Source organism: Lontra canadensis, unplaced genomic scaffold, assembly GCF_010015895.1.
Source record: "Lontra canadensis isolate GAN:19392208 unplaced genomic scaffold, GSC_riverotter_1.0 scaffold38, whole genome shotgun sequence".
Classification (NCBI taxonomy): Eukaryota; Metazoa; Chordata; class Mammalia; order Carnivora; family Mustelidae; genus Lontra; species Lontra canadensis.
This window is the reverse complement of record NW_022631032.1, coordinates 2,418,858-2,523,027: the sequence shown is the minus strand read 5'-3', so window position 1 is coordinate 2,523,027 and position 104,170 is coordinate 2,418,858. Positions and strand designations below refer to the sequence as shown.

Here is a 104,170-nt window from a genome sequence, read left to right as displayed (position 1 = left end):
TCCTCCCTCTCTCTCTGCCTGCTTTTCTGCCTACTTGTGATCTCTGTCTGTCAAAAAAATAAATAAAATCTTTAAAAAAAAAAAGTCATGATGCTTAAGAAACCATACCCCATTAGAGGGACATGGTCTCCTCAGTCACATGTTAAATCTCTCCCTTAAGACATTTCTCATCTTTCTAAAAATTTTTATTTATTTTTTCAGAGAGAATGCATGCATGCACGAACAGGGTGTTGGGGGGTGGTTTAGGGCAGAGAGAGAGAGAGAATTTTTTTTTTTTAAGATTTTATTTATTTGACAAAGAGAGAGCACATGAGTAGGCAGAGCAATGGGCAGAGGGAGAGGGAGAAGCAGGCTCCCCGATGAGCAGAGAGCTCCATGTGGGCTCAATCTCAGGACCCTGAGATCATGACCTGAGACAAAATCAGGAGTCAGGCACTTGACCCACTGAGCCACCCAGGTGCCCTGACATTTCTCCTATTTTGAAGCAGAGTTGGTTGGAGGCTGAAGAGCTAAGCTTAAAGCCCTAGAGGAATGAACTGGAAACACTGTAGTCTTTCAGGGCTGAGATTGTCTATCAAAAGCTTGGTCTGCCCCTGAGGGAAGAACTAGAGGTAGGATAAATCTAAGAGGGCAACCTTGCCAAGACTCATCTCAATCCCTGACTGGATTGTGATGACCAGCCCTTCAGCCAACCTAATGGAGGGAAGGGGGAATCCTCACTGGTAGATGATAATGTGGTGGCTCTATATTTCTTTTATACACACTGTCTGACACATAAGAAAACATTACCAAACACGTGAAGTGGCAGGAAAATGTGACAGATAATCATGCGGGAATTATGAACCACTGAACCAGATCAACAAAATATTAAAGTAGCAAATAAGGACTGAGGGGGGAAAAAAATCCCACAAAACTAAAAGATAAAGAAAACAGAAGAAACGATTAACAACATGAACAAATGGAGACTTTCAACAGGTGACTGGAATCTAAAATTTATTAAAATAAAAACACTAAAAATACAGTATTAAAAATTAAGAACTCAATGTAGAGATTTGACAGATGATTGAAGATCACAAAAGAGAGAATTAGGAAACTCAGACAGGACAATAGAAAACACTCAAACTGAAGCCTCAAGTGAAAAAAAAAAAAAGTACAAAGTGTTAAAACACACGGTGAGGGGTTGCCTGGGTGGCTCAGTCCGTTGGGCGTTTGCCTTCCGCTTAGGTCATGGTCCCCGGGTCCTGGGACGGACCCCGATAAAGTTGTGCTCCCTGCTCCCTCTCCCACTCCCCCTACTTGTGCTCTGTCAAGTGAATAAATAAAAGCTTTTAAAAAACCAAAACAAAACACATGGTGAATAAGGTCAAAGAATCTTACGTAATGTAGTTGGAATCCCAGCGGGAAGGAGACAGAATGAAGCAAAAACTGTAGTTGAAGAGACAAAGGCTGAGGATTTCCCTCCTGGGGTGCAAGGCTCTGAAGCAACCTACCCTTGATATTCAATTATACTCGTCTCCCTTCTATTCCAAATCAAATGCCCCAAATTTAATTCATCATCCACTACAAACCTATTGTTTTATGTCAAGACAGTGGATTATAACTATCCATTTATGACTCCCACAATTAGACTGAGGGCTTGCAAGAGAATGAATACTTCCTATTTACGCTCAAGAAACGTGCGTTGAGTGAATAGTGCTTGAACATTTATCAGGCTGAAGCCACTTTCCTCTCTCATGAGGAAAAAAAAAAAATTATAGCTCTATTGCACAGACCTACGTAAACACCTGTAGGCAGTCACTGTTTGGTGCTGGGACTACAACGCTGAGTAAGACCCGGCTCTGCTCTGCAGGGTAAGTGCTCTCAGTTGAGAGGCGAAGCACAGATAAAGAAGCAATTACTATACCAAGGGGTAAGATCACGGGAAAACCCCCCAAGAAAAGCCCCGGCCAGGCCTCAAAGCTCATCCAGTGCAGAAAGGTGCCCCTTCGCTTTTGGCAAAAGGGAAAGGGATTAGCGGTGGTCGGCCTTAGCACTTTTGGGGTTAAAAAGTTGAAAGGGGACTGAAGAGAGGTCTCAAACCCGCCCTGTCGAGCCTCTGCAATTTCTGGATCTCCGTTCCCACCAATCTCACGCGCAGGGAGGAAGACGCCAGTAAGAGACGGTGCGAACCAGCGGGAAACATCTGGCCTAAAACCCGGGAGGCCGCGAAGCGCGCCACCGGAAGCGGAGGGACGGCGGAGCCACGCCCTAGAGCCGGGCCGCAGCTCTGTCTTCCGGGGCCCCCACCACGGACGGGCGGGGCTAAGGCGGAAGGGCACGGAAGGAGGTGACGCTGTAAGTGAGCGCCGGCGTCGCGGCGGCGGCTGTGAAGGAAGCTCGGTGGCTGTGGCCGCTGCGAGCAGGCCGGGCACCTCCTCACTGACCAGGTTCCATAGACCTGGCGAAGGCGGGGCCGCAGGCTGAGCTGCCGCAGTATCTCGACCCCCGGTGCGGTAGGTGCCGGCAGCGAGGGACGTAGGTAAGCAGGAGCCCGGGTGTCAAATCGGAATGACTTACGGACCGGGCTGGCTGGCCATTCCCGCGCCAGTGCGCGCCAGCTCAGCACCCCGGCCTGGAGGCCTCAGGCGCTGCCCTCCCCCCACACCCGAACCGGAGGCAGCAAATTTCTCCCTGGGCGCTGCTGTTCTTTTCTGGGGGCAGGCAGGGAGCTCGTTCCGAGGCACCGTTGTCCTCCCCTTTTCTTCCCCAGTCTATACGACGCAGAAGCAAAGAAAGCTAGCGCCCCCGGCCGCTCCTCCTGAGGCCAGGGAAAGGTTTGAAAGGAAGAGCTGCTGTTAGAGGTCCTCCCGGACTGCGGTTTGGGAATCCAAAGGTTTATGTTTGTTCGGACCGTTCTGCTTCCTTCCTGCCCTTAGTTCCTTCAGCCCGCACTCCTGGGACCTTGTTGTAGTGAATGCTTATGGCACAGTTAAACGCTAGGGTGGTGGGAAGCTTGTTTTCTATAAAGCTTTCTATTTTTCTTTCTATCCTAGTTAGTATCAACCCCCGTTGCACTGGGCTCCTGTGCTGGGGGAAGAGGGACGCGGAGAGGATGTGGGAAATGAGGGTTTTGTATGTAAGAGTCGGAACAGCTGAGTTAAAATCTTAGCCTGCCATTTGGTGGTGGTTTTAATCTTGTGCTAGGTACTTCGACATTTTTAACCACACGTAAAGGGGCGCTTTTTTATGCCTATATTAATAGGGAGAATGAAACGGAGTGAAAAAAGCAGAACATCAGTCATTAAATGTTTTGGATTTAAGAATATCCTGGACACTTAATGGTAGGTTCCTAATTATGTCTTTTACGCAGAATAACTAAGTTTGGTATGAAGGAGGGTGTGTGGTCAGAACCTAACTGCAGGCTCTGCTTGGGGTTGTGCAGCATTAGGAAGAGGTCAGACTCTCCTAGCTACCCAGGTATCTTATGTTTATTGATAAAACATTGCTGGTTTATGAGGAATAACCTAAATCAGTTCTGCTTCTTTCTCCAGATAGTTGTGCTCAGTGGGCCCTTTCTAGGAAGAAAAGCTGGAGGGGATTCATTTACACTTTGGCCTGCTTTAGAAGGAATAATTCACACATATTTCTGAAGATCCCTGCACTATGCTTCTAACAGAGTTGAAAATGTGCAGGGAATTGCAGAGAAATGACCCTTTGAGTGGCTGGATATTACAGTCATGAGTTAATCTGAGGAGCTGCCTTTCTCTGTATCGGAGAGTAAGACATATCCCACTCTGAAGTATAATAGACCTTAAGTCAGAGGAGTGTTCAGGGAAGAGGGTGTGGCACTGCAGTTAAGTGATCTGAGTAAAGAGCGCCTGTTCTTACAGTTACTTGGTCAGACAAATTAAGGATGCTTTCCTTTCCTCTTCAGTGGAACATGATGCTGATGGCTGCCATGCATTACGTAGCCAAGTGCAATCTCCAGTTCCTTTAGTACAGAATTGCACATGGACACAGAAGGGATCTTGAGGGTCATCTAATCCAGTGGTTCCAAAACCTGGCTGGGCATTGGAATCATTTGGGGAATTAATACAAAAGTCTAGGTGCCTGGGTGCTATCTCAGTAGATCGGAAGTGTGATCTCTGTATTTGTGGTTTTTAAATAGCTTCTCAGGTGATACTCATGTTTTGAAAACCCAGATGTAGAGCAGGTTTCACATATTAGTTTATGGACAGGCTCCCAGACAAAGTGTGATGCCCTTAACAAATAACTTTACTTAAGTAAAGAGTAGTACTCTTTCAGGTTTTTTACCACTTTGAGCCCAGAAGATAGGTCCTGTAAGTCAGTAGCTCAGTATAATTCTTTTTGTATTTTCCTGTGCATTAAAACTTCTTAAAGCCCTCTGATGAAAGTATTAGATTTTACAGTAAAATATCTTACTAAATGTTGCTTAGGTTGTTTTTTGGCATAAGTATATAAAGGTTATATCACTTTGTACATCAGTTTTTTAGTAGGCTTTTATGCCAAGCTTTTATAAACCATGGAAAAATTTCAATTTAAGAAAATTTTCCTTTTGCTTTGGCTTATAAACCCAGTGCACTATACACAGGTTGCCTTTTTTTTTTTTTTCTTTCTTTCTTTAAACCCCTTCCTCCATCCTAGTGTGCATGGCCACTTTGTAACACTAATCAGCTTCTAATGGAGTGCACTTTGAGAACTTCACTCTGAAGGTCTCTAATTGCCTATAAACACCTAATTTAATTAGAGGCTTTCAGTATTTAAGCTTGAATTTTTAGTCCTTTTTCTTTTCTTGGTTTAATTGTAATGTGCCACTGATTTAAAGCATTTGGTAGATGCCTGGAAAGGATCAACTGATTAGGTGATAACAGTGCTTCACATATACTTTTCTTAGAGTGGAAAAGCCTCATGATAGATAGGTAGATAGATAGATGTATTTTTTTTCCATCACATTCATATGAGAGATGTATATGTACTTCTTAGAGTGGAAAAGCTCTATATCTATCTCATGAGGCTTTTCCACTCTAAGAAAGGTACATATGAAGTACTGTTACCACCTCATCAGTTGAGATAGATATATATATATATATATCTTTAGTATTCCTATTCTGTGTTATTAGTAGAGATGGAAATGGACCCTACTTTACAAATCCTTCAGAGGTGGATGCTGAATTATTTTCTAAAAGTGATCTTGTTCATAATATGTTACCTTTCTACTACCAGATGACAAAGGGCGTTCTAAATTTGCTCATTAATAAAAACATGTTAACAGGGTGCCTTGCTGACTTAGTCCGTAGAGCATGTGATTCTTGATCTTGGGGTCATGAGTTTGAGCCCCACATTGGGTATAGAGATTACTTAAATAAATAAATAATTAAAATAAAAAAAAAACATGTTAACAAATGCATTGTACATGAATTTGAGTCTAGAGAAACCTATGATACATGTCTGGGATGAAAAGCCAAGTCATGGAGTCTCTAAATTTTTTATTTTGTGTCTGAAATACCCTAATTCTGAGGTTTTAAAAATTGCTGTTTCAGATTCTGACAGAGCAGACTTTTCAAGTAGAGGTGCTTAAAAAGGATAAATATGGACCCAGAGTCCCAATTTTAGTCTAAACTAATATTACAGATATAACATAGAAACAGAGGCAGGGTGAGGGTAGTAACATGAAGACCTAGTGAAAGTCATTTGCTGGTCCTTGAGGCAGTCTTCTATGTCTATGAGGACTTGAGACCAAAACTGGATACTTAATCTACTTTTTATACAGTGGCTGAATGTGATAAAAGTATTACCAGTAGGGACTATAAATGTGTAAGTCTCTGGTTCTCAATCTTGGTCTTTTTATGGTTCATTCATGTTCTCCGATGCCAGTGGGCATTATTTTTTTGTTTGTTTTTCAAAGACTTATCCATCTATTTGACAGACAGAAATCACAAGGAGGCAGAGAGGCAGGCAGAGAGAGAGGAGGAAGCAGGCTCCCTGCTGAGCAGAGAGCCCAGGACCCTGGGATCATGACCTGAGCCGAAGGCAGAGGCTTCAACCCACTGAGCCACCCAGGTGCCCCTGTTTTTGTTTTTAATCTTGTTTCCTGTAGCCCCAGCCCAAGGTGGCATTGGCCTCAAGTGACTGGCAGAAGGTACAGCCAGCCTTGGATGTGATTGGTAGGGAGTTATCCTGAGTTTATTTGTAAGAGGAGCAAAAATAAGAGCTTAGGCTAAACACACACATGAAAAGTGTTAAGATGCCCGCTGGGGGCCCGCTGAGCTGGTGGCTCAGTCAGTCAAGCGTGCCTGACTCTTGGTTTTGGCTTGGGTCCAGATCTCAGGGTCCTCTGATTGAGCCATACATCAGGCTCCATCCTCAGGTGGAGTGTGCTTGATGTTCTCTCTTGCTCTCCTCTTCTCTTCCTGCTTGTGCTGTTTCTCTAGAACAAATAAATCTTTAGTGGCAAAAAAAATCTTGTTTCCTACTACAAGCCATTCATTCTCTCATATTTCTGGGATGGGTAACCCCATCCCTATTTATTTGCTGTACAACAGCTATGACTGTCTTTTTACCTCTGCTAAAAAGAACTTTTTCATAACAGTGCTTGAGTTAACCTGTATGGTGGCTGCACTGCAAACATTTCCCCAAATATTGGATCCCTTAAGGATTGTTCAGACTTAGGGCTGTCTGGGAGTCAGTGAGTAAGTATCTCATAAAAGTTGAAAGCTCTTTTTTTTTTTTTTTTAAGATTTTATTTATTTGAGAGTGATAGAGAGTGAGCAAGAAAGAGAAAGCACAAGCCAGGGGGAGAAGCAGAAGGAGAAGTAGACTCCCTGCTGAGCCTGAAGCGGGGCTTGATCCCAGGACCCTGAGATCATGACCTGAACCGAAGGCAGATGCTTAACCGACTAAGCCACCAAGGCACCCTGAAAGCTCATTTTTGTTTTCATTGTGTGTGTGTTTTATGTCTGAACATATGTTGGTATTTGGTGAACATGAATACAATAGCAGTGTCAAGAATACTGGGGCAGAAATGTAGAGCAACCACCTGTGGAGGTTGCTTTTAATTTTAATTACATGTAGTTGGGAGTGCATGCTTGGGATTTGTGGATTTTAGGGTATACTGATGGATTCTTTTATTGGAGAACCTTCCATAGCAACATCTTTGGCTTTCCTCTTGAGTGAGTTAGATTCCTCAAAAAAGAATTTTCAGATCTTCTGCTTGGAGCTTGTAAGCTGGCATCCAGCAGTCTGGGTTAGAGGTCTTAGCCCTTAGTGTATAAACTCTGCTTATGTTCATTTAACTCAACTCTTTTCAGTATGATACCTTCATTCTTAGCTGGACCAGCTGTTTTCAGTCCAGGAATCCATTGTTTTACCCTCTAGAGCTTCAGTGTCCAATTTGGTAGCCAGTAGCCAAATGTAGCAACTTAAATTTAATAATTAAAATTAAAGAATAAGTTCCTCATTTGCATCATAGACCCATTTCAAGTGGTCAGTAACTGTATGTGCCCAGAGGCTACCATATAGGACAAGGTAGATATAAACTGTTTCTATTACTGTGGAAGTTTTATTGGATTACACTGTTTTAGTATAGAAGATAATGCTCCATGCTTCTGCAAGGGTGGGATAGGGGTAGTTGGCTGTATTTTGTGGAGAGTAGGAGGGTATCTAAGTGATTTGACCAATCTTGTTTTTAGCACCATGTTCATATCTCTTTTATAGAACCTGTTGCTGCCAATTTCTGACCTCTTTTGAGGCACTGTTGTATAAATTGGATTGCTTTTCTCATTACAAGCTTGAGATGAACTCTCTTCACTCTTTTTTTTTTTTAATTTTCTTCAGTCTTTACGTCAATCTGCATTTTAACCTCCAAAAGGGTTTGTTGTTGTTCTCTCTTCCATTTTGTGTATGTATGCTTAAAAAAAAAGCCCAAACTCTTTGACTTGTATATTTTATTGTAAATAAATTATATCTTAAAAAATGAAAAAAAAAAAAGCTTTATTTTCATCTTAATGGGACTTAGGAGGGAGTAAGAGTAAAATGTGTTCAATCTGCCATCTTTTCCCATAAGTAAAGTATGCTGTCAGCATTTAAATATGTACAACTGTCTCCATCAAAAAACCTCTGCTTGGTCTTTCTCTGATTTACTTGGGCTTCTTTTTTTTTTTTTTTTTTTAGATTTTTATTTATTTATTTGACAGACAGAGATCACAAGTAGCAGAGAGCCAGGCAGAGAGAGAGGGGGGAAGCAGGCTCCCGGCTGAGCAGAGAGCCCGATGTGGGGCTTGATCCCAGGACCCTGAGATCATGACCTGAGCCGAAGGCAGAGGCTTAACCCACTGAGCCACCCAGGCCCCCTTACTTGGGCTTCTTGAGCAGTTTTATATATGGTCGTCTTTACTCCATCTTGGTTTTGTCCTCTTCATTCTACTAAAATTTTTCTTACAAATGTCATGAGAATCAAATGAAGACTCTTTAACTTAATTTTACTTTTTTCATTTTCAGAAGTTTTTATTGGGATTGTAATGGCAGTATATTTGGGAGATTAATTTTTCTTTTTTTTAATTTGGTAAAAAATTAATTTTTAATAAGCCACTGTATAGTACATCATTTTTATATATATATTTATTTATATTAACATATAATGTATTATTTGTTTCAGGGGTACAGGTCTGGGATTAATCAGTCTTACACAATTCACAGCACTCACCGTAGCACATACCCTCCCCAATGTACATCTCCCAGCCACTCCATCCCTCCCCTTCCCCTCCCCTCTAGCAGCTGTCAGTTTGTTTCCTGAGATTAAGAGTCTCTTATGGTTTGTTGCCCTCTCTGGTTTCGTCTTGTTTCATTTTTTCCCCTCCCTTCCCCTATGATCCTCTGTCTTGTTTCTCATATTCCTCGTGAGATCATATGATAATTGTCTTTCTTTGATTGACTTATTTCGCTTAGCATAATAACCTCTGGTTCCATCCACGTCATTGCAGATGGCAAGATTTCGGGTTTTTTGAGGGCTGCGTAATATTCTGTTGTGTGTATGTATATTTACCACATCTTCTTTATCCATCCATCTGGTGATGGACATCTAGGCTCTTTCCATAGTTTGGCTATTGTGGACATTGCTGCTATAAACATTGGGGTGCATGTTCTCCTTTCCAATCACTACATTTGTATCTTTAGGGTAAATACTCAGTAGTGCGATTGCTCGGTTGTAGGGTAGCTCTATTTTCAACTTTTTGAGGAACCTCCATGTTGTTTTCCAGAGTAGTTGCACCAGCTTGCATTCCAACCAACAGTGTAGGAGGGTTCCCCTTTCTTGGTATCCTTGTCAACACCTGTCATTTCCTGACCTGTTAGTTTTAGCCATTCTGATTGGTGTGAGGTGGTATCTCACTGTTGTTTTGATTTGTATTTCCCTGACACCAAGTGACGTTGAATACTTTTTCATGTGTCTGTTGGCCATTCGGATGACTTCTTTGCAGAAACTTCTTCATGTCTTCCGCCTGTTTCTTGATTGGATTATTTATTCTGTGGGTGTTGGGTTTGATAAGTTCTTCATTTTGTATACTAGCCCTTTATATCATACGTCATTTGCAAATACCTTCTCCCATTCTGTCAGTTGTCTTTGGTTTTGTTGACTGTTTCCTTTGCTGTGCAAAAGCTTTTGATCTTGATGAAGTCCCAATAGCTCATTTTTGCCCTTGCTTCCCTTCCCTTTAGTGATGTTTTTAGGAAGAAGTTGCTGTGGCTGAGGTCGTAGAGGTTGCTTCCTGTGTTCTCCTCAGGTATTTGGATGGATTCCTGCCTAACATTGAGGTCTTTCACCCATTTTGAGTCTGTTTTTGTGTGTGGTGTAAGGAAATGGTCCAGTTTCATTCTTATGCATGTGGCTGTCCAATTTTCCCAACGCCATTTGTTGAAGAGACTGTTTTTTTTCCATTGGACATTCTTTCCTGTTTTGTTGAAGTTTAGTTGACCATAGAGTTGAGGGTCCATTTCTGGGCTGTCTCTTCTGTTCCATTGATCTGTGTGTGTGTTTTTGTGCCAGTACCATACTGTTTTATTACAGCTTTATAGTAGACCTTTAAGTCTGGAATTCCAGCTTTGGTTTTCTTTTTCAACACTCCTCTGGCTATTCGGGGTCTTCTCTGGTTCCATATAAATTTTAGGATTATTTGTTCCATTTCTTTGAAAAAAGTTGAGGCTATTTTGATAGGGATTATATTAAATGTGTAGATTGCTCTAGGTAGCATAGACATTTTCACAATATTTGTTCTTCCAGTCCATGAGCACGGAACATTTTTCCATTTCTTTGTGTCTTCCTCAGTTTCATTCATGAGTATTCTATAGTTCTCTGTGTACCGATTCTTTGCCTCTTTGGTTAGATTTATTCCTGTTATCTTATGGTTTGGGGTGCAGTTGTAAATGGGATCAATTCCTTAATTTCTTTCTTCTGTCTTGTTGTTGGTGTATAGAAATGCAGCTGATTTCTGTGCATTGATTTTATATCCTGACACTTTACTGAATTCCTGTATGAGTTCTAGCAGATTTGGAGTGGAGTCTTTTGGGTTTTCCACATAAAGTATCATATCATCTGCAAAGAGTGAGAGTTTGACTTCTTTGGCAATTCGGATGCCTTTTATTTCTTTTTGTTGTCTGATTGCTGAGGCTAGGACTTCTAGTATAGAATAGTAATGGTTCTAGTAGTAGTTCTAGAATAGTAGTGGTGATATTGGACATCCTTGCCGTGTTCCTGACCTTAGGGGAAAAGCCCTCAGTTTTTCCACTTTGAGAATGATACTTGCTGTGGGTTTTTCATAGATGTCTTTTATGATATTGAGGTATGTACCCTCTTATCCCTACACTATGAAGTGTTTTGATTGAGAAAGGATGCTGTGCTTTGTCAAATGCTTTTTCTACATCTATTGAGAGTCATATGGTTCTTGTTCTTTCTTTTATTAATGTATCGTATCACATTGATTTGCAGATGTTGCATCAGCCTTGCAGCCCAGGAATAAATCCCTCTTGGTCATGGTGAATAATCCTTTTAATGTACTGTTGAATCCTATTGGCTAAGTTTAGATTCTATTTATTAGATTAAGGTTTTATTTATTTATTTGAGAGAGAGCAAGCATGAGAGGGGGAGGGTCTGAGGGAGAAGGGGCTCCTTGCTGAGCAGGGAGCCCGATGTGGGACTCGATCCTGGGACTTAAGGATCATGACCTGAGCTGAAGGCGGTCACTTAACCACCTGAGCCACCGAGGCGTCCTTGGTGAAAATGTTTGCATCCATGTTCATCAGGGATATTGGTCTGTAGTTCTCCTTTTTGATGGGGTCTTTGTCTGGATTTGGGATCAAGGTAATGCTGGTCTTATAAAATGAGTTTGGAAGTTTTCCTTCCATTTTTATTTTTTGAAACAGTTTCAGGAGAATAGATATTAATTCTTCTTTAAATGTTTGGTAGAATTTTGGGAAGCCATCTGGCCCTAGGCTCTTGTTTGTTGGGAGATTTTTGATTACTCCTTCAATTTCCTTACTGGTAAGGGTCTGTTCAGGTTTTCTATTTCTTTGTAGTTCAGTTTTGGTAGTTTATACATCTTTAGGAATGCATCCATTTCTTCCAGATTGTCTAATTTGCTGTCGTGCAGTTGCTCATAATATGTTCTTATAATTGTTTGTATTTCTTTGGTGTTGCTTGTGATCTCTTCTTTTTCATTCTTTGGGTCCTTTCCCTTTTATTTTTGATAAGTCTGGCCAGGGGTTTATCAGTCTTATTAATTCTTTCAAAGAACCAGCTCCTAGTTTCATTGATCTGTTCTACTGTTCTTTTGGTTTCTATTTCATTGATTTCTGCTCTGATTTTTATTATTTCTCTTCTCCTGCTGGGTTTAGGCTTTCTTTGCTGTTCTTTCTGCAGCTCCTTTAGGTATAGTGTTAGGTTGTGTAGTTGAGACCTTTCTTGTTTCTTGAGAAAGGCTTGTCTTGCTATATACTTTCCTCTTAGGACCACCTTTGCTGCATCCCAAAGATTTTGACCAGTTGTGATTTCATTTTCATTTGTTTCCATGAATTTTTTAAAATTCTTCTTTGGTTTCCTGGTTGACTTCAGTCATTCTTTAGTAGGATGCTCTTTATCCTCCATGTATTTGAGTTCTTTCCAACTCTCCTCTTGTGGATGACTTCTTGTTTCAAAGCATTATGGTCTGAAAATATGCAGGGAATGATCCCTATCTTTTGGTATCTATTGAGACCTGATTTGTGACCCAGAATGTGATCTATTCTGGAGAATGTTCCATGTGCATTAGAGAAGAATGTGTATTCTGTTGCTTTGGGATGGAATATTCTGACTATATCTGTGATGTCCATCTAGTCCATTGTGTTATTTAAAGCCTTTATTTCCTTGTTGATCTTTTGCTTAGGTGATCTCTCCATTTCAGGGAGGGGGTGTTAAAGTCCCTTACTATTATTGTATTATTATCAGTTTTGTATTATTGTATTATTGTATTATTATCAGTGTTTCTTTGATTGTTAATAATTGGTTTAATAATTGGCTGCGCCCATGTTAGGGGCATAGATGTTTAAAATTGTTAGATCTTCTTTTTGGACAGACCCTTTAAGTATGATACAGTGTCCTTCCTCATCTCTTATTTTAATCTTTGGCTTAAAATCTAATTTGTCTGATATAAGGATTGCCACCCCAGCTTTCTTTTGATGTCCATTAACATGGGAAATGCTCACTTTAAATCTGAAGGTGTCTTTGGATCTAAAATGAGCTTCTTGCAGACAGCATATCAATGGGTCTTGTTTTTTTTATTTGTTTGTTTGTTTTGTTTTTACCCATTCTTATACTCTCTGTCTTTTAATTGGGGCATTTAGCCCATTTACATTCAGGGTAACTATTGAAAGATAAGAATTTAATGCCATTTTATTGCTTGTAATGTGACTGTTTCTGTATATTGTCTCTGTTCCTTTCTGGTCTTTGTTACTTTTAGACTCTCTTTGCTTGGAGAATCCCTTTCAGTATTTCCTGTAGGGCTGGTTTGATGTTTGCAAATTCTTTTAGTTTTTGTTTGTCCTGGAAGCTTTCTCTCTCTCCCTCTTATTTTCAGTGACAGCCTAGCTCAATATAATATTCTTGGCTGCATATTTTCTCATTTAGTGCTCTGAATATATCATGCCAGTCAGTCCTTTCTGGCCTGCCAGGTCTCTGTGGATAGGTCTACTGCCAGTCTAATATTTCTACCACTGTAGGTTACAGACCTCTTGTCTGGAGATGCTTTCAGGGTTTTCTCTTTGTCTTTGAGACTTGTAAGTTTTAATATTAGCTGTTGGGATGTTGACCTATTTTTATTGATTTTGAGGGGGTTCTCTGTGCCTCCTGGATTTTGATGCCTGTTTCCTTCTCCAAATTAAGGAAGTTCTCCACTGTAATTTGCTCCAATATACCTTCTGCCCCCTCTCTTTCTTCTTCTTCTGGGATCCCAATTCCAATATTGTTTCATCTTATGGTATCACTTATCTCTCAAATTCTCCCCTCATGATCCAATATTGTTTATCTCTTTTTCTCAGCTTCTTTATTCTCCATCATTTGGTCTTCTATATCACTAATTTTCTCTTCTGCCTCATTTATCCTACCAGTAAGAGCTTCCATTTTTTTTTATGATTATATTTATTTATTTGATAGAGAATACAAGCAGGAGAAGCAGCAGGGAGAAGGAGAAGCAGGTTCCCCACTGAGCAGGAAGCCTGATGAGGGGCTTGATCCCAGGACCCTAGGGTCATGACCTGAGTGAAGGCAGATGCTTAAGTCAGTGAGCCTCCCAGAAGCCCTGAGCCTTCATTTTTGATTGTACCTCATTAGTAGCTTTTTGATTTCAACTTGGTTGGACTTTAGTTCTTTTATTTCCCCAGAAAGGGATTCTCTGCTGTCTTCTGTGCTTTTTTTTTTAAGCTCAGCTAGTATCTTTATAATCATCATTCTGAACTCTAGTTCCAGCATCTCACTAATGTTTGTATTGATTAGGTCCCTAAGAGTCAGTACTGCCTCTTGTTCTTTTTTTTTTTTTTTTTTGAGGTGAGTTTTTCTGCCTTGTCATTTTGTCCAGAGAAGAAGAGATGAATGAGAGAACAAAATGCTAAAAGGGTAACAACGACCCCAGAAATATATACTCTAAACAAATCAGAGGCGACCCAAAGCTGGGGGGAAAAGAAAGGAAAAAAAAAATGATCAGGCTGGTGAATAGAACAGAGCCATACACTTGATTTGGGGTGTATTTTGGTCTGTTAGAAGAAACTTCCTCCCAAAATTTTAAAGAAAGAAAAAAAAAATATATATATATATATGTTAAATACAATGAAGTGATAGACTATGACTGAAAAATGAAAATGAAAAGATTTTTTAAAAAGTAGTGATAAGATGTTGGTTAAAATAGGAAAGAGGAAAAATTAAAATAGAAAGAAAAATAAAGAAAATTTTAAAAATTTAACTTTGAAAGACTGAAGAATCATGGAGAAAAAGCCATGAATTCTATGTGCTGTATTCCCCTAGCACTGGAGTTTTGCATTTCTCATTCATCCATATACTTGGTCTTGGCTGGATGTTCTTGCTGATCTTCTGGGGGAAGGGCATGTTGCAGTGATCCTCAGGTGTCTTTGCCCAAGGTGGAATTGCACTGCTCTTGCCAGGGGCCCGGCTACGTAATCTGCTTGGGTTTTCTCTCAGTAGCTTTTGTTCCCTGAAAGCTTTCTGTACAGCTTTGGAGAACGAGCATGCAAATGGCGGCCTCTCCACCTCCGGGCCTCAGAGGGCCTCCACCTTCAGTGAGCCCTCAGAGAAAAGAAGTCAGTCACTCCTGTTTCCCTGGTCTCCGGTCATTGTCTGTGCTCACCTGGCCTGTGACCAAGCATTTCTGTCTCTGGCACACTGCCCTGTTTGGAGTCTGCAAACCCAGAAGATTCCTGCAGCATGCTCCTGTGCTCCTTCTTCCAGTGAAGGAGGGGGGGGTGGTCTCCCCGAATCTGCTACTTGTGAAGTCCCTGCTAGTAGAGTAGTGGCCCGACTTTGCCTTGGATCATGGTTTATGGCAACTGCGAGCTGAGAGCCCATTCCTTGCCTCTGTCTTTGCAGCTGGCTTCCCTGCTCCGATACCTGGGAGCTCTGCCACACTCAGGCGCTCACGGTCTTTCTGTGATCCCGAGGCTTCTGAGACCACACTGTCCCAGGGAGGATTCCACCCCCCACCCCAGCTTAATCACTGGAGTGACGTCCCTCTGTGGAGCAGATTTCTAAAAGTTCTGATTTTGTGCTCTGCTGCTCCATTCCTTGCCTGTAGCCGGCAGATGGACCCCCCCCGCCCCGCCCAGCAGTCTATCTTCCTGTATATTGCTTCTGATTCACTTCTCCGCACGTCCTACCTTCCAGAAGGTAGTCACTTTTCTGTTCATGGAATTGCTATTATTCTTTTCTTTGATCTCCTGTTGAGTTAGTGTAGGTGTTCAGAATGGTTTGATAACTAGCTGAATTCCTGGGACCAGACGAAATTTAGGTCTCCTACTCCTCTGCCATCTTGCTCCTCCCATCATTAATTTTTGATGTAGTGTTCAGTGATTCTTCAATTGCATGTACACAACATGTGCCCTCCTTTAACCCATTACCCTGTTACCCCATCGCCCCACTCCCTCCACTCTGAAACCCTCAGTTTGTTTCCCAGGGTCCATAATCTCTCATGGTTCGTCTCCCTCTCTGATTTCTCCCCCTTCAGATTTCCCTCCCTTCCCCTATGATATCCTCCGTGCTATTACTTATGTTCTACATATGAGTGAAACCCTATGATAATTATCTTTCTTTGCTTGACTTATTTCACTTAGCATAATCCCTTCCAGTTCCACTCATGTTGATGCATCTTTTCTGATGGCCGAATGATATTCCATTGTATATATGTACCACATTTTCTTTATCCTTTCATCTGTTAAAGGGCATCTTGGCTCCTTCCACAGTTTGGCTATTGTGGACATTGCTGCTATGAATATTGGGATGCATGTGCCACTTCTTTTCATTACATGTTTCTTTGGGGTAAATACCTAGTAGTGCAGTTGGTGGGTCTTAGGGTAACTCTATTTTTAACATCTTGAGGAGTCTCCATGCTCTTTTCCAGAGCGGCTGTAACAGCTTGCTTTCCCACCAACACAAACGGAGACTTTTAAATCCTTCTCTTTTTTTTTTTTCCTTTCCTTTCCTTTCCTTCCTTCCTTCCTTTTTCTCTCCCTCTCTCTCTCTCTCTCTCTCTTTCTTTTTTTTTGTTGTGATCTTCCTGCCGATCATGGGGCTCAAACTCATGACCCTGAGATCAAGAGTCTCATGCTGTACTGAGTCAGCCAGGCAACCAGTCCTTGTCTTGATTGACTTTTCACTAGCCTTTGACCATTTCCCTCCTTCTAGAAACTTTAGTTATCTACCTCTTCCCCTGTTCATTTCTTCTCACTTCCCTTTGCTAAGTAGTCTTTTCTTTTACCTCACTAGTACATCCTAGAGCTCCTAGAAGATTGCCATAGGGTGCATCTGCTTCTACCTCTTACAGATTCTCCCTAGGTGAGCTTGTTAGTTTCCATAGCTTTAGTTACTATAAGCTGATGGCTTAAAGTGGAATTCCTGTGATATCTTCTTCTTAGACTTCCTGACCTGTATATCCAATAGTGTATGTCCATTTGGATTTCCTTAGGTCACCTCAGATCTAATATGTCTAAAACTAAAGGCATAGCCGGTATAATCTTCTTCTAATCTTTGTCCATTTGTTCCATATAAATTATGCAAATATACAATAAAATATACAAACCATTTATTTTATGGAGTAAACATCTTATTAATAGGATTTTTCAGTGATTATATTACTTTTAAGTATTGGGAAGAATAAATTCCAAATCTTTTATGTTGGTAGTACACAGTGAGAGTATATTTGAATTTCATAGTAAGAAGTGTATTTTAGGGATGCCTGAGGTGGCTCACTTGGTTAATGGTGTGCTTTTGGCTCAGGTCCTGGGGTTGAATTCCACATCAGGCTCCCTGCTTGGTGGGAGCCTGTTTCTCCCTCTCCTCCCTGCTCATGCTTGCTCTTGCTATCTCTGTCTCTCCTGTCAAATAAATAAATAAATAAATAAAGTCTTTTTAAAAAGTTTATTTTAAATGTCTTTTTCCATTGATAAAGAAGTAAAGTAAAATAAAATACCCTAAACCGGAAGTTGCCAACTTTCTCTGTTCACAGCCCCCTTCATGACTTTTTCATAGTGCCCTTAGGCCCAGTAGTTTATTAAGTAATTAGTAATGGCTTTAGGTAGTTAGATCTAAACAACTTAATAAGTATGCCCTAGTAACCTATTAGTTGTTAAAAAAAAATACACATAAATTGAAAGACAATATAGTTTTTTTATTTCATTCTTAATAAACCACAGTTACATAATGCACTTGTTGGGCACTACAGATCTTCTCAAACCTTGGAACCATTAGACACTGCCACCCACATTTCCTGTTCCAAATTGATTTTTGTGCAGTTTTTTTTTTTTTTATCATCACAGCAACCAACAAAAACCCAGGTTTGCAAAGATACGATGTCATCAAAAGGAATATACCAGGATATAATTTGAAATTGAATTATATTAAACTGGTAGTTTGTGGAGTGCTTGACAGGTGTGACAGATAAAGAATATCATTTTTTCTCCTCTGATTTCGAATACTTTATATCCCTGTGAAGTTACTGCAGAACCCCAGGGTACCTTGGCACATATTTTAGGAATTGTGGGCCTAAAGTGTTAATAGTTTGGTGTAAATTCCTTTTTTTTTTTTTTTTTTTTAAGATTTGTTCATTTGCTGGGGGTAGGGGCAAAGGAGAGAGAATCTCAACCAGACTCACAGGGCTCAAATCTCATGATCCTGAGATCATGACTTAAGCTGAAACCAAGAGTCAGATGCTTACCTGACTGAGCCACCCTGTGGCTGAGCCTGTTGTGTAAATTCTTTTAGACATTTTTCAACCTATAAACTCTTAAAATATACACACATTTTTTTTCTTTTTAACAAAAATGGGTTCATACGTATGTTCAGCAACTTTTTTTTTTTCATTCAATGGTGTATTATTATGGTAGAGAAATTGGGTTGAATGTACATGTTTAATTCCACACCGGCCTGAAAACTCCTTTAAAACTATAGAGAAGTGAGGGGTCCCTGGCTGGCTCAGTCAGTAGAACTCATGACTTGATCTTGGAGTGGTGATTTCAAGTGTCATGTTGGACATAGAACTTAACTTAAAAAACTGTAGAATTGTTGTTGTTAGGTTTGTTTTTGTTTTTTCTGCAAATGATAAAGAATGGGAGCAGTGAGAATAACAACATTCTGGAAGCTGGAAAGCAGAAAAGATTAGTGGTAACTGGTTAGCAGACTTGAGAAAGCTGAATCCTAAACCAACAAGTGGAGAGAGCCAACAAGTAATCATGTTTGTGTTTTAGAACCTTTTAAAAGTTTCAGAATTAGTGATGTCATGTACTGTGGAAGTGAAGGTGAAAGTGAGACCAAAAATATGTGATTGAAAGTTTTTTTTTAAAAATTTAATTGTTCATGGCGATTCACAGACCTGTACCCCTGGGGGAAAAAATATATGTTTATAAAAAATAAAATTAAAAAAAAAAAGTAATGAATAAAAATACATTTATAAGTTAAAAAAAAAATTTAATTGTTCAGGGGTGCCTGGGTGGCTCAGAGGGTTAAACCTCTGCCTTCAGCTCAGGTCATGATCTCGGGGTCTTGGGATCGAGCCCCACATCGGGCTCTCTGCTCAGCAGGGAGCCTGCTTCCTCCTCTCTCTCTGCCTGCCTCTCTGCCTACTTGTGATCTCTGTCTGTCAAATAAATAAAATCTTTTAAAAAAATTTAATTGTTCAAAAATTTCATTATTTCAGAGAGAGAGAGTGTGCACGAGCAGGAGGGGGAGAAGGAGACAGTCCAGCCGACTTCAAATTATATCCTGGTATATTCCTTTTGATGACATCATATCTTTGCAAACCTGGGTTTTTGTTGGTTGCTGTGATGATTAAAAAAAAAAAAATACTGGGGTGCCTGGGTGGCTCAGGGGGTTAAAGCCTCTGCCTTCGGCTCGGGTCATGATCCCAGGATCAAGGGGGATTGAGCCCCGAGTCGGGCTCTCTGCTCAGCAGGGAGCCTGCCTCCCTTTCTCTCTCTGCCTGCCTCTCTGCCTACGTGTAATCTCTGTCTGTCAAATAAATAAATAAAATCTTTAAAAAAAAATACTGCACATACACTATTGGATATACAGGTCAGGAAGTCTAAAAAGAAGATAGCACAGGAATTCTACTTTAAGCCCTCAGCTTATAGTAACTAAAGCCATTTTGTGCTGAGGTTCTGACCTGAGCCGAAACCAAGAGTCAGAAGCTTAACTGACTGCGCCACAAAGGCACCCCTGAAAGTCATCTTTTTTTTTTTAATTTTATTTATTTATTTGACAGAAAGAGGTCACAAGTAGGCAGAGAGGCCGGCAGAGAGAGAGAGGGGGAAGCAGTCTCCCTGCTGAGCAGAGAGCCCAATGCGGGGCTCGATCCCAGGACCCTGAGATCATGACCTGAGCTGAAGGCAGCGGCTTAATCCACTGAGCCACCCAGGCGCCCCCTGAAAGTCATCTTTAAGAAAAATACTTCCAGGGTGCCTGGGTGGCTCAGTTGTTTGAGCGACTGTCTTTGGCTGAGGTCATGATCCTGGAGTCCTGGGATCTAGTCCTACATTGGGCTCCCTGCTCAGTGAGGAGTTTGCTTCTCTCTCTGACCCAACCCCCTCTCATGCTTTTCTCTCTCTCTCACTCTCTCTCTCTCAAATAAATATATAAAATCTTTAAAGAGAAAAGGTATTTCCAGAAACAAAAAGAAAGAAAAATACTTCCAGAACTATCATTTTCTTCTCTCTATGCTTAAAAACAGGATAACGAAAGGTTTAGTTTGTGTTGTGGAGAGGGTAAAACAATCTCTGTACTGGAAGAACCATGCCTAGTTGAGGATGGGGTACACTGCTTTTATAAAAGGGCTGAGTAGAAAAATACATTCTTAAGGAGAACACTCTAGCCCTCTTTCTTTAGTTCCTAGAATCCTGCCCCTTCCACCATTTCCTATTCCCAGTGGCAGCCTCTTTCAAGTCTTTGATCTGTTCTTTTGGTATAAACAGCATGGCCCTAAATTATTATTATTATTATTTTTAAAGATTTTATTTATTTATTTGACAGACAGAGATCACAAGTAGGCAGAGAAGCAGGCAGAGAGAGGAGGAAACAGACTCTCTGCTGAGCAGAGAGCCTGATGCGGGGCTCGATCCCAGGACCTGGGATCATGACCTGAGCTGAAGGCAGAGGCTTTAACCCATTGAGCCACCCAGGCGCCCCTACCCCTAAATTATTTTTATTAAATTTATTAATTTATTAAATTTATTTATTAAATTTTATTAAAATAAAATTTATTTTATTTTTTAAAAGATTTGTTTTTATTTGTTTTATTTAAAGATTTATTCACTTTAGGGAGAGCACATGCAGGTGGGGAGGAGCAGAGGGAGAGGGAGAGAAACTCCAGCAGGCTCCTCACTGAGCTCAGAGCCAACATGGGCTCAACCCAGTGACCCTGAGGTCTCAACTTGAGCTGAAACCAAGAGTAAGACACTTAACTGACTGCACCACCCAGGGGCCCCTAAAGATTTTAAGTAATCTCTGCATCCAGCGTGGGGCTTGACCAGCCTGAGATTAAGAGTTATATGCTCATCCAGTTGAGCCAGGCAGGCACCTCTAAATTACCCCCTTTTTTTTTAAAAAAAAAAGATTTTTTTTATTTATTTGACAGACAGAGATCGCAAGTAGGCAGAGAGAGATAGGAGGAAACAGACTCTCTGCTGAGCAGAGAGCCTGATGCGGGGCTCGATCCCAGGACCTGGGATCATGACCTGAGCTGAAGGCAGAGGCTTTAACCCACTGAGCCACCCAGGCGCCCCTAAATTACCCCTTTTTTAATGTTACTTTTGATTTCCTAGTTTTAGTCTTTATTTACTATGGAAGATAAAGATTTAGCTCTCTTTCACATGTGCTCCTCACTTCTATATACACGTACACATGTTATCTGCCTTCCACCTATCTTCATTGTATAGTGATACTGTAATTTTGGCTAGAAGCAGTTTTTCTCAGTAGGGGCAGTATTGTCATTTTGGATGAGACCATTCTTCATTATCCTATTACATGATATTTAGCATTAGACCGTGCACTAAATATCAGTACCAACCTGAATTCATTTTAACAACCAAGAATTTCCCACATACTCCAAATGTTGGGATGAGGTATGATATGCTGTATCTTATTGAGGACCATTGGATTAGATCAGTGTTTACCTTTTTATGATTATGTAAATGGTAGTTACAGCTAAGCTGTGTATTACTCTATGATTTACAATGATTTTTTTCCTTTCTTTTTTTTCTTTTAAAGATTTTATTTATTTATTTGAGAGAGAGAGAATGAGCAGGGAGAGCAGCACAGGGGGAGAGAGAAGCAGACTCCCAGCTGAGCAGGGAGCCCCATGCAGGGCTTGATCCCAGAATGTTGGGTCTGTTTCTGCCTTTTGTTCGTTTGTTTTGCTTTATAGATTCTACATATAAATGAAATCATGTGGTATTTGTCTTTCTTTGTCTGACTTATTTCATGTGGCGTAATATGCCCTAGGTCCAACCACATCATCACAAATGGCAAAACTTCATTTTTTTATGACTGTCTTCTTGAGTGTATGTGTACACATATGTACAGACTGCTTCTTTGTCTGTCTACGAATGAGACAGTTGAGCTGCTTCATATCTTGGTTATTGTAAATAATGCTACAGTAAACATAGGGGTGCTTGTATCTTTCCAAATAGTGTTTGTATTGTCTTTGGGTAAATAGCCAGTAGTGGAATTACTGGATCATATGATAGTTCTATTTTTAATTTTGAGGGGAATTTTTTATACGTTTTCTATGTAGAAAAGTGTTGCTATGGCTAATGTCAAAGAAATTACTGCCTATGTTTTCTTCTAGTTTTACAGTTTCAGATCTCACGTTTAGGTCTTTCATCCATTTTGAGTTAATTTTTGTGTACGGTATAAGAAAATAGTCCAGTGTTATTCTTTTGCATGTGGCTTTCCAGGTTTCCCAGCACCATTTATTGAATAGACTTTTTTCTCCCCCCCATTGTATGTTCTCATTTCCTTTGTAATAGGTTAATTGGTCATGTAAGCATGGGTTTATTTCTTGGCTCTTGATTCTGTTCCATTGATCTGTTTTTGTGTTTGTGTCATACTATTTTAATCACTACAGGCTTTTAGTATATCTTGAAATCTGGGCTTGTGGTTCTTTGGTTCTTCTGCATCGGAATTACTCTATTTACGGTATTTTGTAGTTCCAGGCAAATTTTACTGTTATTTTTTAAAGTTCTCTGAAAAATGCTATTGGTATTTTAATAGGGATTGCATAGAATCTATAGATTGCTTTGGATAGTGTGGACATGTGATAATATGGATTCTTTCAATCCATGAGCATGGTCTGTCTTTCTGTTTGTGTCATCTTCAATTTCTTTCATCAGTGTTTTACAGTTTTCACAGTGAGGTCTTTCACCTCCTTGGTTAATAAGTTTGTTTCTAGGTGTTCTTTTTAATGCACTTGTAATCATTTTAATTTCTCTTTTTGATACTTTGTTATTGGTGAACAGAGATGCAGCTGATTTTTGTGTGTTAAATTTGTATCCTGCAAAGTTACTGAATTCATTTATTCTAAAAGCTTTTGGTGGAGTCTTAGATTTTTCTATGTATAGTATCATGTCATCCGCAAATAATGACAGTTAATTTCTTCCTTAAAAATATAGATGTCATTGGGGCGCCTGGGTGGCTCAGTTGGTTGAATGTTCAACTCTTGGTTTCAGCTCAAGTTGTGAACTTATGAGCCGTGACATCAAATCTTGAGTGGGCTCCACACTCAGTGGGGAGTCTGTTTGGAGTCTGTGACATCAAATCTTGAGTTGGGCTCCACACTCAGTGGGGAATCCCTCCCTCTGTCTCTCCCCCCATTCACATATGTGTCTGCACTCATGCCCACATGCTCTCTGTATTTCTCTAGTAAATAAATCTTTAAAAAAAAAAAAAAATGGTTGGTAGAATTCACCTGTGAATCCATCTGGTCCTGGACTTTTTGTTGTTAGTTTTTGATAACCAATTCAACTTTGTTACTAGTAATTGGTCTGTTCAGATTTTCTATTTCTTTCTGATTGAGGTGTCTGGCTAAAGGCTTATCAATTTTGTTTGTCTTTATAAAGAACCAACTCTTGGTTTCATTAATCTTTATTTTTTTTTTAAACTTTTCCCACTTTTTTTTTCCTTAAGATTTTTTTTAATGTAATCTCTTACCATGCCCCCCTCCCCATGGTGGGGCTCAAACTTACAATCCCCAGCTCGTAAGTCATATACTCTGCCAGCCAAGTCAGCCAGGCACCTTCATTGATCTTCTGTTTTGTTCTTGTCTCTATTTCATTTATTTCTCTTCTGTTCTTTATTATTTCCTTTCTTCTACTCATGTTGGGTTTTGTTCTTTTTCTAGTTCCTATAGGTATAAGGTTAGATTGTTTGAGATATTTTTTGTTTCTTGAGGTAGACCTGTATAACTATAAATTTCTCTTTTAGAACTCCTTTTGCTGTGTCCCAAAGATTTTTGTCATGTCCCAAGGATTTTGGACCAGTGTGTTTTTGTTTTCATTTGTTTCCAGGTATGTTTTGGTGTCTTCTTTGATTGATTGATTGATTGATTTTAATGATTTTTTAATAAAAGATTTTATTTATTTGATAGAGGGAGCGAGTGTGCACAAGCAGGGGGAGCTACAGAGGGAAAGGGAAGAACAGGCTCCGCACTGAGCAGGGAGCCTCATAGGCAGCTCAGTGCCAGGACCCTGGGATCATGACCTGAGCTGAAGGCAGACGCTTAACCAACTGAGCCACTCAGGTGCCCATCTTTGATTTCTTTGTTTGCCCATTGGGTATTAGTAGCACATTGTTTAACCTCCAGATGTTTGTGTTTTTACTTTTTTTTCCTTCTTTATAGTTATTTATTTTATTTTATATTCTATTTATTTATTTGACAGAGATTGAGACAGCAAGAGCAGGAATACAGGCAGGGGGAGTGGGAGAGGGAGAAGCAGGCTTCCCACAGAGCAAGGAGCTGGATGCAGGGCTTGATCCCAGTACCCTGGGACCATGACTTGAGCCAAAGGCAGACCCTCAATGACTGGGCCACTCAGGTGCCCCTGTAGTTATTTATTTTAAAAGTAACTTCTGGGGCGCCTGGGTGGCTCAGTGGGTTAAAGCCTCTGCTTTCAGCTCAGGTCATGATCTCAGGGTCCTGGGATCGAGCCCCGCATCAGGCTCTCTGCTCAGCAGGGAGCCTACTTTCTCCCCTCTCTCTCTGCCTGCCTCTCTGCCTGCTTGTGGTCTCTCTCTCAGTCAATTAAATAAATAAAATCTTAAAAAAAAAAAAAAAAAGTAACTTCTACACCCAGCATGGGGCTTGAACTCAACCCCAAGATCAAGAGCCACATTCTCTTCTGACTGAGCCAGCCACGTAGCCCTTTTCCTTTTGTGTGTGTGTGTGTGTGTGTGTGTGTGTATGTCTATGATTGATTTCTAGTTTTATCCTGTCTATTCTGATTAGAAAAGATGCATAGTAGGATTTCAGTCTAAAATTTATTGAGACTTGTTTTGTGGCTTGACATGTAATCTGTTTTAGGGAATGTTCCATGTGCACTTGAAAAAATGTGTATTCTATTGTTTTTTGGGTGAAATGTTCAGTGTATATCAGTTATGTCCATGTTGTTTAATGTTTCATTCAAAGATATTGTTTCCTTATTGTTTTTCTGCCTGGATGATCTACCCATTGTTAAAGTCTCCTATTGTTATTATATTATTATCTGTTTCTTCCTTTATGTCATATTTGCTTTATGTATTTAGGTGCTCCAGTATTGGATGCATAGGCATTTACAATTGTTATATCCTCTTCTTGGGATTGATACTTATCATTATGTAATGCCCTTTTTTGCCTCTTTTTTCCCCTTCTTTGTCTCTTGTTACGGTTTTTGTTTAATGTCTGTTTTGTCTGATAAAAGTGATGCTACTCTGGCTTTTTTTCCCCCTACTACTTCCATTTGCATTGAATATCTTTTTCCATCCCTTCACTTTCAGTTTGTGTATGTCTTTTTTTAATTTTTATTTTATCTTTTTTAAGATTTTTATTTGAGAGAGAGCATGAGCAAGGGTAGGGCAGAGGGAGAGGGGAGAGAGACTCTCAAGCAGATTGAGACTGAGCACAGAGCCCGGCAAGGTTCAGTCACACAACCCTGAAAGTATGACCTGAGCAGAAACCAAGAGTCATTCCCTAACCAACTGAGCCACCCAGGCACCCAACCCTGTATATGTCTTTTTTTTTTTTTTTTTTTTAAGATTTTATTTATTTGAGAGAGTGAGTGTGTGGAGGAGTGGATTGAGAGGAAGGAGGAAAGAATCTCAAGCAGATGCCTTGCTGAGCATGGAGTCCTACCTGGGGCTCGACCGCAAGATCATGACCTGAGCCGAAACCAAGAGTTAGATACCTAATCCACTGAGCCACCCAGGCACCCCTGTATATGTCTTTAGGTCTGAAGTGAGTCTCTTATAGGCAGCGTATGGATGGGTCTTGTTTTTTTGATTCTGCCATTTTGTGTTTGGAGCATTTAGACCATTTACATTTAAAATAATTATTGGTAAGTATGTATTTGTTGCCATTTTTAAAAATTTTTCTCTGATTATTTTTGTAGTTCTGTTTCTTTCTTTTCTTGTTCTCTTTGTGATTGGTGACTTTTGTAGTGTTCTGTTTGGCTTTCTTTCTCGTTATTTTTTTTTTTATCTGTTACAGATTTTTGGTATGTGATTACCATGGGATTCATATATAAGTATATCCTAAGTATATAGCAGTGAGCATATATTAAGTCGATTTTAAGTTCAGACACATTCTAAAAGAACTTGTTTTATTTCCCTTCCACATTTTATGTACATGTTTCTGTATTTTACATCTTTTAATTCATTATTGTCTTACATCTAATTATTGCCTTTTCTTTTCCACTTAAAGAAGTCTCTTTACCATTTCTTGTAAGGACAGTTTAAGTGGTGATGAACTCCTTTAACTTTTGTTTCAGAAACTTTCTCTCAATTCTGAATGATCATCTTGCCAGGTAGAGTATTCTTGAATATAGGTTTTTTCCCTTTCCACGCACTGGCCTGCAAAATTTCTTTTTCTCTCTCTCCTTTCTTTCTCTTTTTTTCTTTCATATCTTATTTATTTATTTGACACACAGAGAGAGCACAAGTAAGGTGAGCAGTGGGGAGAGGGAGATGGAGAAGCAGGTTCCCCGCTGAGCAGGAAGCCCACTGTGGAACTCGATCCCTGGACCCTGGGATCATGACCTCAGCTGAAGGCAGCTGCTTAACCAGCTGAGCCACCTAGGTGCCCCTAGCCTGCAAAGTTTCTGTTGAAAAATCAACCAATAACCTCATAGGGTTTCCTTTGTATGTAACTTTTTACTTTTCTCTTGCCTTTTTAAAAATTCTCTCTTTATCTTTAAACTTTGACATTTTGGTTATTATGTGTTACGGTGTTTACCTCTTTCAGTTCATCTTGTTTGGAACTCTGTCTTTCCTGAACCTGGATATCTGTCCTTCTTCCAGTTAGGAAAGTTTTAAGGTATTATTTCTTCAAATAACTTCTCTGCCTCCTTTTCTTTCTCTTCTCCTTCTGGGATCCCTTTAATATGAGTGTTTGTTCACTTGATATTGACCAAGAGATTGCTTAATGTACCTCATTAAATTTCTTTTTTTTTACTTTTCAGCTTGGGTGCTTTTTTTTCCTTCTTTTTTATCTTCAGCTTGAGTGCTTTCTATTGCCTTGTTTCCAGATTGCTGATGGTTTCTTCTCATCCACCGATTTACTGTTGATTCCCTCTAATCTATTTTCTATATCAGTTTTACTGTATTCTTAAACTTTGGTTCTTTTTTTATATTTTCTATATCCTTGTTGGAAGTTTTCACTGAGTTCTTTCACTCTTCTCTCCAGTCCATTGAGCATCTTTAATATAATTACTTTCAACCCTTTATCAGACATGACATATTGCTTATCTCTGTTTCATTTAGTTCTTTTTTTTGAGCTTTTGTCTTGTTCCTTCGCTTGGAGCATATTCTTCTGTCTCATTTTGCTTGACTTCCTGTGTTTGCTTCTATGAATTGGACAGAACAGCTACTCGTAAACTTGAAGGAATGGTCTTGAATATGGTGTTCCCTGTGTAGGCTGTGTGTACCTGGTGGCTTGCTGACTGCCTGGAGCTGTGGTTTGTGTGGGCTGGGGGTTGTGGTGCACTCTGCACTGGGGCTGCCCTGGTGGCATGACCAGAGCTGAAGTGGGCTTGGCCTGGGGTGGTCCTGAGGCTTTTTGCACAGAGGGGCCCCTGGCAGGATAGCTGAAGTCAACAGGGTGTAGGCCAGGGGATTCCTGGGGTTGTTTGTGCAGAGGGTACTCAGGCAGGGCAGCTAAAACTGAAGTGGGCATGGCTGGTGCAGTCCCTGTGCATTTCCACAGAGGGTGCTTTGGTAGAACAGCTGAAGCTGAAGTGGGAATAAGCTGGGGTTTTCTGGGACTGTCTGCACAGGGGGTACTCTGGTGGGGGCAGGTATAGACCAGGAGCCTGGGGCTCACTGAGGCAGTAAGGCAGAGCACCCAGACCCTGACCCCATCCATGCCATCAGGGTGGATAGGGGATTGTAAACTGGCACTTGCTAGTCCCTTCAACTCTGGGAGAGTCCCAGCAACTCTCCTATCTTTTAACAGTGTTGTAGGGGTAGTTCTCTTTGTATTCTAGTTACTCTTTTTTTATTTTTTAAAGGTTTTATATATTTGACAGAGCACAAGCAGAGGGAGTGGGAGAGGGAGAAGCAGGCTCCCGCTGAGCTGGGAACCCAGTGTGGGTCTAGATCCCAGGATCCTGGGATCATGACTCTCGCTGAAGGCAGATGCTTAACTGAGCCACCCAGGCACCCCTAAAGGACAGTATTTATATACAGTCCTTTGGAATCTAGTCCTATACAGTCAAAATATTTTCTAAAATGTGGGTAATTTTTCCTATGTCTGCTTTTTTCAATGCAGTTATCTGTCATACAGTTAGATTCATTTGTTATTTGTATTTCATTTTGGATTCCTTTTGCATTCTACTTGATCTTAATTTTATTTGTGTGTTTAAGTATACGAAGCATCAACATGGTTGTAAAAGTGAGAACTTTTCAAACAGGCATATTTAGAGAAGTGCCACTCCTTTCTCGTCCCTCTACCATTTTCCTGTTCATTTGGGAACATCTCAAGGGAGATATGAATCTCCCTTGCCCTATACGTTCTCATTACTTTCTGGTTTATTCTCCTCATGTTTGTATTTTTATTTTTTGTCTATTTTGGCGGAAGGTGGGGGTGGAGCACAAAAGGGCAGATACATGTTTATTCTCTTATTTTTTCTTTGATGAAAGGTGGCTGTTTGGTAAACAATTTAACCTTGCCTCAAAAGAAATCCTTTATCCTTCGCTTCTGGGAAATCATCTCGAAAGCTTTGGACTGTCATACCTGATTCGAATATCTGTATTTGCCTGGGGGCTTAGATACCAACAGTCTAACAGACAGCTTGATTTAGGATGGGGGTTGGCTATGACAGAAAGACCAGTGGAATGATTTAGAGTAATGACTTTGGCATCAGCGGATCTCCAGAGGGGCTGAAAAACTGAGATCCATCATGTGGGCAATCACTTCTGCTTAAAATCCCCGAATAAAAACTCTGGATATCAAGGCTCAGGTGAGCCTTCCTGGCTGGCAATATTGTCACACACTGATGTCAGGAGGTTAAAGCTGTTCTACTCCATGGTAAGAGGACAACTGGAAGCTCCACACTTGTTACTTCTCTTGACTCTGCCCTATGTGCTTCTCCACTTGGCCGATTTTAATCCATATTCTTCAGCTTTCATAAGCCATAACTATGAATGTAATAGTTTTCAGTGGGTTCTATGAGTCCTTCTGGCAAATTATCAGACCTGAGGGTGGTTTTGTGAACTCCCTGAGCTTGTAGTTGGTGTCTGTGTGCCACCATCTTGGTGACGCACTGTCAATACTGATTTGAACTTTACTTTTCTCACCTAACCTGGAAATCATTCCATATTAGTTCATAGAGTTCCTCTTTATTCTTTTCTTTTTTAATTTTTTAAAAGATTTTATTTATATTTAAGAGAGAGACATTGTGACAGAGATAGAGAGCACAAGCAGAGCGGAGAGGGAGAAGCAGGGGCTTGATCCCATGCAGGGCTCGAACCCTGGTTGATCATGACCCAACTGGAAGGCAGATATTTAACCACCTGAGCCACCCAGGTGCCCCTATTCTTTTCTAATATATTTTAAAGTAATCTTTACACCCAACATGAGGCTTGAACTCACAACCCCAAGATTAAGAGTTGCATGCTCTACCAACTGAGCTAGCCAGATGCCCCATCTCTATTCTTTCATAACTTACTCATGTAGAAGTATAACTTACTCAAGAAGAAGTAGTGTAGAAGAACCATACTTTATTCAAGTACTGTCCTTGTAGGTTTTCAGTATTTTGCAATTATAGTGTTGCAGTGAATAACCTTGTGTTATGTATTTTCATTAGTATTGGAGGTGTATCTTAAGGATAAATGACTAAAAATGGGGTTGTTGGATTAAAAGGTAAATACTTACCTTTTGTTAGATTACCAAATTCCCTTCCAAAAGGGTTTTATTAGTTTGTATTCCTACCAGCAAAATATGAAAGTTTCTTTTCTCCCACCAACAGAATGTGTTGTCATAATTTTTGCCAGTGTTTTTATTGAGGTATAGTTAACATCTAGCATTATATCCGTTTCAGTTGTAAAACAAGACTTGCTATTTGTATACATTGCAAAATGATCACCATAGTAAGTCTAGTAAGCTCTACCACCATATATGGTAATCAAGTTTTTTTTCTTGTGATGGGGATTTTTAAGATTTACTCTCTCAGCAACTTTCAAGTATACTGTACAGCATTATTAATTATAGTCACTCTGTTGTATATTACATCTCCATGACTGACTTACTTTATAACTGGAAGTTTGTACCTTTTTGACTGTCCCTCCACCCATTTTGGGCAACTCCCCAACCACCTCTTTGCCCATTTTTTTTTAGTGAAGTTGAACATCTTATGTCTAAGGGCTGTTTAAAAATCTTTATTTGTGAATTGTCTCCGTATGTCTTTTTCCCATTTTTCCATCAGGCTTTTTTGGTTATGTTTTCTTTTAAGATTTATTTATTTATTTATTTATTTGAGAATGAGCACGTGCAGGGGGATGGTCAGGGGCAGAGATTGCGGCGGGGGAAAGAACCTCAAGCAGACTCCCCACTGAGCACGGAGCCCTATGTGGGGCTCAGTCTCACCTCTCTGAGATCACGATCTGAACCGAAATCAAGTTGGTTGCCCGACTGGCAGTCCCCCCGGGCACCCTTCCCCACCTTAAAAAGAAATTTGTTTGAGAGAGAGAGAGAGAAAGAGAGCTGGGTGAGGAGCAGATGAAGAGGGACAAACCCTGACACAGGGCTTGATTCCATGATTCTGAGAGCATGACCTGAGCTGAAAAGGATGCTTAATCAACTGAGCCACCCAGGCGCCCCCGCCCTTTATTCTCTGTTGAGTTTTTCAATTCTGCTATTTTACATTTCCAAGGTCCCCTTATTGTTTGTGATTGTTTCTTAAAAAATATAATAACCTATTCTTTTCTTTCCCTTCACTGGATTTTTTTTTCTTTCTTTTTTTCTTTAAACATTTTTTTAATTTGCAATAAAGAGAGTGAGAGAGAGAAAGCACAGGTGGGGTGATTGGCAGAGGGAGAAGCAGACTACCCACTGAGCAGGGAGCCTGATTAGGGGCTTGATCCTAGGACTCTGGGATCATGAGCAGAGCTGAAGGCAGACGCCCAACTGACTAAGCCACCGAGGCACCCCTATTCTTTTTTTCTTTGTAGACAGTATTGGTTTTTTTCTTCCTTCTTGTTTTTTTAGTGTGATAAAATATAGGTAGCATAACATTTACCATTTTAATCACTTTTAGGTATAAAGTTCAGTTCAGTGGCATTAATACATTCACATTGTTGTGCAACCATGGCCACAGTCCATCTTCAGAACCTTTTTCATCTTCTTAAACTGAAACTCTGTACCCATTAAACAATAACTCACCTTCCCTCAGCTCAGTCAGTTAAGCATCTACCATCGGCTCAGGTTATGATCCCAGGGTCCTGAGATTGAGTGCCGCATCAGGCTCCTTGCTTGGCGGGAAGCCTGCTTTCCCCTCTGCCTGTTGCTCCTCCTGCTCATGTGCTTGCTGTCTTCCTCCCTCCCTCTCTCTGACAAATACATAAAATCTTTAAGTTATTAGCAAGCTGAAATTAGAGTACTTGTTTTTTTGATTCATAGTCTCGTATTGTTTCTGTCCCATCTTTAGCGGCTCTCACCTTTCCTTCTACGCTGAAGAGCCTTCATTAGTAGAGGATCTTATTAAATCTGAGGGGAAATCCTGTTTGGTTTTGACTATCATTTTTACCTACCGTTCCTAATAAATGTGTTACCAGAGCTTGTGCGTGCGTGCGTGTGTGTGTGTGCACGTATGCACATGTGCTTTTTACTTAAGAACCCAAACCCTAACTGTGTGAAAGCACCTGATAGACTTTTGTCCCTGCATGGTCACTCAAAGTTTCTGACTGACTGACGAAGAGGAGGCTGGTCTCCCTCTTAAAATACTGTTACTGCTTGCATTTATTTAATATATGCTTTTGCATGTCTATTTACAGCCCAAAGTACCTGCTCTTTCTAAAATGTGATATATGGAACAAAGTATTTCAATATGGAATCAGAGTTATTTATTTATTTATTTGACAGACAGAAGTCACAAGTAGGCAGAGAGGCAGGCAGAGAGAGGAGGAGGAAGCAGGGTCCCCGTGGAGCAGAGAGTCCGATGCAGGGCTCGATCCCAGGACCCTGGGATCATGACCTGAGCTGAAGACAGAGGCTTAACCCACTGAACCACCCAGGTGCCCCTGGAATCAGTCTTAAATGGTGTGTGTTCCCTCCTTCCTTCCCTATCCCTTAATTTACAAGTGAGAACACAGAATTTGAGTGACTTAACGTCACTTAGCTAATGAGAAGCAGTGCCAATGCTTAAGGATTCTCTTCTGCTTCCCTACCCTGTCCACTCCATCAAAAACTGATGGAAATGATTCTTGAAATTTACTTCTGTCAGAGGCAGCTATACTAAATGGGGTCATGTGAGAGTATTTATGTGTTCCAGCTTTCACTCTGGGGAAAACCTTGATCAGGTAACGATTTCATTGTGTCTGATAGTTTGTTATTTTTTATTTTATTTGAGAGAACGAGTGAGCAGGGGGGTGGGAGAAGCGGACTTTCCACTGAGCATGGAACCCAATGGGGGTTCGATCCCAGGGATCATAACCCCAGCTGAAGGTATGCCATCACTTAACCTGCTAAGCCACCCAGGTGCCCCTGGGTCTGATAGTCTAAATTGAATTTTATATGTTCTTCTTTTTCTTTGAATTTTGTAGCTTATATTGCTGTGATTATATCTTTATGACGTTATTTTTAGGGTAGAAGTCACTTTTCTTTCTCTTCTTTCTCTCAGCTTCATCAAGATCTCATTATGCATCAGAAAAATGAAAAAACAGAAGAAAATTCTATGGAGGAAAGGAATTCATTTAGCCTTTTCTGAGAGATGGAATACAGGGTTTGGAGGTTTTAAGAAGTTCTGCTTTCACCAACACTTATGCGTTCTGAAAGCCAAATTGGGAAGGCCAAGTACTTGGAGCAGGCAGTTGAGGCATTTCCATTGTAGAAAGAAGGCCCTTCAAATCCAGAAAACGTGGATCCAGGATGCACCTTTTTTTGCTAAGACAAAGTCCAGTGTGGCTGCTCAAAATGTTAGTACTTTGTCCTCTAGAGTGAAAAGAAAAGACTCTAAACACTTCATTTCCTCCTCAAGGACCCTTTTAAGACTCCAAGCAGAGAGGCTGCTGTCCTCAGCAAAGAACTCTGACCATGAATACTGTGGAGAGAAAAGTGTCTTGAAGGCAGTTGCTGACTTACCAGGAAATAATGTTTTAGGTCAGGCCAATGGTCACAGACCTAGGACGGAGCCACAAGCTTCTGACTTTCCTATGAAGTTCAATGGGGAGAGCCAAAGTCCAGGTGAGAGTGGCACAATTGTGGTCACCTTGAGCAACCATAAGAGAAAGCGCTTTTGTTATGGCTGCTGCCAAGGTTTGGAGCACCATAGGAATGGGGGACCCCTGATTCCAAAAAAGTTTCAACTTAACCAACATAGAAGAATAAAAGTATCTCCTTTTATGATGTATGAGAAATTATCCATGATTAGATTTCGGTACAGGATTCTCAGATCCCAGCACTTCAGAACAAAAAGCAAAGTTTGCAAACTAAAAAAAGCCCAGCGAAGCTGGGTGCAGGTCACTGGGGACCATCAAGAGACCCTTAGGGAGAACGGTGAGGGTGGCAGTTGCAGCCCATTCCCTTCCCCAGAACCTAAAGACCCTTCTTGTCGGCATCAGCCATACTTTCCAGATATGGACAGCAATGCTGCGGTGAAGGGAAAGAACTCTCATGTGCCTGATGGCCACACTAAAGGAAGCCCTTTCTTGGGCAAGGAGCTTAGTTTAGATGAAGCATTCCCTGACCAACAGAATGGCACTGCCACATATACCTGGGACCAGTCACCCTGTTCCTCTCCTAAGTGGGAGTGTACAGAGCTGATTCATGACCTTCCCTTACCAGAACATCAATCTAGTAACGTGTTGATCTCGGAAACCGAAAGAGAAGTCATGACTCTGGGTCAGGAAAATCGGACAAGTACTGTCAGTGATGACAGAGTAAAACTGTCAGTGTGTGGGGCAGATCAATCTGTGAGTAGTGTAGATGGGCCTGTGTCTGAAAAGCCTGTTCAGAATGAGAGCTCATGCCAAATGGATGAGGATGGATCTCTCAAGCAGAACATTCTTAGTTCTAAGTTGCTGGACCACCCTTACTGTAAAAGTCCACTGGAGGCTCCCCTGACATGCAGTGGACTCAAACTAGAAAATCAAGCAGGAAGTGGGAAGAACAGTCAGAAAGCCTCTCCAGTGGATGATGAGCAGCTGTCCAACTGCCTTTCTGGTATGCACTCTTCTTTATTCTCCCCCAACCTCCAGCCCACAATTACTGTCCATTATCTTTTCCAGGAGAGTCCTGTTTTTTCCTTCCACCCATAGATTCCCCTTAAAGCACTTAGACGGTTCTCTTTGAAGCCTTCTATATTGCTGTATGACCTAAATGTTCCCTAATTTAAGTCTTCGTTGATAGACGTTTGTGTTGCTTCCAGTTGTTTACTTCTATAAATGATGGTGCAATGAAATTTTATCTGTATATTTAAATAAGTTTTTCTGTAAGTTAAATCTGTAGTAGTGGAATTGATGGTAAAAGAACACACTTTTAAGAGAATTGTGAAATTACCCTCCAGAAAGTTGAATGAGTTTATTTACACTTATTAAACTTTACTAACCCTCTAGCTCATGAGAGTTTTGGGTTATTTTTAAGATTTTATTAATTTATTTGAGAGAGGCATGTGTGTGCATGCATGGTGGGAGTGGGGCTGAGGGAGAGCAAGCATGCCAAGCAGACTCCTCACTGAGTATGGAGCCTGATGTAGGCATCAGTCCCCCAACACTGAGATCATGACCCAAGCCAAAATGAAGTCAGATGCTTAACCAGCTAAGCCACCCAGGTGCCCCAGGAGTTGTTTTGATTTGTGTTTTGTTTGTGTTGTTTTTTGTTTTTGTTTTGATTTGCATTTTTAAGTTTGAAGTTTGAACATCTTTTTCTGTGTTACTTGGCCATTTTTTGTTTGTATATATTTTCCTTTGCCTATTTTTCTGTTGGATTGGGTTATTTCTATTTTATTTATTTTGGTATATGAGAATTTCCTATATGGCAGGCACTGTGTTAGTTCTAAGAATGTGGCAGGGAGCGGGAAACATTGGTTCCTACCTTCCTAGACCTTAGCATCATTCTAAAATGTTAAGTTTTAGCTATAAATGTCATAAGCGGGGCACCTGGGTGGCTCAGTTGGTTAGGCACCTGCTTTTGGCTCAGGTCATGGTTCCAGGGTCCTGGGATTGAGCCCTGCATCTGCCTGCCTCCTCAGCGGGGAGTCTGCTTCTCCCTCTGCCTGCCATTCACCCTGCTTGTGCTCTCTCTGTCAGATGAATAAATAAAATCTTATAAAATGAAATAAATGTGACAAGAGTTTACGTTTTTCCTTTCCAAAGGTAAAAGTACCCTGATCTAGTGTGTGGTAATTTTGCTTAAAGGAAATTATCAATTCTTCATTGTGAAACTTACCTGTCTTTATGGGTTCAAGTTTTTACATCGTACTTTAAGAAGTCTTCTTGTCAAAATCTACCCTGTGAGTAAGCTGATGTAAATATTTTTGGAAGATAGTGTGGCAGTATCACTCTTTGACCCATTCCCCTTCTTGGAATTTATCCAAGATATGAATATATTTGTACAGGGGTATTATAGTATTGTCCTGGTAGTAAAAAAACATAATAGTATACTATGAAGCTGTTAAGGAAAACATTCAATCTTTATTTTGAAACTGAAAGCTGTCTATATAAAGAGAAAAAAAGCAAGTTGCAAAACTGGATGATACCATTTTGTTAAGAGAGAGATGCATACATATAGGATAAATACATGTATATTTGTGCACGTGCATTTGTATAGGTTGTATCTGGAAAGATAGGTCATTGTTTTTTACTTTTAAAAGGACTTATTTATTTACTTTAGAGAGCACACATGCACACATGGGCAGAGAGGGAGAGGGGAACCAGACTCCCCACTGAATGTGGAGCCCATCGTGGGGCTTGATCCCATGACTCGAGCGAAACCAAGAGTCAGATGCCCAACCGAGCTACGCAGGCATCCCCCTCAAAGGCCTTTTTCGGGGGAGGTAGGAGCATTACTTGTTGGTAGTTTAAATAATTCTGAACACTTTGTTTTCCTAATCATTAAGTCTGTATAAAAAGTTTTACTCTACAAAAAGACACAAAGTACAGAGCCCTAGTACATCTTTAAAAAAAACAAAACTATTTCTGATGTTTATACTGTCCTAGAATAGGGAAAGACAAATTTCCCTACTGTAAAGTTAGCAGAACCATGATATATGTAAGCCTGAAAAAGTGAGCATTTACACAGATACCAGTTAACTTTTAGAGATACAGCACTTACAAAAGCAACTGATAAATTGACTATGGCACACAGTACAACTAGAACATGACATCAGGAAATAGGAATTTTTACAGAATGTATACTTAGTGATCTGTAAAGTAATTATCTTAATAGATTGAAGGAAAAAAGAACCTGAAGAACCATTTTAGGGGTTTGCTTAGTATTTTCATGCCCACTGGAAAGAGTTCAAGGCAGAGCAATAGCTACTGCCCATCACAGCCCTCCCCGCATCAGCAAATTACCCAAGTGCAGATAAGCCCACAGTTGATCACCAAACATCTGAGGAAAGCCAGCACAATGAAAAGGACAACTTCAACAAATAAAGGAGCCTCATTAATCAGGATTAATAAAGCAATTAGAATAAGAATCAGTGTGGGACAATCAGTACAGTAGATGCTCCTTTAACTGACTTGTATAGCATTAACTAATATTAAGTTCCACGGTATGGTGCATGCTGGCTCTCCTCCAGTGTAACTGCGCATTATGCTCACTGCAGTGGATTGCAGTGGATTTATCATGAGCCAGTTGTACTTACTACAATTTACTTACTTCATAATTGTATTAAATACTGCATAAAATTGGTTTCGGAAGGAAAAGAAATAGATTCTTATGTCAGTATATTCCAAATGGATTAAAAATGTAATTAGAAACAAATACAGACACACAAACTGTGTGTACACAAACTTGTACACAGTGTGGATGAACTTGCAAACATGCTAAGTGAAGAAAGCCGGGCACAAAAGGACATAGACTATATGATTCTATTGATTTGAAATGTCGGGGCACCTGGGTGGCTCAGTGGGTTAAAGCCTCTCTGCCTTTGGCTTGGGTCATGATCCCAGGGTCCTGGGATCGAGCCCCGAATCAGTCTCTCTGCTCAGCGGGGAGCCTGCTTCTTCCTCTCTCTCTGCCTTCCTCTCTGCTTACTTGTGATCTCTCTCTCTCTGTCAAATAAATAAATAAATAAATCTTAAAAAAAAAAAAAAAATGTCCAGAGTAGGCAAATACAGAGATAGAGAAAGAAGGTTAATAGTTGCCAGGGGCTGGAGAGAGGGAGCCGTGAGGAGGGCCTGGTAACAGGTTCACATTTTCTTAGTGGAGTAATGCACTTGTTCTTGAATTAGGTGGTAGTAATGGTTGCACAGCTCTGAATATACAAACAAAAAACTGTACACTTTAGGAGTGATTTGTGTGTGTGTGTGTGTGTGTGTGTGCGTGTGTGCGCGAATCACAACTCGGTAAAGCTGTTAAACAAGAGAGACCATTTTATAATCTCACATTGATAATACATGTTAAAGCATGATAGGAAACTCAAAAGCAGTAAACCAGTTTGACTCCACAAACATTAAAATCCTGCACATATATGTAATGAGTAATAAAATTTAAAAAGTTAAAAATTTAATTTTAGCGTTCCTGGATGGCTCAGTGGGTTAAAGCCTCTGCCTCCGGCTCTGGTCATGATCCCAGAGTCCTAGAATCAAGCCCCACATCCAGCTCTCTTGTCAGCGGGGAGCCTGCTTCCCTCCCTCTCTCTGCCTGCCTCTCTGCCTACTTGTGATCTCTGTCAAATAAATAAGTAAAATCTTCTTAAAAAATTAATTTTAAAATTAAAGCTTGTTGCCATTTCAAGGTTATAAAAATGTTGAACCCTGTTTTTTTCTAGACTATTAATGTGTTATTTTTACATTTTGCCATTTGGCAAAAAGTAAAGATGGATCCCTACTGCATTCTTCACATCAAAATGAATTCCAACTGTAAATAAAATATTTAGTTAATAGTTCTAATACTATTTATTGAGTAATTCATCTTTTCCTCGTGGTTATGAATTGCTCCCTGTTTTGGGATCTCTTTCTGGACTTGGTTTTTCTATTTCTATGCTAGCGCTAAGCTGCTTTCATTACACCAAGTTTGTTTTATAATTTGGTGGGACTGAGCCTTCCTTCTCCTCTCTTGCCCTCCTTTTTCACATCTCTTTAATTCTTTTCAAAAATTCCTAGGAATTTTGCACATTTTGGTCCCAAGATTTGTTTTTTTAAATTTATTTATTTGTCAGAGAGAGCGAGCACAAGCAGGAAGAGTGGCAGGCAGAGGCAGAGGGAGAAGCAGGCTCCCCGCTGGCAAGGAGCCCCATGCAGGACTCCGTCCCAGGAGCCTTGGATCATAACCCGAGCCACTTAAATGACTGAGCCACCCAGGCGTCCCTGTTTTTTTCAGTTTAATAAAAATAATGGCTTTTGATTGGTACTGCATTCACTTTCAGACTAATTTAGGGAAAATTGTGTTCATTACACTATTGAATTTTTCTGTCTAAAAATAAAGAATTACTCCATTTATTAACCTATATCCTTTACGATAATTTTGCGATTTCTACTTAGGTTTGCACATTCCTTAAGTTTAGTCTTAGATATTCCATGGCTTTCTTATTTTAAGATTTTGTTTTTAAGTAGTCTCTACACCCAGTGTGGGGCTCAAACCTACAACCCCAAGATCAAAAGTTACATGCTTTCCCAGCTGAGCCAGCCAGGTGTCCTATGCCTTCCATGTTTTTGATGGGATCTTTCTGACATGGGTATTGTATTTTGTTTGGAGAACCAAGTGGTTACATTTTTTGTAACCACTTGTTTGCCCAATGAACTCCATTCCATATTCATGGCTGGATGTGACCCGGCAGTTACCTCAGGAAAAAACTGTTCAACAGAGTTCGTTTAACATGAGCAATTTAGGGCTCAGTGGGTTAAAACCTCTGCCTTCCGCTCAGGTCATGATCTCAAGGATCTTGGGATAGAGCCCCACATCGGGCTCTCTGCTCAGCAGAGAGCCTGCTTCCCCCTCTCTCTCTGCCTGCCTCTCTGCCTACTTGTGATCTCTGTCAAATAAATAAATAAAATCTTTAAAAAAAATTGAGCAATTTAACTTCTGAAATAATACCTCAGGTTGTGTTTTTCATATTACTACCTTTTGTGGGGGCTTTTTGTTTTGTTTTTAAGTTCTTAGTTTATTAATCCTCTCATGAAAAATCTGTACAGTCTTCACAGATAAGTCACTGCAGAATCTACTCCTTTTTGCCAGCACCAACATTGGCTTTTGCTGTCCCCCTGACTTTCTTCATTCTGTTCTTGTGTTCCTTTTGCTGTTTTCTTGAGGTTTTTTTTCTTCTCATATACGCCATGTCTTGCAAGTCTGTTTGGGTTCATTTTTCTTTGCATAATCCAAGGAATCATAAATCATACCGAAGCCACTTGTCTTGCCACCACCAAGATGGGTTCTAAATTCAAATACAAAGATGACATCTGGTGTGGTCTTATACATTTTGGCTAGCTGTTTTGTGAATTTCTGTCTTAGCTACTGTTGCCTTTCTGGGGTGAAGAACATCAGTGACCATTTGTTTCTGCTGAAGTAGTAGGTTGGTCATGAACTTCGGGGTCCTGAAAGTTATTGTTTCCTTTTTGATGGTGGCCAAGCTTCAAGCAGCCAGTGAGGAAAAGAACCATATCGCTACCTTTTGTACATGTAAGATGGATTCTAATTTGAATTGTAGCTTTTGTTGTTTTGTTTTTTCCTAACATTTAATCCTTTGTTTCTTGGTCACATTGATATTTTAGCACTTTGGGAGTAAGAGAAATTGTGTATACCAGATGCATTTTTTCCTTTTTGGTTCATTAGTTTCATGAATGCAAGTGGGTAAAGAATAATGGATTTAATTCTCATTTTAAGAAGTTTTTTGGGTAATTCTTGGCCAATGGGTATTAAAAGGGAAAGATGAAGGGAAATGGCCAATGGGTATTAAAGGGAAAACAAGCTGCTTTTATAGAGAAAAGATAATAGGTATTCTGCTTTGGATGTAGTACAGCATAATAGTTAGTGGTTCACTTTCTGTGGTCCTATAACCATGATCACAATCAGAATCTTCACTTTGCCATATGCTAGTTAAGGGTACTTGGGAAAGTTCCTTAACCTCCCTAAGGTTCCTGTCTCCATTTGTAAAGAAGGGATGCTAACACAGGGTAGTTATAAGGATGAAATGAGATGTATTAGTGCTTGGTTTATGATAGTGCTCTTTGACTGCCATTTTACTTCTGGTCCCAGTGAGATGTGTTTATCTTCGTGAAGGGTTCTCCTTGAAGATGCAGGCAGGGCCTTTCTATTGCATTGGAAATCCTTGTTTATCATCTGAAAGTGAAAACAAAAATACAGTTAAGAGGAAAAAATATAATAACTTAAAATCCCAAAACACTACTATCCACAGATAATAAAATTGTTAGCAAGGACACCTCTTTCCTGTGATACTAGTTTGGAATTGGGGTCCATATCCCCTTGATAGAGGAAACTGCTCTCTTATTTGAGGACTCTCAATTAAGGATGCTGGGCCTAAAGTTTAATCTTTTGTTATCAGGGGCATTATTCTGTATAAAATTTGTTCCTCAAATGCAGTATCTCAAATGTTGGGATTCCTTATCTTCTGTTTGGGTTCATTCTCCCCAGTAGACACAAGGCTGTTCTTAGGTAACTATAGGATCTTGTAAACACAGGCAACTGCATGCTCTATTTCTAGTTTAGAGGCCCTAAATCCTTACTTCCTACTCTTATCAAGCTGCAACAAGGGATTCCCTTTCTGTCTCTGTATGCTTAAATCCCAGACCAGAACCAGGCAAACAAGCACTCTTCCCTGTTTACTATATCCTGATCTTTGCTCTTAAGTGTTTCAAATTGGGGGCCTTCTGGTGGGAGACTAACAGAAGGAAGATAGGTTTTTCGTACCCTTGTCTGCCCATCCTCAGAAAGACCCACAAAATACACCATTCCACTCCTGGGACAGTCACTTCGTTGTGCTCTTTTTTGTCCTTTTGTATCAGTGTGTACCAGGGGCCATTCTCCGAAGTTAGAAAGGGAGAAAAAGGAGCTGGGTAAAATAAGTGGCTAACAGTATCTTTTCTTCCCATTTTAACTCAGTAGACTTGTCAGACTGAGGGTTAACTAGGTTGTTGCTCTGCCCATTCAGCATCAATGAATAAATACCGTAAGTCAGCACTTCTGTGAGCCTCTCAGCCTTCCCTCAGCTTCTTTCTATTTCCTTAGAAATAATGTTCTGGTTCTACTTTCCTAGGACTTTTTCAGGTATGTTTCTTCAGTGGATCCTCTGGGAAGCCACCTGAAGACTATCCTGTATTCTGGCCAAGGTCACCCTTGTTTCTCCTCTTAAAATGTGCCTCCCCGGTTGTTACCCAGTTCACCTTACAGGGTTATTTGGTATCAGAAGTATAACAACACTGCCCAATTGTATGATATTAAAAATGCCTTAGAATTTGTCCCTTGCTATGAGATGTGAAATTTACACACATTTACCAAAGAACACAGTAACAGTGATCTCAACAATTAAATTGTAATTGTGATTTTTAAAAAGATAATGCCTTCAGTCACCAAATGTAATAGACATTTAACCAGGTGATTAAACCCTTTAGGTATCACTCCTCAGGAGATAGGATTCATCTTTAAGGTTAAGCTATTGAAGGATGTCAGTCTTTATTTCAGCTAGCGATTCCCTCTCTAATAGTGCATCAGTAGCTTAAAAAGCCAATGCGAAATACTACCTTCGGGCATTTCTCTCTTTTTTTTTTTTTTTTTTTTTTAAGATTTTATTTATTTGACAGAGAAAGCACAAGCAGGCAGAGTGGCAGGCAGAAGCAGGCTTCTCGCTGAGCAGCAAGCCCAGTGAGGGGCTCCCAGGACCCTGGGATCATGATCCGAGCTGAAGGCAGATGCTTAACCAGTGGAGCCACCCAGGCATCCCTAGATAGGATCAGACTTGAGTTGAATTTTCGGACTGCCTGCTGGTATCCAAGAATTGCTTCATCTTATGGGTGGGAGGAACATACCCCCATGCTGGAACTGGGTCCAGAATCTCATTTCTATTTGTTGGTGGAGTGCTGTTGTACATATTAACTTTATAGCTTGATGGGTCATTTAACATCCAGTTCATGAGGGGTATCTTCTGCTGGTTCCTATTATGTTCCACCAGTGTCAAACTGATACATTCTTTTATTTCTTGAAAGTCATCTGGATTGGCCACGTTTAAAAAAAAAAAAATTCAATGGAGTAAATTTAAAGATCTAATTGACTTTATTAATTGATTCATGTATCAGGAGGCATTCCATGTAGTAAGTAGAGGAGTTCTCTGGGCATTTCTCTTTAGATTGGAATGGTGAAGGCCTGATCTATTTTATGTTATCCTTTACAAAACGTAACTTTTAAAAGATTTCTTTGTACCATATATGGTATTATAGGTTAAATGTGTGGTAAGTGTCATGTATAGGTTAAGTAATGGGAGAATGACTTTTTCTGGAAATGTTTTTTCCACTGTAATTTTTCTTCCTTTATTTAAGGATTCCTAGATGAGGTTATGAAGAAGTATGGCAGTTTGGTCCCACTCAGTGAAAAAGATGTCCTTGGAAGACTAAAAGACGTCTTTAATGAAGACTTTTCTAATAGGTTTGTCAATGATGCTTAAGTTAAGCCCTTGAAAATAAAATTGTTGGTATATATGACTTTTCTCTTAATTAAAAAAAGAAGACTTAGCAATAAATTGAGTAGAACTCATGTCTCTTTTCTTTCAAAATCTTTCTTTTTCAGAAAACCATTTATCAATAGAGAAATAACAAACTATCGGGCCAGACATCAAAAATGCAACTTCCGCATCTTCTATAATAAGCACATGTTGGATATGGATGATCTGGCAACTCTGGATGGTCAGAATTGGTTGAATGACCAGGTTAGTATATTGTGGGTTCTTGGTGTGGAAAAGTTGCAGAGGATGTTGGACGATAAAATATAATTAATCTTTGGGTTGGCCTCGCAGTTATCTTTTAGAATCAAAGATTCTTTACCCTTACTGAAGTGATTCATTCACTAACCCCAGTATCCAAATGGTAAACTGTCAGTGTTACTCATTCTGTGTGGAATGTTATATATTGTATAGGGTTAGTAAGCTGGTTTTATGTTGACTTTTTATAGGTCATTAATATGTATGGTGAGCTGATAATGGATGCAGTCCCAGACAAAGTAAGTGCAAAGTTATTCTTCTTCAGGAGAGAGAATCCTTATGTATTAAAATGAGATTTTTTAACTTTATGTATTTATTTGATATTCCTTAGGTTTTTTTTTTAAGATGTTTTTATTTATTTACTTGTCAGCGAGTGAGCACAAGCAGGGGGAGTGGCAGGCAGAGAGAGAAGCAGGCTCACTGAGCAAAGAGCCCAGTGGGGGATTGGTCCTGGGATCATGACCTGAGCTGAAGGCAGATGCTTAACTGACTGAGCCACCCAGGCATCCCTGACATTCCTTAAAAAAAAATTATTTTTTAAGGTTTTATTTATTTATTTGACAGAGAGAGAGATCAAAAGTAGGCAGAGAGGCAGGCGGAGAGAAAAGGGGAAGCAGGCTCCCTGCTGAGCAGAGAGCCAGACATTGGGCTCGATCCCAGAACCCTGAGATCATGACCTGAATTGAAGGTAGAGGCTTAACCCACTGAGCCACCCAGGCACCCCGACATTCCTTAGATTTTTAAAAGTGTTCGATTTTGCCTTGTTCAGGTACTAGAGTTCGGCAGAAGTTCTCTACAATATTTTAGTATAAAAAAGTCCGATGCCATCATTTTCTTCATATTTGTTTCAAAGTGGGTATGCTGATTCTTCAGGAGACCTTTTTTTTTTTTTTTTAAAGATTTTCTTTTTAAGTAATCTCTATACCCAACATGGGGCTTGAACTCACAACCCTGAGATCAAGAATCACATGCTCCACTGACTGAGCCAGCCAGACACCCCAAGGAGGCTTTTTAAAAAATGGTGTTAAGAGGGTGCCTGGGTGGCTTAATTATTAAGCATCTGCCTTCGGCTCAGGTTGTGATCCCAGGGTCCTGGGATTGAGGCTCACATCAGGCTCCTTGCTTGGTGGGAGGCCTGCTTCTCCCTCTCCCACTCCCCCGGCTTTTGTTTCCTCTCTCTCTCTCTCTCTCTCTCTGTCAAATAAATAAATAAGTAATCTTTTAAAAATAAAAAAAATTAAAAAGGTATTAAGAAATAAATGTTAACTGAGTACATTTAAGAATCTTACTGGCTTTATTCAAATGATTCATGAACTGGGCAGCATCTTACTAACAGGTAAAATGGAGCTTTGAAGAGCCGTACAGAATACAAGACTTACAAGGCAGAAGGGGCAGGACAATGAAGTTACTAGCAAAGAGCAGATTGGTTGCAGTGAAGTCACCTTCCTCTAGGGGAAGACAGGGTCTAACAAGCAGATTACCTCAGTAGTGCTGACCAGGTAATTCTATTAAGACTCTGCAGTCCTAAGAGAGAGTGAAGTTGCAGTTAGGTTAGGTATTTTGGGTTTGATGACATGGGCTAAGCATAAGTCAACACTAAGTTAGATTCCATTTTGGGCTTGCTGTCTCTTTTTTAACAGTGGAGAGATACACAAAAGGGATATATATATATTTTTTTTAAGATTTTACTTATTTATTTGACAGAGATCACAAGTAGGCAGAGAGGCAGGCAGAGAGAGAAGGGGAAGCAGGCTCCCCGCTGAGCAGAGAGCCCAACGCGGGGCTCTATTCCAGGACCCTGGGATCATGATCTGAGCCTAACGCAGAGGCTTTAACCCAGTGAGCCACCCAGGCGCCCCAGCTTTAAGCTTTTAATTTAAAGTTTCGTTCTCTTTAAAGATCTAATATAGTAGTATTCATTACCACTTTTTTTGTAGATTAATCTTTGATACTGTGTTTAAATACAGACAAACCTGGGGCACTTGGGTGGTTCAGTCAGTTAAGTGGCTGCCTTCGGCTCAGGTCATGATCTCAGGGTCCTGGGATTGAGCCCCACATCAGGCTTCTTGCTCAGTGGGGAGCCTGCTTCTCCCTCTGCCTGCTGCTCCCCCTGTTTGTGTTTGTTCTCCCCCCCCAGCCTCTGTGTCAAATAATGAATGAATGAGAGAAATTGTAAACAAAAAAAGAAAAAAAATTAAAATAACCCCCCCCCCAAAAAAAAACCCTCCTTGAACTCTAAAATTCCCATAAGAACTTACATACTATTGGGGCACCTGGGTGGCTCAGAGGGTTGAAGCCTCTGCCTTCGGCTCAGGTCATGATCCCAGAGTCCTGGGATCGAGCCCCGCATCGGGCTCTCTCCTTGGTGGGGAGCCTGCTTCCTCCTCTCTCTCTCTGCCTACTTGTGATCTCTCTCTGTCGAATAAATAAATAAAAGCTTTTTAAAAAAAAAAAACTTAGATATTATTAAAATTATTTTTTTAATTTAATTTTTCTGAATATGCAGATTGTCTGATGGGCAGCCTTTGAGTTCAACATACAAAACCTTTCCAAGTACTTTATAAACTTTTATAAATCTAATAATTTAAACAGATATAATGCATCTGAGATTCCAACACTATGAATACAGACAAAATGTCATATAACTTCCCATTAAAACCACAAATCTGTTTTCCATTTTAAACTGGAATCATGAGGGGTGCCTGGGTGGCTCAGTCGTTAAGCGTCTGCCTTGGGTTCAGGACATGATCCTAGGGTCTGGGGATTGGGCCCCAGGTTGGGCTCCCTGCTCAATAGAAAGCCTGCTTCTCCCTCTCCTCTCCACCTGCTTGTATTCCCTCTCTTCCTGTCTCTCTCTCTCTCTGTCAAATAAATAAATAAATAGATAAATATGAATTTAAAAATAAATATAAATAAAAAATAAATTGGAATCATGAGGCTAGTCTGTTGGATTCTCTTTTATGTAAAATTCTCATCATCACCAGAAGGTTTAAACCTAAACACATATAGATGATTTTTAACATAAAAGTATTAGTTTCAAGGATATAATTTACCTTCATTACTTTTACATTTAATTCTGAACCTTCGTTGGATTAAAAGGATGGATACTTAAGGCAGTCGTTCTCAAAGTGTAGTCCCCAGACCAGCAGCATCAGCATTACCTAGGAATTTACTAGAGATACAAAATTCTGAACTCTAACCCACCCCTACGAAATCAGAAACTGGAGGTGAGGCCCAGCAATCTGTGTTTTAATAAGCCCTCTGGATTCTGATACACATGAAGTTTGAGAATCACTGTTCTGGAAATAGCTGCGACAAGCTCTTTTTATTGACATCTTAAGCTGCAGAGTTCTAAAAACAAAAGTGCATTAGGATCTTCTGGATTGCTGAGCTCTACCCTCAGTTTCTTCATTAGGAGGTATGGGGTGGAGCCTGAAAATTTGCATTTTAGCAAGTTCCCAGGTGATACTGATACTGCTGATCTGGTGATCACAACCTGAGAACCTCAAATAGGGCAAGTATTTTCATCTCAAGTGAGTCAGAGTTACTGAGTGAACAGTTTAAGACCACAAGATGCTTACTCTCTCAGTTGAGCTGATCCTAATTTATAAGTCAGAAATTTCAGTGCTAGAAATATTCATTTTAAAGCCTTTTAGTAGTTGTTATGACAGCAGGAGTCTGCAAATCCACGTCCTTAGAGGGCGTTAATTTTGTAAGCCATATCCCTTGAGTACAAGGTAATGTTACCTCATTCTTTCTTAGCCTCTTTCAGTTTTATCACAAGATTTGGAGAGATTTGTCAGGTTGCTTTTCCACTTGCTTAGATTTAGGTGATCTATTTATTTACTGTCCCAGTTCTGACTATAGAACACCGTTGTTCTAAGAAAATCTGGAACAGAATCTTCTGTGAATCATGTAATGTGTTTTCTATAGAAGAAACTTTCCCTCACTGTTTGGTCTATCTTACATACAAGGGTTTTTTTAATTTCCATTTTCTTTTGAAGTTAAATCTGTGCACAGCTTAATATAATCTGGGTGCTTGTATTTGATGTCTCTTCTAGGTTCACTTCTTCAACAGCTTTTTTCATAGACAGCTGGTAACCAAAGGATATAATGGAGTAAAAAGATGGACTAAAAAGGTATTCCCTTTATTTCTTTTTGATTCTAAATTTGAAATGCAGAGAAGCCATTTTGAGTAGAAGGGTAACAACTTTAATGTCAATATGATATTAATTAGAAAGACTCTTAAAATAAAAACTCTTTAGGGGCACCTGGGTGGCTCAGTGGGTTAAAGCCTCTGCTTTTGGCTCAGGTCATGATCCCAGGGTCCTGGGATCGAGCCCCGCATCAGGCTCTCCGCTCAGCAGGGAGCCTGCTTCCTCCTCCCTCTCTCTCTGCCTACCTCTCTGCCTGTCAAATAAATAAATTAAAAATATATTTAAAAAAAAAAACACTTTAATATGATAGTTGTTTTTAATATGATAGTTCGGGGTTTTTTAACATCTTACTGTTTGAAGCACAAGATACTAGTAAAATTCTGAATCTATCCAGTTGATTGGAATATTCTCTAAAAAGCACAGGGCTGGAAGTTCATGGTTCCAGCATTGCTATTAGCTTGCTGTGCAGGTTGGACAAGACACTTTTTCTGGGCTTTAGAATGCTGTTTATAAAACAAAATGATAAATCAGAGTAATCCCTAAGGCTCCTTGCAACCTTAATTTCTCTCTGTAGCCATTGACTAATGCCAGAAACATTACTTTAAAAGCCTATTTATATTCTATTTTTGACATTTTGACAAAATTACCAGTGAGTTCAAATTCCAGCCATAGGTCTAGAGATACTGTAGCATTTCACTTTTTTATACTGGATTGGTTATAGAAATTAGGAGTAAGTCTTGTCGTGAGTAGCTGTGGATGGAAATAATTTTTTGCTAAGTACAAACACCTGAATGAATATTGCTATTTAGGTAATATGTGCAAAGCATCATTAGTAATGCCAAGATAAATGAGACATGGTTGAAGAGTACAAATCTGGAATAAGACAGAATGAAGTTAGGACTCAGAGCTGGGTTCAAATTCTAGTCCATACTTCACTTAAGCTGTAAGACCTTAGGCAGATTGCTGAATTCCTCTAAGCTTCAGTTTCCTCATTTGTCAAGTGGTAGTATCATGACTGTTTACCTTGTTGAGAGGATTAAATGAAATAATTTGTGTAAACCATTAAGTGCATGGTAAACACACAGTGATAATCATTATTTTATGGTGGAAGAAGCATGTGAGGCGGCTTGTGTAGCTGGAATGCAGACAGCAAAGAAGAGAGTGGCGTGAAGTAGAGCTGATCAGAGATGTTGGACCTTAAGGTCTAGATTTTGAATTTTATCCTAAATGTACAGGAATCTACTGAAGGGTTTTAGGTGACATCATCCAGTTTGCAGCAGCACTGAAGAAGATGGGTGTGGGAGCAAAGCCGCTGTGGGTAGAACAGAAGGCTATTGTGAAGTACTGTTGATGGTACTCTGGATTAGAACGGTAGGACAGATGGGATATGTACATAAATGAGAATAATCTGGGAAGTAAAATCTGTCACTTGGGTGATAGATTGGTTATGGGGATGAAGGAGAAGGAAATGTGAAAAATGACTTCTAAGTACAGTATATGATCATCTTTCCTAATCTACTTCACTCTTCTTGGTTAAGTAGCATCCCACTATATGGGTATATATTTTTAATTTGAACAGTCCCCTAATAGTGATCCTTAATTTTTCTTGTATAAACACCACTGCAGCCCATCCAGTGGTACAAGCCACATACGGGCATACCTTCTTTTACTGCAGTTCACTTTACTGTGCTTTGTAGATACTGCATTTTTTACAAATTGGCTTGTGACAACCCTGTATCAAGTAAGTCTGTTGGCTCTGTGTTTCCAATAGCATTTGCTCACATTGTTTTATGTCACACTTTTGTAATTCTTGCAGTATTTCAAACTTTTTAATTATTATATTTCTTATAGTGATCTGTGATCTTTGTTCCTGTTACAATTGTCTTGGAGTGCCATGAACTGTACCCATATAAGATGGCAAACTTTATAAATGCTAGGTGTGTTCTGTCCTACCCACTGGGTGTTCCCCATCTCTCTCTCTCCTTGGGCCTCCCTATTCCTAGACACAGGAATATTGAAATTAGGCCAGTAACACCACAGTGTGTTCAAGTTAAATTAACCTTCTATTCAAGTGAAAGGAATAATCACATGTCTCTCACTTTAAATCAGAATCTATAAATGATTAAGCTTAGTGAGGAAGGGATGTCAAAAGCTAAGATAGGCTAAAAACCAGGCGTCTTGTGCTAAACAACCAAGTTGTGAACACAGAAGAAAAGTTCTTGAAGGAAAAGTACTACTTCAGTGAACACATGAATGACAAAAAAGTGAAAATAGCATTATCGCTAAGAACAACAAAAGTTTTGATTGTCTGGATAGAGGATCAAACCAGATAAAACACTCCTTTAAGCCAAAGCCTAATCTAGTGCAAGGCTCTAACTCTCTTCAAGAATTTTATGAACGCTGAGAGAGGTGAGGGGAAGCTGCAGAAGAAAAGTTGGAAGCCTGCAGAGGTGAGTTCATGAGGGTTAAGGAAAGAAGCCGTCTCTGAACATGAAAGTGTAGGGGGAGGCAGCAGGTGCTGATATAGAAGCTGCAGCAAGTTCTCCAGAAGAGCTAGCTCAGATACTCCTGAAGGTGTCTACACTAAGCAGCAGATTTTCAGATTTTCAGCAGCAGATGAAACAGCCTTCTATTGGCAAAAGATACCATCTAGGACCTTCATAGTAAAGAAGAGAAGTCAGGATACTTGGCTCAAAGGACAGGCTGGCTCTCTTGTTAAGGAGGGGCTAATGCAGCTGTTGACTTGAAGTTGAAGCCAGTGCTCATTGACCATTCTGAAAATCCCAGGGCCTTTAAGAATTATGCTGAATCTACTCTCTCTCTCTGTTCTATAAATGGAAAAACAAATCCTTGCTGACAGCACATCCATTTACAACATGGTTTACTGAATATTTTAAGCCCACTGTTGAGAACTATTGCTCAGAAAGATGTCTTTCAAAATAAGACTGCTCATTGACAACACATCTGATTACCTTAGAGTTCTGATGGAGGTGTCTAACAAGGTTAATGTTGTATTCATGCCTGCATAAACCCCGTTCTGCAGCCCATGGATTGAGGAGTAATTTCAACTTTCAAGTCGTATTATTTAAGAAATACATTTCATAAGACTATACCTGCCGTAGATTCCTTGGTTGGATCTGGTCATAGTTAACTGAAAATCTTCTGGAAAGGATTCATCATTCTAGATGCCATTAAGAACATGTGTGATTCATGGGAATAGGTCAAAATAGAAACATAAACAGGAGTTTGGAGCATGTTTATTCCAACTCTCTTGGACTACTTTGAGGGGTTCAAGATATTAGTGGAAGAACTGACCACAGATGTGTGGGAAATAGTAAGGGAACTAGAATTAGAAGTGGAGCCTGATTGGGGCACTGGGTGCTGCAGTCTACCAAATCTTCCTTTCGTCCAACTCTTGAAGCGTCCAACTCCTGATTTCGGCCCAGGTCGTGGTCTCAGGGTCATGCGATTGAGCCCCGCATCTGCCTCTGTGCTCAGCGCAGAGTCTGTTTTGAGACTCTCTGCCTCTGCCCCTTCCTCCACTTGCACTCTCTCTCTCTCTCAAATGCTTAAAAAAAAAAAAAAAAAAAAGGAACCCGAAGACGTGACTTAATTGCTGGAATCTCATGACAAAACTTGAACAGTTGAGGAGTTGTTTTTTTTTTTGTTTTTGTTTTTTTTTAATTTTAATTTTTTAAAAGATTTTATTTGAAAGAGAGTGAACATAAGCGGGGCGGGGGGGCAGACACCCCACTGAGCAGGAAGCCCAATGTGTGGCTTGATCGTATACGACCTGAGCCGAAGGCAGACACTTAATCAACTGAGCCACAGGCGCCCTGAGGAATTGCTGCTTATAGATGAGCAAAGAAAATGGTTTCTTGAGATGAAATCTACTTTTGGTGAAGATGCTGTGACAACTGCTGAAATGACAACAAAGAATTTACAGTATTATGTAAACCTGGTTGATAAAGAAGTTCTGTGGGTAAATGCTGTCAAGTAGTGTTATATGCTACAGAGGAATTGTTTGTGAAAGGAAGATTCTATCGATGTTGTAAACTTCATTGTTATCCGATTTTAAGAAATTGCCACAGCCACCCAGTCTTCAGTATACTACCTTTTTGATCAGTCAGGAGCCATCAACATTGAGGCAAGACCCTCCCCAGCAAAAAGATTACGGCTCACTGAGAGTGAGTTAGCACTGATGATGGTTGGCATTTTTAGCAGTATTTTTAAATTAAGGTATGTTTGTTTAATTAAGGTATGTTTATTGTTTTTTAATTAAGGTATGTTTATTTTATGCTGTATACTTAATTGACTACAGTTTGTGTAAATAAGTTTTATGTGTACTGGGAAACCGAAATCATTTGACTCACTTAATTTCAGTGGTCTGGAACTGAACCCAAATATTTCTGAGGTATATCTGTATATGCTGTATATGACAAATAAACGTAAAATGAACAAGAAAGGTTGAAAACAAAGTGACAGTTAAAGAGGTACTAGACAAATGTAAACCGAGAGAAAGTGGTAGCCAAAAAGGAGGAATGGCAGTATTAGGAACAGATGAGGTAGATGTTAAGGTAAAAAGTAAATTAGGTGATAAGATTTCAATATATAGAAATCTAACAAAATTATAGAAGGAGACCTTGATAAAATAGTGATAGCAGGAGACTTCTCGTAGTTGGATAGAGCAGGCTGACATAAAACAAAATCATAAAATAATAATACAACCAGTACTAAATTTAGTTTAATAGCTCTATACTAGATTTTGTAAAAACTGATCATGCATTTATTTGGCCACATAGAAAATTATTACCTATGTTATTCTTTGATCACAGTTCAGTAAAAAATAAAGGTGGCCAAAAAAATCTAACAGTCTGAAAATTTTACAGATATGCATATAATTGCATATGAAACACTTGGATCTAAACATTTTAAAAAGAAATTATATACCAATTGTCTAAAAAGGGATGGAAAGGGGGGAACACATCTTACCAAGCACTGTGGAACATAATGAAGGCTGGTTTGAGAAGAAAGTTAATGGCCATAAATGCCTTTATCACTAAAGAAAAAATGAAAAATAGAAGAATTAAGTACTCATTAAATTAGATTATATGAAGATAAATTACAGAATGACCAAGGATTTGAATGCAACAAAAATAAATAAAACCATGAAAGTACTAAGAAAAGTACTAAGAAAGTCCTTACAAGAACTTGCTAAAAATAATCTCAGGGTAGCTAAGTCTGTTCTCTGTACAACTTAAAAGTTTACAAAAGAAAAATGAATTAATTCAGTTACATAACAAGAAAAAATAACTATTTAAAACAGGAGCAGTGTAGGGGACACCTTGGTGGCTCAGTTGATTAAGCATCCCACTCTTGATTTCAGCTCAGGTCATGATCTCAGCATTGTGAGATCAAGTCCTGTGGTCAGGCTCTGTGCTGGGAGTGGAGCTTGCTTAAGGTTTTCTCCCTCTGTCATTTCCTGCACCCCCCGCCCAGCCCTTCCCAGCATGAGACCGCTCTAGCTCGCTCTCTCAAAAAAAAAAAAAAAAAAAGCAATTGTAAAAAGACAAACTGGGAGGGGTACCTGGGTGGCTCGGTTCTTAAGCGACTGCCTTCGGCTCCGGTTATGATCCCAGTGTCCTGGGATCCAGCCTCACATTGAGCTCCCTGCTCAGCAGGAAGCCTGCTTGTGTTCCTCTCTCACTGTCTCTCTCTGGCAAATAAATAAATAAAATCTTAAAAAAAAAAAAAGATGACAAACTGGGGAAAAAATTGCCATTAATGTCAGAACTAATTTTCTTAATGCATAAAGGGTTTATATAAATGGATAAGACAAAGACTTCACCAACTAAATAGAAAAATGGGTGGGTGATACAAATGAAAAGATTTGTGGTAAAGGGTTATTATTGTTGTGGATATAAATCCTTTGTCAGGTATAGGTTTTGTGATTTCAGTCTGTGGCTTTTCTACTTATTTTAACCGTGTGTTTTGGTAAAGATCTTTAATTTTTAGGATTTCTCCATATGGATATCTAGTTGTTCCAATGTCATTTGCATTGAAAAGACTTCTCTTTCCTAGTTTAATTGCTTTGGCACCACTGTAGAAAGTGAACGGCCACATATGTCCGGGTCTGTTTTTGCACTTTATGCTCATTTCCATTGACCTTTGTTCTTAATGTTAATAATACCACAGTTTTGATTACTGTATCTTTATAGTACATCTTGAAATCAGTGTAAGATGGCTAGATTTATCCTTTTTCCAGACTGTTTCGGGAATTCTAGGTCTTTTGCATTTTCATATAAATTTTAGAATTAGCTTGTCAGTCTGTTTTTTAAAGAAAATCTGCTGGATTTTGATTAGGATTGTGTTTATATGTTCGTTTGGGGAGAATAGACATTTTAGCAATATTAAGTCTTCCAGTCCATGTATGTGGTATATGTTCCCTTCATTTTGGCTCTGCATTTTTCTCAGCAGTATTTTGTAATTCTTAGTATGCAGGTCTTGCACATATTTTTTAAAAACATAACATAACCCTGATGTTGAGTTTTATCAGATGCTTTCCCTGGTGTGCCTGGGTGGCTCAGTTGGTTAGGCAACTGCATTTGGCTTGGGTCATGATCCTGGAATCCCAGGATCAAGTTCCACATCAGGCTTCCTCCTTGGTGAGGAGTCTGCTTCTCCCTCTGATCTCTCCCCTCTCGTGTTGTCTCTCTCTCTCTCTCTCTCTCTCATTCTCTGGTGGCTGTCAGTTGAGCCTCTGCCTTCGGCTCAGGTCATGATCTCAAGGTTCCGGGGTCAAGCCCCACGTTGGGCTCTCTGCTCAGCAGGGAGCCTGCTTCCCCCTCTCTCTTCTGCCTCTCTACTTATGATCTCTGTTAAATAAATAAATAAAATCTTTAAAAAACCCTAAGGATTTCATATTTCTGAAACTTCTATAAATAGAATTTTTAAAACGTTACCTTCCAGTTGTTTGGTGTGAATTGACCTCATAGCCATTGACCTTACTGGAGTCACTGGTTCTAGGAGCTTTTTTGCTTTTTTAAATATTTATATATTTTGGAGAGAGTGAGTGAGAGAGAGCGCATGTGTACATGTTGGGGGAGAGGCAGACAGAGAAGGAGAAAGAGCAATTCTCAAGCCGGACTCTGCTGAGGACAGAGCCCAATGCAGGGCTTAGTCCCACAACCACAGGATCATGACCTGAGCTGAAATCAGCCAGTTAGCCATCTGAGCCACCCAGGCACTCCTCCTCTAGGAGCTTTTTTGTCGATTGTCAGATTTTCATAATCATGTCTGTAAGTAGTGTTTTATTTCTTCCATTCTAAACTGTATGCCATTTTTTCTTGCCTCATTGCACTGGCAGGGACTTCTGATAGAATGTCTTTGACTTGTTCTCAATCTTAGGAGAAAAGCATTCAGTCTTTCCCTACTATTTATGATGTCAATCAGAGGGTTGCTGCTTCTGTTGTTTTTAAGATTCATTTATTTATTTTAGAGAGCACACATAAGTGGAAGAAGGGGCAGAGGGCGAGAATCCCCACTGACTGCAGAGCCCAGAGCAGGGCTCAGTCCCATGACCCATGAGATAATGACGTGAGCGGAAACCAAGAGTCAAAGACTCAACTGACTGAGCCACCTGGGCACCCATGTGGGATTTTTTGTAGATATTCTTTATCAGGTTAAGTAAGTTTTGCTCCTATTCCTAGTTTGCTGAGAGTTTTTAATCCTAAATGGATATTGAGTTTTATCAAATGCTTTCCCTGCATCTGAGGAGAGGTTCCTATGCTTTTTCATTTTTACTCCTTAAATGGAACCCAGAGTGATGGAACAGCACCAATCTTGAAACATTAACAGTCTCAGGGCCACATGATGGCTCTGGAAGTTTCAGCTTGATCATGACGTAAGTTTGCTTCTGTTTACAAGAGCATGGGTTAAAGCAGATCACATGATAGGACTATATTCTTCACCTGGGAGCAACAGTGAAGCTTCTGTGTACTCCTTTTATGGGGAGGACAACAAATTGGGATCAATAGTATAATCTTCCACACGTATCATTCTTAATTGTATGTATAAAGTGTGTGTTGGGGGCAAGTACCTGGGTGGTTTAGTCATTTAAGTATACAACTCTTGGTTTTGGCTCAGGTCATGATCTCTGGGTCGTGAGATCGAACCCTGCACTGGGCTCTGCGCTTGGCACAGAGTTTCCTTGAGATTCTCCCCCTCTCTCTGCCTCTCACCGCATTCATGTTCTTGAGTATGCTCTCTCTCAGAATCTCTGAGAGGAAAAAAAAAAAGTGTGACAAAACGTATTAAAAAGAAAAATAATCTGGAAAGATACACACTGAAGTGTATTTTTTTCTGTATTTATTTCAAAAATTTTTAAATTAAAAAGTTTCTTTTTGAGAAGAATATAAAATTTGGTCTCATTTAATATTGTATTTTAGATGTGAGTCCTTGTTTTAGATACTCACAATTTATGCATTGGGAAGGACCAGCTGTCCTCATATTTCCTTCTGTCCACCTCACTTCTCAGGTTAATGGATGCAAAAATTGGAAAAGTAGAACTGCTAAAGTGCTTTGCTCCAAGATCATGTTGACTAGTAGAAGATTCATCTAGAGCAGGACATTACCTGAATATCAGAAAGCAAGGAAGGCTTGAGAAATACCTTGTAAGAATCTGATGTAGTTGAAAATAGCTTTGTGATTGTTTTAAACCATGGAATTAACAACAACAACAAAAAACCCCGCCTCTCAAAAAATATCTGAAAAAAGAAACTCATTCACTTTTTTACAGGTGTTTATTGAGCACCTACTACTTTATCAACCAATCCACAACTGAGGTTTTGAATGGAAGAGTAAATATTTCTAGATTGTAAAGGATGTGTAAATAATTATTAAGGCTATTTTTCTCAATTTTGATATCTGGGAGACCTGAGGGTAGTGATAATGGTGATAGTTAAGATTTACTGGCTACATGTAATGTGTGAAAGCAGTTTTACACATCTTACATGTATTATCACTCTCAACAGCTTCATAAGGCAGATATTGTTATCTGTAATTTATAGTTGAAGAAATCAGGGAACAAAGAAGCTACAAAAATTGCCAAAGTCATCTTGCCAGTAGGTGGAGGAGGTGTAATTAACCAGACTTAACTTCCAAGCCCATGATCATAACTATGATATGGAGTCTGTAAATAAAGAAGACTTACAGTCTGCTGTTTTCTAATACATGATTCCTTTCTAAGTAAGAATTGAGTCAAAGTCAAATGTGTACACAAGAAAATTAAGCATAAAAGTAAGAGGCTAAGCAATGTTAACGACTTGAAAAGGTGTATGCACAGGTGTGTCAGGTTAAATGTGAAGTGGTGCTTTCTAGATCTTCAGTTTTCTTATTGTCTATTATGGCTTAGTAGTTACAAGCATGGGCCTTTAGATTCCAACCTGGGTTCAAATTTTGGCTTCACCACTTTCTGCTTTTATGGCCGTGGGCGGGTCAAAAGTCAGTAAATGGAAGCTGCTGCCATTGTTCTTTTGGATAGTCTGTGGTGATGGCTGCATTTCTTTTTCTTCCTTTTTTCTTTTTAATCAGGTGGATTTGTTTAAAAAGAGTCTTCTGTTGATTCCTATTCACCTGGAAGTCCACTGGTCTCTCATTACCGTGACACTCTCTAATCGAATTATTTCATTTTATGATTCCCAAGGCATTCATTTTAAGTTTTGTGTAGAGGTAAGTTAATATACTGCTTGTATTTTCTTATTCATCTTGTGATCAAACAGTATCTTAGCACAGCAGAAGTCAGTCTGATAGAGCATCAGTTTCTGTCATACAGACTTTCCGAAATGTTGGGAGAGAAAAGGACTACTGCAAGAGGAATCCCCAGGTTGGGGGGAAGGTAGCTATCTGTGATCTGGATCCCCCCTCTGAGATACATGCCCTATTTAGATTTTGTCAGATATTTTCCTGCCTTCCCATAAAGCTACATTTTGTATGTGGAAAGAAATCATTTTCTTTCTTTCTCTTAGAGCTGTAATGGGCATGTAGCTTCAAAATAACTCATGCAGAATGAGTTATAATCAAGAGAATCAGCTGGCAAAATATGAGAGCTCAACTAACAGGAGTTCAACAGGATGATAGGAGGCAAAGCAAGAAAAAATCAATAGGTTCCCTGATTTTCTCTCACTAAGAAGGATGAGTTAGGAAATTCAACTAAAAACAAGATTCCATTTTCAAAAGCAACAAAGATGTAAATTGCCCAGAAGTATACCCTAGCAAAAATTATGGAAGTTGTTTAAGATGAAAACTCTATATTTAAAGGAACTCTGGGCAGATGGAAAGACAGGAAGACTCAGTTTGAGAAACAGATCAATTATCCTCAAATTAATATATACCCATTTGTCATAATCAGTTTCCCAAGAGGATTTTGAATGAAACCTGATAAGCTTATCCTAAAACCCATATTGCAGAATTCATAGTATGACAATGGGGAAGGAATCCTTGGTCTACTACATATCAAACCATAACACCCAGTTTTAATAAATAAAACAGTATTTATATTGGTGGAACAGCACAGAGAATCCAGAAATTTCTCATGTGTATGAAGAACCTGGTATATGATAAAATTGGGAAAAGACAGGCTATTCAGTATATGCTGTTGTGAAAAGCAGTTGTCTATTTGGAAAAGTAAAATACAGCTCCTTCACGCTGTTTGTATAAACAAATTCCACATAAAATAATGACCTAAATATAAAACACAAAACTGTAAAAGAATAAAATACAGTAAATATAAGTTCTTGGATTAGGGAAGGATTTCTTACATAGAACCATAAAAGCAAAAAAAGACATAAAAGAACAGACTGATAAACTGGACCATAATTTAAAACTTCTGTATGCTGGGGCGCCTGGGTGGCTCAGTGGTTAAAGCCTCTGCCTTCGGCTCAGGTCATGATCCCAGGGTCCTGGGATGGAGCCTCACATCGGGCTCTCTGCTCAGCAGGGAGCCTGCCTCCTCCTCCTCTCTCTCTCTCTGCCTGCCTCTCTGCCTACTTGTGATCTGTCAAATAAATAAAAATCTTTAAAAAAAAAAAAGAAAAACTTCTGTATGCCATAAAATTCACAGATAAGGGTAGACGTGGGGAAAATGTTTGTGACATAATAATCACTACCCAGAATATATAAAGAACTCCTACAAATGAATAAAAAGACTTAATAGAAATGGACAAAGGTTAAATTAAGTAATTTTTAGGAAGAATGCAAATAGCCTATCAACACATGGAGAGATGATCCGTCTTACCAGAAGTACAGGAAATGCAAATTAAAACTATATCAGGGCTCCATGTTTTGCCTATTAGGCATTGATGGTATTCAGGTGTTTATGTGGATGTAAGGAAATCAGCTTTCCTATTTTCTGATGGAGTGTATTAATTGATATAGCAAGCCCCTTGGGAGAATTAAAATTCTGATCAGTTCTAAGTGTTTTGTAAATTTATAAAGGTTTATGTCCTAGAGGCGCCTGGCTACCTCAAGTCAGTGGAGTATGCACTCATTTCAGGGTCATGAGTTCAAGCCCATGTTGGGCATGCAGCCTATTTAAAAAAAAAAGTATATCCTATTGCACACCAGTTCTGTTTCTTGGTATCTGCTCTAAAACATGCTTGTGTATGTACGTGCACAGTGATAGGGCAAGTACCAGGATGTTCACTGCAGCATTACTGATAGTAAAAAAAATCAAAACCATCTAAATTTAGCTCTACCAACAGAATAGCTGAATACACTATAGTATATTCATACTGTTAAACTGACCATAGCAGTTAAAAAAAAAAAATACAGATTTCCATGTCCTAACACGGAAAGATCTCCAAGATGTACTGGGTTTTAAAAGGCAAGTTGCAGAATGATGCGGTAGAATGTGTATGCATGTGTGTACATGCATGTGTGCATAAACACACAGTTGTATGTATAAACATATTTCATCTTCAGAGGGGTTAGTTTAAGTCCTGTAACGTCTGACTTCACCTTAGATGCAGAGAGAGCTATGGATGTAGAAGGCACAAGGAAAGTTTGAAACTCTGATAGGCTTCATCCTGGTAGAGATTTCCACAGTGGACTTGACTGTATTTAGTATCCAGAATGGGTTTCAGTATAACTTTCTAGAAACTGCATTATACCTTTACCTACAGCCCTCAAAATACAGATTATCTAAGGCGGGGAATGTTTTTCATTTAGTTCCAGTTACTGATTTCTGCCATGGTTCCTTCTTTGTATTGAGCATTGGCAGTAATCAAGACTTTCTTTTTGTCCTGCCAGTACTTATTTAAATTTCTCATTCAGCAAGTTGGCTTACTACTGGAAGAGGCTGACCATCTTATAAAAAGTTCCAATTAAAACATATACGGGTGTCCAGAGCCTAAATGCATACCTGAGCATAGAAGGTCTGAGTCACTGTGAAGTGAAAGGTCAGAAATAAGGTTCAGCTTATTTAAACCTTAAACTCTAATTCAGACTTTGCCCAGTGGTGGGGCCACAGCTTTCTCCTTTGCTTCTATCTGCTGTGGGCAGGTTCCATTTTTCACCAACTGATGGAACACAGCATCTGTGTTGTGGTTTCTTTTTAACCAGAATATAAGAAAGTATTTGCTGACTGAAGCCAGAGAAAAAAATAGACCTGAATTTCTTCAGGGTTGGCAGACTGCTGTTACAAAGGTAAGTATGTGACAAAAATGAAAACTCAGGCATGTCAGGGGGATGGAATCATCTTAGGGGTGGGTGTCTTTAAGAAGCATTTTAAGATTGATGATGGAGATAACCAGTGAGAGTCTGGAGGCTGCAGAGAGGCAGCTTAGAGTAAACCTCTATTTAGTATTGATCATCTAGGGCTTCGTTTCCCAGTGCTTGTGGGGAACAAATTTACTCATTTCATCCTTGGGGCAGCTGCTAATGATATGATTGCTGTATTGGGGGGATAAAAGAAAAAAATAGATATGTAACTTTTTTCTTTTGGTGGCGCCTGCCTCTTGCCTCTTATTTCCAGATGACCCACATAGACCCAGAGAAATGCTGAAATGACCATTTGGATCCACTAAGGGAGGAAGTGCACTGGGCTTCTTACCAGGCATTTGGGGAAGACAGTGTCTTGAGTGTTTCAGTCTGAAAGCAGCACTACGTTTGCCCTATAGATACTCAGGCTATATGTGGGGCAGAGTGCCCAGGCATGTCTTCTCATTGCTGTCACAGATACCAGTATCTTAACATTTTATGGTCACTGCTTTATTGTTTCCAAAGTGTTTTTGCCTGTGTGATCTCATCTGATCCTTACAACCTGTGAGGTAGGCAGATTGGTCATTTAAGGATGAGCATCATCTTTATTCTATAGGTGAGAAAACTGAAGCATAGGTGTGACCTTCCCCAAAGGCCATCAGAACTATTCAGTCAGGCCCTTGACCTCAGGTCTGTCTGGATCACTGAACACAATCTTAAAAGAGGTAGAGTCTTGAAACAAACTTTAAGCCAAACCCAAAAGGACCAGATTTGTTCATCCTTGAACTGTACTGAAAGCTAAGTACTTTCATCTATGTATTAAAAACATATTAAACATACTAAAAACTATGCATTAAAAGCATAAATTTTCTCTTAATAACCTAGTCTTTTAGTTTAAACCAGAATTGAACTTGTAAATTTTCTAAATTTACCCAACTAGAATATCCAGGTACTCTAAATTTAGTCAGGATCTTTCATACTCCCATTTTAGGCAGAATACATAACCAGTTCTTTTGGAAACCTGCTTATCTTTATGATTTCTTTGAAAGAGTAAAGATTTGTGTAGTAGGAGATCAAAAGTGGAGATTGCTAAGCAGGATCGTTAGGAAGTATTCCGAGTCCAGGCATACACTTTTTGATCCACAATCCTATTTTGGTCAGTAATCGGACAGCAGAACTAGTAATCCAAATGGAAGTTTTAAAGTGGGATATTTCTCCCATTTAGGCAAAATGTTCTGTAAATTACAGATGGTTGCTTGCTCTTTTGATATGGCTAGATATTTCCATAAAATCCCATACTTTAAATACCAAAGGTATATACCAGTACACCAGTTGTCTTGGACAGAGATGGATTTTTGTCTTTTGCTCATCTTTCCATAAAAACAAATTATCTGATGACAAGTACTTGGGTTTTATTTTAATGATCATTTTGTTTTTCTCTTTAGTGTATTCCACAACAGAAAAATGACAGTGACTGTGGAGTCTTTGTGCTCCAGGTAAAGATATCTCTTTTTCCAGAATTTAGGATGTGTGAATTAAAATTGTTGGGCTTAGACAGATGGGAGCCCCTGTGGTATGCACCTGGCACTAGGAACAGGTAACAGTATTTCCTCCTTCCCTTCCTTTGTTGATGGGGAGCTGTAGATTCTGTACTTTCAGATGCGTTCTCTTTAGAAGCACCACCTTCTAAAGCCAAGAATGAACAACAGGTTATTAGTAAGGCACACTGGAGACTGATCTCAATCTGTATTGTAGATCCTTGGCATTTGCAGAATTAACTATATATTTTTTTAGCCATTGGCAAGTGGTCTTTAACCAGAGTAAAAACTACATTTTAAATAAGGGCCACATTCAAAAACTGCTTTCTCCTGCTGTGAGTTCCTTAGTGATCTTTAAGGGCTACTGAAAATTTTGTTAAACATTATATTTACAAAGGAAATTGTATATAATTCATGAGCTTAGAGATCTGCAAAGATCATGAAAGATGGGCTCATTCCTCTGACTCATGAATGTCTTGGGTTTGAAAACAAACTGAGGTTCTCACTTAAAGACTATGTTAGGTCTAGCTGCCATCTCTGCACATTACACCTTTAGAAGAATTGGAGCCTCTTTTATCAGTTTCTGCTTCTTACAGTATTGTGTGGCCAAAGTGAGATACTTACCAGGGAAGGTGACTCTAATTTGGAGGTAAATGTTTTAAAAGCAATGTGTTTTACATCCAAACTTTAAAATGCTGCCTTAGACCTTATTCTATTAGGTCTGCATCTGGGAAAATACACTGGGCTGCTTCCTAGCTCCACATGCCACTTAAGTGTTTCTGCGACCTTTGCAGTACTGCAAGTGCCTCGCCTTAGAGCAGCCTTTCCAGTTTTCCCAAGAGGACATGCCCCGAGTGCGGAAGAGGATTTACAAGGAGCTGTGTGAGTGCCGGCTCATGGACTGAAACTCAGCAGGGACTCTGGGAGGTCTGACCAAGTTGAAGCAGATGGTTTGTTACTTGAATCTCCAAACACTTATTTGAATTTTTACAGATATTTCAGATCAGTGGTGTTGGGCCACTATTGTTACCTCAAATTTGTTTTTTTGCCCTATTCATTTCTCTAGCTACCGTGTACTATTTTTTAATGTTCAGTTTGGTTTCATTTTTAATTTTATGGGTTCCGTGTGTTTCCCCCCATATTTAATATTTATTATCCAAACGCATGCATATAGACAGAGCATGCAGTGCAGAGTATTAAAAAAAAAAAGAAAAAAAAAAAGCCTAGTAGATTTGGTGCGGCTTTTGAAACTTAGTTAGACGTGAACTGAATACAGGTTTAAAATTTTTAATCCCAGAACCTAAAAGTGCAGGATGTTTTTAATTCAACGTAACTCTGAGAATGATTTGTTCCCTGGGGCGTAAAGGGTAGCTAGGAGTGGTGGTTTTGACAAAGCCAGTCCTTTTACCTGCTGCACCTTTCATTGACTTCCCTCTCCCAAGTGAGTCTTGCCGAGTGAGTTGCATTCCTTTTGAAGGGTGAGAAGTGGCCAAAACCTGACTGGTGTGTTCTGTTTAGAGAGGCACATATAAAGCACAGTGCCTACTATGGGAGGAGTTAATTGAGGTGGGAGAAAAAGACAACTTTGGATGTCCAGTTAAGACATGAGAAATTTCAATCTTGGCTTTAAGAATTGTAACAAAAAGGCCTAAGTCTTATGAAGGCTTTGGCTGGAACACTGAATTCTCTGGATTTTTGGTTTTGGCCCATTAAAAATGTTAATATCCATTAAACTAGTGGTCAAACACATGAGAATTCAGCCTTTCTGAGTACAAGCTGTTATCCTTGTGTTGTCTCCCATATGGAAGAAATTAAGATTTGCCAAACACCTTTTATTCTTCAAAGGTGTTTAAAATATAAATCTTCAAAACTAAAGACTGACCAGGTCTTTTGCAGATGGGTAGGGAGGAGAGAAGAGGAAGGGTAAGAAGACTGGACTGCAGAGGAGCACAGCAGATAATGTATTTGCTCTTCCCTCTGGTCATCTCAGCAGCATGCAGGGCTCCTCATCTGGCCTCTCCTGACCACCCTGAGACTCCAGCGCAGGGGTCTTTTTTTCACTTCTATCAGCCTCGCCTACTGGGGGAAAGCAGAAGTGACCCTGTCCTTATGCTTAGCTGTAGTAGGATTAAAGTAATGGATCTTGCATCTTTATTCTAGCCTTTTGTGATACTTGAAAGGAAAGGGAATCTGGAAGGATGCATGTTAAATTACCCAATTATCTTTTCTGAAGTGGGGCAGAAAAAAACACAAAGGTGTATGTAAGAGTCTCAGAAGTTTACCAGAATACCAAGTAAATGACAGAAGATACTTGGCATTATGCCTGTTTAGGTGTGACTATTGAAAATAAGCAGCTGAAACATGCAGTTTAAACTTGGCCAGAAGGTGAGGTTGCCAGCAGTCGAGGGTACGAACATGTTTATACGCAGGGTTCCCACTCCCAGACATTCCAAGCACCAACACCAATGTTTACATTGTAAAGAGCCCCAGTACTCTCCAGAGCCCTCTGGACTTACTGTAAAACCAACTCAGTATTTCTTACTGCGATCAGAGGCACTTTATGCTGCTACAGTTAGGGTTATGTCATCATTAACAAAGAGGACAGTTTAAGCAGGGAGGATATCATCTTGAGGTTTTCCAACATAATTATGCAAACGTGAATTTTTTTCAGATCTGCATGTAAGACATTTGCCTAACTTTTGGGGGGCAGGGAAGTAGTTATACAAAGTAGCCAGTATAACTAGGCTGTGGACTCCCACTATCTTAAACTTCAGAGCTCCAGCTCACCTCCTCACTGACAGAACCAGGTATGTAGAAGAGACACCAAAACTGTGTCCTGAATCTTCATGTCCCAAACTTGAATTGCCGTTTCCTACAGTCTGAGAAATGGTCACCCTCTGGGTGCTGAGGCAAGCAGGGGTGCACATAGTTAACTAAAGTGAACTGTCCAAGGCCAGCTTCCCTTTTACTTCCACTTTAATAAGACGCCTTGAGGTGCACTGACCAGCATGCTTTTGCCTAAATGTCAGATATTTTTAAGAATGTGGTTCAAAATGTTTCTCTGTTGGTGGAACTTGGTTTTAGCACTCATAGTTGCTTTTTCCCCCCTATTCTCATGATTAGGTGTGAACCTCTATTTAGCCCAAGCCCCATATCAGAAGGGCCTTTGTTCTGATGTTTGTAATAATTTCTTCCTTGCAACAAAGACGTTTTTGAAAGGTAGTCTGGACTGCTGGTGGAAGAGGCAGGCATTGTTTTATTATCACTAGCTTGGCACTGAACTGTTTGGGTGCCCACAAGGTAGGCAGCCCTTACGCTTTTGGGGTTGAGTGCAGGCCTTGTACAAACTAAAAGCTGCTTACAATGTGCCTTCAAGCTGTGCCCAGTCCTGTCCATCAACAAACTTACTATAGTTCTTTCTTTCCAGTGATTTGTCCTTACATTAATCTGTAGCAATGAATATAGATTTAACTGAACTTTTAGTAGCATTCTCTTAAGGAAGGGAACCTAAGGAAGGGAAAAGCAGCAGTTGCTGCCCAAAGTCCCCAAATCACTTTTTGGTTTTGCGCTGTATTTTCTACTTATCACTGAGTATGAGTGACACCGGTTACGCTGGATTCATAGCTAGCACAGAACAACAGCCCTAACTGGGACACAGTCAGCACTAGTCAGAGCTGCCCTTTTTCTCTGCAGTTGGTTCACTGCTTCCCTGCATTAGAAGTGCTGACTGGGAGAGCTCTGGGTGTATCAGACCCTTTAGGCATGTTAATAGTGTGAACTGAATATACTGACTACCTGCTCTGTTTAATTATGTTAAGAAACCAAACTAATCAGCAGTTGTGAAGCACCTGTTTTTATTACGTGTGAGGCTCTGCCTCCTGGCCTATAGACAATTAAGATCTAGGGAATATACCATCAGAGAAGTGCTAATTGTATTTGGGTGTTACAAAAACAGGCCTAGATAAGCTGTTCACTTAAATGGTACCTTTTGGTCAGAAAAAGAATTTATTTAAAGATTATGATCATGTAAAATTACTCAAACCTTCTAGCAAAAATATTTTTTTGAAAAATAAACTAAATACCTTTATAAATGTGTGTTCTCTTGAATAACATGTACTTCAAAGGCATGCTCTTGTCATGACAAGGCTCATTTATGAACAGTGACCAGTGTAGGCCCTAAGCAGCCTACCCTTCCATAACACTGCCAACAGAATTTTCGGCAATGATGGCAGGGTTCTCTAAGCATCACTAGTGGCTACCATATTAGGTACCTGTCAAATCACAAAACAGACATGCAAATTCACCTTACTCCTAAATATTCCAGAGTAAGAGTTCCAGTGTCACTCTTTATAGGTGACATGTAGGCAGAGACAATGATAATTGGGTTTAACAGTTCAAATGTCTGTGGTTTTAAGGCCTGTAGAAATTGGAGTTACGTTTTACAAAATTATAAAATACATTAATTCAAACTACAGTGTGAAGGAAATTTTCAAAATGATATGTCCTCATTAAACATCTGCAGATGGTTCTTTCCTAAGCACTTACAACTAGTTATAGCTCTTAATAATCCAAATAATCAGCTTGAATTTAATGTGAGAACCTATACTTACTGTAATGGGAAAGATGTTCACACTGAGATACTTCAGCACCAACTTTCAACAACTCTAGTGGAAGTTACGAGATACTCTGTTGCTAGATGAAAAAACTTCACTTAAGTGAGGGAAAATCATATTAGACTAACAGTTTAATGAGCAGTAGTTCATATATATTAGAGAAATCACCTTGTACCTTTAAATGCAAAATAAATTTTACAGACTCCCTTCATTATAGAGACTATCAGGTCACTCACTATCCAGGCTCTGAAACTCGGCAAGCACAATTAGGGGGGAAAAAAAAACTTCAAATGAAAACTGGCTGAAACACATTTCCTGTGGGAAGCAATTCAGATTGTTCTTTGTAAGTGTCCTCTTGATCCTCAAGCTCTTTTTTTTAAACCCAGTCCATTCCTGAGATCACTCTGAAAATGAATCTTTAAGTAGAGCACATCTTTTGAAAATGTGTACAGTATATGCTAGTAAAGTCTTAATACATAAAGCATACACGCCGGTAGTGTCCCCCAGGGCAGTGCTTTAAGGCTTGCTTCTGCATCAGTAATCTAGGAAGCTCCCTTGACTCCTGTAAGTTTGGCTTTAGAGACCAGAACTCAACACAGAAAACAAACTCCGGTCAAACATCTCACTAATTCAAAGTTACACAAAATAGCAAAACCCCATTTATTACACTTTTTTATTTCCTGCAAACTTAAAAATTTTAAGGCCCCCATGAAGACCATGAATCTATTATCAATTTTTAAAAATTTTCCATCTTCCTAAAAGAAGTGTGGTGTTTTGGGCTAACAGAACAAATCTGCTGCCACAGAACACAAATTCTGGTAACGGTGACATAAAATCATTCTGGCCAACTGACATATGGCCAAGATCCTAAGACTACAGAATAAAGGCATTCCTTTGGATTCTGTCCTTTAATAGTTTTCAAAAGAAAACCATGAAAAGGGTTCCAGCTCAGTAGAGACCTTGATCAAAGCATGGTAAACGTGGGCAGGTTTGCAGACCTTGGGTAATGCACGGCAAATTCAACAGGCCAAAGGAGTTTTCATGATGGGGTCTCACCACTCACTGGTTTTGGGCCAGTTTTCCATAGCCTCCTCTCCCAGCGTCATAGTCCTGCCGATACTCATCTCGTACCTTAATTGAAAAGAATACAAGTTACATTATAGAGAAGACTGGTATAAGGAATACACCTCCCACAAACACACTAGCAAGCAAACTATTTAGCCTTTTCAGGTACCATAATGTGAACATTCAAGCAGGACATAACATTTTCTTGAGCAACAGATATAAAGCTCAACTGCCTTGCAAAATTAAGATTACCTACTGGTTTTGTTTGCTTACTTAATAAATAAAACTCTACGCCCAACATGGGGCTTGAACCCGTGACCCAAAAATCAAGAGTCACGTCTCTACCAACTGAGCCAGCCAGGTGCCCCTACCTAATATGTTTTTGGTTTTGGTTGTTTTTTTTGTTTTTTAGTTTTTTAACCAAACATCATGCTCATACTCACCAGCACTGAAAAGTAGCATATTCCCAAGAATAAGTACTTAAATTAGGCTATTTTACAATCAGAAACTTAAAACTTATTTCAGTGCATTTTCCTTTTGTTTAAGACCCTCACAAGTGCAAAATAGCCCCTAGCAGAAGTCCAATAAGCGGCTTGTGAAAATGTACAAAATATAATTTACCAATCCTAATGTGTAGTTTTCAGATTCACTTCAGGCCAAGATTAAAGGCACAAAATTATTTTCTAAAAGAACAAACATAAACTGACAAAGCCCTTGTCACTAGGAATGGACTACCAGGCAAAGACTGAGCCAAGAGAACCTTCCTGCGTACCTGGCCCCCAGATCGCCCACGGCCATACTGCCTGCCCTCTTTAAAGCCTGCGTCCCAGTCTGTGCGAATGATCCGGTCATCCAGACGAGTTCCATTTATGTACCTCATGGCATTTTCCGCATCTGCTCTTGAATAGTATCTTAAGTTGTAAGTATTAAGGAACACTGTATAGCATTTCTCCAAACATTTTTGGAAATACAGGAAACCACATCTAAATGAAACTGAGTTGTTAAGAAGGAATACAAAAACAAATCTAACCAGATGGATTTCAGAGACAGTAACTTGGTTTGCACATCCCTGTTTGAGGTTGGTGCAGGAGCACTTGCAGAGTCCACTACAATTTATCCAAGGCTACTGATCGTGATTTCCTGGAAAATCGTGCTGATGATTATTTGGTCCCATTGTCCCCATATTTTGGTTTGTAAAGTATAAATATGTTCAGTGCAGGTTTAGAGCACACACTGCACACTTATCCAAGGAAACAAAAGCATCCAAATTTGGAACTGTAAATTCCAAATGCAAATACAACCTTAATAAAAAGAGGTTACAGTGCACATGGAACTGCCATTGCATTTCCTTAGAAAGAAAGACTCAGTATCCTATCACTCAGGTTAGTTGCTCCCAAACCTATTTAATCAGATCCGCTCAATCTATCTCTGGGGTGATATTTTTTTAAAAGTCCATAAGCAATTACGCTCATTAGCTGGGCTCAGGGAAGCACTTGCTAAAATCCCAGTGTCCAACACCTACATGATGCCTAGCACATAATGGGCATTCAGTAACTTTTTGCTGAATGAATGACATGATAAAAGGGCAAAGTGAGGAAAAACACTAGCAATGGCAGCTTCTCTTGGTAATCATCTGCTGTTGATTGTGGATCTCTGACACACAAGACAAATGCAAAAGCATTCCAGTACTCAGGGGCTGAATATTACCCACAAGGTGGATTTTCTTTGCTTTTTGTGTTCTCATTGTTCTCCCTGTACCCTGTGAACTTTGATGCTATTGCCACCTGAGGCAAATGTAAAATCTGGGCACTCTTGACCCTTGTGTCTGAAGGGAGAATGGAAGTAGCTTGCAGAAATCAGACACCAAAATAAAAATTTTGGAATAGGTCTGAAAGTAGGGCTTCTAGTTCAAGCTGATGGAGTGAGCACATTCCTCATTTCCTTTTCAAGACCCCATTAAAATGACAGAAAAGATACATACACCCAAAGAATAGAAGAGGTTATCAACAAACTAGAGGTTCAAGAAAGATGAAGGAAGAGTGCTAATGGATGAAACAAAGTCACAGTTTGAAATATTCTTGAAGGGGCTTAAAGAAGGAGACAGCAAACAGGGTTTAATTAAAGGTCTGTGTGTGGGAAGATGACCTGCTAGCAGGAAGGCATTTAAACCCAGGCAAATAAAAGTAGAATAACAGAGTTCTGAACAAACGAGGAATCCTATAGGGCAGTGTCTTTGATGTTATTAAGTCAAAAAAGAATCTCTTTTCATTCTGGCATTTGGGAAACCCACATATAACAAAGGTGAGGCAACAACTTCAGAGAGCTCTGCCTGGACCCACAAAGTTAGCCTTCTTTCCTGTAATTATGCTTGGAAACCCAGGGATCACCAAACATTTAAGGAAAATTTACAGCATAAACACAACCGCCCCCCCACCCAGGAAGAAAAAAATACCCTGGTAATTTGGGGCACAAACTTTTTAAAAGTATGTTAGACGAGGTCTGGGAAACTTCTCAGAATTATAAAACAAAATGACCAAAAAAGAAAATGTTAGGAGAAAAAAACCCCCAAAAAATCCAGGAGGTCCAATATTTGAATTTCCAAGGAGACAACAGTTTGGTTTTGACTTTATATAAAATCAAACTATATACATCTACATAACAAAATACTACACAGCCACTTAAGAAAGAGGTAGACCTATGTGCATGAACATAATCTCTAAGGTGGGGGAAAAAACAGTGCATGCAGTAGGCTCCACACATCCACAGGATCACTGCTGGAAAGCCACCCAAGAGACCAGTAACTCTCTGGGTTTAGAACAGTACAGAGATTTTATTTTCACTATACCCTTTGTACTTCTGTAAACACCATGAGCATCTATTTCCAAAAGATTATTTCTTAAAAAATCAACAGAATATAAATATTTAGAATAGAATATAAAAGTCAGAAGCTTTCACAACGCAGGAGTGTAGACACATTGGGCAGAAGGTAAGAGGTAGATGAAGGAAGGAGAGGTAGAGGTAAAGTACAGGGATGCTAATTAGTGGATGGCCTCATTCTTTTTTTGTTTTTTTAACTAGCCACTCTTGGCCCCACCCTCACCCAATAGCTACGCCAGACACACAGGAAGGATACTCCACAAAGCAGAACCCACATGCTGTTTTCTTCATCTTATCCAGGCCCATAATGATTTTCTTTATGTCACCACTTTTGCTGAAGAGTTCATAGATCTGTTCTTCAGTTGTGTAAAAGGAAAGATTTCCAACATACAACGTACAGCTCTTCTTCAGTAATTTTTCCTGTTCTTCATTGTCACCCTGGAATGTCAAAGAGCGAAAAAGTTAAGCAACACAATCCAAGAAGAGTCCTGCTTAAATAGTATGCCCAAGTATGGCCAAAAACTCTCATTAATTCTAATTTGGGAATCAGCTTCTGTCATCATCCCAGTCTACCACAAATCCCTTGCCAAAGAGAGAGACAGAGACAGGCATTCACATTCTAAGACGCCCTTCTGCAGGTCCAGCCTGCTTTCGGGACACAGTCACCACTGAAGAGTCAAGCATGTGGCCTTCCTCCTGGGCTGGACTGCCATGCAAATGGCCTCCCTTCTCTGCAAGCTCCACATCCTCAGCACTGGCACCTCCCATTGCTTGAATTTAACTTCCGGACCTTGAACCAATATACTAGAAAGGCTTTTTTTGTAGTGAAAATAAATGGATTTTCAGAGATAGGGTATCCCCTATAATATTCCCATAGAAAATGTTTAAAACAACTGCTTAGATGGTTTACATGCTCAGATATTTTTCTGAGTTTAGGAGAAAAGGTAGTGATCACTAAAAACAAGAGCTTGCCTTTTTTTTTTTTTTTTTTTAAGATTTTATCTATTTGACACAGACACAGCCAGAGAGGGAACAGAAGCAGGGGGAGTGGGAGAGGCAGAAGCAGGCTTCCTGCCGAGCAGGGAGCCTGATGTGGGGCTCAATCGCAGGGTCCCTGGAATCACGACCTGAGCTGAAGGCAGACACTTAACCGACTGAGCCATCCAGGCACCCGAGAACTTAGGTTCTTGACAGGCTTCCTAATTTGGAAGACAGGATGAAGCCAGAGACAAGAATATAACTGCACTTTGGTCAACCCACCTGACAATCCCTGGGACTCCTCATGGGCTAGATACGGTATTTTACGTGCCTGCAGAGAAACCAAATGGTCGTGTCCTCTCACCTTCTCTTCTGACCTCCACATTGGGGAGGACAAATGCTAATAACTAAAAAGGCCTATCCACTGACCTGCTCTCAGACTCTCAGGTTAAGACTCTAACACCAACTGTACAGTAGTATTCCAGTTTGGAAAGTAGCTGAACAGATCTACACTCAGGCCCCTAGAGCATTTTCAAGAGACCTCCCTTGTTCATTTACTACTCGATATGTAATTCTGATCCAGTTTCCTTCACTCCGAGAACAAGACTTTGTATTACTTGTCTCTGAAAGCTTTGTAGCATAGAGCTCAGCCTAACAGGTCTCACGTGATCACATTCAGTGGCAGAATGGAGGGATAAAGAAACCGTTCTAAAGGAAATCACATCAAAAGGAAAACGATAAATTATGGTACATCAATAAATATAAAACTATGCAGCCCCAAGAAAAATGTATATGCACATGCAGTTATAAGTAACATCTCTGAGATAGTGATGACCACAGTGAGAACAACATGAAGGGTATGCTCCAAAATACACATTTCTTAAAAGTACGAATATAAAAGGTCTCATACACAGAAATAGGTACATGTTCCTCTAGGGCGAATCAAGGGGTCACAGGTCAGAGATTTCCATGTAAGAAGTTGCATTTAATTCTCAGAAGTGAATGAAGTAGGTCCTAATTTATTAGCCTTTACACTTGACAGTTAAGTAACTTGTTCAAGGTCAAACAGCTACTCAGTAGTTGCAGGTGGAATCCAAACCCAGTCTCCGCCACCACCCCCAAACCCAGTCTTATGCCCAATCTCATACTTTCTTAAAAAGTCCACTGGGTAAAGTCATTCTACATTAAAAACAAGTTTTCAGAATTTTGGAATGAGGCATTACATAAAGTAGATTCACCTTATTTATATCACTGCTGTTAAAAGATTTATTGAAATTACCCAGGAGGCCTTCCTTTTTTTCTTTCCACTCCTCTCACACATGTAAGTAATCTAAACAAACAGCCTATAGTTTAAGACAACTGTGATGTAAGTCCTTTCTTAAGGTATATTAAGCTGGATTCCAGAACTCTAGAAGTTCCTCATGACAGTATCTTACTACTATCTAAATAAAGCTACAAGCCTTAGACTAAACATGAGTAACAGAACAAGTTGAAACCTTTCACATTTTTACTCTCATAGGATGCCTGAAATTCAAGATGGTAATGTGGAACTTCAGAACTGTAAGAGAGAGAAGTGAAAACCTTGCTTGGCAGCATTTAAAAACGGCTGCCTTAGTGAATGAATTTCAGGCCTTCCTCACTTTGGCCTCAAACAGAATTTCCTTTTCCCCACCCCGCTAACAACGCTGTACCCTCCACGCCCACCCTCTTCTAAACGTGTCCCTCCTTTCCTTTCACCCGCCGCCTCCCTTTTCTGAATCCTCACAAGATTCCCTTTCCCCTCACCATTTCTGCTCTAGATTATGATTACTTGCCGGCCTTTACAATCCCTACTGGAAAATTATAAACTCTTAGGGTGCGGACACTGTCTTCCCTCTCCCTCTAGGACTTAATAGGTTTAAGCAACAGCCCTCAATAAAAGTTACCTAATAATCAGTGGTTGACCAGTGTCGCACCACCTCGTCCCCTCCTTTGTTGAGACTGAGCAGCCCACCTCAAATATCTGCCGCCTTCCCTTTTCCCATAAAATACACAATGACATAGACCAAACTAAAACCTCTCTTCTGAAACCGAGTTCTCTAAGCTTGACACCTAGACTCTTAAAGTGCCTAGTTTGGACAGTCTCCCTGCCCACTGTGAGGATTTTCTATGGTTGGAGACAAGGCTCAACTTTGTGTCTCCCAGCGACCGCGCAGAACTTGGTACGACCGTTCTACGAAACCAAGGAAGGGAAGGGTTCCACGCGCCACAGGGCTAAGTTAAAACTAAAAAGTTATAAAGAGGATGTGGTTCAGGAAAACGCCCCCCTTTCCCCGTACTCCAGTTGTCAAAGGACACCCCTGCCCCCATATCACAAAGTCACCTTCCCGAGGCAAAGGCTGTGCAAATGCAAGCCGCCGTTACTACCGCCACGGGAATCCCTCTGCACTGGCCTGGGAAAGGCAGAAACTGCAAGGGAATGGGGCAGCGAGCCTCAAGTGCTCTATGAGATAAGGGGATTCAGTGGTATCCAAACGCCCTTACAGCTCCGTTCCCCAGCAGGCACCGGGGCCTCACTTCGCGTTTCGGGAAACCAAAGAACGGAAAACGACACAATGAGAAAAGAGCAAGCCGATTCTCAGCGTTCTGGCCCTGGGCCTTCCCTTCTCGCGGCCCGGCCTCCCTCACCCGGAAGTGCTGGTCCCGGTACTGGCTCAGCTCCACGTAGGAGTCGCTGCGCAGCGCCTTCAAAAGGCCGCCGGACATAGTGCAGACAGGTGGACGAAAACACCGCCACTCCACTCACAACGAGACTGCCGCGGCGGTGGCGGAAGCGGAAACGCGGGAAGCGGATGCAAACGTAAGCATCCTGTCAACCAATCCCCGCGCCCCAGTGTCATCAGCGGGCGGCGCGGGCGCAGACGGGGTCCGTCTTTATTTGTCGCCCGTCGGAAGCGAGAGCGGCGTGCTTCGGGTTCCGGGTCGCTCTGAGGATGGTGCTTCGGCGGCTCTTGGCCGCCCTGCTGCACAGCCCGCAGCTGGTGGAGCGTCTGTCCGAGTCTAAGCCCATCCGGCGTGCGGCGCAGCTCACGGCCTTCGCGCTGATGCAGGCCCAGCTGCGCGGCCAGGACGCAGCCCGGCGTCTTCGAGCCCTCGCGGCTGGGCCCGCGGGCTCCCTAGGTCGCCGCGCTGCCCGCTTCAGGGACACCTTCGCTGAGGAGCTGCGCCGCGGCCTCCGGGAACGCCCGGGGTCACCGCCAGGTAACCAGAGGGGCCCGGGCGCTAACCCCTAAACCCAGGCTGGGCCGGGCCAGGGTCGCCGGCTTTCACTTCTGGGCTCGACACAGGCCTCGGCGCTCAGCAGTCATCCTGGGCGCAGTGTACGGCTTTGAATCCGGAATCAGACTGTTCGCCTTCAGAGGCCTCGTTCATCAGAAAGCCCAGGCCAAACCGACATCCCCGGTGAAGCCCTCTGATCGGACTGGGCACGGCGTGAAGAAATGACACCCAGCCCCCGCCCCAAGCCCGGAGCCTGGTGCACCACTTACGGAGAGCCGTGAACCGAACCACAGCCGGAGGCGTGTGCCCTCTGCGAGTGGGACTCAAACTCGTGTTCAGTGATGCTGCTTCTGCTCTGATAGAGCAGCGCGCCACTTCCAGGGGAGAGCACGGATGGAAAGACACAGCTGCCAAAATCCTCTGATTAAATGTGTGAGCAGAGTGATGGGTGTGAGTGTGGTACTTAACCTGCGAGATGGTTAGGGGTCATGGGGACTATAGGCCCATGGTAATACTAGTTCACACATTTTGAGTGTTTGTTCTGTGCTGGCACTTGGTAATTGCAGTCCGTGTGGGTAATCTCACTTCTTACAGCCACTTTCATAGGAGGAAGTGGGCTGCATCCTTACAGAGTTGGGATGTTTGATTCTAGGGCCTAAGTCCTTAACCGCAAGTCTCTGACCCTTTTATTTGTGACCTTCAGTGCCTGCCTTCACCTCCCCGACCTCCATTATCACCACTGGGCGTCAGAACTGCCTATTATGGAACAAGTTACTTGGATGCCTGTCACCAGTTTTAGAGGGTCTGGGATACAATCAAGACAGCTGTTGGAACCATGAGTGGAAAATCCGTGGTATACAGAAATGCCTGGTCATTTGAGGCCTCTGACCGAATTTCTGATTGCCCTTTAGTTAATCATGCAATCTAGAAAGCTTGAAGCCACAGGAGATGCTTCTAGGTTGGTGACCAACCAGAATTTATATCCTGGCCTTTCTGATAGGTACAGAGAAAGAGCTGGATAAGGGTGGAGAGACCTGCTGTGGGAATGGAGAAGCTAAAGTAACATTCTAAATGTTCATACTTCTGACTTGATATCCTGGTCATCCCATTGGAGGTGCTGCTGTTTAATCCTGAGGCCTGGAGTCCCACTCTCCTAATGACCAAAGTCCTGGTTTGGCATCCTCTCCGCACCCCCCAATCCTATTAAAGAACAAATCCTCATCCCAGATCAGAGGCAACTCTGGATCCTCCTTTGAGGCTGGCAGTGAGGAGCCTGGGGAGCTTGTTTCTTCTCTGGCCTTCCTGCCACGCTGGTCTCAATCCCATTCATTTGTCTCTGGATCTCAGCAGCAGAGTATTAGCTGTCCCCAGCCCAACTCCCTACCCTCAGCACAGGCAAGCACATTCACTGGGAGGTCTTTTGCCAGACTGGCAGGGACAAAAAGGGAAGCAGGGCAGGAAGCAATGAAGCTGCTAGACAAACTGGTCATTTTGGTAAGAAAAGAGAGAAAGCAAGAGAAAGGGGCTGTGTTTATTTCTTATGGAAGTGGGTAAGAACTAAGTTCTGTTTTTGTAGAGGGAGTCGGAGCAGAGAGAGAAAACTGGGTCCTTTCTGGTCCAGCTGCAGGTGATTTCGGATGCCTTCTGCTTCACTGGAGGAGACTCCAGTGATTGTAGTCACCGGCTTGCCATCCCACCCGTGACCCTATTACTAAAGAAACATCAGATTCTTCCCACCACCCCCGGTGGCAATCTCCCAGCATGCTTTTCAAGCTTTTCTAAATTCTGCTAGAGAGTGAAGCAGGGAAGCAACTCATCCTGCTATCTTGCAGGGCAATTCTGATTCCTCCCTTGATGCTGCATAGACTTAGATACAAACGCTTTATGGACAAATTTATTAGAAGTCAGACCATCAAAAATCTACCCAGACTGTTACAACCAATTCCCTGGAATTCCTCCAGGAAATTCTGAGATTGTGGATCCAACTGGGGGAGGAGTTTGGGACCCTGGAGTCAGGTGTCTCCAAGATGGCACTTGGGCAGAAAAGCCATCTTTGGCTGCAAAGAAAAGAGGAAGTGTTTCCTGTGTGCCAGAGATGACACTAAGCACTAGGGATAGGAAGACAAATGAGAGGTTCATAGAAACATAAACCACAAGAGCAATTACTACAGAATTTAAAAGAGGGAAAAGCCCAGTAGTTTGCTGGAGCCAATGTCTACTGGCATCTCCTCTCAACTTGGAGTTCAGTAGCATCATTGTGGTAGTTTGAAATCAGTCAAGGTGGGAGTATTTATGCCACGGAAATCGGCAGATGCTCCACATGGGGGCTTTTGTGCCCCCAGAGAATGGTTGCTAAACATTTACCAGCATATCAGTGACCCTGCCTGTCCTTGGGGTTGGAGTCAGGAGGAGCGTGTGGCACCAAGAACAAGCAGCAGCCATGGAACAGCGTGACTGGGAGGGCTGCTGCTTTGGGCTGCCCCAAACCTTAGCCAGCAGAAGGCAGGACTAGAAGAATGCTCGGGCTTGGTCATTAGTGTTGGTTTGGTCTCCAGCTCTGTATTGATTTACAGCTCAATGATTTCTGTGGCCTGGGTGCCTCTTATTTTCAGGAGGTGGTAGAGATTTGAGGAGGGAGAATGAGGACAGGGTGAGTGCCACAGCTCCTCACGTTCCCAGTGGATTGGTAGGGGTGCCCTTAGAGGGGGCGCCCGTGCCTGGAGCTGTGATGATAGCTTTCATCACCCACATGGCATGGGGTTTGCTCTCTATCCTGTGAAGTGGTTTCTGATGGGGGCTTTGAGCTTAGTGAGCAACCAGACTGCATTTAAGAAGTCTCTGGGAGCACCAGAGAGCTCCCAAGTGGAGACAGCTACTAATTCTCCATTCCCACTCGGGCAGGCTGAGGACAGGGAACATCTGAGCTCCCTAATCCAGGAGAATGATCCTTAAAAGGTGAGATGCAGAAAGGTCCTACCCTCTCCCTCAGGGACAGGAGTAGAAGAGAGTGAAGAGAGCAATTCTAGAACTACTTGTTTTGGTAACCCCACGCAGAGACAGCAGGTGCCATTAAATACACCGCCACACCAGGGCTGCTTAAAGAGCTTTGGGACAGATATGCTTGTTTAGATGGGGGACATGCACTGCAGACCAAGGCATGACACAGCGTTAGCTGGCAGACACCTCAGAGACACTTTTATCCACTGTACAGATTGGCAACTGAGGCTAGGTGAGGGGAAGGGGCTTTCTTAAGATCACACAGCCAGACAGTGGTAAGTAGACCAGGGACTAGAACTCGGGTCTCTGGAATCTGAATTGCCTGCTCTCTACATCACCACTGCCTCCTTCCTGGTGATCTAGGAAGCCAGAGGGTTATTCCGACAGGAAGACATAAGGCATCCTGGAAGGTTTGAGAGAGGAATGCCATCTGCACGCCGATCTCTCTCTTTTCATAACCAGGTGCTATTACATATCAAAATATCACAGTGGCTTGAAGGAACAGGGCAGGAACAGACCTGGTGAGGCTGTTCACCAGACATCGGTTACACCAGGTTCTTTGGGGAACTTGGTGTCAGGATTGTGACTGGTCAGATCTTTGGTCTTTAAGGGGAGAAGGGTACCAGCTTACCCAGAAGGAAGAGCAGCCAAAGCCTATGCACAGGAGAGGCAGGAGTAGGACTTCCGGAAGGGAAAGGAATGGAAGAGCATCAGGGCTCTGTTCCAGCCCAGCTACCCACACAGAAGGTGCAGTGGTGCCCTCACCTATGGCCGACTCATGGGCGGTGGCTTTTTGGTCACATTGCCAGGCTTCTCCCCCAGTTCCAAGATGTGAAGGCTGAGATGGTTCCTCCAAGCCCCACTCAGCAGAGAAGACAGGGCTGGTGGGTCTTCCAGGGTCAAGTGGGGAAACAGGAGCGTCTCACTCTTGAGAGGGAAGTGGCACTTCTCCATGGCAGGCCTGGCGGTGCCTGGGGTTACCACAAAGAGGCGGCAGAGCCACGGCCCACCAGCCACCTGGCAGGCTGGTTGCCTGGTGAAGTTGTTCAGAGCTCGGCACAGGACCCAGTCCTCAGTCCCAGCCAGGTCCACCACCTCCACGGGCGAGCCCAGGCCTGGGAGGTGGAGAAGGTGCCTGGGGGGCATGTAGGTGTGGGTGAAGAGGAGTGTGTAGTGGGTGGGTAGGCTGGGGGGCGCCGGGGCATGAACCACCTGCTCCAGGTGCCCCAGGCCGGGCACTAGGCCCCCCTGGTGCAAGCAGCCAAAGAAGAGGGCGCCCAGGACATTGAAGAGGACGAGGGGGCCCTTGCAGGGCACAGGCTGGGTCTGTGGACTACAAAGCAGGACCAGGGGGACTAGGAGGGGGATCAGGAACCGAGCCTCCTGGTGGCTAAAGGCAGAAAGCAGGGCCAGAGGCGTGAAGTAGAGGAGCAGGAGGCAAGACCTGGGGCCAGAGAGCAGGCTCCCGTGCCCCAGAGCCCTCAGGAAGCCCATCTGTGCAAAGGCCCGGCGGCAGGCTTGCAGCTGTAGCCACGCCGCCTGCAGGGCCTGGGCATGCAGCATCCCAAAGAGCAGGAAACCGTTGACGGCCAGGTGAGTGAGCCGCAAATGTGTGCCATGCCTCGCCAGGTTCTGAGGATCCAGGTTGTAGTACAAGAAGTTGGCAGGCGTAAGAACGAGGGTGCTGGATCTAGAGGGACTGGAGAAATACCAGCTGTCCACAGCCACGAACACCGCCGCCACGAGGCTCGCTCCGGGGAGCAGCGCCAGCGTTTCCTTCGCTAGCGACTTGAAGCCGGGGTGCGCTGCCCCGCGGCTGCTCCAGAGGAAGAGCGGGACCAGAGCAAAGGCCAGAAACGTGGGCCGGTTGAAGAAGCCAGCAGCCACGATGCCCCCCAGCAGCCAGCTGTGCCCCCACGGGCCCGGGGCAGGCTTCCTGGGGGTGGGGCTCCAAGCCAACCGGGGGGACACCACCACCAGCAGCCCTGCAAAGAGCAGTCCCTCGATGGCGTTGGAGAAGGTCCTCGTGTAGAAGACCAGGGTGACGTAGGAGCCGGACAGCAGGACCAGGGCGTTCCAGCGCTCCGCCCCCCACAGCGGGGCCAGGTGGTACACGGCCACGTCCAGGGCAAAGGAGAGGGCGGTGAGGAGGAGTCGGGGCCCCACCAGCAGCACGTAGCCACTCACCGGGCCCCGCCCCGGCCCCCACTGCTCCCAGAGCCTGAGCAGCCAGAAGGCGGAGCCGGAGGTCAGCAGCGGGAAGAGCACCGTGCGGCAGGAGCGGCTGGGGTCGAATTCCCAAGGCCGCGCAGCCTCCACGCCCAGGATGTCCTCTGCGGACAGAGAAGCGGAGCTGAGCCAGGTCCAAGCTCAGGGACAGGGGTTGCAGCCCCAAGATGTTCCCACCCCGTCGTCAGCGAGCGGCGCACACTCCCCGGACTCTGGGGACCGCGGGTTTTACGCCGGTGATTGCTTTATGTTGCCGCAGACCGGGACGGTTAGGTAGGCGATAACCCAAAGGGAAGGGCGCCTGGGTGGCTCAGTAGGTTAAGCATCCGACTCTGGATTTTGGATCAAGTCATGATCTCAGGGTCCTGAGAGCCAGCCCTGCTTGAGGCTCCATGCTCAGCAGGGAGTCTGCCTGAAATTCTCTCTCTCTGCGCCCCTCCCCCACCTCTAAAATAAATATCACCCCCACCCCCACCCCCCAAAAGAAGAAGAAGGTGAAAAGGAAACAAAATCAAGGTCAGATCAATCTGGCTGGGTTTTTTCGTTTTTGTTTTTTTACTGGCTCAGGTTAAAAAAACTGGCAAAGACTGGACCTTTCACCTGAAGAAACAAATCCAGCTGTGAGCCCTATGGCAGGGCCAGCTGCATGTTTCCCCAGTATCCATTGCTTTCTTCCTTCCTTAGTCTCTTCACTTGGGCATTTGGTCAGATATAAAGACTATTTTTCAGCTTCCTTCACAGCCAGGTGTGTTCACGTAATACATTCTGACCAATGGGATGGAAATGAGCAAAAAGTATGTGACATTCAAAATATGCCCTTAAAGGGGTGTCTGGCTCACTCAGTCGGAGGAGCATGTGACTCTTGATCTTGGGGCTGTAAGTTTGAGCCCTACGTTGGGTGTAGAGAATACTTAAAAAAATAAATCTTAAAAAATATATGCCCTTAGAGCAGGCATGCCCATCTCCTCTCCAGTGGCTGGAAAGACTTGATTTTAGACTTGATGGCTGGAGCTCAAGCAGCCATTTTGAACCATGTGGAGGTTCAAAACTATGAACCATGTGGAGGAGGAACCCATGTGCCCACAGCATCTGAAAAGCCTCATAGTCCCTGTCAGCCATCCTCTTGATATATTCCACACCCCTCTGCAGATAAATTCTAACAAGTGAGCATTCCAGGCCTGGATTCCCTCACCCCTCAGAAGAACCCAGAAAAAAGTTTCAGTATCTCAGACCATAGCCCTGTGTAAGTTTCCCTAAGCACCCGGGAAGCCCCACTCTAAAATCTCTCCACTGAGGAGTCCAAAACAACTTTCATTCTGAATAATCGGTACTGTTGGTCCAAGCAGGAAAACATCAAAGAGGCTGGCATTTCATTAGTACTGTCCAGAAGGTCAACGTCGCTGGTCAGGAAGGAGATGTGAAATCCCCACTTGCAAGTTCTTATTCCAGACAGGCTCATGGATTTACTGCTCAACCCCAAAGACATAGATTCTCCCTCCCCCTGAGTATCCAGACAGCAACCATCCAGACTTTGCTGCTGCATATCTTAACCTCATGCAGGGAACTTACCTGCCATGACCTCGGGTGACTGGAAGAACTCATCTGGGTGCACATAGCCTGTCTGCGGCAGGAGACACCACACCAGGCGGAGAAGGCTGAGGCTGGCGCACAGCACGCGGAGGGCCATCTTCAGATCAGACTGCTGTCAAGACCCTGCGGATGTCTGGAATGGCTTCTCCGTCCGCTACAGACGCTATTCTGGTTCCACAGACCCGCACCTGCTGAGGATAGCCTGCGGATGTCTGGAATGGCTTCTCCGTCTGCTACAGACACTATTCTGGTTCCACGGACCCGCACCTGCTGAGGATAGCCTGTGTTAGTTGTTACAAGGTGAATTAGGCTGTGTTCAGTTGTCCGAACAAATTCAAAATGGGCCTACACACAATAAGAGCTGATGTTTACAAATGCTCACTAAGTACCAGGAACCTCACGTGCGTGTCTCACGTCATCCTTTCTACAGTCTGGGGCCGTGGGTCTTACTGTAGCCACTTTTTTAATGATTTTATTTATTTTGTGTTTTGTATTTTATTTTTATTTATTTTATTCAGAGAGAGAGAGAGAGAGAGAACGTGAGCTGGGGGGAAAGTAGGAGAGGGAGAAGCAGACTCCCTGCTGAGTGGGGAGCCTGATGCAGGACTCAATCCCAGGACCCTGGGATCATGACTTGAACTGAAGGCAGACACTTAACCAACTGAGCCACCCAGGCATTCTTTACTGTCTCCATTTTACATAGAGGGAAACTAAGGCCTCTGTTGAGTGACCTGGTTACTTGCCGACCGTATTTGCTAAGTGTCTAAGTATGACATCTGCAGATCGGATTTAGGGTGGCCTCCAAATACGGGTCTCACTGCCCCATCCTGTTCACCAGCTCCTGTCTACAGGCAACCATGGCAGCCTGTCTCTTGCACTTCTGAGAACTTTGCAACCTCAATGCATTCCATCCATTTCCCTGCAAAAATAAACAACATTGGACCCCAATGACATTTGACATTTGAGACTGGAGTCTCCAGTCACTCCCTCCAACCTTCACACACCCTGAAAGTTACCTTTGGAAGGTCATGAGAACTTACAGCTATGGTCTGGCTGTGTGCGCCCCACCCCACTAAGGTGTTGAAATCCTAATGATTGATGTGATGGTGTGAGACAGGTGAGGCCTTCAGGGTGGAGCCCTCGTGAATGGGGATTAGGGTTCTTATAAAAAAGACCCCACAGAACTCCCTCCTCCCCTCCATCCTGTGAGGACACAGTGGGAGGGTGGCTCTGTGCCAGAAGAGGGCTCTCATCATGCCGGCGCCTTGACCTTGGACTTGCAGCCTCCAGAAACGTGAGGAATACATTTCTGTTGTTTCTTAAGCCACCCAGTCTGTGGAAATCTGGGACAGCAGCCTGAGCACGTGAACACACTTCCTCCTTGTGGGGATTTTTACTCTCCCGACTCAAAAGTCAGGAGGACTCTCAGCTCGTGGCGTGATGGACCTCCTTCTCAGACATCATCACCCTTGTATCATCTCAGGTACACAGAAACACAAGTTTGATTCTCCTCCAAGGATACATGTGGTGACTGTTTTTCCGAATTCGATATTGTATTTTATTTTAAAGATTTTATTTATTTATTTGACAAGAGATCACAAGTAGGCAGAGAGGCAGGCAGAGAGAGAGGAGGAAGCAGGCTCCCCTATGAGCAGAGAGCCCGATGCGGGGCTCGATCCCAGGCGCCCCCTCACCCCCAACTTCGATATTTTAAAGCCTGACCTTCAACAGCCATTGTTCTCAGGTGGAATATGTCTTCACAGAGGAGAGGACAGAGAGGGAAGCACCAGAAAAGGACTCTAGTAGAGGCTGACAAGGAGCCTCCTGATCCTTACTAACACCTCAAGGAGTTTGAAAGATCACTTTTGCAGTCTCTGCTCCAGCTTTTGGACTGATTGTACAGATCCTTTTCTCCAGAGCCAGTGAACGAGTATCCCGACTTTTAGAGAGAAGTGGAGGCCAAGCTTGGTGCTGGGATGCAAGCAAGGATTCCATTTCGCCCCAGGCAATGCCCGAAAGAGAACTTCAATTTCCTCTGTTTTGACCTTAGCTTGGACTTCATCACTGATTAAATTCTTCTTCTTCTTTTTTTTTATTATGTTCAGTTAGCCACCATATAGTACATAATTAGTTTTTGATGCAGTGTTCAACGATTCATTAGTTGCATATAACACCCAGTGCTCGTCACAACACGTGCCTTCCTTAATACCCATCACCCTGTTACCCCATCTCCCCACCCCCTCCCTGCTGAAATGCCCAGATTGTTTCTCGGGGTCCGCAGTCTCTCATGGCTCACCTCCCTCTCTGATATCTCCCCTTTTGGATTTCCTTCCCTTCCCGTATGATCCTCTGTGCTATTTCTTATGTTCCACATATGAGTAAAACCGTATGATAATTGTCTTTCTCCGCTTGACTTACTTCACTCAGCATAATCCATCCCCTCCAATTCCACCCATGTTGATGCAAACAGTAGGCATTCTTCGTTTCTAATGGCTGAAAAATATTCCATTGTATATATGGACCACATCTTCATTTATCCTTCTTTCCAGCTTATCTCTTAACTCGGGCAAAAGACCCTGCCAGCAAAGCACCCCAGGGAGGAGGGGAGGGAGGACCAAACCTACCGAACAATAAGGATGGCCCTGAGCCAGCAAGCCCCACGTGAGTGACCCCAAGACAATGATAGACCTGACCTTTACCACCCACCTGCAGAGTCCACTGTCTTCCCATATTGGCCTTCCTGAAATAAATTCCTTTCCTGTCTCACCACCACTTGCCTCTCAGTGACTGAACTGCTCTGTTGGGAACCCCTGGAGTAAGGGGCTTGCCCCTCTGCCAGCTCCCATACCCTCACTTTAACTTTCCTTCCAGGCTGGGATTCAAAGTGCATTGTAACTGAGCAGCTCACAGGATGAGATTATGGGTTTGGTTTTCGGCCATTTCAGCCCTGCAAGTAACAGGAGAGAAGGGTCTCTTTTGGGGGACACAAAGGTCATTTTTTGAGGACTTTGAGCTGAGAATTGGAAGCTCAGCAAAGACATCACATACATGGTCACCCAAAACCTTCTGGGGTATCTCTAATGCCATGTCACCCCATGGACTACCAGTGCCCTCTTTATCACTCGAAATAGAGTCATTAGTGCCTTTAAATCTAATCAGTCTAGAGAACCAATTCCAGAAAACACAGAACCTCTATTCATAAAAGTCCGGAGATTCTGTTCCTCTAGAACCACTTGCAGTAAATAAAGTCTGTATTTGTCTCTATTGTTCAGGCAGAGAGAGAGAGAGATATACATTAAGTATATAATGTATATAGAGAAGATATACATTAAGATCAATCAATTGGCTTATGCGTTTGGGGAGCTGGCTAGGCAAATCTGAAATCTCTAGGGCATCAGGAAGGGCAGGTCTCTCTGGGGCAGGAGAAGAAGCTGCAGGCCACAGTGAGAAATTTCTTATTCAGGAACACCTTGGTTCATTCTAAAGTCCTTTCCACTGATTCTGTCAGGTCTACACAGGTTATCTAGAATAACCTCCCTTATTTGAAGTCAGCTAATGGTGGACTGTCATCGCACCTACAACATACCTTTACAGCACCAGGTAGATTCGTGTTTGATTAACTGGGGACTATTACTTAGTCAAGCTGACACAAAAAACTGACCACCACACCCTAAATAATCTGGGGTTTATAACCGTGTTTGAATTTTATTATTATTTTTTTTAAAGATTTGTTTGTTTGGGGCACCTGGGTGGCTGAGTCAGTTGAGCATCTGCTTTCAGCTCAGGTCATGACCCCAAGGTCCTGGGATCGAGTTCCGCATCCGGCTCCCTGCTCAGTGGGGCATCTGCTTCTCTCCTGGCTTGTGCTCACTCTCACACTTTCTCTCTCTCTCTCTTTGACAAATAAATAAATAATAAAATCTTCTTAAAAAAATAAAAGATTTATTTATTTATTTATTTATTTGAGAGAGAGAATAGGGGCAGGGGCAGAGGGAGAGAGTCTCAAGCAGACTCCACACTAAGCATGGAGCCTAACGAGGGCCTCCATCTCACCACCAGAGCTCACACCCTGAGCTGAAACCCAGAGAGGGACACGTAACCAACTGTGCCACCCAGATACCCCTCTGTGTTTGAATTTTGGATCAATGCGATAATTCTTCATGTAACCTACCAGTGACTCGTGTCTTTTACTCAAGATTCTAGTGGGGGGATTCATGCTGTTCCCGGCAGCTGCAGTCCGTCCTCATTGCTCTGTGGTATTCCACTAGGTGGGTATACTAAAATTAATTTACCCTTTGGACTGATTTTATCTGCGAGAGCATCTCCAGGTGTTGACACATTATTCTATTCCTAAGCATGCTGCTATAAATACACTCTTATACAAGACTTCTCTGAACTACATACCTAGAAATGGGATCCCTGGGTCTTGGGCATGCATACTTTTAACTTCATTAAACAATGCCCAGTGGTCTTCAGAGGTCCCGCCATCCAGCAGACGTTACAGTACCCACTGCTTCAATATGCTTGGGATTGTCTAACAGCTTGATTCTGTGAATCTTGGGGCTATTTACATGCATTTCCCTGATCACTAACGTGGTCCAACACTTTTTCAAATGCTTGTGCAACATTTTTGGTGCTTCTGTGGAATTCCTTCTGACCATTTTTTCTTACTATGTGTAGGAATTCTTTATATATTCTTTATATTGACTGCATGAGAAATACCCTTTTCCAATCTGTGGCTTGAATTCTTAACTCATTTCTATTCCTATAATGTTGGTTTCTTATGCTTTCTTTCTGTTTTTTTATCCTTTTCACCAGCATTTTGTCAACTTTATGAATCTTTTTGAAAAATGGACTTCTGGTTTTGTTCCTCTCCTTTTTTTTTTCTTTCATCTCCTTTTAAATTAATTTTTCTTTCTTGGGGCGCCCGGGTGGCTCAATGGGTTAAAGTCTCTGCCTTCAGCTTGGGTCATGATCCTGGGATCCTGGGATCGAGCCCCACATCGGGCTCTCTGCTTGGCAGGGAGCCTGCTTCCTCCTCCTTCTCTGCCTGCCTCTCTGCCTACTTGTGATCTCTCTCTCCCTGTGTCAAATAAATAAAATCTTAAAAAAAAAAAAAGTAATTAATTTTTCTTTCTTTTTTCTTTTTTTTTTAAGATTTTATTTATTTATTTGACAGACAGAAGAGAGGGAACACAAGCAGGGGGAGTGGGAGAAGGAGAAGCAGGCTTCCCACTGAGCAGGGAGTCTGATGCAGAGTTCAATCCCAGGACCCTGAGATCATGGCCTGAGCCAAAGGCAGATGCTTAACAACTGAGCCACCCAGGCACCCTAATTTTTCTTATCTTTATTTTTTCATTCTGTTTACTTTTTTTGGAAGATTATTTTGCTGTTTTATTTTAAAACCTTTTGATATGGATGCTTAGCTCATTCATTTTGAGCCTTTAACTTTTCAGCTCATTAATTTTTGAACCCCTTTTCTATGAGAAATATTTAAGATAATACATTTTTCTTTAAATACTGCGTTAAGGGCTCCTGGGTGGCTCAGTTGGTTAAGCGACTGCCTTCAGCTCAGGTCATGATCCCAGAGTCCTGGGATCGAGTCCCACATTGGGCTGCCAGCTCCACAGGGAGTCTGCTTCTCCCTCTGACCTTCTCCCCTCTCATGTTCTCTCTCACTGTTTCTCTCTGAAATAAATAAATAAAATCTTTTAAAAAAAATAATGTATTACTTGCATCCCACAAGCTATACTATATAATATTTCCATATTTTCATCACCTTTGGTTATCAAGATTTTCTAATCCTGAGACAGAGCAGGGACTGGACTGGGATCCCCTCAGTCCTGACCAGGAAATCTAGTGTTCCTTGATAGCGGAAACCCTCTGCCTCTTATTCTATAGTCTTATTCTAAGACTAGCATATCTTGCAAGAATGCAAAGCAGGATGCCTATCAAAGGAAGCGTTCAAACTAGTCTGCACTAGGGTGGACCCCAGCGCTGGCCTATCACTGACCTTTCCCCTCATTATAATACTAAAACCTCGTGTCTCATATTAATGAGACATACAATGCCTAAGGAAGCATGTCCTGTTCACTGTGTCTTCACACACGACTTCCTATGTCTCTCTCCACCTTGCACACTCAGACATCACTCCTTTCCTGTCACAATCTCTTTAAGAACTTCCCCCTGCTTTTGTTTGGAGAGTGGGCAGAACACTTTCCTTTGTGCTGTCTTCCTGGTGCTGGAACATAAACCCCCATAACAGCCTTGCCTGGAACTTCCTTTTGGCCTCTAATAAATTTCTATTACTCAGAGACCCCAAGGACCCTTGTTGGTAAAAATTTCATTGAAATTTCTCCTTTGATTAATGCTTTATGGTTGAAGAATTTAATTTTTTTGATCAAAACTTTATTTTTTAAAGCAGTGTTATGTTCACTGCAAAATTGAGAGGAAGGTTATAGAGGTTTCCCATATATCCCCCTCCCCCAACACATGCATAGCACCCCCTGCATTATCAACATTCCCCACCAGAGCGAAATATTTGTTATAATTGATGGACCCACCTTGTCATCGTGGTCACCTGAAGTCCTCAGTTTACATCACAGTTCACTCTTGATGTTGAATATGCTATAGGTTTGAACAAATGTATGATGACATATCTACCATTATAGTACTGCAGAGAGCATTTTCACTGCCCTAAAGATCCTCTGTGCACTGCCTATTCATCCCTCCCCACCTCCAACATTTAATGTGTAAGGGTCCATTTTTGCAGACAGTCCACGGATGCTTGAGAACACCATATATCCTCTAGTTACTGGAGACAGAGTTCCACACCTGTTCTTTAGATCAAATTTCTTAATTGTGTTGCTCAAACCTTTTATATCCTTAATAATTTTCCATGGCTTATTCTACACAACACAGAAATGTGTGTTGAAAGAGCCAATGCGGTAGTGAGCTTTTCTAATTTTCCTTGTGATTTTGTCATTTTAGCTCATTTTTAAAGCTATGTCATTGTATAAACTTTTTATAAAAGTTTAGAACTGTTATACCTTATTGGAAATTGAACATTTTATCATTATACAGTTATTTTTTTAAATGTATCTTTTTAAAAAAGATTTTATTTATTTATTTGACAGAGAGAGAGAGAGATCACAAGTAGGCAGAGAGGCAGGCAGAGAGAGAGGGGGAAGCAGGCTCCCTGCTGAGCAGAGAGCCCGATGCGAGGCTCGATCCCAGGACCCTGAGACCATGACCTGAGGCGAAGGCAGAGGCTTAACCTACTGAACGACCCAGGGGCCCCTATCCTTTTTTTTAAAGATTTATTTATTTTAGAGAAAGAGTGCCTGTGCAGGGGGTGGGAGAGACAAGGGAGAGAGAGAATCTCAAGCAGACTCCCCGCTGAGTGTGAAGCTCAATGTGGGGCTCGATCTCACAACACTGAAATCACAACCTGAATTGAAATCAAGAATCAGATGTTTAACTGACTGAGCCACCCAGGCATCCCTATACAGTTATCTTTTTAGCTCTCATTTTTTGTCCCTAAAATATTTTCTCTGATATTAATATACTTACATGAGCTTTCTCTTATTTAGTATTTACTAGTATATCACTTTAATATTTATTTTTAAATTTTTTCTGTTGGAATCACTTTTAATATTTAAACACAAAAATTGAGCCCTTTTTTCTGTTTTAGACATATGCACACACACACACACACACAAACACACACAGGTCTCTAGTAGCCAAAATGGGCAAGAAAATTAGCTCCTGCTCTGTCCTCCACGGTCCCCACCCTGTGGTTAAAGCTGCTGCCAGCCTGTCCTCCTTTCCAACACAGAAATTCACAGCAGCTGCCTTCCGACTACAGCTATAATGCCTTCTGTATTTCATACCGTGTGTATGTCCCTTCCCAACAACTCCTGTGCTCAAACACAAAAATGGCCAGGGGCACATACTTCCCAGGAGCATTAGTCCCTATGCCTCAGTGGGAGAGTGAGGAGATTTTCCCGTCACGAGGGATTTGGCAAAAGGGGTGGGATGGCCAGAGTTGGAGTAACCATCCACATTGCTGCACTCTGGTATCAGAGTGAAGACAGAAGAAATGGGACAGTGTGGATGGCACAGTTGCAAGTTGGGGGTCTCCGAGAGACACTGGGGAGAATTCTCCATGGCGGGTGTAGAGAGATCAATATGTCAGCGTCAAAAAAAAGAAGAAGAAGAAGACTGCAAATAATCAACAGTTCCAACACTGTTGAATTTTCAAACTCGTCCCACCAAGACAAGCCACAGAGTAACAATCTAGGTCTTTCCAGGAAGTGGAGGTCGAGCCCTTGGCATGCTTCCTGAGAATCCTATGTGAGGCCCTACAAAGTATTTGCCACTGCTGTAGCTGCTGCTGCTCCATTTGCAACTTCTTGGTATCAAGAACAAGAGGGAGAACGGGGGTCATGAAGGAGGTGGTCCCAACCCATAGGGCTGCCGTGGAAAATCTGTTTGGTTTCTGAGCCACAAAGATGGAGAGATCAAAAGGGGCTCCAGCCCTAGATGGGAGACTTTCTGGGAACATCTCTGATAGTCCCCACAATCTCTCCAAAAGGGCTTCCTCTAGCTCCTCCTCAGTCTTCTTGGCATCACCTTTTGATAGCAATTCCTCCAGGGATGGGGCGCCCTGGGGGCTGCCGGTGGTGGCTGCCGGTGGTGGCCAGTACTGTAATATTTAATACATTATGTTCCGTGCTTTCACTATGTTATGATTCGGGGTGTGCATTTCTTCTTTTTTAAAAGATTTTATTTATTTATTTATTTGACAGACAGAGATCACAAGTAGGCAGAGAGGCAGGCAGAGAGAGAGGAGGAAGCAGGATCCCATGGAGCCCGATGTGGGGCTCAATCCCAGGACCCTGAGATCATGACCTGAGCTGAAGGCAGAGGCTTTAACCCACTGAGCCACCCAGGCACCCCTAGGTGTGCATTTCTTTTTAGCATAACTGGAAACATTTTTGGCTTCTTGACTTTGTGGGTAAGGGTCCTTTTCCATCTATAGATAGTAATCTTCCTTTTTTTTTTTCTTCTTCAAATATTACCTCTTCCCTCTTCTTTCTTTATTCTCCCTCTGGAAGTATGATTAAATGTATGGTAGACCTTGTTGGTCTATCTTCCATGTCATTTTAACTTCTACTTTTGTATTTTCTATATCTTTGTCTGTCTGGTCTCTCAACTAATTTCTTCTGCTCTATCTTCCACATCCCTAATCATCCTTTCAGCTGTATTTAACCAGCTGTTAAACCTATTGAGAAGTGCCTGGGTGGCTCAGATGGTTAAGGGTCCTGGGATCTAGCTCTGCCTCGGGCTCCCTGTTTAGCAGGGAGTCTGCTTCTCCCTCCACCTCTGCTCTTCCCCCAACTCGTGCACATGCTCTCTCTCTTCTCTCAAATAAATAAAATCTTTTTTTTTTTTTAACCTATTGAGGGGCACCTGGGTGGCTCAGTGGGTTAAAGCCTCTGCCTTCGGCTCAGGTCATGATCCCAGGGTCCTGGGATCGAGCCCTACATCGAGCTCTCTGCTCGGCGGGGAGCCTGCTTCCCTCTCTCTCTCTCTCTGCCTGCCTCTCTACCTACTTGTGATCTCTGTCTGTCAAATAAATAAATAAAATCTTTAAAAAAAAACTATTGAGTTTTACCTTTCAATTTTATATTTTTCTTTCCTATGACTTGTTCGATTTTTTCCACATTTGTTGCTCTTTTGTCATATTTTCAAGGCTCTTTTATTTTTATATTACATTAAGCATACTTATTTGTTATACTAGATCTGATAATTTCAACATCTAAAGTTTTTTAGGTCTGAGTCTGCTGTCTTGTTTCTGCTGGTTCTCACTCATCGTGCCCTGTTTACTTCTATATTTACGAAATTATTTTCTTTCATTTACTCCTTGGACATAACCTGTGGGAATTATTTGAGGCCAGGGATGAAGGCAAATTTCTGAATTCCACTGAAAAGGATTTATACTTGCTTTTGTCAGGTACCTGGGGGCATCACAAGTCTGGGACCAATTTTGATCATATTATTGGCTACAGGTTTTTGTTTGTTTTCTTTTAGAGAAGCCGGTGCCTAATCATGTGAATTCAGGCTAAAAATCTATATGAGGGCAGGGTCGTGGTTACAATCCCGGAAACAGATTGCCCTACCTGCACCCTGATTCGATTAGCCTTGAGATCCAAGAAAGGCAGTTTTCTTACAGTCCTCTGGGGATGGAACAGTTTATTTCTAGGTCCCCTTTATACTGAGAATGTAGTCCTCTGGAGTCCCCATTTTGAGAGAGAGTCTCCTGTCAGGCTTCTCTCTCGAGTGGGCTTCAGGATTTATCTTCCATCCTGCCAGTCCTGAGAGATCACAAAAACCCACGCTCATATGCACTCAGTTCTGCATGTGTCCCGAGTCCAAGTCTGGCTTCAAGGCTCTACTGGCCTCTCTAGGCCCCCGCTCTGGTGACTTAGCATTCCTTACCTTTTGTTCAGCCCACATATTATTATATTTATTATAATAGGTTTTATATAAATAATACAGAGGAATGCAAGAAGAACTGCCTTTCTTGGAATCTAATGCTAATCAGATTAGGGAGGGCACAGGTTCTCCCCAGAGAGGGTGTGACCACGAGCCTACCCTCAGTCTAGCTTTTTAGCCTGAATTCACATGATCAGGTACTACCCCTCCCACAAGAACAAAAGAACCACCTAAGCCTGGGGCTGATAATGATTAGAATGGTCCCAGACTCAGAATGCATATACAATAATGACATCAGATAGATTATATATGAATTATTATTTCACATTTATTTGTAGAGAGAAGGGTCAGCATAAGAAAAAAGCATGCTGAGAGATAAGATGGGGGTTGTGAAAAGCTAAGTTAGTTTAAACTATGTCAGGTAGCTTTCCAGGAAGTCATGCACTCGGGAGTCAGCCTTGGTCAGAGAATCTTGTCATTATCTGAGAGGAAACAGGAAACGTGAGAGGACCGTGCTGCAGTCACAGTGGTGCTTTTTCAGGATGTGGTCCCCAAACTCCTGCGGGGAATTTGGGTGTCTCCACAATTCTGAGGGTAGATGGGATGGGACGATGCCATGTCAAGGCCTCTGAAGCTGTTTTTAGAACTGCCGGGAGGCTGCTCCTCCATGTATGGGACGGTGGGTGATCAGGGGACGTCTGGGATAATGACCTGAACGTGAGGCCTACAGAACAAGCCAGACTGTGGCCATATGGCCTCCAAGAGTAGGGGCAGGGTAAGAGAGGGACTGGCTGGGATGGCTGAAGCCGACCTCTACTCAAGGGCTCTGCCCACACCCATGCCTGCGGCTGGCCTGCTACTTCTCAGGGGGCGCTAGCAACAACCATGGGATTGAGTTTGGTCTCTCTGGGGGCTGACAATTCAGTGAGGCCTTTTAGTGTATCTAATATACTTTTAAAGAGGAGAGGCAGTTATCTTATGATCTCTCTGATATGAGGAATCTGAGAGATAGGACGGGGGGGTTGAGGGGTTGGAAGGAAAAAATGAAACAAGATGGGACTGGGAGGGAGACAAACCAGAAGAGACTCTTAATTTCACAAAACAAACTGAGGGTTGCAGGGGGGTGGGGTAGGGATAGGGTGGCTGGGTTATGGACACTGGGGAGGGTATGGGCTATGGTGAGTGCTGTGAAGTGTGTAAACCTGGCGATTCACAGGCCTGCACCCCTGGGGCTAATAATACATTATATGTTAATAAAAAATAATTTTTAGAAAAAGAGGAAAGGAACCACACAGTGTTTGTTTTATATGCTTCTGTCGCCTAGCAAAATATCAGGAGCATCTTTCCACATGTTGTAAGCGTCCCCTCCCACTAGACACAATCTCTCCATTCATTCCCTACCTCCTTGCTCCCTCTGTTCTCTTCAGTCGGCACCTTCCCTTCATCATAAACATGTTTGATTCTCCACCATTCCTAGAAAAACAACCACCCCAAACTCTCTCTGAAGTTGAGCCGCCCTCGATCCACCATCCCTCTCTCAGTTGCCCCACAAAGGATTCCTTAAAACATCCATGTTCACCGAATTCGCTCCTCATGTTTTATTGGCTCTGCCCATCTCCACGGCGCTGACACAGCCCTCAAGAGCCTCCTTGCTTTTCCAATTGTCAAACCCAATGACCACTTCAGGCCCCCACCTTGCATGCCATTTGACAACAGGGAGCCCTTCTGCAATTCCTGTCACCTTCTGCGGTGCCTTCCTACACCACAAAAGGCTGGGAAACAAAAAGCTGCCTTTTGTAGATCCCCTGGAAGTTGGGTTATACAAATTAGGTTTTAAGAATTGAGAAAGCAGGGGTGCCTGGGTGGTTCAGTTGGTTAAGCAACTGCCTTTGGCTCGAGTGATCATCCTGGGGTCTTGGGATCAAGTCCCCCTGCCGTCCCCCTGTCACGTCGTCCCCCTGTCATGTCGGGCTCCCTCTGCTCGCTTGCTCACTCTCTAATAGATAAATAAAATCTTAAAAAAAAAAAAAAAAAAAGAACCAGGAAAGCGGATGTGAGACAAACATATTTCTGCAATTGGCCTTGTCTTCTCTGGGCAAACAAGGTTATGGGGATATGGAGTTTTTCCTGCAGCAGCTTTCCAGTGTCTGTCCCCAGCTTTGTAGGGACAGAGACACAGCTGCAGTTAGGGTGGTGTCCTGATTCTCAGCAACTAAATATGACTGAGTTCCAAGGGAGCCTTTACACCTGCCTGACTGTCACATGCATGGTGGTCCCTCTCATGAGTTACTTCTGAGGGTTCAAGTCTCCCCTGGAGGCCCAAATGACAACTCCTTCTCCCAATGCCCCACAATTTTTAGTTCCTGTATATAAATTCCTTTTCTGCTGGCTTCTATTTCTCATACTGAACTCTGGTCATTTGGTACCAGAGGTGGCTGTAGGTAGCAAGCCCTCAAGGATGAGGACATTCCTACGCTAAGAGAAAGTAACTTGGCACTGGCAGCAGGGGACATCTGGGCTCTGCGTAGGTCTCCTGGGTAGCGGATGCTCCGGGCCATGGCTCTGAGCAGTGCAGCCTCCCCGCACCCCTCCCGTGCTTGTCCCCACAGCCTTCCAGAGCTTCTCAGTCCCCAAGTTCTACCACACCAGTGAAACCATCCTGCACTCACCTGCTTTTCCATCTTGACCCTGCGTCTCATTCTGATTTCATCCAGTGCCTCCACGTTGAAGGGCCCCTTGTCACCCTTCTTCATGACCTTCTGGGCCCCAGGCCCCAGCCCACAACTGGGTCCACCCTGTGGGGGAATGAGAACCATTAAAGGGCCCAGACCATGCTCCACTGCTTCCCACAAGAACAGAAAGACATACATACATGCATGGGGAAAAAAAGAAAATGAAGAAAATAACTAGCAGTCTACCTTCCACATCCAAAACTTTTTGGCAAAACAAAGATATTTTCTGGGATATCAAAACTGGAAGATCTCCACAAGCAGACCCTCAGAACATTCCAAAGGACATATAATATATATATTAGGCAGAAGGAAAAATGATGCGGGAGAGAAGGTCTGAGATGGAAGCAGGAATAAGGAGCAGAAAAGTTGGTCATTAGAAGGGAGACATCTGGGACGTAGAAGCCAAGTAAAAGCTTTCCTTCCTCCTTTTGTTTTCTTCTGGCAAGTAACGTCAAGGTGATGGATAAGTTTTATTCCTTTCTTTCTCTCTCTCTCTCTCTCTCTCTCTCTTTTTTTTAAGATTTTATTTATTTACTTGACAGAGAGAGAGAGAGGGAGCACAAGCAGTGGATAGCGGCAGGCAGAGGGAGAGGGAGAAGCAGATTCCCTGACCAGCAGGAAGCCTGACTCAGGGCTCCATCCCAGGACCTCAGGATCATGATCTGAGCTGAAGGCAGACCCTTAACGGAGTGAGCCACCCCGGCGCCCTGATGGGTAAGTTTTCTGATGCAGTGTACCTTGTTAGTTCACTGGCTGTGTGGGTGCTGGCAGGCAGCTGGGGTGGTTTGGCCGCGGCTGCCCAACCCTTGCGTCGCAAACACAGCACTGTGCTCTGGAAGTCAGCAGTTCCGGTGCTGGCCTCCTGGGCCGCCTTCTGACAGAGCCACAGAGGCAGCAGCTCCTATGGAGGGTCAGTCTTGCAGTGTTCTAGAAGTCAAGACCTTGACCATCCAGAAGTTCCCAAGGTTCATAAGCAGCTACTTCCCTATATTAAATCCTGTGGTGATTATAGTTCTTGTTTGGAGACAACATCAACAACAAAAACTTTGATTCACACAGGCTTTAACAATTCATTACATCATATGACAAGAACACCAGAGCTTGGTGCCAGTGGGGCTCCTTTGCTACTTTCCAGTGACCTTTATGATTTCTGCCTCTTTGTGTGGACATGGTCCTCAGGCTGGTAGCAAGACAATTTGTCTCAGCCATTCCATCCAGACACGACAACACTGAGAGAAGAGTCTATAGATTCCTTGTGTATCACTTTTATTGTTGCTTCTTTTGCAACAGTTTTATTCAGATATAATGAACATACTATTCACTCACTTAAAGTGTTCAATTCAGGGGTGCCTGGGTGGCTGGTCCATTAAGCCTCTGATTCTTGATTTTGGCTCAGGTCTTGATCTTAGGGTTGTGGGAGTGAGTCCCACATGGGGCTCTGTGCTCAGCACAGAATCTCCTTGTCCCTCTCCTCTCTCTCTCTTCCTCGAATAAATAAATAAAATCTTTTTTTAAAAAAGTGTTCAACTCAATAGCTTTAGTATCTTCACATACTTGTGCAACCATTGCCTCCGGTCAATTTTAATCCTTTTTTTTTTTTGAAGATTTTTATCTATTTATTTGACAGAGAGGGAGCTCACAAGTAGGCAGAGAGGCAAGCAGAGAGAGAGGGGGAAGCAGGCTCTCTGCTGAGCAGAAAGCTCAATGCGGGGCTTGATTCCAGGACCCTGACATCATGACCTGAGCCGAAGGCAGAGGCTCAACCCACTGAGCCACCCAGGCACCCCCACCTCTGGTCAATTTTAGAACATTCTGATCACCTCAAGAAGAAAATGCATACCATTGATTTAATCATCTCCCATCTCCCCCCCACCAACTCAGCCCTAAGCAAGTGCTACCTACTTTCTCTCCCTATTTCCCTATCTCCCAGATTTCCCTATTCTGGACTTTCATATGACTAAAATCATACAGTATGTGGCCTTTTGTGGTTTGCTTCTCTCACTTAAAATGATGTTTTCAGAGTTCATTCACGGTATAGCCTGTGTCAGTACTTATCTGCTTTTACGGCCAAATACAATTCCACTGCTTGTATGTAGCATACTTTGTGTATCCATTCATCTGTCAATGAACATTTGAGTTGTTTCCACATTTTGGCTACTACAAATAATGCCACTATAAATATCTGTGTGTAAGTTTCTGTGGGACCTAATTTTTTTCATTTTCCCAGGTATTACACCTAGAAGTAGAACAGCTGGGTCATACGGTAACCCTACGTTTAATTGTTTGAGGAACTGCAAGATTGTTTTCCAAGTGGCTGTTCCTTTTTATGATCCTATCAGCAATGCATAAGGGTTCTAAATTCTCCAAATCCTGGCCAACATGTGATGTTATCTGACTTTTTGATTCAGTCATCCTAGTGAGTGTGAAATTATATCTCCTTGTGGTTGTCGTCTTCATGGGCATCTTTTTTTTTTTTTAAATCAAAGAAATCTTCCAGAATTCCCTCAACAGACTTTCCATCAGGTCCCATTGGCCAGAAAGGGATCAAATACCCTTCATAAACCTTCACTGGCAAGGGCAATGGGATAACCAGGGGCAACCATGCTGCTGGTTTCTCGAGCTGGGGCTGTGGGCTACGTTCTCTGAGACATACAGAATCCAGAATGTGCTGACCCTGACAACATCAGGTTCTGTTAGGAAGGAGGAAGAAGACAGAGGATCAGTCAGCTGTGTGGCTCCTACATATGGCTTCCTCGGCACCAAGCTCTGGTGGCTTTCCTCCTTCTTATATAACCATTTGTTTTTATGCTGCTCTTCCGCTGTCTACCCCTTAAATGCCACGGCTCCTGGTGTTCAACTTCCACCCTTCTCAGCCTCTAAACTCTTTTTGGATCATCTCATTTACTCTCCTGGTTTCAATTTCCATTTGATGACTTCTGAAATTGCTTCTTCTCTGAGCTTCAGATTTACTGATAATAAATAATTAACAATGATAAGAGTTGCCATTTTTCGATATGTATCATGTCCCAGACACCGCACATTGTCTCCTTTTATTCTCATTTTATCCCAACCCTAAAATTCTATTACTGTTGCTATCTTATGGATGAATTAACAGGTTTAAAGAAATCAAATTTCTTGCCCAACGAGACAGAACCAGTAGGTTGATGAAGGTAGGTGCTGGACCCAGTCTGTTTGACCCTGGAGCCTGGAGCCTGGAGCCACTGCCAGTTAGGCTTCTGCCCCCACAACAAACACAGGGAAGCCAACCAGAACTCATCACTTTCCCGAAAACCAGCCCTGCCCCCATCCCCTACAGCAGGGAGGGAATGACCGTTTGCCCAGTTACTCAGTCCAGAAATCCAGGGGTCATCTTCCTTCTTCACCCCTTCACTAAGTGATACTAATTTTCTTTTCTCCCTTCTTTCCTGCCTCCCTCCCTCCCTCCCTTCCTTCTTCCCTATCATCTCTACACCCAACGTGGGGCTCGAACTCACTGAACTCACGACCCCACAATCAAGAGTGGCATGCTTTACCAACTGGTAACGGCTTACAAGGCCCACCAGTCCCCACCAGCCCCACTCTCACCCCTGTGGGTGCAGAACTTGGCGCTCCAGAAACATCACGTCCTTCTGTAGTTAACCTTTCTGTCCTGCCTTCTCACCCCAGTGCCTCTGCTCACATTGCTTCCTTGGCCAGATATGCTTATAATATAAAGGTTAAAACCCTCTTTGGAGTCCAAGGCCCAGTTTCAAATCCTTGCTGTCACTTGTTCATGACAAAAATGAAGTTAACAATAGTACCTACCTCAGAGCTGTTGTGAAGACAACATGAAAAAACAAACATAGGGATGCCTGGGTGGCTCAGTCAGTTAAGCATCTGCCTTCAGCTCAGGTCATGATCCTGGGATCATGGGATCCTGGGATCCGGTCCCACATGGGGCTCTCTGCTCAGCGAAGTGTCTGCTTCTCCTTCTCCCTCTGCTGCTCCCCCTGCTTGTGCTTGCTCTGATAAATAAAATCATTAAAAAAAACACATAACAGTGGTTTCTTTCATTATTCATTGTGCTTCAACTGCTGAGATCCCCCAGAAGCCCTCCCCAATCTCATTTCCACAGAGTCCTGTGCTTCACGGTGCAGACCCTTGGCGCTGTCTGATTGCTTCTCCGCCTCGTCTGGTTGAGATTCCTCCAGGTCTGGGATCTGAGGGGACCTATCTCAGCCCCTAGAATCCACCCCGTGCGCTTACTGTGGGGCGGGGGTCAAGGACAGAGTCGGAGGTCCCCAGAGGAGCTGACAACGCAGCAGGACACTGAACTTAACAAGTGCGCGAAGTTCTCCAGAAAGACCAGGGTGCAGCTCCCCTGCGGGTCCCCAGGCGGAGGCGAGGCTGCAGGACTGGTCCCTCCGACCAGGTGTTCAAGGGGGAGGAGCCAAAACTACGGGGTGTGGCCACTACTCACCTAAACCCAATCAGGATACGAGGCTGCTCATGCTTGCCCAGGAGCACGTTAAACTACCCGCGTGGAGATCCAGTCCTGCGGCCACAGCTGTGTGGCCCTCTCCAGGACGGGGATGAAGGGAGGGTTGGGGGAGATGGGGCCAGGGTGACTGTCTCCAGGAGGGCAGTGGAACAGCAGGTTCTAGAATAAAGGGACAGCGCCCGGGGCCACGGAGCTCTAATTGCAGGGCCGGGGAGCGGGCGCTGATAACCACAGACAGGGGCATCCCAGAGCGTGTGCAGGGGGTTGTGTGAAGGCGGGCATTAGGGAGAGACCATCTTGGTGGCAGGGGTACTCTGAAGCGGAAACCACTGCTCCGGGCGCGGGGGTGGCGGGGAAGCTGCGGACGAGATCGCTTCAGTGGGTTGAGAGGATGGGAAGGGAGACCTCGCGGCTCGGGGGAGCTGCGGGTGTGCAGAGACACTAGTCTTTCTCGCTGAGTCAGAGGGCGAGGCCGGCTCTCGGTGCACCACCTCTCTCCCACTGCTTGGCCCTGGGGACACAGCTGTGAGCGAGCGTGGTCCACAACGGCAGCCATGGTGTGGTGGCTTCTTCCAAGGAATGTCCCTACCTTCAAACTCAGACTTTCTCAACAAAGCTCTGGGGCGCCGCTTTACGGGAGGGGGGTGGGGGGAATCCCACGGTTCCGCCCCTTCTGGCGACTCAGCATTTGGAACAGTTTTTTAAAGACAGCAGGGCAGGGAGTGTCGGAGGAGGCGGCCCCGGCCCAAAAGCCAAAGGCATCTTCAGATAAGACGTGCAAGGGCCGTGTCCCTCAAGGCCAAGATCTTGTCCAAACTCTGAAGCCCATCGCACGGGCATAGGGCAAGAGCGGCTGTCCTGAGTCCGTTTGCCTGTTCGGCGTCGATTTCATCCTCATATCCACCCTGATGGCCCCAGTAAGCCCTGCAGGGCACCCCACCCTGGAAGCCTAGGGAGGGCTGACTCTGGCTTCCTCCTTCCCCAGGCTGGCCAAACGAGCCCGTGTTTATCCTTTGATTAAGAGAGAATGCAACGCAGGGCACGAAACACCCCTGCGGGAGAGTGGAAGGCACTAAGGGATCTCCACTGACTGGCATATATTCATGAACAATCTGTGACCGCAGGGCTCCCATCTGCAAAATGGGAACTCTGCTCTGTATGGGGAATTTCTGGGTGTTAATAATTGTGACACTGGTTCCCGGTTTTATGAGGCCTAAGTGTCTTGAGGGCGAAGAATGACGTTCAGAAGTAACGGTGAAGGATGTCCCCCTTAAGGAAAACTGCAGCCATCTTTGCCACAGAATATGTTCGCCATGCCCCTCCCCCGCGAAGGTCCAGACCGCCACCAACCAGAGCAGTAGGTGCTCACTCGCAGGGCTACCTGAGCCTCCTGGACTACAAGCTTTTGCCCCTGTCCCTGCGCGCATGCGACTCCTGGGCAAAGAGCCCATCCTCCCAGTCTGTGAAAGGGCAGGCATGACCCGAAGTGACCCGGCAGGACCGGAAGTGGAGATTCTTCTCGGCTGAATCAATGCAGATCTTTCTGTGCTTCACAGACTGAGACTGAGTGCTGCGTCTTTTGGGTTCGTCCTCACGGGGACCGAGAGATAGCATGATATTCCCATTTTATAGATGAGGAAAGTGAGGCTCCGTAAAGTTGCAGAACCACCAAAGAACAACAGCTGCTCCCAGGAGAGGAGTCAAGCCTAGGTCTCTGTCTGGGTCCCAGGCTAGCGCTCCAAATAAAGTATACTCACGGCCTCGCCTCCCTTTCCCGAGAAGGCGTCATGGCCAGGCTCCTGTCTCCCCTAGGCTGGGTCCGGTCAGTGCTCAGAGCCCGCAGACCCGGGTCTGGGGGAAACTGCCCGCCTCACCAGTCTGGAGCATCTGCTGGTCTCCTGGAAGCTAGCAAAAGTGGGAAGGCAAGCAACTGCCCGTCCTCCCTGCCTTGCCCTCCTACCTCCCTGACCCCCATCAACTCTGCTGGAGCCGCCCGGGCCGACTCACCGGCGCGCGGCCTCTGGGCTGCACCTGCGGCGCTGGCGTCGACCGCCCCCCAGGGCCTGCACTGGGGGTGGGCCCGAAGACACCCCGACCAGAGCGCTGGAGGCGTGCGGTGTGTCCTCAACGCAGCTGCGGCTCTGCGGGGTTCGGGAAACTAGGCGCACCACGCAGTGCGCCAGACGGAGCGGAGAGGGCTGGAGACAAGTGCGCCGGCGGGCGGGGCCGCCCAAGTGCGGCCCCTGAGGTCCCCTGGTGGGTTGCGGCCACGGAGCGGGGGGCGAGGAGGGAGAGTGATAACGGAGGGTCCGGGTGTCCCCGGGTCTTGGCACGCGGGGCAGTGGTTGAGCTCTCCCCTCCCCGCATTCCAGCCCATGCCCCTAGCAGCCCCCTACTTGGCGCGCCACGCCTGGGGGCCGCCTTATTAGCTCAAGGAACAGTTCAACAAAACATCTCTAGGCCACACTTCTTCTGTCCTTCAAAATGACAGTTTCGGAGTTCTGCGTGGGTGGGGATTGGCTAAGGCTCTGAGGACCTTCTTGCTCTGAGAGGAAGAAGGTCCGGGAGGAAAGAGGCGCCTCGGCGTCTTTCGGCGGTCCTTGTCGCAGAAGCGGCGGCAGAGAGTCCGGGGCGGTTCAGCCCGGAACGCAGCTGGGTCCCCGCAGCCGCCAGCTGCAGCACCTTCCACCCTGGAAGCAGACCCCGGCGGGCGCCGCTTCCCCTTTCTGCATTCCGCCAGTCGGGGCCAGAGGGCTGGCCCCACGTTGCCCAACAGCCGGGGCTGGAGTGGGGGGCGGTCATCGTGTGCCCGGGAGCCGGGGCTCCTCTGTCGGGACGCCAGGCCCTCGGAGGTGGCGGAGCAGAGCGTGCGGATGCGAGTGCGGGACTGCGAGCCGGCCGCTGGGCGGCAGGGGGCTGGGAGGAGGGCGTGGGGCCGCACCGCGCAGCCCCCATCGGCGCAGGACGCCGCGCGGGTACCACCTCTCCGGCCCCCGGCGGGGAATAGAGGCCCCCACCCGCGGGCTACCGGGCGGAGCTAGGCGCGTCCCGGGGGTCTCCGCGCCACTGCGGGCGCGGGGGACTGTGGACGCGCGGTGGGGCCTGGCTGACTACGACACTGCCCCCTAGCGGGGGGAATGTTTCACTCTACCTCCCGATTGAGGCTGACCCGGCAGAAACGTGAGAGCCTCTCTCCTTTCTCAAATCAAATTCATTTGGGAAGGTCTTAAGCAGAATCCCTTCATCTGTGTTCTCCTTCATGCCTCACAGCAGCTCTCTCATTAAAAAAACAAAAACAATAACCCTACTTTATTGAGATATTATTTACATACGGTAAATACCAGAAATTTTACATACTGTATACCGTTCTATAAATTTTGGCCGACGAACACACCAGGCTAACAACCACTGTCCCAGTTCAAGATACAGCACGTTTCCCGGTCCGGGGCTGGCTCTGGTTAAGTGACTGCCTTCAGCTCAGGTCATGATCCTGAAGTCCCAGGATGGAGTCCTGCATCAGGCTCCCTGCTCCGCTGGGAGTCTGTTTCTCCCTCTGACCCTCTCCCCTCTCATGCTCTCTCATTCTCTCAAATAAATAAATAAAATCTCAAAAAAAAAAAAAAAAAGATATAGCATGTTTCTTCCCTTCTGCCCCTTTGCAGCCAACGCTCTCTTTGCTGGCCTCAGACAACCGCTTATCTGATTTCTATCACTACACTTTTCTTTTCCCTGGAATTTCCCATAAATAGGACCATACAGGATGTGATGTTTTGTGCCCGGCTTCTTTTCACTTAGCACAATGCTTCCGAGAGTCATCCACGTGACTGCGTGATTACGTGTATCAGTAGCTCCCTCCTTCCAGCGCTGAGTAGTATTTGATTGTATGCATATGGCGCACGCTGTTTGTCCATTTGGAGTTGAGGTGGGTGGACTGGGGAGGCCCAGCTGGGCTGGTGGGGAGGTATCATCTGAGGACCCCAAAGGACATTTGGGTTGCTGTTGGACACCTGGGCTGTTTTGGTTTTGAGATTTAGTGAATAAAACTGCCTTAAAAATTCCTGGGGTGCCTGGGTGGCTCAGTGGGTTAAAGCCTCTGCCTTCTGCTCGGGTCATGATCCCAGAGTCTGGGATCCAGCCCCACATCCGGCTCTCTGCTCAGCAGGGAGCCTGCTTACTCCTCTCTCTCTCTGCCTACTGGGGATCTCTATCTGTCAAATAAATACATAAAATCTTAAAAAAAAAATTCCTATAAGTAGGGCTCAGTTGGTTAGGCCACTGCCTTCGGCTCAGGTCATGATCCTAGAATCCTGGGATTGAGTCCCACATTGGGCTTCCTGCTCTGCAGGGAGCCTGCTTCTCCTTCTCCCTTTGCCTCTCCCCCTGCTTGTGCTTGCTCTCTCTGTCAAATAAAATCTTTAAAAAAAAATTCCTATAAGTCTTTGTGTGTGGGTCCTTGGGTGGCACAGTCAGTTAGGCGAGGCTTTCAGGGTCATATTAGGGTTCGAGATCGAGCCCCATGTTGGGCTCTACACTCAGTGGGGAGTCTGCTTCTCTTCCTCTGCCCTTCCCCCTGGTCACATGTGCTCGCTCTCTCAAATAAATAAATCTTTTTAGAAAAAGTCCTTGTGTGTGTTAGGGTCTGTGATCAAAGGAGCAAGACTGATACAAAGCAAAGGTCAAGCAAAGCTTTATTTCACGCCAAGCATCAAGAATCAAACTGACCAGTTGGGGCCACCTGACCGGTTGGGGCCACCTCTTACACAGAGAGTGAACCCTCCCAGCCTCACAGACTAACTTTTATAGAGCAAAAGCCACGTGGTTGAGCCTGACCACACACAGGTGGCCAATGAGATTGTAACACACAAAGAAAGCTGCACAGTCATGCTAGGTCACACACGGGTGGCCAATTGAATTACAATTCACCCCATAGTAACTATTTGAACTAGCCTATCACCTTGGTCTGAATTGGTGCCCAAAAGGCGCCCAAAAGGCGGGGCCCACATTCTTTGGTAGTTAGGGAGATAGTATGTGGGCTTTACTGATTGGATGTCTCCACCTGGCCTGACTCGTCCTTGTATTCTGGGCTCTGTTATCAGGGACTGGTCAACCATATTTTACT

General features: G+C 42.8%; 4 protein-coding genes across 12 annotated transcripts; 2 read left to right on the top strand and 2 right to left on the bottom strand.

Annotated features, from left to right (window-relative positions):
- The first annotated feature begins 2,337 nt into the window (after positions 1 to 2,337).
- On the top strand, positions 2,338 to 64,121 carry SENP5 (SUMO specific peptidase 5). 5 transcript variants are annotated; one of them, XM_032869337.1, is made up of 10 exons: positions 2,339 to 2,518; positions 32,815 to 34,355; positions 42,845 to 42,950; positions 43,092 to 43,230; positions 43,473 to 43,520; positions 47,343 to 47,420; positions 57,030 to 57,167; positions 60,057 to 60,140; positions 61,640 to 61,690; positions 62,527 to 64,121. In XM_032869337.1, the coding sequence occupies exons 2-10, from the start codon at positions 32,846 to 32,848 to the stop codon at positions 62,635 to 62,637; spliced, it is 2,265 nt and encodes a 754-aa protein (XP_032725228.1). In that variant the 5' UTR covers positions 2,339 to 2,518; positions 32,815 to 32,845; the 3' UTR covers positions 62,638 to 64,121. The 5 variants fall into 5 exon arrangements, with proteins under 5 accessions (XP_032725231.1, XP_032725228.1, XP_032725229.1 ...); XM_032869340.1 differs by lacking the exon at positions 57,030 to 57,167 and having other exon boundaries at positions 2,338 to 2,518; XM_032869338.1 differs by lacking the exons at positions 61,640 to 61,690; positions 62,527 to 64,121 and adding an exon at positions 60,469 to 61,017.
- On the bottom strand, positions 39,609 to 74,071 carry NCBP2 (nuclear cap binding protein subunit 2). Of its 5 annotated transcripts, XR_004384041.1 has the most exons (7): positions 73,933 to 74,071; positions 70,544 to 70,725; positions 68,183 to 68,321; positions 67,409 to 67,476; positions 52,431 to 52,497; positions 42,338 to 42,518; positions 39,609 to 40,634 (listed from the first exon to the last, which is right to left on the bottom strand). XR_004384041.1 is itself a non-coding variant. In XM_032869344.1 (6 exons), exons 1-5 carry the CDS (start codon positions 74,008 to 74,010, stop codon positions 52,473 to 52,475), a joined length of 492 nt encoding a protein of 163 aa, XP_032725235.1. In that variant the 5' UTR covers positions 74,011 to 74,071; the 3' UTR covers positions 39,609 to 40,634; positions 52,431 to 52,472. The 5 variants fall into 5 exon arrangements, 4 of the variants coding, with proteins under 4 accessions (XP_032725235.1, XP_032725237.1, XP_032725234.1 ...); XM_032869344.1 differs by lacking the exon at positions 42,338 to 42,518; XM_032869346.1 differs by lacking the exons at positions 42,338 to 42,518; positions 52,431 to 52,497.
- An 85-nt stretch (positions 74,072 to 74,156) lies between these two features.
- Positions 74,157 to 74,965, top strand: NCBP2AS2 (NCBP2 antisense 2 (head to head)). Its single transcript, XM_032869336.1, has one exon. The coding sequence runs from the start codon at positions 74,238 to 74,240 to the stop codon at positions 74,535 to 74,537; it is 300 nt and encodes a 99-aa protein (XP_032725227.1). The 5' UTR covers positions 74,157 to 74,237; the 3' UTR covers positions 74,538 to 74,965.
- Positions 74,966 to 78,212: 3,247 nt separating this feature from the next.
- Positions 78,213 to 81,467, bottom strand: PIGZ (phosphatidylinositol glycan anchor biosynthesis class Z). The gene is made up of 2 exons (XM_032869335.1): positions 81,319 to 81,467; positions 78,213 to 79,853 (listed from the first exon to the last, which is right to left on the bottom strand). The coding sequence occupies exons 1-2, from the start codon at positions 81,434 to 81,436 to the stop codon at positions 78,286 to 78,288; spliced, it is 1,686 nt and encodes a 561-aa protein (XP_032725226.1). The 5' UTR covers positions 81,437 to 81,467; the 3' UTR covers positions 78,213 to 78,285.
- Positions 81,468 to 104,170: the final 22,703 nt, after the last annotated feature.

Coding starts and splice junctions, on each gene's coding strand:
- SENP5 (XM_032869337.1), top strand. CDS start 32,846: ATGAAAAAACAGAAGAAAATTCTATGGAGGAAAGGAATTCATTTAGCC. Junction 43,521..47,342: donor TGGATGCAGTCCCAGACAAA/GTAAGTGCAAAG, acceptor TGTCTCTTCTAG/GTTCACTTCTTCAACAGCTT. Junction 60,141..61,639: donor GGCAGACTGCTGTTACAAAG/GTAAGTATGTGA, acceptor TTTTCTCTTTAG/TGTATTCCACAACAGAAAAA.
- NCBP2 (XM_032869343.1), bottom strand. CDS start 74,010: ATGTCCGGCGGCCTTTTGAAGGCGCTGCGCAGCGACTCCTACGTGGAG. Junction 68,322..70,543: donor TGTGGGTTCTGCTTTGTGGA/GTATCCTTCCTG, acceptor TTACAACTTAAG/ATACTATTCAAGAGCAGATG. Junction 67,477..68,182: donor GTGGGCGATCTGGGGGCCAG/GTACGCAGGAAG, acceptor TTTTCAATTAAG/GTACGAGATGAGTATCGGCA.
- NCBP2AS2 (XM_032869336.1), top strand. CDS start 74,238: ATGGTGCTTCGGCGGCTCTTGGCCGCCCTGCTGCACAGCCCGCAGCTG.
- PIGZ (XM_032869335.1), bottom strand. CDS start 81,436: ATGGCCCTCCGCGTGCTGTGCGCCAGCCTCAGCCTTCTCCGCCTGGTG. Junction 79,854..81,318: donor GTCACCCGAGGTCATGGCAG/GTAAGTTCCCTG, acceptor CTCTGTCCGCAG/AGGACATCCTGGGCGTGGAG.